Source organism: Fistularia commersonii, chromosome 9, assembly GCF_037954325.1.
Source record: "Fistularia commersonii isolate RoL2024-O1a breed Wild chromosome 9, RoL_Fcom_v1.0, whole genome shotgun sequence".
Taxonomy (NCBI): domain Eukaryota; kingdom Metazoa; phylum Chordata; class Actinopteri; order Syngnathiformes; family Fistulariidae; genus Fistularia; species Fistularia commersonii.
In genome coordinates this window covers 8856975-9001153 of record NC_141292.1, presented here as the reverse complement: position 1 = coordinate 9001153, position 144179 = coordinate 8856975, and the positions used below count along the sequence as shown (strand labels likewise).

General features: G+C 40.2%; 7 protein-coding genes and 1 long non-coding RNA gene across 14 annotated transcripts; 3 read left to right on the top strand and 5 right to left on the bottom strand.

The window, feature by feature from the left end:
* The first annotated feature begins 26769 nt into the window (after positions 1-26769).
* LOC147231142 (aquaporin-3-like) lies at positions 26770-37971 on the top strand. The gene is made up of 6 exons (XM_086153076.1): positions 26770-26877; positions 28612-28738; positions 30576-30713; positions 32236-32354; positions 36018-36235; positions 37544-37971. Exons 1-6 carry the CDS (start codon positions 26770-26772, stop codon positions 37734-37736), a joined length of 903 nt encoding a protein of 300 aa, XP_086009202.1. The 3' UTR covers positions 37737-37971.
* A 7979-nt stretch (positions 37972-45950) lies between these two features.
* arid6 (AT-rich interaction domain 6) lies at positions 45951-59244 on the top strand. 3 transcript variants are annotated; one of them, XM_086152315.1, is made up of 6 exons: positions 45951-46208; positions 55698-55847; positions 56344-56396; positions 56541-56638; positions 56734-56890; positions 57646-59244. In XM_086152315.1, exons 2-6 carry the CDS (start codon positions 55709-55711, stop codon positions 58945-58947), a joined length of 1749 nt encoding a protein of 582 aa, XP_086008441.1. In that variant the 5' UTR covers positions 45951-46208; positions 55698-55708; the 3' UTR covers positions 58948-59244. The 3 variants fall into 3 exon arrangements, with proteins under 3 accessions (XP_086008441.1, XP_086008442.1, XP_086008440.1); XM_086152316.1 differs by lacking the exon at positions 45951-46208 and adding an exon at positions 54857-54990 and having other exon boundaries at positions 57649-59244; XM_086152314.1 differs by lacking the exon at positions 45951-46208 and adding an exon at positions 54857-54990.
* Positions 59245-71245: 12001 nt separating this feature from the next.
* LOC147231140 (uncharacterized) lies at positions 71246-85254 on the bottom strand. Its single transcript, XM_086152313.1, has 29 exons — positions 85058-85254; positions 83652-83851; positions 82923-83547; positions 82694-82797; positions 82489-82554; positions 81856-82038; positions 81570-81703; positions 81365-81459; positions 81215-81269; positions 80899-81033; positions 80568-80759; positions 80228-80291; positions 79927-80128; positions 79732-79841; positions 79175-79556; positions 78863-78997; positions 78450-78486; positions 78235-78348; positions 75507-78153; positions 75052-75200; positions 74785-74969; positions 74123-74195; positions 73872-74019; positions 73655-73790; positions 73541-73574; positions 73371-73460; positions 73021-73285; positions 72618-72930; positions 71246-72034 (listed from the first exon to the last, which is right to left on the bottom strand). Exons 2-29 carry the CDS (start codon positions 83843-83845, stop codon positions 71921-71923), a joined length of 6981 nt encoding a protein of 2326 aa, XP_086008439.1. The 5' UTR covers positions 83846-83851; positions 85058-85254; the 3' UTR covers positions 71246-71920.
* A 1733-nt stretch (positions 85255-86987) lies between these two features.
* Positions 86988-99420, bottom strand: dab2 (DAB adaptor protein 2). Of its 5 annotated transcripts, none has more exons than XM_086152308.1 (15): positions 99280-99420; positions 96071-96346; positions 95838-95977; positions 94621-94719; positions 94415-94546; positions 91788-91871; positions 91509-91535; positions 91351-91401; positions 91182-91244; positions 89597-90205; positions 88558-88681; positions 87811-88458; positions 87553-87734; positions 87387-87468; positions 86988-87302 (listed from the first exon to the last, which is right to left on the bottom strand). In XM_086152308.1, exons 2-14 carry the CDS (start codon positions 96213-96215, stop codon positions 87403-87405), a joined length of 2370 nt encoding a protein of 789 aa, XP_086008434.1. In that variant the 5' UTR covers positions 96216-96346; positions 99280-99420; the 3' UTR covers positions 86988-87302; positions 87387-87402. The 5 variants fall into 5 exon arrangements, with proteins under 5 accessions (XP_086008434.1, XP_086008435.1, XP_086008436.1 ...); XM_086152309.1 differs by having other exon boundaries at positions 87387-87465; XM_086152310.1 differs by having other exon boundaries at positions 88636-88681.
* A 6637-nt stretch (positions 99421-106057) lies between these two features.
* c9 (complement component 9) lies at positions 106058-112687 on the top strand. The gene is made up of 11 exons (XM_086152307.1): positions 106058-106187; positions 106717-106807; positions 107187-107337; positions 107758-107899; positions 108904-109042; positions 109153-109374; positions 109448-109688; positions 110081-110212; positions 111065-111240; positions 111464-111698; positions 111789-112687. The coding sequence occupies exons 1-11, from the start codon at positions 106114-106116 to the stop codon at positions 111947-111949; spliced, it is 1764 nt and encodes a 587-aa protein (XP_086008433.1). The 5' UTR covers positions 106058-106113; the 3' UTR covers positions 111950-112687.
* A 7994-nt stretch (positions 112688-120681) lies between these two features.
* LOC147231137 (growth arrest-specific protein 1-like) lies at positions 120682-122461 on the bottom strand. Its single transcript, XM_086153075.1, has one exon. It carries the CDS (start codon positions 122101-122103, stop codon positions 121336-121338), a length of 768 nt encoding a protein of 255 aa, XP_086009201.1. The 5' UTR covers positions 122104-122461; the 3' UTR covers positions 120682-121335.
* A 7295-nt stretch (positions 122462-129756) lies between these two features.
* LOC147231136 (uncharacterized) lies at positions 129757-132497 on the bottom strand. Its single transcript, XR_015106642.1, has 3 exons — positions 132027-132497; positions 131066-131126; positions 129757-130085 (listed from the first exon to the last, which is right to left on the bottom strand). It is a non-coding gene; the product is annotated as an uncharacterized LOC147231136 (long non-coding RNA).
* Positions 132498-136874: 4377 nt separating this feature from the next.
* On the bottom strand, positions 136875-140082 carry fbp1b (fructose-1,6-bisphosphatase 1b). Its single transcript, XM_086152306.1, has 8 exons — positions 139850-140082; positions 138749-138911; positions 138577-138669; positions 138143-138283; positions 137847-137984; positions 137517-137636; positions 137190-137379; positions 136875-137102 (listed from the first exon to the last, which is right to left on the bottom strand). The coding sequence occupies exons 1-7, from the start codon at positions 140017-140019 to the stop codon at positions 137191-137193; spliced, it is 1014 nt and encodes a 337-aa protein (XP_086008432.1). The 5' UTR covers positions 140020-140082; the 3' UTR covers positions 136875-137102; position 137190.
* Between the last annotated feature and the right edge of the window lie 4097 nt (positions 140083-144179).

The following is a 144179-nucleotide window of genomic DNA, read 5'->3' as shown; positions in this document are numbered from 1 at the left end:
TATTCTGAAATCAATACGGGGGAGTTGATTGAACAAATGAGCACCATCTTTTATTTCAGGGTTCAAAGATCTGTAGTAGGCAAATGTGCCATTTTCATTAATGAATATTCTATCATTTGCAAATCAAACTTTCACTCTCAATAAAAAAAAAAAACGTCATATTTAGCATTGTGACTCAAACTCCTGCCTTGATATATACAGATGCAGAAAAGCCAACATGTAAAATATGAAATAAATCATGATTCAATGGAGCACAGCAATTAGAGAACAAGCGTGCACGGCAGGGCCCTGACTCACCGGAATGAACAGGGCCTTAATTAATATTATTAATTACACCGATCTTTACCCTGCAACAACATGTCAGACCGCCTGCCGTGAAATAAGCCAGTGCAGTCTTACATGTGTCTGTTGAGCTGGCGGTGAGAAATGGATCAAGCGACTATTCAAAGAAACATCAATACGGTCAACACAAAAAGCCTATTTAATGTTCACATCATCCACGTAGTCGTGTCAGACAGACCAAGGGAGAGCGTGGCTACTTTTTTCGTCCTCCCAGCTCGTCTGTATTCCTCCCTCCCCGTCTTTATGTCAGGCTAATGGCACATGAAGGTTAAGGACCATTAGTTGGCTCCCTGGACTATAGCTGCAACTATTATGGTGCTACAGTATAGCTTTCTTCAGTGAGCCAACCCTACTTTATCACTGCTTACCCAAGACCTTTCCCAGAAGGTCAGGCTTTTCTAATGACTCGTGACTTGAGTCATGAGGAGGAGAGGAACTGTGAATGGAGAAAATTGCCTGTAGACAGAAAGAGACAGAGCAAGAATGAAAAGCAAGGAAGCTAGGGGGGAAAAAAAAAGAAAAATTCGGGTGAGAAAAAGGTTAGTGGCGGTGGACAAGGATATATTGCGGTGACAATAATGGATCTGACACCGGTGGATAACTTAGTTTAGAGGTCACATTGAAGTTTTTCCGATTTTATTGGGGATGCTGCCAGAAATCCTAATCATAAACTTGAATTTGAACTTGATGAAGTCCGGTGTGGGTGATGCAGAATTTCTGATTGCCAAACCCTTAGCAGTTTGATTTTACTCAATGTTTTCACACTCAGTGTAAAAAAATCATACTTTTGACATGGAATCAGGAATGCCAATTTTTTGTAAAACTTGGTTAATATCCATTTTTGTCCCTGAACTTATCGTGCTTTAAGAAAAATCCAAGGAATTTCACTTGTGTTTATTTTGCTCATTGTTTCGATTCTCGGTTAAATTTGGCGGATCGGTTTGCTACTGACACTTCGTCTTGCTTCGTACTTGCTGCGTATTTTAGAACAGAATGTTCAGAAATATTTAAAACTGTCACATGCCAAATACAGTATGTCGTGCCTACAGACAGGAAAAATAAAAGAAATATCTCATTTATTATTGCAGCACACGCTACACTTCCACAAAAAAACTCTTCCACAATAATTAACATTTCCCATCCCTTGAGAGGAATGTTTATTAACGATTGCGCTCATAAATAATGAATCTGCTGTTTAGTGATTCAAGTTTGATCTAAATTTGGGACAAATGTGTAAATAAAGCTCTTGAGGTCCACATTACATCCTGTAAAGCAGAAGGTGACTCAGTGTGATTATTGCTACCAAAACTAAGTTAAAGATCTCTTTATATTGCCAATATCTGATTGACAGCTTTGACCTTTGTCCATGTTCGACACAAAAAGCATGTGCAAGAGATCCTGTAATCCAAAACTAGATAAATAAAGAAATCGATAAAAATGCCAAGCGTAGCCCATTTGCTCAGAAACCATGGCAAACTTTTACCCCGTTTCAATGGAATGTTTTAATTTGTTGACATATAAGACACGCCAATGCTAAACCGATGTTTGTAGTAAAAGCATGTTCAGAATACACCTACTGGAGTAGCTAAAATAAGTGGGTGTTGCACAAAAATGTAACCGTATGTTTAACATTAAATGCAACACATGGCATTACCTATTCTGTTAATCATTTATGGTGGATTCATTTTTCATTTATAAAGGGTAAGCTGGAACATGTTTCTCAGCGTCAGATGTTAGCTTTGTTTTGACTTGCTTCTGAGTGAGTTGAGTATGAGTATGAGTATGGAGTATTGAGTATGTCAATATGATGACATATAAGACTGAGTTAAGAGATATACTTACCTTGCCTTTTAACCTTTGTTTTACTTACAAAGTACATTATAACCTATTTTGGTACAAAATGTATACGTTTTTTTCAACTTTTATGCCTTCATAAACACTGGTAAAGTCTTGCACACTGGACACTGGCTGTAGACTCAGACTGGTTTCTTAAATCAAGCATATTTTTACGTATAACTAAGATTAAATGTCAAATGACGTGAGTATCTGATACCAGAACAGATGAACAAAGTGTATGTCCGGGTGATCTGACCGTACTTTGGATTTTTGATGAAGCCTCCAAGTAGTGGTACATGCATCTTTGTGCATACAGAGGGGGAATAAAGCCTGATTAAACAGCACAGTACACACTTTGTGTTTTGGATATGATTCAAAGGCAATTTGAAGGTCCATTAGGTAAATTTTGACTCAAACACAATTTAGGTCAGCAGTAGAGGTGGTGTCACTTAGCAGAGCTTAGCTGATTTATGAGGGCAAGACTTGTATCTTACTGCGAAGTTCTATGACTGGTTATTATCTAACTCCTCCAACACTTTTCATCAGTGAATTATGTTACTGATAAATACCTACAATGAATGGTAAAGAATGATGAGGAGCCACTTCTGTGAGGTCTGCGTAAAAGCTCTCTAAAGCTACAAAGTGAAAAGGTAGGAAGTTAAAGATCTTATTACAAAATGATCACCCGCCAGTAAAATATGCCCAAGCAAGGCAGGCAATATATAGAAGGCCGAAGGTTGTCATAGTTGTAATTAGTTATACATATGACAGTGAAGAAGAACCTAAAAGAGGAGAGCTTATAGCATCAAAAAATTGTGAATGTCTCATGTCATAGGAGGAAATGAAAAGTAAACACCAAAGAAGACAAATGTGTGATTATTGCAAAGAATTTCAAAGTGGAAGGTAGGTCTCAACACGGACACTCCTGTTTCAAGAGACATCTTTTGAACGTGCTGGAGTGTTACATCACTTGTCAAGATAAAGTCACGGAGACCAACATATTTGTAGTGAATGTTTTCTTCAAAAGTCATCGACCTCAGGACAAACTGTTCCCTGGAATTGATCCCCTTTGAAGTCACATACCGTATACACATATATATATATATATATATATATATATATATATATATATATATATATATATATATATATACAAACATACGAAACTACTTTGAGTGTATATAATCAGATACTTAATATTTCATAGATGTCCTTGAACTAAAAAAGCAAAAATTGGTCATTTAATTCCTACATTTATGTGATCAGAAGCCTAATGTTTCAGACTTTGAAAGCTCTTGGATTATACCTCTTTTTTTTAAACTACTTTTGTGATGCAACACAACCGTGCAAGACTTGCCATAAATCTTGATGATAAGTTCAAAAAAGAGTCAAGATAAGAAGAGGCTCGAGTGAAACAGTGGTGCTAATTTAATGAACCTCTTGTGTGATGAGGAGTTCAGACCATTAAAAACAGCTCAGGATAGAGCCGCTGCTCCTTTGCTCCGGGCTGTTCTGATCAAAATGAATCTGGGGCATCTCCTAACAGACATGTCCAACATGGAGGAAACCTCAGGGCACATCTACCTGGAGGAGCTAAAGGACATGGAGGGAAGGACATTTGGACTACTCTGGTTACTCTGCCGCCACCACGTAGACCCAGATAAGCGGTAAAAAAAATGAATGGATAGAAGGATGGAAAATAGAATATCTGTTACAAAAAAAATATATAAGTAATTCTGCACATTTCCCGGTTTAGCTTATCAGCTTTAAGGCACTGGGCCGCAGTGTCTCATAACTCCTGAATTTGGCACAAATGGTTGAAAAGTGATAAGCAATGGAAAAAGGTATGGGAGAAGATAGAGCTTCATTGTAGGAATATTGCCTTTACAGGTACAGGACACAGTGACTTGATAATGTCAGCCAATGATTAGAAAGTAATTGCTTCCTCATACCTTTCAGGTAATCCCCAAATATCACCTGTTGCTGTTTGGTACAGCCGCACATGCTGATGTGAAGGCTCGTTCTTACTGAAATAATGGAAAAGCATTTGACACAAAAATGTGAGCAGCGTGTACTGCTGCTGCTCAGTACGCTCCAGCCCAAATGGTTGCTCCATCGTTTCAATGTACTCTAGTTTTGGAGAACATCAGGGCGCTTTTCTATCTACAGAGGGGGAATAACAAACTATTTTTCACAAGCTAAAGAAGTTGGTCCAGGGGTCTGGTCAGAAATCGGCAAAAAGTTACATGTTTGCAAAAAAAAATGCTCAGTTCATCGAGCTTCAAATCTAAGGTAGTTAGCACACCCTCACCACCACCACCTTTCCACGTGAAACAGTCCCCACATATGTTGCATACAATTACTGCATCCACCTCAGTGTTGAATGGCATCAGTCTTTAAAGTACGTCCAGCCAAAGGCTACAAAGATTGGGCTGTCCAGCCCAGGTCGGCATTAAATTAATTCCTCAGCCAGCTTCCTGTGTTCTCATGAGGAGAGCCATAAGGTCAGGCATGCAATTTTTGAATTTTGTATTCTTGTCCTGGTTCCCCTGTGTGCCATACCTGAGCCTGCAGCTACCAACGTATTTATCAGGGGAGGAAGCTGATTCTGAATCTGTCCCAGTTCAACACACATCGTGAAGCATTCACTTTAGTTGCTGACAGTATGGCACGCAGTGGAGTGTGGGTGTCAGTGTGACTGGTTAAGCTCGATCAGCTCGAATGCCACGTATTGTGATTTCACCGTAACCCCCCCCCCCCCCACACACACACACACACACACACACACACACACAAATACATACATACACACACACAACTGGAATGATTGTTCCAAAAAATACTTATCCAATTGAATCAACTGCCTCTCACGTATTTGCTGGCCCTTCAAACAAACTCAAAGTCAGAGATCGCCCTGGTCCTGCTCCACAGGAAAGGTATTAGGGTCCTATTGGATTTAGGTTTATTCTCCATAAATCTCCACCCCAAAGGATGCATCGTTTCATATTGTGGAAGCTGGTCAGGATCTGTGGTCAGTGGCAGTTGCCGTAAACAAGAGATCTCTGATCTCTGAAAAAATTGTGTTTTTTCTTGATGTGGAACTAAATTCAATCGCAGGGAGAAGTAACTCTTTCCAACTTATTCCATCTTTCCAGCCTAATACTGAAATTCCCCTCCGAAGATGCTCTCCCTTAAAACAGTGATTCCTCCAGCAGATAAGAGAGAGAGAGATATATCTGTGCTCTCGGTCCCTCCATTCCTGTCTGTGTATTAAAGTGGACTGGAGTGCAACCACTTTACCACCTAATCCTTCATTCATACAAACACTTACAGAAGTGAGACAGCAGGAGTGTCACACTGATTTTGTCTGCTTCTTGTACCAACTCAGTATGTTTTACACACTGCAAATATCAGACACACACAGCAGCGTGGTGTCTAGCTGTCTAAAAACCATCTGTCACACTGGTTATGAGACACAATCACCCACCCACAGAGCACAGCATGGAACAGGCCTCCCAAGGTTGTCCAACTATACTCCACGAAAGCCCTATCTACATCTATTGCTGGCTGGAGAAGATATGTGTGTGTTGCAGATTCTGGTATCCACATATTTCTTCATATGTTTCTTCGCATGACGTCTCAAAGCCATCTTTGTGTCGTGCACGTTAGGTCACCTATCTGAGTTATTCTCTCAACACATTAACTGCTGGATGTCAGTCTCTCTCTTTCAAAGTGTCTCCAGTGGGAGCCATATTTGGTAGTTACCTATGAAAACCACAAAACCAGATGAAAACATGAAGCATCGTAGCCTGGTGGTTTCCTTCTCCGCCGCTGCTACCTGCCCCTGCAGTGCCTGAGTGGTTTATGCAAGATTTAGATCTGGAATAGTTCTTAGAGGTTTAGTGAAAGGACATTTACCTTCTCTTTCATCGCGCAAGCTTAGTCTCCAATGTCACCACAGTGTGGGGTGTGCAAATTCAAGATAGTTCCTCCAAAGGCAGCTGATAAATTTAGATCCCCCATCACAAGGTGTGATGACACTACGTATTTTGAAATGATGGTTTAATTTTTATGTACTGCTCACAAAGATCTAAATATGACAGAAATACAGCATCTCATGTGAAAACATTTTTTGCAAATGTTCTAACTTTTGTGTTCATTTTTGGGGGAGATGTCCTTACTGGTCAGCCTATGAATTGGACTCTCTCTTTTCCTCGGTCTTTTGCATGCGTCTAATACTACACAACAAAAAAAAAAAGATACAGCAGCAACCTCTGCAGTCACTGATATGTAAATCACATCGGGGTTTTAATCTATATGGCTCAAATATTTAGGAGGCGGCTGTGGCTCAGTTGGTACGGCAGGCGTTCCTTCAATCAACATTTTATTGATTCCTAGTGGCTTCTGTGTTCATGCAGAAGGACACTTCTGCATGAAGTTTCTAACAGCATATTAACTATTAATTGTAATAAAACTAGATGGCTTTCGAATGCCTATATGTCATCGTGGATGAGCGTGTTTTGTAGTACTTTCGTTTGCGTGTGGGTGTGTGTGTCACTGTGTTGAAGTATGCGTTTTCCCGATTTTGCTGAAACATATCATTCCTGTGGTGTTTTGGCAGAAAGCCGATTAAAGAGTGAATGAGGAAGTTGATTTCTACCTCTCTGTGGCCCAACAATGTGCGGGCTTAATAGGGCCGGGCTGCTCTCCATGCAGGTTAATTAGGGTTAAATGATAATTAGGACACCATTAAAAAGGCAAACAACCACAGAGGACCCCTAATCCGAACAATGTGCTGCTGTTGTTGGTTGGTTTGTTTAATTGAGAAGGAGTGTGTGAGAGGTGTTTTGTGTGCATTCAGGATTGTGGATATATATTGGATCAGCATATGAACACAAACAACCATATTCATGCCTGTTTTGTTGACATCCTGTTTTGTTGCGTTCTCCTTTGTTCGAACGTACTCACCGAGTATGACTAATACCCAGAGTGCCTTGCAGCATAACTGATGGGATGTAAATGTGTCAAGGTTGACTTCGAACATCCTCTTTGTCCCTCTTCAAATGTGACAATTTGCACCCATTTATGCCCATAAATGTGACACCGGGATGCGGAGGGGACAAATTGAAATTGATTGGAGCCTTGGCTAAAATGTCTCAGGTTATGACCCCAGAAGCTGAAAGGCATTTTCCATATTAGTATTCCGTACCTCGCGGATTCCTCCCGCCAGGCAGGATTTCAGAGCATGAGAGGAATCACTGTTACTGTACCTTTTTCATTATTTCGTTTTGAAAATCATTTTGCGGTTAGCGGCACTTTGTCCAAAGTGAAGGCTTTGTTATCACACGACAATACATTTTCAATGGAAGAATGCACCTTGGCAAATATACCCACAATGAAGTAATTCAATTGTTTTAGTAATTTTACTGACCCTCTCGGGGGTAGACAGGCAGAAACAGCAGAGCTGCGGTCATACTTTTGGGTAATATTGGCTCTAATATGTTAGTCTCCAAGTATAAAAAACCTTGGGAGATTTTGTTAATGGCCGCCTGTCTCCTACCAGTGACCCCAGGGATAACGCTTCGGGGACCTTGTTGCATCTCTGTGACATAGTTTACCAAAACATCATTTCGCCATCTTGGCCAAGTAAACAGCATCCCAGATGTACCCATTAGGAGTCAGGCAGGCTGATAAAGCTGGTTTGATTACCAGGTAGTCGACTGACTTGGAGCACATTAAGTTTGACTGATGGAGTAGAACTCGACAGCCAGCAGACCAGAGGGAGGCTGCGTGAAAGGAGTAACAGTACAAACAAACCTAGTTCAGTATGATGTTGCATAAAAAAAAAAGTATTTCTTTGGGTTTGTAGTATTGAAAACTGTTTAAGCTTCATATTATCCCTAAAAAATGTGTGGCCTAATGTGCCAACAGTATTCACTGAAGTCCTCTTTCAACTAGACAGAGTAACAGAGTAACACTGCCTGTCCGTTTTGTTTGTCTACCTTAATAATCATGTAATACATGTTGATTCTATCTACGATGGCATTAAACAGGGATACAATTTTCAAAAGATAAAATTGAAAAATATATGCAATATAATGTAATAGTCACACTTATTTTATTCATTAATCAGATGGGTTTTTTACGTCAAAAATCATCAGCGCTCTAAATACCGCATTCATAATTAATGGATGGTTTGCAATTTCACTTTTCCTTCATTATGAAAATGTCTACTTATGAGCAAAATTCTTCATGTTACTGGGCCACAAGAACAGATTTTCGAGAAAATTAATAGCAGCAAATGTGTGCTTATTCGAGGACTAATGTGGATACAACAAGATTATTTTTTCTGGATTTATTTTGAACTGTGAGCAGGAGTCCTCAACTGATTCTTGAAAGATTCATATCAGAGATGTTGAAAGATTTTTTTTTTTAGATTAAGAAGCATCCCCTTGCTATATCTGTGACTTTTTAAATAATTCCTAATTTCATACATACATATATTTCTATTTTTGTAAGAATGACTATTTCAACATGGGAAGTTGTAGCACACTGACTAATACTTAACAAGGGAAATCACCATGACACTGGATGTGGTTGTGTATCTGTGTGCATGCACGTGTAGGTTGAGGGTCCACATGGTGGCTTGTAATTACCTTTAATCCCAAATATCGTGTGCCAGCATCATACTTCCTGCAGCACCCAGATGCACCATGAGAAAATTTATCAGTACAAGCCACCCTCAGGATGCAGGGGTGAAACGGTGACTTAGCACCCATAGTAAGGCCATAAAGTAGCAGTAGGCATTTTAGTCTATCTTATTTTATTTTTATTTATTTGTTGAAAGGCTATATCCGGGGGCTTCTTGTGATCCGAAATGCAGCCTGGGTAATGCCTCAGGTATGATAAGAGCGAGGATAAGCATAATGGTGTTTGGAGGTGTGAAGGTTTTGCTCCTTTTAAATAGAGATGGTGATTCTTTTCTCACACTTCCCAGCTTATTTTGAGCCCAAGCTTTAGCTTGGAATTTCAATGGAAGCTCTCATTCACAAATTAACAGGGTTGTCCTGTGTGTGTCACCATGCCCGCGCCTGTGTATTACCTGCATTCTTTCACCACCTAATAGGCTCAGCTTTTCCCCAGATAGAAGCAGAGTAGATTTTGTTGTTCCTGCTGAAACTACGATGTCATTCTTTTCATACTTTCCTAATGAGCTGTCTGACCACTGGCTGCATATATGAATGTAAGGTATCTGCACCAAGATGTGTTAATAAACAAATTATACATATATAATGATTCACAAATCACCGATATTTTAATGTGTTTTTTTTTTCGGATTTCTTGTATTTTTCCCATGGACTATTTTAAGCTAATAATAAATATGATCTAACTCCTGAGACAGTGCTTCCCCAGCTATCTGATTGGCCAGCCAATCTTTCATGTGATAAAATACCTGCAACATGGAAACTAGTTATCCAGCAATGCTTTTGGATGTAATTTAGAAGATAAATTAGGTAGCTCTTATCTGACTATCTACAATAATAGTGGGCGGTCCAACTTGTTTAAACTAATTTTCTGAGCCCTTGCTATGCATAGCACATTTGAAGTGATGACCAACCTTCCCTCTTATTGGCTAAGTGCACAACATGTGAGAGTTATAAGAGAAGCTGTGGAATATATATCAGGAACTAATTAGGATGCCCGGCTTTTTATGTTCTAATTTTTTTTATTGATATATATATATATATATATATTTTTTATTGATATATATATATATATATATATATATATATATATATATATATATATATATATATATATATATATATATATATATATACTGCTCAAAAAAATAAAGGGAACACTTGAACAACACAATGTAACTCCAAGTCAATCACACTTCTGTGAAATCATAGTGTCCACTCAGGAAGCAACACAGATTCATTTTGACTTGTTTTAAGGACATTACATCAAAGTTGGATCAGCCTGGAGTTTGTTTTTACACTTTAATTTTGAGTGTGATTCCTAATCCAGACCTCCATGGGTTGATACAATTGATTTCCATTGATCATTTTTGTGTGATCTAGTTGTCAGCACATTCAACTGTGTAAAGAGCAAAGTATTTCATAAGAATATTTCATTCATTTATATCTAGGATGTGTTTTTTAAGTGTTCCCTTTATTTTTTTGAGCAGTGTATATATGCCTCATATACCCAGAAAATATGAATCTTAATATACAGTGACAAAAAAAAAATGGGCAAAAAGCTCGAGCAAGTCCAAATAACTAAACCTGTTATTTGTTTGGACTGTACAGTAAATAGATCTTGATAGACATATAGATATAGATATATGATAGATTAATCTACCTCCAACAATGACATGACTTGGTATCCATGTTCTAAGCCTAATCTGACAAGAAGCTTTCTTTTTTTTTTAAACCATAAGTGGTCCAATTGATAATCTCTTGTTTTTTTGACTTGCATTCAGTCTCCATTCGCCCATTGCAGGAGGGCGGCACCGAGCATCAATTAGGCAATCAGCAGAATCAACATTTACTGATGTTTATTTATAAGCTGGAGGGACCCGGCATGCACCCGGCTGCCCTTTGCACTTCGCTGACCAATGCCTGTTCATTTCCTACTCGATTTGAAACGAATACATTGGTATCCAGAGCAGTCCTTTGAGAAATAATGAGAAGCCCATAGCGTTTGGTTTTAATCTGAAGTTTCTCGCTCTTTCTGCTCCTGAGGTGTATATATATCTTTTTTCCCTTTAAAAAGCCCTGATGCAGCATGTGAAACCCTGGAGCAACAAAGGTTTCATAGAAGAACCCACAAATGAGACAGGAAAAAGGAGGCAGGAGGGAGAAGAGAAGCGATTTTATATTTGAAGTGCAAACAATAGAACAATTACGGAGGGAGAGTACAGCTGGGTAACGTGCATGAGTGTGAATGTTGGCCCTTTTGCATTGACTGTGGTTCAGGTCAAGCCACAATAGACTGATTACCTCAACAGAAAATCTATTGAAAGCCTCCCCTACCGCAAGGACAGTGAGTTACTGGCATTTCACACACAAATATCATAATTGTCAATTCCACTTCAGTTGTACAGTAATGTTGCATTTTCCTCAAGTCACTTTGCAATTTGACCTTGCTCACACCTTTTGTGTGTCGCTTGTGTGTCGCTTGGCACGATGTGACACGCACTGAAATGGATAATCAGTGCAAATCATATTAATATGAGTAAGGCAGGCATTGGCTTTTTGGGAGTAAAGACGTTACCAGCTGTTTTTTGGAATGTTTGAAACCGTATTCTTTGGGGCAAGGAAAAGTTTTCCGTGCTGATAGTATCTATTATTTTCATTGGCTTCAGGGTTTTATAAGAGCCATCACGTTAGTTGCTGTAGCTGAATGGCTACAGCAAGGTTAAGGAAGCATTTGGCCGATTGACATGGCCGTGATTTATTTTACTTTTTTAATTTTAATTCTTTTGCTGAAGCTCAGTTCGTGAAAATCTGCAATTAGCTGATGCGCATAACACAGTTTGATCTGATCACAAGCGCAAAGCTCAACGTCCATGTATCGTGTTCTTGCCTTGTAGACTCCATGTCGGGGACAGGAAAAAAAGAGACACTAATCTCCACATCTCTGTCAACTTATCTCCTACAAACCTCTTAATAAACCATCCAGGCACTGTAGAAGTAGTTGGCCAGGTTCAGCGAGGGAACAGAAACTAAGAGGTATCCAGAGGCTGCTTTGCTCAGGGTTACCAACACATCTACTTGATGAGTTAATGTGGGGGCCACCAGATAACACTCCCCCTCTTAATTTATTAGGAGGGTCACACACTATGTCACCTAGTAGCTGGCCTCTGCAGAATGGAAATGATATTTGATGAACAGAGAAATTACATTCTACAGGTTCTTTATTTCATTTTCTATTGGTCTGACTGTTTGACTATGTTAAAATGGTGTATTCATTCGTTCATTATCTGTACCTTTTGCCCAGCACATGTGGTAATGAGGGCCTGGGGGCAATCTCTGCCGAGACACGGCTACGTAGATTCAAAGAACCACTCAGTGTCTTTTTCAGACCTATGGACAATTTGGAGTCTGCTTTTTTTTAAGCTCCATAGTGATGGAGAGAAAATGCAGCCTTCATAAAGAGAGACTGGAAGCAAATCTTTGTTACTATACAGCAGGCCTGGCCAACATGTGGCTCCCAAGCACATGCGGCTGTTACGTTCTTGTGGATTTTTGTTCTGCGCGCACGAGATTGCACAAGTAAAAACACACAAACACAAAATTCAGCATGAACTTAAGAGCCACAGGTTGGCTAGGCCCGCTATATGGTGAAAGCGCTAATCATTAGCTTTTCTATACAAAACAGGGGAAGAAGCAATAGATCATAATTTGTTTGCATTGCATAAACATTACAACACCCCCCATGTTATCAGAGATTGGGAATAGGTAAAATAAAGGATGTGTCAGCAGCAACTGGTAAAGTTTAGCTATTTGGCCTTGGGGGAGATGTGGTTGTTCAAAAAGAACCTCAGGAGAAGCAACAGACAGGTTCATCTGACCAAAAAACAAGGATTCCATTAATTACAGTGGGTTTGTAATTGACAGTGGTCTTATTTGTAAAAATATGTCACTGTCCCCCCCAGCCCCTTTAAACGGTAGCAGCACCTAAGCAATGCTTGGCTTTTAATTTGTGTGTAATGGTACGTATTTGTTATGCATACAATAATAAATACAAACCAGAGTTTCAGGGGCCCACCGGGCTTGGCTGGCCTTTGAAAGCTTGAACAAACTGTGCAGCTATCAGCTCTTTGTCAGACTGTCAGATGCGCCATACAAAACTGCCAAGAGCGAGGCGGTTTTAACAAGTGGGGTCATTTACCTCGGCAGGAAACTTACTGACTTACTGGAAACTCCAGCCTACCTTGCAATCTCACTCAAGCCAGTGCACACTTTTTGTGGGGTGCTGCTTTTTTTTTTTTAATGACAGCTATCTGTAAATAAGGTAGAAATAACCGTCAATAAATGCGCTATTCTTTATGGAATAGCGCATTTATTGACGGTTGTAAATTTAAGTGTGAAGTTATAATTGGAAATGCAATATGACTTGCCAAAGTAAAACACATCTACATTAACACTGAAAAGAAATGAACAGTTAAATATCAGTGTGGTTCCTGCTAGACACGATGGGCAACATAAATGAAGGTATTCTGCTACAGTTCTTTTAGAATTACATCAGTTACAACACTATTTTTCACATCTATTTCAAACCTTACATTTTTCAAATCAACATTTTTATTTATATAATTTACTTCATGTAATCAATATCAGGATTTTAAACCTTACATTTCAGGGAAAGAGTCCCTTGGACAGTGCACTGAATATGTCAAAATGATGCAACTTCCAGTTCAGAAAAGATTTTTAGAGCTTGGAAAAAATAGATTTTAAGCCAATCCTTGACTCAATGCTCCGCCAATGAAAAGTAAATCCCAAGCATGTAACTATGACGCAATCCTGGATTTTCATAATCACACCAGGTTGAATTATCCGCCTCGTACAACCTCAGAAATATCACACAGATCAGTGAGTTGATGTTTTAGCATTGCTTGGAGAACCTCATACACGCATCTTGCTCAACCAGGCCAAGATTACGCCGATGTTCTGCTCGCCGATCTGTTTGAATCAACACTCAGCCAGCTCCTGCGGACCGAGGACTGAGGACGCTCTACACACAGCTCCAAATCTCAGTACCTCCCCTGGCAACCGGCGTCTGTTTAGAATTGAATTCCAAGACTTGCCCGCAAATCTCCGAATGTATTAGGGTTTAAAATTCTTGTCTGATCTCGGTGGATCTCTCAGGTCGGCTGATTCAGGATTACTGGCTGTCCTCGGAGTTCAAACTAAGCACAGCTTCAGCCACTGTACTGTCCAAACAGTACAGAAAGCCTGCAACTCTGAGATCTTTTTATGTGCTTCATCAATATGCCACGCTTTGCGCTGTGATACTTACATTTTGAAATTGCATACCAAGTACAAATTCCTGAAATGAATGATGCCGCTGAAGCATGGACGTAAATGAAGGACGAGTCGGATGTATCTTTGGGATCTTAATGCGATAATCATTACGGGTTTCAGCAAATTATTTGACTCATTAACAGATTAGCAGTGTTTCTGTATCAATGACGGCGCGTTTGCAAAGTGCGATTCAAAGAAGGATGCAGCTTTTCAAGGAGGTTTCATTTCCTGAAAAAGACACAGTGGTATCCTCTGGTAGAAAGAAAGGAAAAAAATCCAGCATTTCTCTTTTTTCACTTAATTACACCACAGGTCGGCTTGACTCCATTTGCCTTTTAAATTACTTTGCTTTGATTTTCCTCATTCAGAGCATCCATTCAGATTGCTCTGAATGGCCTGAAGTATTGATTGAATTAGACAAAGAGCATAAAAAAGAGAGAATGCAATCATATTCCCATTAGCACTGAGCGGGATGGGAGAGGCTCTGCTGCCTTTTTCCAGCAGCCCTCCTTCTTCAATATTAATTACTGTCCGTTTCACGCTCCATGTTTTTTTTCACCCTCTCCACATTGCTGCACCGCTTACCATTTTGAGCTTGTGAATGTGAGTTTTATTTTTAATGCAGCCTCAGGGCAGCACGGGTCAGAGTCTCCCTGAGCCAGCCTCGAGGGGGCACAGGTCAGTGTCTCCCCGAGCTGGTCCCAAGCCCGGATAAATGCAGAGCGTTGCATAAGGTAGGGCGACCGGTGCAAAACTTTTGCCAAAATCAAAACTGCGAATCAAACCTAATAATCTCATACCGGATCAGTCAAGGCCCGGGTGAACAACGACCACCATTGGTACCAATGATCTACAGGTTACCAGTGGAAATTGGGCTACTGTGGGTCGAAGAAGAGGAAGGCGTGTTTGGAAGCAGAGAGAGACGAGGAAGGCAAGAGTCTGGAACTGAGAGTAGCAACTTTGATTATCGGGACTATGACAGTGAAAAGGTAAAGTTGGTCGACAAGATGCAGAGAAGGAAGGTGGATATACTTTATGTCCAGGTGACCAGATAGAATGGCTGTAGTGAACACTTTTTTCCAGAAAAGACAGGACCATAGGGTAATTTGATATCAGAGGCAAGAGCACGCAGGTAGACTACATCTTGTATAGACAAGGTAACCTGAAAGAGATCAGTGACTGCAAAGAAGTTGTAGGTGACAGTGTAGGCAGACAGCATAGGATGTAGGTTTGTAGGATGACTCTGGTGACAAGGAAGATCAAGAGGACAAAGGCATCGCAGAGGACAAACTGGTGGAAACTGAAAAGGGAGGAGTGTTGTTTGGTTTTCAGGGAGCTTCCAGATGACTGGACAACTACATTTGATGTTATCAGGGAGACAGGTAGGAGAGTACTTGGTGTATCATCTGGAAGGAAAGTAGATAATGAGACTTGGTGGTGGAATGCGGAAGTGCAGGAGTGTATCCAGACAAAGCAGTTAGCAAAGAAGTGGGACACTGAGGGGACTGAGGAGAACAGACAGGAATATAAGGAGGTACTGCGTAATGTAAAGATACTGTAGAGGTGGCGAAGGCAAAACAAAAGGCGTACGATGACTTGTATTCTCGGTTGGACAGTAAAGAGGGAGAGAATGACCCACACAGGTTAGCGCAACAGAGAGATGGAGATGGAAAGGATGTACAGCCGGTCCAGGTGATTAAGCATGGAGAGGGAAATGCAATGCATTGATAGATACTAGAAGAGTGAGCGGAAAATCGAAAATGAGTCCTTTGAAGAGCTGATGAATGAGGAAAATTAAAAAAGAGGCAAGGGTAGAAGAGGTGACTATTGTAGACCCCAAATTAGCAGAGATTAGTAAAAGTGAAGTGAGGAAGGCATTGGATTGAAGAGTGGAAAGGCAGTTGGTCTAGATGATATACCTGTGGAGGTGTGGAAGTGTCTAGGAGAGTGGTTGAATTTCTGACTAGATTATCCCACAGGATTCTTCTTGCCAGAGGATTAGAGAGTAAGTGTGACGGTGACCATTTTTAAGAATAAGATGGATGTGCGGCAACTATTGAGGAAAAAAGTTGATTAGCCATACAATGAAGTTATGTGAAAGAGTTGTGGAAACTAGACTGAGAGCAGATGTCAGCATTTTGGAACAGCAGAATGGCTTCATGCCTCGAAAGAGAACTACAGATGCAGTATTTGCTTTGAGAATGCTAATAGAGAAGTACAGAGAAGGCAAGCGGGAGCTGCATTGCGTTTTTGTAAACGGGGAAAAAGCATGACTGGGTGCCAAGAGAGGAACTCTGGTATTGTACGAGGTAGCCTGGACTAACAGAGAAGTACTTTAGACATGTGCAGGACATGTATGCTAGCTGTGACACAGTGGTGCGGTGTGCTATAGGGGAGTAGGACCTCTACCTTGAACAGAGAAGTTCAAGGTAGAGGTGGGACTCCATCGGGGATGAGCTTTGAGCCCGTTCTTCTTTGCAATGGTGATGGACAGGCTGACAGATGAGATTAGAGGGGGATCTCCATGGACCGTGATGTTTGCAGATGACATTGTGATCTGCAGTGAGAGCAGAGAACAGGATGAGGAAAATCTGAAGAGGAGGAGGTATACGCTGGAAAGAAGAGGAATGAAGGTTAGTCGCACCAAGACAGAGTATATGTGTGTGAATGAGAGGAACTCGGGAGGAACGGTGAGGCTACAGGGAGTAGAGATCAAGAAGTTGGAGTATTTCAGGTACTTGGGGTCAACAGTCCAGAACAGCGGAGAGTGTGGAAAAGAAGCGAAGAGACGGGTACAAGCAGGGTTAGAATGGGTGGAGAAAAGTGTCGGGGGTACTATGCGATAGAAGAGTATCAGCCAGAATGAAAGGAAGGGTGTACAAGACAGTGCTGAGACTAGCCTACGGCCGAGAAACAGTAACAATGACGAAAAGACAGGAGACAGAGCTCGGGGTCGCAGAGATGAAGATGCTAAGGTTCTCTTTGGGAGTGACCAGGATGTATAGGATCAGGAATGAATCTATCAGAGGAACGGCACATGTTAGATGTTTTGGACAGAAGGTCAGAGTAGCCAGACTGAGATGGCTGGGTCATGTACAGAGGAGGGATAGTGAATATATTGGTAGACAGATGTTTGAATTAGAGCTGCAAGGCAGGAGGTCTGGAGGAAGACCAAAGAGAAGATTTATGGATGTAGTGAGAGAGGATATGAAGGTAGTTGGTGTGAGAGAGGAGGATACAGAGAATAGGGTTAGACGGAGAAGGTTGATTTGGTGTGGCGACCCCCGAAGGGAAAAGCCAAAAGGAGAAGAAGAAGAGTGAGCTTTATTTTCACTCCGGCTCCTTTGAATTCAACAACTGAGGTATTAGTCAATGGTCAGAAGTTTATTCAGCATTTAAGAAAATCTTTTCAAAAAAACTTTGAAAGTAAAAGGAAAAGAAAGTGCATATACTTTGATTTTTAATTTGATTTCTGCAGCACGAACAGCTGTTGAGGCCATCTTTGGATGCCCTACACCAGAGTCCTTGAATAATAACCTTTTAGGTGACCCTTTCAACTCTCCTGTTGTCCCCTAAACCTTTTTGTTCCTCATATCGTTCGTTTTTCAGCCGTTCTGTGTTCTCTCCACTTGGCCACCCCCTGTATTCTTCACTTCAACACTGCTTCTCGGCACACGTGAATAACTTCCCCAGTGGTGCGGTGAAGTTTTTTTATGCTGGCTTGTGTCTGATGTGTCTGAGCTTTATGTAGCTGAGAGCACCGAGGAAGAGGAGATGGCGATATTGAGACCATGTGAACAGAATTCAGATAGATAGTATCAGTTATTTCACTCACAATTTCCAAGAAATGAATGACAAACCATTAATGTGGTAATAACAAATGACTGAAGGTTGATAGCGGTGTTAATATCAGTTTGATCCAAATATGAATTATTTAATCAGTAAATACATGTAAAATTGATTTAAACTATGATGCCTCCTTTTTTTCAATCCCCATCTGGATCCCATGACATCAATCGAACCAATTTGTTTTTATTTCTTTTGATAAAATATGTTGATGTTAGATTTCTGAAATTAATTCAAAAGGAGAAATTACTGCTCAAATATGTAGCATATCACATATAAGGATAAATGTGTTCAACTGGTGATTCGTAATTGCCATCTGTTTGCTGATAAAATACTAAATGCCAAGTACAGAGTGCAGTAGCGGTCCAAAGTGGAGACATATTTAAAACTGGATCACAGGGTTATGGAAAATGGAGTTTCATTCATTCACAAAATACTCATCATTCCGAGATCATTTATTTCCATATGATCAATCCATTCAGTCAATTCTCGGAAACTTCATCCCGGACAATGACAGACTGGAAATGGATACCGGGGATAAAATTATGTGATCTATCCTGGTAAACTTGTATCAATTGCAGGTATGTTTCACATCTGAGGGCATGGGGAAAACTTACAATTATATTTCACCGATACTACGGACCTATTTACACAATGTAATCCTTATTTTTCAAAGTATGGGTTTTCTCTGCTTTTTGGTAGCGCTTGGTGTTGAAATATTAAAACAATGAATAATATTTTCCTTAAACTGCATGTAGTAATGGCAATCATTGACGAGTAATCCAGAGACAGGCCTGCTAATCAATCGTTTTAAATACCATCCAAAATGAACATTGCAAGATTCTCCACTGAATTTGAACAGTCTCTAAATTTGAGCTGTCAGTCGCGTGTGACGATTCACGACGCAGCCGACTATGTCACATAGCCCCGAGACTATAGTCCTTCTGTGTTTTAAGATATACACACAGCGGACATATGCACGTCAAGAATGTCTGATGCTAACACTGCGTGATTGACAACCCTCCTCAAGACTAATTTGCAAACACTTCCTGATGGGCCACACTTCTGTCGTCTTGTAATGCAGCAAGCAGGGGCTGCCATTCATAATCCTTCACATGACATAGAAGAAACCAATGGTTTGCAAAATATATTTGCTGCATTTGTGTTTCATTTTTGCTGCTAATTACTACTGCCGTGAGTCTTTCCATTTGGGGAATGAAACATCTGCTGTTTGGGGTATTTGTTCCACTGACAATTATCCGTGGAAAGATGTGTTGTACAAACATTTTTCATATTCCTCCTTTTCCCCATAATTGTGCATTTATCATCCTCCTGGTGCAATATATCAAGAGTATCAGTAATATCATGCATGTGTTAGTTAGCTTTATTTTGCTTTGATGTAAACTATTTGTCTCCCCAAATGGCTCCGATGTTGCGCGTGACATTTCTTTTATGATAAACAGCAGCATGACTGGCAGGGAAACTTTAATGTCTGTCAGCCCAGAAACCGTAAACTACAGCTGGCATCGGCGAATAAAGACAGATCTGCATTTGTATAATTATTTGCTGCCTCTCGCAGAATGGCAAACAACCCAATTCTGCTGTCGTTTTATGACTTGCGAGCAGATGCTGCTAGTGCATGTGGCAAATCGTAGATCGTGGCCAAGCGGTTAAATGTAGCTTTGTGTTTTTTGTACGACAAAGGCCTGTTTCCGCCTGTTGGCTTGCAAACATTACATATTAAACCCAAAATGTTCATCTACAGCACTCTTGTGCAGATGATGTGTTGATGCCACACCCTTTAAGATGACTTAAAATGGTGGAAGATAATTGTTTGTCCCTCAGCTGTCCTTCCAGGGGAGCAGGACTTGCTTAAACGGAGTTCATGCTACTCATGAGATTTCTTTCTGCAGCTTTTAAATATCCGTCGTGCCTTTCCTTGGCCTTCTGTGAATGCCCTCTGCTGAAAACCTCAGAGTTCTGACTTACATTTTGTGCAAGGTTTTGTCGCTAAAAAACGGTTCATGCTGAAGACGAGAACTTTTACTTCTAAAGTATAAGATTCAAACAAATTCCTGTCCATCTCATCAGTTATCTGAGAGACAATCGCCTTCTCTCTCTAAACCAGGCTGTCGGTCTCTATTAAGCTTAGCTGGGTTTTCTTTAGCATCTTGGTTCCTTGCCTTGCCTGGAAAAGCAGTTACCGTTCCTCTTGGTTGTTTTTTGATGATGCTGTTGTTCTGTTTTGATGATCTAAGGGATTGTGTCTAAAGTCCAGCCCTGCTTTGAATTTCCATTAAGGCTGTACTTTAATTCAACACTGCCGAAACCAATTTCCACATGCCAAGGCAATCACACTGATGCCGTGTCTTGTAAAGTTTTTAATCTGATTCATATCAAACGAGGTCCACATATGATCATCTCAAACACCATAAGCAGGTAAACTGCTACCAAATGCTAATATCACTGAGAGCAACTGACCACGGTAAACAGTCAGTGTTTACTACCTCATTTGACTGTCCTTTTAATCAGAGCAAAGGCTGAACCAGCATAATTTTATCAAACACATGTTAATTGATTATAATTAACTGGTTATACTTTCACTACTATTGTTTTCTTGTTTGCATGATTTGGACACTTAGCAGTTCCTTATGCCAGACTTACACCTTATGATTTTCCAATCACAGACATAAAACTGAAAGTCAGAAGGAAATCTTAAGAATCATAGGGGAGTCTCACTGGGGTTGTAGATCCTACAGCATAGCACACTCCAATTAAGGAGTGCAATTCAATTATATCTCAGTCATTGCCTAGTCTTGGGACTTACAAAAATATCATATGTGTTTGATATAACTGCATGTAATGTTATGTCACTGTAAAGACTGAATCAACAATCAATAGATGACCACCAACAAAACTGGAAACAGGACACCTGGTACCAGCATGATGGGAAAACATTACATGATAAGATAGGAATGCAGTTGTTGTTTTCCCACGTGTGTTTTTAAAAAGTCTTTACATGTAAGAGCCAGTCTTTAGTCTCAGACTACGCTGAGACTAGGTGAAGACTTAAAATGAAAAAAAAAGTCTTTAGATGTGAGCTGGTGTGAGATGATAGTTTTACACAAGTCTTTTAAAATGTTTTCAAAGTCTTGCGGTATAAGTATAGCATTAGAGATTATGACATGCTGCTGTAAAATGCAGACATTATAAGTTTAACTTATTCCAGCTAAAACCTCCATTTACCATCTCCAGCTATTGTAAATCCGGGATTTGAGATTACTGGTTTTACTATTTTAATAACTGGTTTGGATTCCTGGGATACTTTGGAGTGAATTGTAACAAAAAAATAGCAAAGTTAAAGAGGTGATTTAATAATGATTGAGTTTCCATTTCTGGGTCATCTTTTCCTTGAAACATAGTGGTGAAGACTAAATAGATGAAACTTGCAACTCATCCACTTGCTGACATGAAAGTAACTGTACTAATGGTGTGATGGTTGTTTCAGTTATTCTCTGCCGTTCCCAGTATCTATGGTTCAGATTTTAGATTTCACTTTTCAGTTAGAGCTGCGCCACCTTTCCTACTCCAGGTGACAGTTGGGACCTGACTCAGTCCAAAAGGTGCAGAGGGATTCAGATGGGTTTAAAAACCTAATTTAAGAACTCCTTTAGTTTAGATCCACCTGACAGTAGATCTAAATATGGATATTTCACTTGAAAAAACCACAACTAATATTAAACTTTCATCTCACAGTTCATTATGACGGCTCGTTTTCAACTCCTGCAGACCAAAATCCATCACGGCAAACATTACTGTCTTCATCTTGTTTTAAAGATGCCTGGAGTAATAAGTGTTCTCACTGCCCTCTCCACTGCACCCTCTCCTAAAATTGCCAGAGCTGAAAGTCCATTTAAGCCCTGATGGTGATGATAATGTCATTTCTCACAAGGTTAAATCTTATAAGGTACCCTTATGTGTGCTGAGGTCAGTTTTGCAAAAGCATTTTTAAAATATTTTATCCTCTTTTTATGTATTTATCATGTATTTATTTCCATATGTATTTCATATGTTTTTATACACATACTTATACTTATACTTATTACATATATAATACATATTTCATGTGTATAATGTATTTATTTTCTCCCAGTGTTTGCTGATGAAACCACAAAAAGATGGTCACTTTGGAGAGTTTCAAGAGCACGGCAATTAAGTTTTTGATCAGTTTTTCCACGGATATATGTGAGATACTTAAATGGCTCTACTTCTTAGAAACTTCAGTGATGTCACTGTTTTTACTGAAGCACACAGAAAAAAATTCTGAAGCTCACAGACAAATAATTTCAATTAGGTAAATCAAATTCACATTACTGTCAGTCTCTAAATTATTTCTATGCTATTGCTTGTTGTTGTCCATTTTTGCCCTTTTTTTTCCAAATATTTTATTTGCAAAGTCACGGTTAAGAATTGTATTAGTTATGCATTCCTGAAATGAAAGCAGAGTATGCTGAATTGCAAAGGATTCTCTAAAATCTCCGAAAACAAAAGTTATGGTACTTACTCTTCGGCTTCATAACAGTGAAAAAAAGAACAAAAAAACAACTTCAAAAGTACGTTTTCTATTTCCCTTTTCATACCAATGTACAGTGCGTGTTTGAGTTCTAACGTATTACACAAAATAAACAACCTTTGTTTCATTTCCGTCCACCCTTGCAGTACATCACCCTCTCCGGTCTTTTTCTGTTTTCCTGGAGGCAGAGTTATTTTCATTTTTATTGTTATTTATTGGCTTTTTTTTTTTCCTCAATAAATTCATCATTCCGCCCAGGGCACATATAGGTGTGAGTGATTGGCGATAGCAGCAGACCCCTGTATATTTCACATTCTGAATGTCATACTAATATGACAGTAGGAATACTGATTAGCTTGATTCAGGGACATAAACTCAACATTGATGTTATGCTAATGCCGTGCCACTCTCCCGACTGCGTCCACACCCACTGAGCGGCTTCGAGCATTTCCTGTGAATTTTCATTTGACTTACCGATAATGGAAACTCATTTTATTCCGAGGAAGTGCTGAAAGACATCCGGCAGAATCGGGGCCACGTAAGTAATAAGCTCGGACCAATTCGTCTTTGTCTCCCACCTTTTACACCCTCAGCTACTTGAACATGCAAGCATTCCCCCCTTTGAAACATATTACACTCTGTTTTACAAATAACAAAATGTGACCTTTGATTTTTCCGTACCGCACAAGATAATGTATTATGTATCCTGCTCAAGAATATAAAATATAGATCATGTGTATGTGTGCTTAATATTTAAAGCGTTTAACCTTACCTTTACCATGACTGTTTGTGGTTGGTCAGTATCACAGCAAAACAATTGTAATTGGTTTGACAGGAACCTCCCTGAGGTATACACAGAACACATCATCATTGTTGTTTTATCAGACAAGATAAAGTAGTCTTTGCCTCCGTCCGGCTATAATTGTATAACAGAGGTGTTTGGTGGGCTGAGAGCTACGTTGCAGTTTACATGAAATTATATCATTGGCCTCTTAAAATTAAGTCGTTTTTTCAGAAACAAAAAAAAACAACCTATATGTTGATTTGGATGAAAAAAAGCAACTTTTTTCAATCATGACTTGTTTATGATATATGAAATTGTACAAAACCATAACTCAATAAATGATTTGTTCAGAGTAAGTTTAAGCTTTACATTAGATAGTGAACAAATATATATGCAATTCTGTCACTGTCCTTCAGGGTGCCCATTGAACCCTGTGAACCGATCCCAGCTGACTCTGAGCCCGTTTAACTTCAAGCATACTTTTTTTTTCTGCAGAGATTAAACAACCAGTCTATTTATACATACAATACATTAAATCAGAATTCAAGTTAAATGTCACAGACCAAGAAAACAACATGAAGGGGAGATCATAAACTGCAGCTTCGTGACATACCTTTGCACTGTGATCAAAAGACGAAGAGTGAAAATAGAAAGAAAAACACAAATAATGCCTTGGGAGATATTTATCAAAGAAGTTGTCAGGCAGTCCTAGATGAGTTGTCGGATTAGCAGCAGTTTAATTAAACACGTAAATTCGGGTCATCGATAGGGGGGGCGGGGAAGTGGGGGGTTCTTACACAGCAAGGTGGCCCTTTTTAACTAACCTTGAAGATATTCCATCAGCAGCCTCCCCTGGCCATTCCCATCCACTAATATGCTGAACTAAGCAGACAATGGGAACATCGTAATTACCGCCGGATAATGATAACACATGCTTCAGCCTGTTTCAAGATGGTTGCACAGTATGAAGTGCACACACACACACACACACACACACAACTGGTAAATCAGTGAAAGTAACAGCAAGGTGAAAGAATATCTATAAGTAAATACCTCGTTGACTTTTTCGCCGCATTATTTAACACTAACAAGGTAGATTAATCACTACGGGTTAAATACTTTAATTGCACTAATTAAACTAAATCAATTAATAGAACATTGTAGCTTCACCATCAGCAACACCAGCCTGGATTTCCTCAATGCACAGTCCCAATACACGGCATATTTATGTGCCTCTTCCTCCTGCTGACTTCCAACGGCTTTCCTCAGCTGCGTGGCCTGAAAACTTTCACACACTGCAAACTGTAGCAAAACATGCAAGACTGTTCAGACCTTGGGACAAACTTATAAATAAATGTCCTGATGCCACAATTATTGGTCCACGATGCACTTCAATGCCAAAGCATAGGGGGCACTGTTTTATGAAAATGTTTAGCAAGTCACCAAATAAGATATCCCCTGTCAGAATTATCATCCAAAAAAATGAAAAATTGTTTATTAATTCAGTCAGTGGTCGAATTTCCTTTTAATTGCAAACTGTATTTGGGACTTTCTTCTTGAAGGCTTTGACTCCAGCGATATGTATAGCGTTGTAATCTGGGCTTTTTTCATTTTTTTATTTAGATTTTCCACGGCTTGATTGAGGTCAATGCAAATGCTGCCCTGGAGTAGCCGCCATTTGATCGCAGTATACCTTCATCTCTGAAAAATCAGCATTTTGTTAATTGGGGACACAGCCTTTATCCTTTGCCTCACAGTGTTCCTAAGCTGCGAGGGAACAACTCACAGGAATAATGTCAAAGAACTGGTGCCGCTGAAGGCCTACTACTGTGCCATCTCCCTCTGTGCAAGAGGAAATAACTCTGCAGATGCTGTTTTTCGTCACGCAAAACGGAAAACCAGAAAAACGTTTGGCCACTTGTTTAGACAAAGCGACAGAAATTGAATGTAATACCGGCGCTTGTAATCTAGAATCCATCTGATAAAAAGTCAAATGGAAATGTGACGTTGACAGGGATCTGATAAGATGGAGCTGCAAAATTAAAGTAGCATAAAAGCGTTTCTGTGTGCCAGAAACCACTTGCTGCTTTGCATGTTTCTATTTTTGTTATACCTTTGCTTTCTCTAGCTGCACGGCATTCCAGAATATAAGTGTTTGTTTTTTCTTATTTTTTTTTGTTTTTCCCATCCACCCTTTACCACGGCTTCAAACTGCTCAATCACATGGAAAGGGTGACACGTTGGTAAACACAAAGTCAGGTATGACAAATGTCTATTCCTGCTAAAACAGGCAGGATGGAAAACAATATAATATGTTGAAGAAAATGGTGCGGCGTCTTCAGAAAAGTACCATCCTTTGGTGCCATCTGAGGCTTGGATTTATGCCCCCAGCCTGTTCACTTTGCCGGCTGCATGCTATTAGCCTGTGAATGTCCCCGCAGTCACCGAGGGAAAGTTATTGCTCACATTCTCCAAAGGAAAGATGGAGGGCTGTAATGGCTGGGTAAGCAAGTTTCTATCTATATTCTTGGTAACTAATAATTCTTTTTCCTTATTAAGTCTTCCTACCTGTTGATTTATACATCACGGGGTTTCACATTTTAGTAATGTCATGTTACAAAGCAAAAAATCCAATCCCAGCTTCATAAAACATTTTCTTACAAGATTAACATTACAAACTAATCAACAGACAAGTTCACAAATTCAAAGTGCGTATTGAGATTATTCATAAAGTATAACATTTTTGCCACACTATTTGGTAAAAGCATATAGAAATAAAGTCTAAATACAGACTTTTCAGCTGTTAGGCTTGAAAAGGCGATAAACTACTCCGTATGCATATATATATATATATATATATATATATATGTATATACAATGTGCTAAACAATAAAGGGAACACTTAAACAACACAATGTAACTCCGAGTGTTACACACTTACATACACACACACACACACACACACACACACACACATACACACACACACACACACACACACACACACACACACACATATTGGGATTGATGTTATTTGTAATTTGACAGAAGAGATTAGAAAACCTCGGAAACTCTGTCTGCCCTCGAGTTAACTCTGTGACCCAGTGGGCTGTTCTTTTCACATTTGACTCACCTGAAAGGATGGAAAACATGTCAAAGGACAACTCCTGAAATGTGTCAGTCAAAGACTGATGGGAACGTGTTCACAATATGAGAGCAGCCTGGAGGCGCCTTTTTTTTGCTCTCTTCAGAGGGAGGGATCCTTACAAGATCCTTTAAAGCTGATGGACGGATACTGACAGTCATTTATTGCTGCAGAGCCCACCTTAAGGTAACTGACCTCGAGCTGCATGATGGGTAAGCAAAAAGACATTTTGGAGAAACTGGCGGGGACCTTCCAGATCCGACACATGCTCCTCCGCCAGGCCCTGGCAGAGTGCCTGGGGACCCTGATTCTGGTGGTGAGTAACTTGTTTTTATTCCAAAGAGAAGAAATTATGATATATTAATGAAAATGCTATGAACCGATACTCTTATCTTTTATGTCCATGCATATATATGTGTGAGCCCCAATTGTGTCGGTTTGTAAAGCCACAATGTGGACATAGGGATGTGAACACATACACATGTTCAAGAAGATGTTATGTTGTTCTCAAAATACCATTTTGCAATTTTGCTGTTCAAAATTAAAGAAAATGTAATGTCTTAAATATGTTCTTATCTGACCAAGAATCTTGTGAAAAAACAGATCCAGACCTTAATGAAGTGATCACACGTGAGGAATGTCTATGTCTTCAGTGACCTCACTGATCAGGAACCTATCAGTTTTTGAAGTTTTTAAATAGCATACAATCTTATTGAGTCTCTACTAACTCTTGAAAGCCTGTTATTCTGTTTTTGGGTCCTGCCTGACAAAAGAATGGCAAATTACAAAATATGAGACAATCAAAGGCAATAAGATTTCAGAGCAAATAAAAGATGACCCCTAACTACTGTTCAAAATATAGAAAAAAAATCACGGAGAAAAGATTAAATCTGTTGAGAGTTGTTAGAAATGATTTTGTTTGAAATCTGATAAAATAAATGCTTTCCAGCACCGGTATAGGATATAATGAATGTTCCTAAAATCTCGATTTGATTCAAATATCGTTGGCACGTTAAAAAATGTAGGGTTTGTAATATTCTGCAGTTACTAATGAATTGCCAAGTATTCCTCTCAGAGCATGAGGATCAGATGGTCAAGGCCCTTTTTACTGTTAAATATGGGGTCAGCATTGTGAATGAGATTATTATTATTTTTAATATCCTCCGTATGGTATATTGACGATGGGAACTGAGGAAGTCAACCTATCTAGTAAGACCTTATTGTTTGATGACAAAAAAGAATAAATAATCTGTGACTCGACACCATCTATGAGATGACTTTATTCTCAAAAGTTGTAATTTAAAAAAGAGAAGGTCGACTGATCTCATTAAATTACTTTTGTGCTCGATATCTCTTTGTGTCCCACTCCAAAGAAAAACTCATTTTGATTACATACATGTTTTACCAACAGACTACCTCATGCAGGGAAAATTCCTCCAAATGAGATCCATTTCAGCACAAACACTGGATTCTTTGAAAATAAAAACCTGGTGCAAAACAACCTCCACATAAACAAACCTTTCTGGTATTTCTCCGGGTTACCCCGCTGATAAAAAAAAATATTAGGGGGCCATGCCCCGACTGTGCAACACCAGAGCGTTTGTTTTGACGGTCTGTGAAGCCGCGACTGATCTGATCATTTCACTAGACCTTTCGGCTGTGTTACCGATCAGGTCCTCCATGTGGTTGGAGATGACCTTCTGTATGAGGGGTGAGGGGGTGGGGGGGCTCTGCAGGTGGAGTCAGGTTGTGGTCCACATCAATAGCCTAACACAAAGCCCACCCTCTACATACACATGACCTCCGAGGTCAGACACACCCAGGCAGAGACAGAAAGCGCTGCTCAGTGAGACGCCTGACTCGGGGTGAGGACTTTATTATTCTCTTTGAAGAATTTCTACTACTGTCCATCAACAAAAAGAACCCATCCCCATTGTTGTTTTTCACTTGACAGCATACTTTTGAATGGATCTACAACTAAGGGGGGAAAGGGAGCACTGATTAGAATTCTAGATGGTTTGTGTGAAGTGCTCTCTCCCCTCTCTCCTAGATGTTTGGTTGTGGCGCAGTGGCACAGGCGGTGCTGAGCGGCGGCTCTCATGGCACCTTCCTCACAGTCAACTTTGCATTTGGATATGCCGCAACTTTGGGCATTCTTGTCAGTGGGCAGATATCAGGTAGGGCTTTACCGTCCTCTCATGTGTTAGCACTGAGAATTACATCTAAAATCCGGTCAAGTGAATCATTTCTTCTCTCATAGACTAATTGAGAAAGAAAAAAAAAAAGGTAAACATTTTTTTTAATTGATATGGTTATTGTTTATACTCTGAGACAATTATACCCAGTAATATAGTATGAGTGTAAGATATAATAATGTTCTTGTTTCTTATTTCAGTATTTCTCAAATGGGGCGAGCGTATCCCTGGAGGGTGTATCTTACATAATACCACAACTAAATTGCAATTTCCTCCTTGCCATCGAGAATAACAGAGATCCTCCGTGAAGTACACATCTATATTTCTCACTAAACCAAAAAGCACCTCATAAAAAAAAAGGAGGTGGCTCAGTTTTAGTGCATCATGACAAGATTCTGAAATATAGTGATGTTAAGCTCCACAAGGTTTTTAGTTGAGTTTAGTTCAAATTATTTTTTAGTATTATTTTATGACAGTATACCTATCTTGGGACTGAGTGCTGATGAGGTGAATCCAAATGGTGGGCACTGTCAGACTAACAGAGGGGGGCCAAAAAAAAAAAAAGTCGGAGCCGATGATGAGGAGCTCATAAAACACAAGGTTTCCCTTATGGTTTTTTTTTTTTTTTTTTTTTGGGTGGCCCTGGGTTTCGTCACAGTTCTCCGTTTAACTCCCACAATCCAAAAACATGCAAAATGTTCATTGGAGATCCTAAATTGCCTAGACGTGTGATTAGAGAGTGAATGGTTGTACGTCTCTATATGAAGGGTGAACCCGCCTCTTGTCCAGTCACGGCTGGGATCGGCTCCAACAGCCTCAATCCTTGCAACTCTGAGTACTTGATAAGAGTTATCAATGATAAATGAGTGAATGAATGTTTCATTGTGTTTCAGAGAGGAAAAAAACAGAAGCCTCTTCATTTATACAGACAGAAAGAGAGAAAGACAACTTCTTGCCTTCATTCATTTATATGTTTTTTTTTCTTTTCTAAAGGGCCAAGTGGAAACATAGCATTTTGGTTGAGAGGATCACAGAGTAGCATCAGTCACTTGTGTGACAGTCACAAAGCACCGATCACTCAAAGATCATCCAAGGACTCTTCCTCTAGACTTCCTTTAGAGAAAACAGCCAGTTATTATTAATGATGGTTGGACAGGCACTAAATATCACTGGTAAACTGGCAAATTATCTAAAATTGAGTATTCGCTATGTCGCTGAAGTGTAAGCTAGGCCAAAAGAAAAGCAAAACAAAAAAATGGGGAGAGGCAGCAGCAGAATTCAAAGAAGAGGCAGCAATGCACCAATGAAAAGTTTAAAAGAGGTGCGCACAGAGGGAGAGGCCACTTAACCCTTAACTCATAAACTACGTGTTCTATAATTGAAAGGAAAGGGAGTGAGTCAATTCTCAATCCGAGTTTCCTCTGTCAAAAGCAGCGGCACTACAAAGGGCTCGCCAGTTCGCTCACACTCACTCCTTCATTGATTTTAATGAGGCTGTCCTCCTGTAACATACACTGAAGCTGAAAAAATAAGTCCCCGCAGTAATTAGAGAGCCCCGATCGCATGTTGAAGGCATGCGTACGAGGAAGGTGCCCATATGCGCGTGCCCTCCGAGCGAGCCAGACATTTCTCACTCTTTTCATCCTTCCAGTTTAATTTGTGTCACAGGGACCATCCGTTCTTCTTCAGCCAGGACTTTAGAGAGAGTGAGCCATATGCTGCACGCAGCCAAGATAAAGCCGTTACACAGAATCTGAGCATTGCCGGACAGTATCTAAAGCCTACACCGAGGTTTACATTTTTCTATCCTCTTCTGTAGGTGGCCACATGAACCCGGCTGTGACCTTCACGCTGTGTTTACTCGGGAGAGAACCTTGGAGGAAGTTTCCATTATTTTTCTTCTTCCAGACACTCGGGGCGTTCTTGGGTGCTGCAGTTGTATATTGCATGTATTTTGGTAAGTCTTTCGGTAATTCACAACGGTAAGGGGGGGGGGGGCAAAGCCAAATGGACTCCTCTTGGCCCTCTGGGTCCTCCCAAGAGACCAAGATAATTATAAAATCTTATTCTCAGATTTTAATACTCACTGATGCAAAATTGCTGTTTCATAGTCACAATCACATAACTTGATGATCTGAAGGGGTTTTTCACATAGCAGGTATGTTTACCAACCCTTCACGTGCACACAGTGCAGCAGTTTTCTGCACAATTCCAAAACGCCGCAGCCACTTCCCGTTGCCGTCAAGTGAAAATTCCGCTTCCAGACAGTGGTTGTGGCTTTTTATGAGATGGGATGTTATTCGGTTAGTGGTGACGGCTCAACCCTCTGACAGCAGAGCTTATTTGTAATGATGTGGTTCGTAGCTCATAGAGATCAGACTTTATCTTTAAAAATTCTTCCTTTTTTGGGTCTTTGAAAGTCAATTTCACTGGGGAATATATCAACACAACACCTCCTTATTTACATGGAGTTTCCTTTTGATAATTATATCCACAAAACCTCATATTTCCCAAATTAAAAGTCTGCGCTTGTGATATCGTTTCCCTCAGCACAGATCAGCAAATATTTGGTGAAACAATGAAAGGATTCACTGCACAGAAGCTTGATGTAAATCCGGGGAATGGTTGTGAAATGCTTATTCGCAGAGTTATCCTACATTATCCTACGTTATTCATTATATTCCAGAGAAGTAACAGATAATAGTACCTGTAACACAGGCACGCATCTGTTTTATTTATTTATTTTTTGCCCTTGACACACTAAAAAAAACTCAAGCTGTAATAATTAGCCGCAGGGCCACAGTCAGGTTCCATACTGAGATGGCTAATTCACAGATGAGACCTAGACTTCCGGCATCTGCTCGGGGGAGAGCCAACCGGAAAGCTTGCTTTTTAATATAAAAGGTTCAGAGCTGAATTTACACAGCCACGTTCGACTCATAAACTGATAATTATATTTTTTGAAAGGGAAAAAAAACAGCCATATCATCTCGTTTAAATCTCAAAAACTATTACTATGCACACTGCCGATCTCCTCATAAATGCTAACATGCCCTTTCGAAATAAGTTTATATTGAAAATGTGAATCAGTCCTGAAATCTCCATGGAGACGTGGTAGATTTATGCTTGTGTATGTTTCATTTGGTTTTATTGGGTGAAATTTGTTTATTTGCTCAGTGATATCTTTGTATGTCCAAGCTCCCGTCTAGAGCTCCTTTCTGCAGCACTATTGCAGCTTTGTCCCCAAACAGAAAAAGATATGAAAGAAGTGCATGAATGCCACTGCGTGGTCGAATCCTTCAGAACTGAAGAATGCCACCAGTAAAAGGTTATGTGAGATTAGCGGCATGAATTTAAGTCTTAAATTTGAGCTTTGCACCTTGATCAGTGAGTCAGAATCCATGAAACGAATGCAGCTTTGAAATTAACCTGAAATAACTGAGGAAATAATTCAAGTGATGTGCACGTATTGCCATCAGATGCATTATGGGATTTTAGCCAAGGAGAGTTTGCTGTGGAGGGGAAGAACGCCACCGCTGGAATCTTTGCCACTTATCCATCAAAACATCTGAGTTGGCTCAATGGAGTATGCGATCAGGTACAGTCGACTTGATTTTAATAAGCTACCACTAGTTTTGCATGAACCTAACAAAAATCCTACCATTCGGTCTTAATTTCTCTCTGATCTCTATGTTAAAGACAAAACACGGAGGTTGATCTGCTCAGTGCATCTCAGTAACTTTCTAACAGGATGGATAGGATCAAGAATGAGTCTATCAAAGGAAAAGAACCTTAGATGTTTTGGTGAGAAGGTCAGAGTAGCCAGACTGAGATGGTTTGGTCATGTACAGAGGAGGAATAGTGAATATACAAGACTGTCTCAGAAAATGAGGATATTGTGATAAAGTTCTTTATCTTCTGTAATGCAATTACAAAAACAAAAATGTCATACATTCTGGATTCATTACAAATCAACTGAAATATTGCAAGCCTTTTATTATTTTTATATTTCTGATTATGGCTGACATCTTAACAAAACTCAAAAATCCTATATCAAAATATTATAATATCATGAAAGAGTATTTTTTGTTTTTTAATTGCATTACAGAAGATAAAGAACTTTGTCACAATATTCTAATTTCTGAAACAGTCCTCTTATAGGTAGACGGATGCTGGAATTGGAGCTGCCAGGCGGAGGTCTAGAGGAAGACCAAAGAGAAGATTTATGGATGTAGTGAGAGAGGATATGAAGGTAGTTGGTGTGAGAGAGGAGGATACAGAGAATAATGTTAGATGGAGAAGGTTGATTCGCTGTGGTGACCCCTCAAGGGTAAAGCCACGAGGAGAAGAAGATCACTCAATTCATTATTTATTTCAATTCCTATTTTTTTGATAGATACAAAACCTCAAGCTAGTCAGGATGAAGCGATCTTCTCACGAATGATGTTATTATTTATGCCAGGTCATTAGCGGAATTTAATTACGGGTGCAAGCCTTCAGAAGCAATACTGAATGTTGTGCTGCTTTTAGCAGTCAGATTTTATGTCTCTGCTAATAACAGCCAGAAATATGTTTTGCTGAATCTCATGATGTCAACGATGTTGAAATTTGACCTTTTGGGTATGAAATGTCAAATTGTCTACATGTTACCACAGAAGACAGTTTTCTCATTTGTGAGAAATATTTTTCAATATGATGACTCCTGAACTTTGTTTAGAAAGCAGTCTGTTTCCCGTCATACTAATCTCAGCCTTTCACCACGACAACGTAACGCATGCTTGAGGTGGAGTGGGCAACAGTGGCATGCCCGAAGTATTCCCTTTAGGCAGGCCTCTTGGTGAGGCTCAAAATATCAACAAATAACTTTTTAATAACTCAACAGAAGTGTCTCTTCCCAGACTCTATGGCCAATCAAGTCGAGGTTATCCAAGATAATCCGCAGACTTTGTTATGAGCATTGTCACGTAGAGACTCTGGATTGTTTTTCTCAAGAACCTCTAGAGACCCTAATTTAGACCCTCATTATAGGGCGGCTGGCTTGTGGATCTACTTTGGTTATAAGATCTAGACCAGGGGTTGGCAACCCGCGGCTCCGGAGCCGCATGCAACTCTTTCATCCTTGTGATGCAGCTCCCTGTGGTTTTTTAAAATAATTAACGAGTATTTCATCAAAATGTATTTTATTTTAGTTTCTTCATTTTTAAATGTAATTTTAAATTTGAAGATTATGGCGATCTTGTAATATCTAAATAAAATATTACATTATTTTTCTCACTCTTAATAAGCGACTTCATGTGCTAGTAAAAGGATGACAGAACGCAGTGGGAGGACAACATTTCTAGTTTGCTACCGGTGGATGATTTGATTTAATTTAACTCTTAATTTAATTTTGTTTTTTTGTTTTTTTTTTCATAAGTAGAATAACTACTCTAATGGTCATTGAGTATTTTGCTTAAAAGTAACCTTCAGCCAACATATTTTTTTTCAGAGTTCAAAATGTTTTATTGCATGCAGAAACATAATATTGTTGTTTTGCAGTTGTTCATTGATTTGAAAAAATGCAACACATATCTTGTCTATATTTAGCATGTAGGCAAAAAAAAAAAAAATGTTATATGCCCTGTTCATTAATTTTAAATTTCAAAAAGGTTGTGTGGCTCCCAGTGTTTTCTTAACTGTGGGGAAACAGGTCGGAATGGCCCTCTGAGTGATAAAGGTTGCCGACCCCTAATCTAGACCCTCTAATGGGTGTTGGCATCTCCATCATCACTTACAATGAATAAATATTCAAATTATTTTCAGAATTCTTACAGCCACCACAGAATTACATGGACAGATCATTTAAACAAGATTTTCCCTGTGTACGACACAAGACCACTGTTACTAAGGCAATAAATAGAAGTAAAAAACAAGTACAAGTGAGCCTGCATCTCATCTGTTCAAAAGGGGAAATTTGAATATCTCCAGGTCAATTCTTTTCTTTGCTCACAATGCTAGGAAGTGACAAATTATCATTCATCAATGCCAAGGTAGTTTGGCATCGATTTTCTTGTTCAGCCAAAACTGGCCTTCTGAGTTCAAAATTTTATCAAATTTTAGTGATTTTATTCAATGCTTCTTTTACATATTAACTCATACATGATTTTCTCTGCAACCAGGTGAGAAATACAACCCAACAGGAGCTGACATGTTGCGATTCTCGCAATTTCTCTTTCCACCTCCGTTGCTGTTGTCGTGCTCCCCGTGTCCTGTGCTGTTTGGAATATGTCACAGTATGCTGTGCAGGATCTCTGATCTCAGGCACTCATTAAAAAAAGTTAACAAGCATGACAAATTTAATAGGTATATCTTTTTCTACCGGAAGAGATGCTCTCAAACTTTCCGTGATGAATAACTTTATAAGCCTTTTTGCTGTATTTCCAACTTTTTGTGGGTGACACAAATCACAGTTTTCTGGAACCGATATGAGTCGGGAAAAGTAAACAGTACAGTTTGAGATCAATATACCATTGCTGGATATACTAAGAAATTAAGTTTCTAAAATGTGTTTAACGATCATGATCAGGCTCATTATCTTCTTCTCCTTTCAGCTTTTTCCTTCAGGGGTCGCCACAGCGAATCAACCTTCTCCATCTCACACCAACTACCTTCATATCCTCTCTCACTACAACCATAAATCTTCTCTTTGGTCTTCCTCTCGACCTCCTGCCTGGCAGCTCCAATTCCAGCATCCATCTAGCAATATATTCACTATCCCTCCTCTGTACATGACCCAACCATCTAAGTCTGGCTTCTCTACATCATCTCTCCAAAATATCTAATGTGCTGTTCCTCTGATAATACAGAATGAAGGATGAGGCAATTTAGAAAGTTTACTGAGGAATATTATTGGAATATCAATAATTTTGATCATCATTGCCTTCTTTTCTCTCAACCATTTGGATCAACCAAGCCCAGATTTATACTTTCCACCGCAGAAATGTTACCCTAAACATTTTGTATTTCTTGCCCCTAATTATCGGGATGATTAACTCAAAGAGTTTGGCTTGAGACATTAAATACTACAAACAAAAGGGAGAAACATTGACGTTTCCGATTCTGGAGAATTTTACGTCAAATCCCAGTTGTGTGTAGGCATGGATTGGCCACATCCATGCAAACACATACAGAAATTGCTCTTTGGCAACATTATGGGAAAGCATTACATAAAGGCATGTCACCAAATATTAATGTTGTTGTTGTACCTGTATTGTATTTCTAGATCATTGGAACAGCTGCACTGATGATGTGCATCCTTGCCATTGTCGATCCCAACAACAACGCAGTGCCCCGGGGTCTCGAGGCATTTACTGTGGGCTCTTCAGTGGTGGTCATCGGCCTGGCCATGGGTTTCAACTCGGGCTACGCGGTGAACCCGGCCAGGGACCTGGGACCGCGCATCTTCACGGCTCTGGCTGGCTGGGGCCCCGAGGTTTTTCTGTGAGTGTCTTGTGACTTGCTTAGAAAATATATAATATATACAATTTATAATATAAACACTTTGAATCCTTGAATATGAGAAACATCCCAGATCATGACTGTAGGGAATGCAAACGGAATTCTTTTTTTTTTTTTTTTGTTGAAGAAAACTCTATTTGTTCAAAGTGTCAAGTATCTAAGTTGGTAAAATTAGAAATTCCATTGAAACTGCTCTAAACATTAATGATTACTCAGAGTGCTGAGAAGTTTAATGTGGAAAAAAAACAAACAGAAATGTCTCTGTGCAGAAATCATGAGCAGTTTCATGGAGATGGAAAACTGTTTCTCATAAAATTATTAATGTGGATTGTCTTGAGAAACCGAACAAGGGGTTTAGGGAAGAGATAGTGCTGTTGAGTGCAATAAAGTTACACTTTACGGCTCTTTGAACACTTTAAGAGAAAGTACAGGGAGTCCCAGTGTGTCGGAGGAGAAGCTGGCATCGATAGGGCCAGTGTATCCAAGATTCAGAAGCTCAACACTATGATTAAATGAGTCCAGAAATGAGATTCCAAATTCTCACTGAATACATCCCGATTTTTAGTCAGATTAAATCGAAGGTATTATTTTACTTTGCATAGACAATGTCAATAATTCAACGCGTGCAGCTGCTACACAGGTCTGAGCCTCTGGAAACCAATGCTCTATTCACTCAGGGTTCATGACACTGGATCAACTTGCATGAAGCTGCTCTCAATGATATATTGGCTTGGGACAGAAATAAAGGGGGACTTTTTTTTTGTAACATTTCCTTTAAAAAAAAAAAAACACTGAATTCTCTCATATCAGTCTGATGAGACCCCAGACATGCGGCAAGATGTACCTCAGCCCCAAACATTCCTGATTCTGCTTCCCATAATGGCAGTTGCAACATCTACTCTTCCATAGGGACGCAGTCATGGAGGCTGGGGATGTGGTTGTACAAAAGTCTCTTGTTCCAAATTTTAACATTTTTTTCTCTGTCTCTAAAGACTTTCTTTCAATAACTGGGGACTGAGAGAGTTGTACAGTGCCTTATGTCCCACTAGAGGAATTATGCAGCTGCTCTGCACTGCATGGTTACAAATCAAACATACATCATAGCAACCCATTGCATTTCTTCTTCCACGTCCATCATGAACACCTAATTAATTTGGCAGCCATCAGACCAATAAAACCATGTAAATGTGTAAATACCAACCATTTAAATGTGTAAATACCAACACTGACATTTGGAAATATTCAGCTGAAATATTAAGATGCATCGGGCCTTTCGATTTTCTCTCGCAGAGTGAGCTCCTGCTGGTTCCTTGTGCCCACCTGCGCCCCGTTTGTGGGTGCGGTGGTGGGCGTGATGGCGTACCAGCTCATGATCGGGTGTCATTTAGAGGGACAAGTGCAAGAGAAGCAGAGGAAGAAGGAGGAAGAGGAGGAGGAGGAAAGTTTTAAACTTTTCAATGTTTCAACCGATGAAAATGCATGAACACATTTCTACTAATTTACTAAGAGTTCACTATAGTTTTTCAAATATTACCCCAAATAGTAAAAGTAAAATAGTTTCCTGAATGAAACATTTTTCCCCCTTTCATCTGCAGTTTCTGAGAAGACATGCCACGTGTCCCAGTTTGTTTTCAGTTACGTATGCTTTTCATCTCTCTGCTTGCACAAAACTGTTTCCTTCATTCGGCATGTCTGACAAGACTCGAACGTCAACCCGCAGAAGAAAAGGCTAGACAACAGTCTCATTCAAGGGTTGGAAGTCTTACACATTTCAAGGAACCTTCAAGTTCATCCAAAATTCAAAAAAGCTTTCAAAAAACACGTATTGTCACCTACAATTTCCCCACCGACATTTTAAGTCTTATTGTTCTTTCCATGTGTTTATGCCTTTAAACGCCTCATTGCAAGTTTTGTCTGATGTTTACTCATTTTAAATGATCTGTCAAAATAAAAGTGTGATCATCTAATTCTATTTTTTTTTTAAAACATCACTCTCATTAATTGCTTTGTTGTAGGCTGATGCACAATCTTAAGCTACTCTGCCAGAAATGCATGCATAATAGATTCAGTTTATAATTGTCAATACCATTAAAGTTGTGTTACATGGCTTTCTTAGGTTGTACTCTCTCGGGGGAAATCTTTCTCCATCATTTTGACGGTACGCCGAATATTGACTACCTCATTACACCATTACACCATTACTAGAACTAGTTAGCAGGTAACCGCTTTCAAGTAAGAGAACACCGCTCTGGATTCCAGCATGCACAGTTATGAACTTTAACACACTTGTCATTCCTCAGTCACGAAGTGAATCGGCGACTGTCGGCAACTAGTCAAAACTTTTATTTCAAAAACATGTCTCCGTTCCTCTGCTGGAAACTGAGCTGATCACTTCCAATCAAATTCCTCTCAGAGTGAGCCGAAAGCTTAAGTCACACCGTGGTTTACCAGATGCATATGGAGACTTCCAGAAGGAAATGTTTATTAAAGGACATTGTTGAGCGAACAAACAGACTGACAACAATTTCATCGAAAGTGGTACCGAGGGCCTCAGTAGAAAGTGGGACAAAGGGGTATTGGAAATTAACAATGTGCCGGAAGGTAAACCGAATGCTGCAGCAGCAGGACTTTAAATCTGAGTTGATTTTAATGATTGGTCTAATGACTGAAGCAACTTCTGTCTTCATACTTCCATCAGCAGAGGACACTGCTGCTCAGCAAAACACCAGAGGGAGATGCAGGCTTCTCGTTGACTCAGTCATGTCCGACACACATCGGTGTATTCATAAGAAATAAATATAACTGACCGATCTTTCTCAAAATGTTTTACAATTTTAAAAGAAGACTTCCATAGTAAATGTTTGCCAATATCATTAAGTGCATCAATATTACTAATAATAATAATAATAATAATAATAATGAAGTTTAACTTATCCAAACAAAAAAGAAACTCTGTAGCTAGAGAAAGTTATAATTATACAGCTACTTGCCAGATTTCTAAATGTCCTCAAAACATTTAATTTGTCCCTTTTGGTTTAGAATGCCGCAGGTGGTCGTGCCTGTTGGGAAGTTGATCTTTGTTTGAAAAAAGAGGTCAGAATAGGGCAGAATGGGGGGGTTGGTCAAAATGACACTTAAACTACTTCAAAATGTGGGAAGGCAAAAAATCAGATAAAATTACAAATCACTCAGCATCAGTGCTCAACCTCACACATCAGAGCAGCAAAAGTAAATTCTGTGTTAGCTATTGCTTAATACATTTTTAGTCTCTGAGAGAATATAAGTTGGCCAGATCATACAATCACTTCAACTTCAGAGACAGATGTCTGACATTTGGTGCCCGTCTCTGACGTGACCTTTGTTATGGTCGACCACACACTTCTAGCATCAATCTAACTGTGTGCATTTGATATGGTAATGCACTTTTTACTCCTGGGGAGACGCCTTTAAATTAATGAAATGAGTTTAATCTTGCCTTAAAGACGATTCAGTTGTGAACCGTGAAAAAAGTAGGGAAAAAGCAAAAATAAAGTCCGTACACATATCTCATTGCACACAAACAGTATCAGTTATATAAAATAGCAAATGTAGGGGATGCTTTGTGTCCCACTCATCCTCTCAGTCATAGCGCACATGGACGATTCAAGCTGAAGCCTGGAACCACAGCGTCATCGTGTGGTAACATGGAGTATCGTAGAACAGGACTTTTTTTTTTTTTTCTCCATTTTCTCGACTGTGTTTCTCTGTGAATGCTCCATTGAATACTGGATAATGGATATTTGCTGTCCTTGTGTATTTCTCCAACACCAAATGTATTTGTTTTTAAGACCAGGGAAATGTGTGTGTTTAGAACGGTGTAGACTTTGAATTGAATTGTCAGAACAAATTGAATATATGGTTCGGCTACACTGCAAGAAATCCCCTCCACCTACAAAACTTAAAAATAATCATCGGAATTCATGTTCTCTGAACTCCATTTGGGAGGCTGCAGTTCAATGGCTTTGTTTCCAATCGGTACGCTGCCCTTCATTGTTTTTTTTTTGGTTTGTTTTTTTTTTAGTATGGCTATTTAGTCAATAACTACAAATAAAGGCTGTTTGATTTACTGACTGAGGGGGAAATCAAGTTCCGACATGTTGTTGCTGTTGATGGGCTGAAAAGTGCTCATTGACTTGCAAACCTCTGAGTGATTCTGCACAATGAGGCAGGACCTTCGGAAACAATTGACACAAACTCCTGCACACTCACTCTTTTGTGAGATACACAGATTTTCTGCACTGTGACAATGAATGGATGCATTCTTCAACAACCCTTTCTATTTATTGCAATTGAAACACAGACTGCGTGTTTCTTAGTTGACTGTATCATATTATGACCTGCGTAACAAGTTATTCCGGTAACTGCCCATTAAATCAGGTCATGAGCCATGTTGATGTGCTTTTTCCAAATCCACATCATCCACACTCTTTAGCGTCATGTATTGCAACACAGTGCACAATGGGTGTCTGTAAACAGAATTTTCAGTTCCAGTTAATACACCTGGGTGTTGAAATTGAATACTACAGGCCTACATGCACCAGAAAACTTTGTGTTGACTCAATATGTCCATAAATTCACATCGACTAACCCATCTGTATTGTTCCTTCAAATGACTCATACCTCAAGTTTGCAAATATCCTGTGGTGAGGTCAAGCTGAGTTTATCTTACAATCTTTGTTTCCTAATCCAACTTATGAAATCAAAGAGATTCTCGTAACAAGTAAACCTGACTCTGAGGTGGCTTCATTTGTTGAAGGACAACAGCAAAACACTTATACATATGCAACATGGCCAAGTTGTCACTTTTTGAATTCCAAGTGTCCTGTTGGCTATTACAAGTAGCGTTTATGAAGGTTTGAGATTTTCAATCTCTTTCATTCTAATTTCTGCTAAGACAAGATAAACATTGTAATATTTTATAAATATTACAAATTTATACAATACACATTGTAAAATGGGTTTAATCTTGCAAAAGAATCTGCAAATAAATACATTGATGATTGGATAATTAGATAAATGAATAAATAAATTATATTCAGTTCAATAAAACTGATGAAATTGTGCCATGACATTTCTAAGAAAATCATTTTTTAAATTAAGAATCATCCTTTAATACAAACAAGTTTTCCTTTTTACTGTCTTTAACTGCAACAAAAAAGGTGACAGTGATATTTTTCCCTTTCTACTGCACAGATATTTCTTGTTCTCCAACAGTGAAATTCAAGCTATACCTTTATACCAGCAAAGAAGCTTCAATGTCAAATATCATGTGTATGCTTTGTTCCCAAAAAGCTATTAAAAAGGTCCTGTGCCTTGTTGCACGGAGTGGGCAGGTTAACAGCATTGTTATTTGCAAAACCATCAATCTCACTGACCACTATTACTCTCTTAATTCAAATTTTAAGGTACACCAAATATTTATCAAATACCTTAACGGCTTCCGCCTCTAGACTGAGAGATGCCTGGAACACACAAACATTTTCGCATTCCAAAATAGCAGGTTTATACATGATGGAATGGATAAAGATAGTGAGATTTACATTCAGGAAATAAGAAGACAGGAGACAGGTACCACACCTTGGATGATAACGAAAAAATTCTGTGGTGAATTTCCTTCAGGGTTTTATCAAATGGTTTTATCAAAAAGAACTAGATGTACAAGTTAACAACTAAATACAAGAAAACAACTTGACACACTGCTGAGTTTGAGAGAGTGTCCACATTATTGTTACTACGTATCATGAAACCACTGACTGAATCATTGATACCTATAAATATATAGGTATGTACGCTGTTGAGGCACTGACGTCATCACAGTCAGATTCACAAACATATAAACCCTACAGAGTAGCTTATTCACCATTTTATTGGCAGCAGTCAACGTGTTTTTTTTATATCATATCAGCATTCTTTACATATACAAACCATAGCATAGAAAGAGCACGTTTTCAAAAATAAACGTTATTATCTCTTACCTTTACTTATACATGAAGTCCATGCGCCGCTCCTTCGGAAGAAAAGCATCGATGTCTTGCTTGTAGAAGTCTTCCTTGTCTTTCTCCAGCTTTAAAAGTCTCTGTCACGATGGAAATCACTGCCAGTAAAGACTGTCCTGTTCCGACTATATGTTTTGAGTCTTTCCAGCGCTGAGAATGAGCGCTCCACCGATGCTATCGTAGCTGGAACAGTGACCACCGGCTGGAGCAACTTTGTCGCCTCAGGAACAGTTTGAATGAGATCCTACTGGGCCAAAAAGTTGAGAAGCTGCCCAGGACATGTACATTCATCCCTCACCGTTTGTGAGCTAAATATCCCGATGAGATCGGTAAAAAAAATAACTGGATGGCTGCACTTGACTTGCTAACTGTTTACTGTAGCTTGCTATTGCTAATTCTATTATTCTGTAACCGAGTAGTAAGACGGATCCCTTGGATCACTAGTGCCCCCCTACCAAGAGGCACCGTTACTGCGTGCCTCAATTAATGCCTCTTCGCAGTCGTTTTAGGATTACAAGAAACACGTTACAGTTGTTGAAGACAAACTTTATACACATCAGCAAAACTATGGAATCTACTTCATACATTAAAAGTGTTTGAAAATTGTAATAGGGACGTACATAGAGACAGCAATACGGTCTCAGTGCATAGCCTGTCAGTGCAGTTAGCATTATAATTGTGCAATACATAGTAAACTCAGATGGTTGCTGTGTCACTGCACGTCTCCTCCTCATATTTGAATGGTAAATGTGAATTTTTTTCAGCAATTTTGAAAAAAATAAATAAATAAAATAAAAATAAAAATGGTGTCGTTAAGTTGAAAGTAACTGTATAGACAAATCGTTTAATAAATATAACCATTTAATTTATTTTTCATTTTACATTTTTTTTCTTTCCATGATGACCGGTGAGGCCCGGGCCAGCTATACAGACATGAAACTTAACCTTGACATGTGACAAATAGCAGCGTAATTTTTTAATTTTTATTTTGTCATGTTTGGTGCTTTTAGTCTAGTGGGTTAAATCCCCCAAACCCATGAGCAGTTTTCAATGAATGTGGGAGGTTGGAATCGTCAGCTGTTTACTTTATAAAAAAAAAAAAAACTCATTAAGCAATTTATTGTAGCACCTCACGGCTAAAATGTGACAGTGGAACACTGATAAACAAAGCAAATTTAAACACAATGATCAAGATTGAAATTATGAGAGCATTTCAGGAAACAATAGTAAGTATGATATACATGTGAAAAGACTGAATATATGCTCAAAAATGTCCAAGGAAAATTAAAAAAATAAAATTAAAATTATTACAGGGAAAAAAAAACATCCCAATCAACAAATGTGAAATAGTAAATGCATTTAGTGAATGATAAGCATTTAGTGAATGAATGCATTTATAGTGAATGATTTAAGTGCATGACAAACATATATGATGTCACATAGAGCATCGGCAGTTGCTGAAGGTGGGTATCGGGTGTGGTCTTCATGCTATCCATTTGCCAAGTATCAATGGAAGCAATGATGAAGTCATGTCTGATATTGCGATGATGGGTGTCTGATGATGAAATCATGTGTCTAAAGACATTGCTGGCATGAGGTCAGAGTAATGAGTGTTTGTCAGACTGTAACTTCAGCGTTCGTTGAAATGCAAGGATGGAGTTGTCAGAGGGAATGTAGGTGCAGGAGAGCATTAGCTTGATTATAGCTGTTTTTGGGAGGGGGATGAGATACAGAATGGCATCAGAGATATAGGAATGCCTTACATAATGCCAAAAGGATAATTCACTTATATAAGGATTTACATCAAATAATTTGTAAACAAAAATTTGTGGAATGAGAAAAGAAATAAGAAATACAATACCATCTCTGGATAAAAAGTTTATGCAAAACAGAATAAATGTCATAACCCGGAATCGTTACTGAGGCTTGAATTGAAAACATACTCGACATAAATGAATGGTGGGACAATGGTTATGTTGTTTTTTTTTGCTGCTTTAGAAGTCTGTTAAAGAAAACAACACAGAAGCGAGCAAAAATCATAACAAAAGGAATAAAAGTTCCAATCACTTCCCTCTCTTTGAAGGGCGGGGAAAACTGAATGTGTATTTAATTGGACTGGTGCCACAGAATTGTGTGGCACCAGTCCATTGCAAATGTCATTTGGTACGTAACTATGAGACTGTCGGGAATGACTGTATTTTCCAACAATGACATCATTGCACAATCCTTACACAATGGTGGAATATTTGATTATACGAACAGGTATTTTGTTGCTGTTGAACATGACACACCTGTTTTTGTAAATCCAGTGCTTGACCCAGAAATAGGAAGTCATGGCGATGCAATAAAAGAAACTGGTATTTGGAAACATCCATGAAATACCTTGTCAATTGAGACAAATGCCAGAGTTCTTCATATTTAAGACTGATACTGTTCCAAGTGGTCCAGCTTGACCAGGCATTCAGATGTGAGTACCACCAGTATTCATAATGGCATGCATGAATTGGAACAAAAGGATACAAAGCTTACACCAAATATGCAAATTGAACCTACAAATCTCATACCAGAGTCAAGGCCTGGGTTAACAAAGACTGTCACTGGTGCTGATAACCTACAGTATGCCAGTGGAAATTGGACTACTGTGGGTTGAAGAATGAGAAAGAGGAAGCAGGAGAGGAGACAGGCTTGTTCGGAAGCAGAGAGAGAAAAGGAAGGGGAAGAGTCCAGGACAGAGAGTAGTAACTCTAAATGTTGGGACAATTATAAGAAAAGTTAGAGGGTGGGTGGGCAATAATTTTGGCTGGCGGGCCACATTTTTAATTTGATTTTTATGCGTGTTCCAATTAGGCATCATGTAAATTGAACAAAATGAAAACTGAAATTAAAATATTTATATTTTTGACATTTTATTAACGACCATATAAATGTACTGACATTATTTTTGTATATAATGATCCATACATCCAATTACATTATATTATATATATATCGTGTTATATTATATTATATTATATTATATTATATTATATTATATTATATTATATTATATTATATTATCAATCTTCTTCTGCTCAGCCTGCACTCCTTGCTGTTCCAATTAACCTGCTGCATGTTTTTGGATTGTGGGAGGAAACCGTAGAACCCCACCCACTGCACCAACATGTATTTTTCATTATATTATATTATGTTTTGTTTTGTTTTGTTTTGTTTTGTTTTGTTTTGTTTTGTTTTGTTTTGTTTTGTTTTGTTTTGTTTTGTTTTGTTTTGTTTTGTTTTGTTTTGCTGTTGAACACACAATCTGAAACAAAATGTACCAGACCAGATGTGTGGGGGAGGTCAATCAAGGGTGAATCCTCCAGCAGACAGCGAACAGATGGAATACAATTTTTTTTTCCACTGGATAAGCATTTCTAATGCAAAGTAAATATTTGGATTTTCTTTCCAGAATATTTACAATCCTGGATGTGTTGTATGCTTTTGCCAGAGACCACAAATCATTTACCAAGGAGGTCTCTAAGGTGAAGCTACAGCGCACGGGGGAAGGAGTGTAAGCAGGAGCGTGAGGCAGGACACAGGTTATTCTTTCCGTCACATGGAGGATCTGGGAAGGGAAGGGTCCAATTTCCTGATCCTTATTACTCTGACGTCGGTGCTAAGGGGAGTTTGGCTAGAGCAGATAGGCTTTGCCAAGCGAGAGGTGAGACGCTCTGCCACGGTCTGCTACACTAACTCATGGGTCCGGGAACAAAGGGAGGGATGGAGTGATGCTGCAGTCATGTAGCTCGGAAAGGAAGAGATCGGACCCATGAGTGGATGAGTAATCCCAAAGTGCGGGCTGTAAACTCTTTCATCAAACACCCCACTGCTTCCCACCGCCTATCCAGGAACCTGCTTGTCAAAGAAGAAGAATGCAGGAAAGGGTGAGTACAGTGATCCATTCACAGACTGCTGGCTGCTGGCAGCAAAGAGGCACCAGATTCAAAGTTTGACAGCCTAGATACAAATTAAAAATGAATATATGGATAAATAAGGAGTATGGATAATAGTTGTCACTGCCCGTAGATGTATTAAGTTTTTTTCAGACTAAGGGAAATTTTAAACACACCTCAAACCAGGTTCCTTTAAACAGTAGTGTAGTTCTATCCCTTATATTTTAAAATCCGTCACCTGCCACCCTTATTTATGATTTGATGGTTTTGACTGAGATGAGCAGGTTTCACTTTGAGATACAATTATGATGAAGTTCTCATGAAAATTTGAGCGGAGGATTGAGGACATGAATGGAAACGTAATAACATCTCAAGGAGTAAGGTATTGGGTTTCAAATTGTATTTGATTATCCAAAGCTCAGAGAATGTAGAGGTGATGGAAAGACTCGAATTCACTACAATTCATCTTGGATGAATCGTGGATGGAATCAAAGCAGTTTGTGTTCAGTTATTGTGTGTCCTTTCCTCACAGTCACAGGCCTCCTGTGAAAATACACAGTTCGCAGTGAAAGTGCCTGATGTTATCAAAAATGAAAATATATATCAAATTTCTTGGGGATATTTGTAGAATTGCTGTTAATCTATGATGTTACAAACAACCATATTAAAAATATTTTACATGCTCTATGTTAAAAAGGGATATGTTATGTTTCAACATCGTAACGTATAATTTAGGGTAATCTGTATTCATGTGGGTTGTGTTCATGTACAACAATTTAAAGTGGCTCATTATCTCAAGAAATGCAACAAAATGTTCTCATGTTCAAGGTATGTAGCTATGCAGAATAAACCACATACATATAGGATACCTTCATCAGGCTCATAATTTTATTTAGAGTGCAGGGGCTGTGAATGCAAAACATGTCCTCATAGAGCTCTCCAAAAAGGAATGCTGAACTTCTACCATCTACCTGCTTGAGAACCCCCTGCAGTGTCGTTTAGACGTTCAGCTCTTTTTGTACATTCAAATCAGGCATCGGGAAGTTTGCAAGAGTGTAGATATTGAGGATTATCCTCTTCCTCAGCAAGAGACCGGGAGCTTTTTAATTCTCACAATATGTCCTGCAGCAGTCATTTGATTTAACAGAGCGTAGTGATGGAGCTTAAGGGCAGTTTGATATTAAGAAGCGCCTCCGTACTTGTGTTTCTCTCTGCTAATGTGAGAGCGGAGACACTTTTATCCCATTCGGAGTAGTTTATGTGGAACAAAGTAGTTCAATAGAGTTGAGTAGTTAAAACAGCTCTGTTGCTCTGATGCTTTTGCTCTTGGATGCCACTATTTTTCAAGCAAAACAACTTGTTGATCTATTTCTTGTGGCTCAGTCGGTGAAGTGTATGCCCCTGTAATCAAAAGGTTGAGGCATCGACCCCTAGCACCTCTTGTCTGCATGCCTAAGTATCCTTGGGTATGACACTCGGACCCCAGTTGCTCCCCATGGTCTGGTTAGTGTCTTACTCACCACTTACCAGTGGTGGCAGCTCTGCCACCACTGGTGCAGGAGTGCCAGTGGCATTGCTGGTGAGACACTGACTCCTTTGGAGCCACATTTACAATTGTAAGAACTTAAAAGGATATTCTTATAACCTATTCAACCTGCAGCATGCATATTGACTACTGGTCATGTTTCATATCTCATCAGCATACCTCTCTCACTCTCTCAGACACACACACACACACACACACACACACACACATATGAACGTATTTGGCCCAGAAGGAACATTTCTTTTAAAGCAGCAAGCAGAGGGGGGTTGAAGTTGAAGTTTTAGTTGTTTCTAATCTGGTGCTTTAATCGGCTCTAATAAAGGTTGCCCATCAATAGAATTACAAGAAAAAGAAGAGAATAATTCAGTAAAGCTCACTTTTTTCAGATTTTTTTTTTCCTTTGTCTCATTTAATTTTTTATAAAACAGCAAACCATTTATTGTCTTACCTTTACTTGTATATGAAGACCATGCACCTCCAAGAAAAGCTCCTTTACTTTCTGATGTACGTATCCAGCACATATCCAAATGCACTGCGGACAGCAGAGTAGGAATTTCACTGTACAGAGAAACACGTTTCTACACTGCACATGTGACAATAGACGCTTAGAATGTTGAATCTTAAAAGTCCTCCTTTTTTTGTTTGATATATCTTGTTTTTTATCCTATATTGCTTATGGATTGACGGCAGCAAACAGCACCTGTCTGCTCACACATGTCCCCCTCAGGCAGTAACGTATGGCGCACCCTGTTACTTTTCTCTGTCATTTATCATTCAATCAGCAAGAATAATAATATCACACACTCAGGTTAAAGGCATTACACAGGCTGTAGATGTCATTGTGCCTATAATAATATAACAAATCTTTCTACAAACATCATATTGCCAACATGCTGGGAAGAAGAGCCCACGCCTCATAGCCCAGTTTTTGAGGGCCCGCGTCTTCAGTGGGGAGGTTCAGGTCGCCGCTGCCACACCTCATCTTGCTGCCCTCTGTCTAATTGGGATGTGCACGAATCCAGCAATTTATATTGAAGACATTTTTTGAATTGGTTGGAATCATACAGATAATGCATCTATAACAAAAATCAGGGGAAAATGTTGATATTCATTTTGTATTATCATTACTGTGATGAAAGTGCTATATACGTGGATTTATATATTTTTGAACATTAGTTAAGAGCAAGAAAGAATACTTTTCATTGGATTTTGAAAAATGGATATAGTTTAAAAAAATCATTTTGTATTTTTTTTATTTAATAACGCCATGGTTTTAGCAAAATTCACATTTGGGTTATCTTGTTATTTTTCGACGTAGCACTGGCTCTTTATGTAGCTTTGCAAGAAAGGGTTGTATTTTGTTATCATTATGTGATTGATATCTAGAGTGGCGGTGAATGTAACACTGGGGGGGGTCAGTTATTAATATATTTGTGTTTTTATTAGCTTTTTTTTTCCTTTGAAAGAAGCCAGGCCAGCCACTGTTCATTCTCTATTCCCGCCCCACTGCATTCTCTCCACCTTTTGTGATAACTTGAAGAAATTAGACTGGAGTTCAGTAACCAGAGACATCCTGACAATAAAGTTTTTTGGATTGTGATACCAACTCATAATAAGGGTTCTGATCTTTTTATTCCAACAGCTTAGCTCCAAACTGACTCAGAGCCAGCACACTTAATCCTTTAAGTGTTTGATTTTACTTTTTGTTGATTTGTGAGCTTAGTCATGGTATTTTAATTAGTGTAGAGAAAAGAAGTGTGAAGACTGTTGTAGTGGATGACTTCTGTTTCTGGCTTGGGTTACGGACACACAAATCCATTGTGTTTTCTGCAGAGGCTGTCAGTTATTGTTGCAGTTAAGAGAACAGTTTGGATCTGTATAAAATTAATTATTATGATTCCTGTAACTACTGGCAGTGATCAAGAAATCAAAAAGCTATCTTAATACCTGGGCTTTAGTAATATCCATCTTATCATTGTATTTATAGGTCTATTTATCAGTGTATTTTTATCTCAAAAATGCTTCCTCTTTGGTAATCTGCATTTTTTCTTGGGCTGCAAACATGCATGACGATTCTTTGTCTTTTAACATTATTGTTTTCCTTACTATAGTATGTCATTAAACAGCAGCATGGACAATAACCTGCAATCCAGTTAACTGGTGAAAAAAGCAAACAGTGTGGAGCAATAAATGGTCTTGTTAAAATGTCATGTATACATTTTACACAACAATATGAAGAGTCAAAATGACGCTATTCAAAACAAATGAGTGCACATTTGGGTACTAATCCATATAATGTTGGAATATACAAATGTGATCTACCTTACAGATAAGCAGTCACAGTCCTGGTATTACCGTGTTGCAGGGCAGTCAAAATTTTCTGTTGGTATTTTGCTGTCTGACAATGTAGTCGTCATCTTCAGTCCCCTGAAGTGATTTGCATTCTTTGGAGTTTTCAAAAGTCTTCGTGACCTTCACCTTCACTGCAGTTCTTGTCAGGAATTCATCAGTCTCTATCTACCACAGGTTAATAAGGGCTTCTTTGAGATGGTGGTAAAACCACATTCTCTTTGGAGAAATTATCATTTTTAGGCTTTTAGGGACAGACAGTGAGAGTCACATTCCAGGAGTAGCAACTTACTTCAGCTGTAGGTAAATTCAAATATCTCATAATCCCTCAAGAAGCACAGTGAAAAAATATTTCCATATTATGTTTTGGATTCAATATAAGCGATATAAGCACCAAGAGTGGCTGATGAAATTTTGACTGTGACTGTGAGTAAAATTTTTAGGGGGGGTTTGCTTGTCAGTTTGACTGTAATCCTTATTTACGATAAGAATTACAACTAAACAACCTCCCACAATATTTCAGCAAAATATTTTAATGTCTCTTTTTTGAAGCACTTGTAAAAATGATTTCCATGTCGTTATAAGACTATATATTCATGTTTACCACCTAATTTAAGGTTTTTTGACAGTCACTCTTATGAAACGTGGGAATATCACAGACTGTTAGTAAATCTGACAGAGATCACTGTGTAAAGCAAATAGAGCTTTGAGGCAATGGAAGACATTAAAAACATTCCACACCCACACTTACATTAGATGCTATGGAATTCTAAATACCAGATGTTATGAACTGTCACATGAAAATGCCATTCTGATGCACTTGTTCAACTGCACCATTTGATCATGAAAAACAATAATACAAGTTTTTTTTTCTATCGTGGCTTTAAGTGTGAGAAGCTGATGTTTTTATGATGTCGTGTCACTTAACAGAATGCCAAATGGGATGACAAGATATAAAAATATACAAATAGAGTAAACTTACCCAAGAATATACAGGTCCTTCTCAAAAAAATTGCATATTGTGATAAAGTTCATTATTTTCCATAATTCAATGATAAAAATTCAACTACGATATATTTTAGATTCATTGCACACCAACTGAAATATTTCAGGTCTTTTATTGTTTTAATACTGATGATTTTGGCATACAGCTCATGAAAACCCAAAATTCCTATCTCAAAAAATTAGCATCTCTAAACCAGCTATTAACCTAATCTGAATCAACGAATTAACTCTAAACACCTGCAAAAGATCCCTGAGGCTTTTAAAAACTCCCAGCCTGGTCCATTACTCAAAATCGCAATCATGGGTAAGACTCCCGACCTGACTGCTGTCCAGAAGGCCATCATTGACACCCTCAAGCAAGAGGGTAAGACAAAGAAAGAAATCGCTGATCCAATAGGCTGTTCCAAGAGTGCTGTATCAAGGCACCTCAGTGGGACGTCTGTGGGAAGGAAAAAGTGTGGCAGAAAACGCTGCACAACAAGAAGAGGTGACCGGACCCTGAGGAAGATTGTGGAGAAGGGCCGATTCCAGACCTTGGGGGAGCTGTGGAAGCAGTGGATTGAGTCTGGAGTAGAAACATCCAGAGCCACCGTGCACAGGCGTGTGCAGGACATGGGCTGCAGGTGCCGCATTCCCCGGGTCAAGCCACTTTGGAACCAGAAACAGCGGTGGAAACGCCCGACCTGGGCTACAGAGAAGCAGCACTGGACTGTTGCTCAGTGGTCCAAAGTACTTTTTTCGGATGAAAGCAAATTTTGCATGTCATTCAAAAATCAAGATGCCAGAGTCTGGAGGAAGATCGGTGAGAAGGAAATGCCAAAATGCCTGAAGTCCAGTGTTAAGTACCCACAGTCAGTGATGCTCTGGGGTGCCATGTCAGCTGCTGGTGTTGGTCCACTGTATTTTATCAAGGGCAGGGTCAATGCAGCTAGTTATCACGAGACTTTGGAGCACTTCATGCTTCCATCTGCTTAAAGGCTTTACGGAGATGAAGATTTCATTTTTCAGCACGACCTGGCACCTGCTCACAGTGCCAAAACCACTGGTAAATGATTTACTGAGCATGGTATTACTGTGCTCAACTGGCCTGCCAACTCTCCTGACCTGAACCCCATCGAGAATCAATGGGATATTGTGATGAGGAAGTTGAGAGACACCAGACCCAACACTGTGGATGAGCTTAAGGCCGCTATTGGAGCCTCCTGGGCCTCCATAACACCTCAGCAGTGCCACCGGCTGATTGCCTCCATGCCACGCCACATTGAAGCAGTCATTTCTGCAAAAGGATTCCCGACCAAGTATTGAGTGCATTACTGAACATAATTATTTGAAGGTTGACTTTTTTTGTATTGGTCGGATGACATATGCAAATTTTTTGAGATAGGGGTTTTTGGTTTTTCTTTACTTTTTTGCCAAAATCAATAAAAGGCTTGAACTACTTCAGTTGCGTTCAATGAATCTAAAATATATGAAAGTTTAATTTTTATCATTACATCATGGAAAATAAAGAACTTTATCACAATATGCACATTTTTTGAGAAGGACCTGTATTTGCATTTTAACATTCTGCCTCCGGGAGAAATAGCAACGAAAGTCTTTCATTGCCAACAGCATGGGAATATTTTACGATGGTATCCTACCGCCAAAATATTAATTAACTGTGTCAAATGCTTTGTAGAAGGCTGTAGTTCCACACAATAGATCTGTCATTTTAAGCTAATTTACATTTTAGCCATACAGTGAGGCAACATGCACTCAGTGACACCCACTGTAGGCCGAGAAAATATTCTTAAATTAGAAACTCCTATTCATACAGATTGCACATCAACTGAATGACAAGCGGCATAATTGTAGTTCTGGTTAAACATGTCATAAATGCAGTGATAATGATCCAAAACTGATGAACACTTAGAAGCGACCTTTATACAATGTCATTCAGGTATTCTCATTTGTCACATACACATTCATCAGCTTGAACCGAGACCGACTTTTATCAAATGTCTCTGAGTCTCTAACGCCTATCACATAATGCAAATGGGAGCGAGTTCCAGTTAAAAATCTATATTTTTTTAATTTATTTATTTTTATCAAAAGATCCAATCAATCAAGTGATGCTTGTGAACTTTGCCTCTTGTCCGGGCAGACTTTGGGCATAGAATAACATAATCTCAAAAAAGAACTATAATATCACTATCCTGTCAAGATGCCTGGTTCGTTAGTGGACACAAACCTGCCAGCTAATTATTCAGTGGAAAAATCTGAATCAGGAAAAACTTTATTTATTCCCGAGAGGCCATTGGGGAAAATAATCAAACATCACATTAGTTCAGTCAAACATTCACATTTAAAAGATTTTGTGAAAATAATATTTATTTTCATTGTTTGAAAACCCTGAATTTGATGCAGCAATCATACAGGCGAGACGTTTGGTTTAAACTAATCCTGGCAGGTTTGTTTCAATGGAGGCCGCCTGCTCATCACAATAAATGGAAGTGGTGTTTGGCGCTGGCTCAGGCAGTGCCATGTATAGGTCAGAATGAGAACCAATATACCGAATAAAATTTGAAATATGGTATTTTCAACACTAATTGCGCTGCAGTACAAGCTGTCGGTTTCGCCAGGGTTGGACCAAGTTTAGAAAATACGATTGCTGATAGAGTCGTCCCTTGTTGAATGTTGTTTGATGAAGCGTCAGGGCCAGGGGATTCATTTTCCACTGATCATTTTGATTTGGTTTGGCATGGAATACATACGAAAATTAAAATAGACTAATACAAAGAGAGTTATAGCGATTCTCTGCAGGTATTTTTCAATGCAAAAATATAAATTCCCAAGTTTACCATTATGAAGGCTGGAAATAGTATATCTTGGTAAGTGACCTTCATCAGTAATAAGACATAAGTTTTTGCCTTTTTTATTTATTTATTTTTTTAAGTCATTCTAACTTTGTGGAGCTTATAACAAGCTGTTTTGCAATAATTGCTCTGGTGTGGTATCCAACAGAGCATTTTTTTTCTTGTGTGTTTTCTACAATACAGATTATCGCATAGGGCTAAATAAAGAAGACAGTTCTGTCTAATGAAAGTACAAGTCTGAAAAGCTACCAAGTTTTGCAATTGAGACTGCAAAATTCAGAGGACCAATGACAACTAATAATTTTATCTTCAGTGTTCATAAATAAAGTAATAAGGAATAAAACACCGCAGTTGCTTGAGAGAGTGAATGAGAGACTTAACCACAGCTGTGTGATGTGTCCCAATCATATCAAGAATGACATGAAAATGTCACAATTCCAGTTTCAGCACTGATACTAATCATGCCGCGAAAAAGGAGAATTGCAATACAAGTTTATTTTGTGCAATAGTAAATAAAGTAGTATGTTAGATTCAATGTTTCAATTAAACAGTCTGGGAAGCAATGTTGTTGTGTGCCAATATTTCTTGAAGAGAATCTATAATTTATCCACTAAACATCTCCTGCTTGCTAAACTTTAATAAACTTTAATGCAGCAGTGTGTCCCTCGGACATGAAGGATACGGTTTCTTCATTCTACATTTATTTGTATATCTATTAATATTTCCCTTTGCTTTTCTCCAAATTCCTGTGAGCTTTTCTTCAACACAGTATTTAGGGGCATGTTTAAAGAACAGGCTGAACAGGTCCAACGATGGAAATCTCAAACAGGACAATGTTCACATAAACACCTCCTTTGTCAGTTTAATATTTTCAGAGAGGGATGGGTTTATGTCAGATATGACAGGGCAGCCCAGACGTCTAGTCTTTTACGTTTGGAGGAGCAAGACAGTTTAACAATCTGTTGGCAGCAGACACATAATTTTAGAGGATTAACCTTTATCCGGAATTGAGACGCAGGTGAGGAACACTTTATCAGACAGAATCAAATATAAATCAACGTAGGATTTTATTTGCTGGTGTGAAATGATGACATTCGTATTACATGAGATGGCTATACCTGTTATTCAGAGTGTATAAAGAAATTAGGCAAGGCTGATTTATTTTGATAAATATCTTTACACATCATAATAGTTGTCTTGAGATAATAACTAGTAGAAGTTATGATAATATCATTAAGATCATAATTACTTTTGTTGTCTGTGATTTTGTGGCCTGAGCTTCTAAGAAGGCTTCAGAAATAAGAACTGGGAATGGTCATCACAAATAAATAACCACCACATCAGGCCTATACATCATCTTTGCAATCATGTCATTTTATACGGAACCATTTTGGTATAAAGCGAGGAAAAGTAGGATTTCTTTTTTAGAATGAATGGATATATTGATATAGCCTCATGTCAATGGAATGTTGTTGCGAGGTGAACTTCGCTGTGACACGAGAGCAAACACAGGATTTATTTTTGATATATGGTCACAACTGGACATGTTTGACAATCATCAGTCAGGAAATTGTGACTGTTAAACAGGGAGGCATTGTCAGCAGTGAATCTCAGCTCCAGGGCTGTTTGTTCAACCCTGAGTGTACAATGAAGTTCAGCTTTTTAAACTTGCCACCTCTTGTGACAACACGTTCCTGCCGAAACAAACTCGTGTTTGTTCCCCAGGCCGAGCAGGGATGGCACAAGGACAGAGGGAGAACACCGCGGAGTGGATGGAGGGGATGACGGAGGAACAGTTCCTCAGAGATCTTTACCTTTTCATGAAGAAAAGAGATACGCCAATCGAGAGAATCCCACATCTTGGCTTTAAACAAAGTAATTTAACATTATATTCATTTGTCATGTGATTATATGAGATTTGTATCATTTGTCATGTGATTATATGAGATTTGTATCTTCAGCAAAGTAGATAGCATCTGATATGTAACTGTGCTGTATATAATAGTTCATGTTCAAAAACAACATTTTGATTATGTGATTACACAATGCATTATCAACTTTACATAATTCAACTAGCCATTTTTTCCAAAATGTTTAGGGTACAAATTAAATTAAATAAATGTTTTGCTAACAAAAGAGCAATTAAATATTTTTTATAACACCTGTCATTCCCAGAGTTTTTGCTCACTTCTTTCTGTCAACAGCAAATTAGAAGCAAATAATCCAAAGATTACATTGTTTTTCTTTGACCTTTAATGAAACCAGTAACCAGTAATGTCAATAATACCAGTAATATCAACCAGCGAGTTAGTCATTGAGGAAAATAATGTAATAGATGTATTGAATGCTGAACATTTTGCCTTGTTTTCAGTTGATTTCTACGTGATGTTCAGGACAGTCCAGAACTTGGGTGGCTACCACCAGGTACTACACACTTCTTTAACTATTTTACTCTAATGGTAGCAGGTATAGCAGCAGTGTTTGCAACTGTCTCTCTTCCTCTCTCTCTCTCTCTCTCTCTCTGTGTTTTTTTAATTTTATTTCATTATTTATTACCCTCTCTTCCAGGTGACAGCACAGCAGCTTTGGAAGCAGGTCTACAACGCACTTGACGGAAACCCCCGCAGTACGAGTGCAGCCACCTGCACACGCAGGCACTACGAGAGGTGGGCTTAAACACATCGTTCACATCTATCAGACCGACCTCAGCTGGATTGCTGATCGGTAACAGTGTTATCTTATCTATGTTTTACCCACAAAGGCTATTGCTGCCCTACGAATGCCACCTGAAGGGAATATCAATGCATGGCTTGCCTGAGCACCAGCCAAAGTTCTATGGATATCCCAGTTACAGCACAGATGACACTGACGATCAGAGGCCGGCCAAACGCAAACAGTTTTCACACCCACTACAGCAGGTCAGTATTCATTTCTACTCACAAAAGAGAAGTAACTATTCTCTCTACATACAGAAAGACAAAAAAATGTCTGCTGATCATTTGAAATTAAAAAGAATTTGAACAGTTAACCAAAAACATACTGGTTCTACAACAAACAATTAAAATCACAATGGTGTTATATGTATTTTTTATGGGCAAAAAATGTAACAGAGTTATTAGCAACAGCTGAAAATGAAATTTGGTATATTTTTATCAATCACATATTTTCAGTGATAAATTTTTTCTAAAAAGCAAGTCCTCAATTAATAATTAAGTTATTTTCGGAGTTATTGTTTTTGTTAGAAAATATCTTTACGTTATTCACAAAATTACATGTATTATTATTTATGAACTGAACTTTTGATGACAATGTTGGACTAGATTTCTTGAGATGAAATGCTGTGGTCATTTTTAGCAACTGAATTTCAAGGATCCCTGCTTTAGAAAAAAATAGTGTAGTCTCAAACTATCAAGGGATGCCTGGACAACACAAGGGATGAGACACAATGCTCTGAGAATATCGCAAAAATGTGCCAATAACTACCCACTTCAATTATGGTGTTGTTAATCCTTCCAATCACTTAAATTTACTTAAATTGCCAATTACTAAAATCATAGACTGTTTATTCTTTCTGTAGCTCAGTTTTGTTACAGATGAATATAATGTGATTTCAAATGTTTATTTCATCATTTATCCAGCAATAAAGGCTCACTGTGAAATGTGTTCTCTTCAGCAGAGCCCTCATAGACTGCAATCAGACCTTTTCTCCCTGCCTCTCCACCCTGCACAATACTATCATCCAAGCCTCACATCTCTGCTCCCCTACGTCCCTTTGCCCCACCCAGTATTCACATCCCACAGAACCCCAGCGCCCCAGCTCCCGTTCTCCTTCCAGTCAGTTCCTCCCAACCTATCCGAGAGAATCAAACAGCCACTGGAGCAGCTACGGTACCTGGCGGAGCAGTACAAGTCTTCCACGGGTTTAAGCGAGCCTCTGAATCTCAGTGTTAAAGCATCAAACCAGGGACCGAGCAGCAATCCCGCCTCATCATTCGCACCACCTGGCAAGAACCCAAAGTTCCTGAATACTCCCTCCCCTCTGTACACTCCGTGTTTTGCACAGACGGTGAAAAATGAAGTCGGTGAGGCCCGAGATGATGTGGCACAAGATGATGATGTCGCTAGAACATATGTGCTGAAAGCCAACACGGGATATGTAATTGATCTGACTTCCACGGCAGCTTCATCTTCCCCTGCGTATCAGTCAGCTCTGATAAAAGATGGGAACACTTCAGCTACGACAGAACGTGGGTCTCCAAAAGCAGATTTCAAGGTCCAGCCAATAGCAGAGCAAGAGGATGGTCATGATGCAAAGAGGCCTTACCTCAACCCAATCTTGTCCTGCCCCTCTCAGGACAATGGCAACAAGATGGAAATTGAGATCCCCCTTTCTGTGTTTTATAACTGGCTCAGGCTATGCAGACCCATGAGCGTAATACCAAAACCGAAGCAGCCGCAGCCCCTTGGCCAGGAGGAAACCGTTGGCCAAGACACTTGCTTTAAGAAAGTCACCATCCCCACCAACCCAGGATTCCACAGCAATTCCCAACACAGCAATTTCAGTGCGGTCATCGAGGATCTAACGCTGAGGCCGAAGAACGTGCCTGGCCCCCCCACAACGCTCCAGACCAGCATTCATCAGCAAAGTGGAAGCAAACATAATTTTACCAGCTATAAGCTTTTGACCTCAAGAGGCAGCATGAAGGATGAGCCGTGCAGCTCCGAAGATCCGGATTCACAGAATCATCCAGAAAAGGAGAGGAAACCCCCTCCTTCGCCATTAAACTATGACTGTAGTCCCCCCCAAATTCCCCGAGATCTGGCGGCCGCAAAAGCCCGCGATGAAGAACCACAGCGAGAAAAATCAGCAGCCCGCTCCCCAGCCGTGCTCATGCTCAATTCCAACCCGTCTGTACTGCATCTGACCAGTGAAGAAGTGATGAAGCTGAAGAAAATCATCTCCGGCTCTTCATGATTTTCGGATAATAAATTCTCAACACCTTGTTAATGCAAACCCACGTTACATTGCTTCATCCTGTCTTCTACTGGATGTTCTGTCTGATAAGTAATTTTATAATTTTATACTGTATTATATTTACTGGAGATTTTAATGATGTATTCATAACTATTCACGAGATGCAGACCTCTATTCTGCATCTCGTGCTATGAAACCTGCTATGAATTTGTTTTGACTTTTGTACTAATAATAATGCAAGTAATTCTAATGTTATACACTAAAAGATGAATAAATAAACACAATAAATTTGATAAGTATTTCATGTTTGACTGATACTTGAACTCATCTCCTGATTTCCTAAACAAGACAAGCTACCTCTTGGCCTCACAAAGACAAAGCATGATAATACTAGAACACAAAACTTTTCTTTTAGAGACAAAACAGACTTACCTAATTTTCAAGTATTTGCTACAACAAGCATACCACTTTTATTCCTACCAGTTAGTGTTTGTTATAGCTGAATCACAGCAGGGCAGGTACTATGCATGACATGTTGTTCCGATCTCAACAAAAAACTTTGAAGCTGTCAGTATGTTTACATGGAATACATAAAAAACAGCGATCATATTGTGACATTTGGGGAGACTGACAAGAGTCTTCCCAGCATCCTTCGCTTCAACGGTTGCTCTGCTTTCGCACAACAAGAGGACAGAATGTGGAGTCACCACAAACATGAGAGCATAATCCTTGAAAAAGTGATTCCTCTACTCTATCGACTGCAACACTAGCTTGCCACAATTTTATCTTAGACCAAAAAAGTGTTTCTTTACCTGCCATAAGGATAGACCATTTTGATAAAGGAGTGCAATTTTCTATGATAAACTTCCTTGGCTAAGATTATGAACACAAGCACATCTTTGTAGCGTTATTACTGCATACAGGTTAAAGGTGGTATTTCCTGCGTGGGCTTCGGCCTGTCACCTGGGCACTTCGGGTCAGATGCCGGGTCGTCAGCTAATGCTACCTTTCACTGATGTTTGGCCCCCTAACCAGTACCTCTCCAGGTGGGGGGGCAAGTGGCTTCTCAGGGGCGTCTCCCTACCATTCCCTGCATCTGACCCTCCTGGGGTGTTTGATCCCATCTGCTATGCCTCCCTGGGACCCACAACCAGAAGCTTGCTTGCTCCACCTCCTCTGCTCGCTCTTTGACAACTCGCTGCAGCCTTGCCCGTTATTCCCGAAGCCCGGAGTAGCTGGATCACTGACCGGCCTACAAACCCCCTGCACCCAACCTCCACCGGGTGGATGGATGCTGCCCACCCTGTCTCCCTTGCTGTACACTGGGCTGTCCATATAAATTCTCAGAGCAGGAAGCCTGTCCTCAGATGGTAGTCTCACACCCCCAACTACTTTTCTCGTTCCGCAAAGAATGATCTCAAAAGCAGCCACAAAAGAGTTTTGGTGAAATTGCGCAGCCCGTTGCGAGGCAAACCTCCAGTTGTTGCCATCCTGTTGTAACGCCTTCAGGCACATGTAAAAGTTGCTGGAGTACTTGGGTATGATGGTGTTGACAGACGTTTGAACTTCTGGCAACTTGTGTCGATGTACCCGTTTCTCTTCCAGATGTTTGTCATTCGCCTTGCAAGGACTGAGAGGAACAACTTCCCCTCCTTGTTCAGTAACGCAATGCCTGAACTGGTTGATGGTGGTGGAGTTCAACTCTTTAGGGATGAATACACCAACTGGCTGTTGCCACTCGCCTGAGATGGACCACTTCTTTCAAGTCAACCTCATGACTCTTCTATAAGATCGCTGTCACTTGTGGCCAGTTCTGGAAAAACTTATAGGAGGCTATTGGGTCCGGGTGCATATTTCTAAGGACCTCTGCAATCTCATTTTGCCTTGGTGGGGAGATGTCAAAGGCAACGCTTGGTTGTGGTTTCTCCGCCTCCTAATTCGGTCTGTGCGCCGAAGCTTTGCTAGCTTTGGTTTTAGCTCGTCCCACAGGAACTCGAGACCTGGTTTTTCCTATGGGGATGCCTTCCACCTCTCCCGTAGCTAGTGTCCTCCATGTATTTCTCCTTCTGTCCTTTCTTTACTGGGACCGTGGCTCACTTTACTATACTTTCCCCGAAACTCTCTTTGCACCTCTGGAATCAGATGTTACTGGGTGCATTTAGCTTATCCACATCTTTGGCCCGCAAGGCATATTCTAGGATGCAGTCTCTGCCAAGTCTGCGCCACACCTCTCGTTCTTTTGCCTTTGGCTAATTGATCCTGCTGCGTTGCTCTTGCTGCTTGGGGCTGCTTCCTGTCTGTATGGCTGAAGTAGGGACAGTGTGTCTTCTGTCCAGGCTTGTTGCTTCCATCTCTTGCCCACTCTTCCTCTGCTGTTGCCTTTCCTGCACTGTCGGGTCCTGCTGCACTGTGGTTTACTCCCTGGCTTTGGGTCCCTTTCGTCTGACCTGCCGAAGCAATGAGATTGTGCTGTCCGGGCTGCCTGCTGTGTTTCCCTGTGTTTCAGACAAAAGTGATCATCCAACCAAGAATACGATTATCATTTCTTTTTGTCAGATAGTCCTGAAAATCAACTTTACAAAATAGAGGGCCAACTGACAAACAATTTCTTACTGACCTCATAAAAACGCAATTAGAGAGCCTAATCTAATCCAGAGGGCTTAATAAGCATAACATTAGTTGCATATTTCAGAAGTCTCCACGGCCAACCTGACAGTATCAAATACATTCCCATGACTCATTACAAGGCTTAAGTCCAAGTCTGAATGGTCCTCTGATCCAGTGTGATCTTTGTAGAAGACCAAGGTGAGCTGGCTGTCACATTGGGAACAAAATGTGTGAACATCCAGAAGTGGACACAGTGGAGTCAAAAGTATTTCAATGAATGCTGCTTTTAATGTTAGCTGCAGCCATTTTACAATGCATTTTGAATGTTGTGTTTCGTACTGTATACTATTGTTCGAGCAGACAGGGCTTATGTTGTGCCTTTGTCTAATTTTTAATCAGTCTGTGTAATTTTAGATTCAGCCTGCAGTACACCCTGGAGTGACAGAAAACTGACCATTCAGATTTAATTATAGGCCTGCCCATTAAAACCACAACATTGACCATGTGTTTTTAGGTAATCTGCTGAAATGGAAACTTGATGCATCCAGGGTAAGGGGGTCAGAAGCGATGTTAGCCTGGCAGCAGCTGAAGCAGGGGGCCTTGGCGGTCTGATCCTCGACTGCTCTTGGGACATGGACTGTCACCTCTCTGGCGGGGAAGGAGCCCAAGCTGATGCACGAGGCTGAGATTCCAACTAGATATAGATATCGGACTCACTTCGACACACGGCGTCGCGTCTGGAACCAGGCCTCTGGAGAGGGGCTGGACTCTTTTTTTTTTACTCTGGTGTTGCCCCCTGTGAGAGGCACCAGGCAGGTGTGAGCCTATTGATTGCTCCCAGATACCTGTGCATTCTGGTTCAACTCGGTGGACGAGAGATTAGCCTCCCTCGGTCTTCAGGTGGGGGACGGATTCTGACGGATTCTTGTTTGTGGCTATGCACCCAACAACTGCTCAGTTTACCAACCACTCTTGGGCTAGACTGCACTTTAATGCTACCCCTGTCTCAACTTTGGTTGTAAAAAGACAGTTACAGAGAAGGAATTTACCTATGATTGAAGACCAGAGGCAGTTCAAATATGTCTATTTGGGCTTCTGGCATGATGTTTTGATGGAGTACTTACAGAAGCTGTTGTGTTTTTCCAATTTGAGTGCTCTTCCACTCATATCTGCATAACATTTTTCAGTGGGATCTATTGTATGTTGCAGGACCCCTATTGTTTACAAAGTCAGTAAACCTTCCCAGCAGGACTTGAATCAATTTCATCATATTTCTGTAGTTGTCTAAAGTGCTGCTGTTTAGAATTCCTTATGTGAAAAAGAAATTTCAACACCCATTAAAATATTTCATAATTCTAGCTGTGCATTTTTGCCAAACTCAATGGAGTCAATAAAATTAAAAAATGAAACAGTAACTTTTAGACCAGATTCACAAATTTGCCAGAGGCAACAATCAGAGGCTGCTTCATGCATATATGTTTTGCTGTTAACATTAACTTTTCACACCATGCACTGTAATTCGGAATATAAAACACACTGAAATGTTTATATATCCATCGTAACTCCAATAAGGATGAAAAGAGCCTGGAATTTAAATGAGGCCCTTTAAGCTGAATAAAGAAGTTGGGCGGGTTTTGAGTATAATTGTTCTTACGCTCCGGTTTGAAGAGGGGATGGAAGCAACATAAAGCCAGATGTAATTTGTATTTAATAAAACTATTATGAAAGCTTGAAAAGAAGGTATAGAGTTTCAATAAGGAAAAAGGGGCGGGTTGGCTGCTGCTCAAATCAAAGTCCACATAAGGAGGACATTTCACTAACTAGGTGTCCACAGTTTGAACAACAAGGGGAAACAAAATCCACACTACCTGAAGCAGAAGGAGAAACATAAACACATCAGAGTCAACAACACCAACACACTCACAGTAATCAGCCTTGGCAATGTACACAGGTAGACATCGCATTTACCCTTGGCGTGTTGCCCCCCAAAATAGTTGTGTCCAGCTTTACAGAAGTCAGCACAAGGCAGCTGCAGTCGATTGGCTTCAGGTGTTCTCATTGGAAATGCAGAACATCTGCATGACAATTTGAAATGTCAAAAAAGGGGGGGGGGGGGGGGGGCGCTGGCTGTAACACCCCTCCCCTTAGGATATAAACCACGAGGATTTATATTCCACAACCCATTAACACACCGACCCTCTTCTGACACAGTCATGTTGCGCAGGACCCTTCTCCGACACAGTCTGGTCTCAGAAATGTTCTGATTTGCAACACGGAGCAACTGCATGACGATTTAAAACAGCTTGAAGAGAGGGAGGCTGGGGGGGCAGGCGCTGGCCGTAACACTGTATTACGATAATTGACAGCAAAACAGCAATTTAGGCAGCAGTGAGTTGTTAATTCATCTTGCGGTCACTCTTCAATCAGCATGTGGAAGCCCTGCTGGGAAAGAAATTTGTCAGGAGGGAGACTGGTCCTTTTGAGTTCACTGCAATGTTCTGCATCAAGAGGCAAAAATGACCATTAGCAATAGATTTTCAGTCATTTTGTGACTGAACATCACAGTAAGTCAGATAATGATGATTTCAGTAAACTTTTGCCATATATAGTTGTCTTATTTTGGAAATTAAAAATTGAAAATAAAAAAAACAGCAAAGCCAGATTTGCATTTCTGACATGTATTACTCTTACAAGTCACCTATCAAAACCTCAAACAGAACTTGTTCCTCAAGATATCTTCCGACACGGCTTGTACACAAACTATGATCCTAGCACACAATACTTGGAGCATTTTTTTCCCCACTATTCATCATTCTCTAACCTAAACTTGTAACAATCAGTGTTTGCCATTCAAATACATCAAATTGGGTGGACAGACAGTGTTCAGCAACCATGAATAGGAGGTCCCTTATTTTTGTCACTGGCATTTGGCATTCGTCTTGCTTAGGTGTATTGTCACGTACCAGGTCATGTCACTGTGTTGACCTCAGTCACCACAGCAGGTGCTCTGTGGGAGCGATTCACACTCTAGACATGATGTTGAAGATGATTCTTCAAATACATTTTTAGTTTTAAAAAGTGAATCGCCCCGAGGCTGAATAATGGGGAAAATGACACAGGCTCTCCTGCTTGTCTGAAATGTCTGAATTATAGCAGAATAATACCTTGTGGGAAAGTCAACAAGTAAACCTTTCTATCCATCTATCGGCCAATGTACTTGTACTTTTCTACATTTTTACATGTATGCATTAATGTCAGCATTCCTACTATTGTTTTGTATTTTTGTACAATTTTGAACTGATAAATCTGTTCATACATGTTCATCATTTCTTGACAAATACAGAGAAGGGAGTACTGTATCTAACGGAGGTATTTTTCCAGTCGATAATATGAGGAAGGGGTTCACCTGTATGCGATGGAAGGATTTTAGTCTGTTTTTTTAAGTTTGTCCCAGGACGCAAACATGTCCATAATGGAATGGAAAAAGCAACGGTAAAATGCATCCCGCAGGGAGGGGTTGCTTCATTTGCTGTCGGTTGCCGTAGTGCAAAACTCTGTGCTCTAAATTATCCAGTTTCTGCTTCGGTGAAAATCTATGATGGCCCTCACTGCCTTTAGCAAGGTGAGTACGGTCAATATTTTTGCACAGTCTGCTAGAAGCAATTTTGGGTCTCCAATTAACCTATGGGAAGAGGCTGGAGAGCCCAGAGGAAGCCCATGCAGACAGGGGAGAGCACGCAAAAGCCACGTGGATGAAATTGAATGAGGGACCTTCTTGCTGTGAGGCAGAAGTGCAAACCACTGCGTCACCCAGGATGTTATTTCATCTGTCAATTACATGACTTGCAAGGACTAACAACTAACAACAAATGGTTTGAGCGCCTTCCGGGCCAATGTACAAAGAAGACTAACTGCTACATCAGGAAATAAATGGCAACACTTTTTACAATGGCAAACAGAGACTGAAACAAAGGGAAGGTAGTACAGAAATTAAGTGTGTTAACAGACAAGTGAGGTCTGCCAGGTGCAGGGCAGACTGAGACTGGAGACACAAAGGCTAGAGAGTGGATCTGAAATGAGCTGTGAATAAAAGACAAACAAAAGGACAGAGCCATGAAATTGGTATGTGTCATCTTTAATAACAAGCCTAATGGTTAATTTGCTTGTAATCTTTACAAATTATGATATTAGGATATTACTGTCACACCTTTTTTCTCTGTTGTTATTTGAGACAGTGGAATTGAGACAAACTTTATATACATATGTGTCATCTGTTGAGTCAGAGCTCCTGTTTATGCCTCAGTGTCAAAAGCATGTCATGTTAAGGAGAGAACTATTTACATTGCACAGCTTGTTGGACTGCCACAACAAAAAAGGTGCCCTGCATGTCGAAGTGACAGCTCAGGAATCAGCATACAATAAAACAAGAGAAAGAAAATGCAAAAATTGAAGAGTGCCCCAACCTTATATAAATAATACTTGTTTTCATTTTTTCAGTGTTACGGATGTCCTCATGAGAAAAATAACAAGAATAAATAGAGGCAAAATGATTCATAAGTGCAGTTTCTTTGAGGCGGCACCAACACGGGGACAAGAGGTTGTGTCGTGTAAAGCTGTTTGTTTCACCCCATTGTTGTCAGATATCATATTCACATCCATGGAGACGGGAGATTTTCACATGTCATGTATAAGTCAAAACTACAAAACGTACTAATTTTCTCTGTATATTTTAAATCCAAATGGGTTTTCATTTACACCTTCTTAAATGTATAAGAGGTATGTATACATTCTCATTCCTCATGACACTGTTATTATTGTATCAACGCCAGCTAAATTCTAACTCTAAATTTCTTACATTTCAAAACACTGCTTTCAACCCATTTTCACCTATTGAATTTTAGGTACTGGTCGGGTTCATAAGTGGTCAAAGACCATGTAGGTAGAAAATACCACTGTATATATGTCTCAGACAAGGTACCTTTGTGGGAAGCGGGAAATTACCCTCCGTTTGACAACACGATGCAGGTGTCACTGCGTATTTCACGGTTTGGTGATCTCAGCTTCACTATGATGGATATCCTAGTGCTCAGCCTTTCAATCTTCATGAAGTCTTTACAGCACTGCCTCCACTGCATCCACAGGGAGCAGGGGTTTTTAAAAAGATTAATGACCAAAATTTTATCTGCAATAATTTTACAATCAGCTTCTGTCATTGTGCAGTTAAGATGTCAAATTATGTTGAAGAGCAAAGTGGCAGAACCATAATAAATGCTATGAACCTAAAGAGATTAGATCACAGCTGTTGTACCATACAGGTCCATGTATGAGAAGTGACTAATCTGATGTTGGATGATCTGACTTTGTACCTATTTGGGCTATTTAAAGCAATGATGAATGATAATGATGCAAAATACATTTAAAAAAAATCCTGAATATAGAGCTATAGTAAGGCCAAAGGATGCTTTAAAGAACAGAAACAAATTAAAGCAGAGGTGAAGCTGCCACGACGAAAAATGAGAAAAAACACTTCGATGCACAGAATGATGAGAAGATACACGTTGGAAGTGGATGGAGCTCGTGAAGATCACGAGGGGTCGGGCTGTGGTGGGACGGTGAGGGACAAGAAGACGAAATATGGATGTATTCATGTGATGGGGATTTCAGAGAATGACAGAGGGAATGCATGTTGAGTCGCGGCTCTGTGGAGCCGGAGAGCGGAGCAAGTGCAAGCTAATGTAGGTTGTTGTTGTTGACAGACGAAACAGCAAATAACTGCCTGAGAAAAAGTGTTAGACTTTCATCTTAAATATCCGACCCTCTGGTGAAACCTCGATGTTCCCTTAAGTGTCTTTTGTAATAATGTTCTCCGTCTATCATTTTTTTCCACTTATTTGTGGGGTCAGCAGGTTACACCGGGAGGTCTAGACTCTCTCTATCTCCGGCCAGGTTGTCAGGCTCTACCAGGGGGATCCTGTGGTATTTCAAGGCCAGTTGAGAGGCACGGCCTCTCCAGTGTTTTCCGACATGCACCCCAGGGGCTCCTCCATGTGGGACGTGCTGAGAACACCTCACCAGTGAGGTTCCTCCTCTGGTTCCTCTCAATGCCCAGGAACCTTTTAGCTCAGCTCCTTCTTTATTGAAACCGAGCCAGAGTCTGAAGTTCTGCTCATGGTGTGCTGATCTGCTATTCTACTTTCTATCATCAGGCTATCGTCTCTGACCCAGCTGAGGAGCATGACCTTGGATACAGAGGTGCTGATTCTCATTCTAGCGAGTGAGCGATGGAGATCATGGTCGGATGAAGCCGGCAGGACCATATCAGCTGCAAAGAGCAAACCAGCTCAGGCTCCTTCCCCACCAGAGAGGTTACATTCCACATCCTTAGAGGGACTGCCAAGGTCCCTGGATTCAGCCATCATGCAGTAAACACTGCAACTGACTCCCCTGGCCCCTCCTATGGGTGGTGAACCCATTGTGATGCCGTGCTGCCTTTTTGGGCTGTCCCTGGCTGGGCATCTTGAGCGCCAGCCACCAGGCACTCGCCACTGAAACCCAGGCTCCAAAGCGTGGGCTCGATGCCTTCCGTCCAGCCGATGGAAAACTAGGTTCACAGTTGTATTTCATCAAAAGGAGCCATCGAAGCAGCACCTGTCTGGCTGTTTGCTTTGCCTGTGTGCTTCATTCCAGTGATTTGGAGAAAACAAAACACTATAATGTCTGGTATTTCTTAACGGAAAATAGTTAGATAAAACAGAAAAATGTTAACAATATGGAACTATATTTCACAAGAATTTAACTCTCAACATTATAGACAGTACATTGGATTGTACCTCAGAGAAGTTAAATTTATTAATCAGGTCTTTCCAGTAAAGTCACATGACTGCTTCGTTGCGGTCCAGAGGGGTTGGAATAAACAAAGAGCATTCAACCAGTATTGAAGGAAAAAAAATCCAACACGCCCTTTTGTCTGTATTCTCTAAAAGGTATAATAATAAATAATTAATCCTCTATTAATCCCTCGTGGGGAAATTCGTTCTCTGCAATCAACCCATCATGAAAGAACGAGCGGTTGGCTGCCATCCATCAGAGCCAGGAGAGCAGTGAGGGATGCAGCCTCTTGCTCAACAACTTTGAATTCGAACCGAATGTTCGGTTCCAAAGACAACTGGTCTACCTCATGCGTGACGCCGCCCCCATTGTGATCAACTACATCTTAAACAATGACCAGGTTATATTTTCAGGTACGTGTTAGAGGTGCCCTTATATCAAACCAAAATAAAAATTCCATTCTCAATGCCAGTAAAACATATTCACTGTAAAAAAAAAAAAAAAAATAGGGAAAAGAATTTTAAAGAAATATTTCAGTACTGGGAACCATGAAAGCCTTCACTGACATGTGTGTTTGCATTTGAATACACATGAAACATCAGAGCAAACCTAAGAAAAACTGCTCAGTAATTACACTGGATTTTTGGCATCCAGAAAAGTAATTAGTGCATAGACAAAAGCAAGCAGGATGTCTTTGAACACCTTGCAAATCAAAAAGCGTTACAAAAGACATTCATATACTAAAGAATGTCAATGCAATTCGCTTACAGGGAAATAACTTGTTACTTCTCCTGTTGAAACACAGGGAAACAATACAAATAGATACAAAAAGGACAAATGCAGAAATACAGAGACACAGATTTTATCATAATGACATGTGAGAGCTAGTGGCTGCTTGTCCCACATGAGTTTGTGCCCTTCAGTAAAATGTCAACTATAAACGTATCAGCCAGCAGCAGGAATAATCATTTTCATTCTTTTTTTTCTTACTTTTATTTCTTTAACATTTATTGATCCATCTATCTAATCAGGGCCTTCTCATAACTCTTGCCCATCCTTAAGTTTATCACAATATCACTGTTGTTCTATCAAATTCATTACAAGGACTTTTCAGGTATCTTTAAAGATTCTCAAGAACTGACAAAAAGTTGAAATCAAAATAAATAAAAAAACATAAATAAATCTAAAATCTAAAAAAATAATATAAGAGAAGGTCGAGAGAAAGTTCCTAGAAATCAGAAAATAGTGAAGATTGCAATGCAGACTTGCAGGCTGCAGATCGGCAGGGATAGCAGGTGTCTGATCTCGGGCCATTTATTTCTGAGATCTGATTTTAGATCTCAATTTTATGGAGTTTTCAATCCATCATTTTTTTTTTTATGAAAAAATATTTTTTTAGATTCTAGGACAAACAGGAGTTTCTCAGATGCAGATACGTTGGCTTAAGAAAAAAAGAAGCCTTCAGAAAGACAAATACTCTCATTGTCAGGGACTTAATCTCTTCCTACGGCTGTCTTTCTTCTTCCTTGTTCAAAGTTCAAAGTGTGTTAGAGCAAAAGCAGCTGAAGCAATTTTTAATGTTAAATAATTTAAATTTTAAAAGGCAAAGACCTGCACCTCATAACATACTTTGCTGTCAGTGTCTGGCACACAGACAAATGCATTAAGGCAATAGAAGCTTTTTTCTTTACATCCCTTTGTTCTTATGTCATATTGTCAGGTTTGAAAAGAACTCAGTCCCACCCCACATTAAATTTAACCTGTAATTTTAACAGTCATGTTGGCTAAAAAATATAGCACCTCTGGATTATGCTGTTTCTTGCATAATATACCAACATATTTTAAAAATATTTTTGTGCAATATAGTGAGGTGTATGCACAGAATTACTTCCATTATACAAATTACCAAAGAATCTTTGCCTTACTTTCTAACATTAGCGGTTTGATGTGCAATTTTTTTTGAAGGTGCATAAATCATGACAATCACATTGACGTCTGATTTAACTGATTTAACCTCTCAACTGATTCACTGGTGCTCCCTGGTGGCCTGGGTATGTTATTGAAATGAACATGAACGAGATGGTAATGGGATCCAGTTACTTATTCAGGAGACTTATTTGTTTGTTTTGTTTTTGGCAAAAACACAAGTAGTGGCTGTCTAATCCCAAATTATCATTGCTCTGATGGTAAGGAGGATTCTGCCTCCTGAGGACACCACAGAAACAGCAGCTAAACCCCTTTTCACAAAGATGCAGAGAAATACCATGGAAGATAATTTTCTGATACAAAGGAATCTGATAATAAACTAATATTATGGTCATAGTTGGAAAATTAACAGGGACTGACAATGTCCTGTATTCCAAACAAGCCTAATTTTTTTATGGCCCAAATTTGTGTGCCTGTAACTACAAAGTATTTCTGAAGACATTTATAACATTCTGACATGTTATAAATGCCAAAAACATACTTTGTGAGAAATTGAAGGCTGTTTCTTTGAGAAACCTTACTTTGTGCACAGCGAAAGATTGAAAATATACCTGACTAATCACACAAATTAATCATTTGTTATCGTAAAGCTTGTGATGACAAATATGACATGCCTTTAAATATATTGTCATGAAGAGCACAGTGGATAATTATTTTTGAGAATAATAACATTATGACCCAAGCTACTTTGTTCTTTATTGAGTCAGAAAGCCAGCCAGATAATTTTTATATCCTCGTCACAGATGCCTGGCAACTAGTTGGTATTCTGTCACAAAAATTTCTCTGACCCGCCATAATCTAAAAATACTTGAAAGTAATGAAGAAGCAACACTTGACATGTGAACACAACCACCTAGAGTTATGAAACAACAAACGGTTTATTTGTATCTTACATCACCACCTGAAAGCATGAAAATTAAATGCTGTGGGTTTGTTTCAAGTATTGTGTGGAGTCTGGACATGAGTGAAAGCTGTACAACCTTGAGGGAGCATCCAGCAAATTTACAATATTTACAGTAAAGCAAAAGTCTTGCTCTACATTGGAAATACATCCTGATAACTTTGACAGATGTGATCTGCGCTCTTTCTAACAGCCTGGTTTCCAGATAAGCAGATTTAAAGGCATCCTTTTCATCATAGACCAACAGGAGAATGTTCACAAGGAGGAGAAAGCAGTGCTTATTGTACAATATTCATATTTACAGCTGTATTTGGTTTTATTTAAAATAAATAATTGCAGGCTTATACCAGTAAGGCAAATACTATGAGTCAAATTGGGGTTCCTGTGCTGGTTAGTAATAATACTGTACATCATTTAATATTCATAATTGAAAGTTATGGCTGTTTAATAAGGCATTGCACCGAAAACTTTTACATGTTGAAAGTGCTTGTGAAAATTGATGTCTGTCAATCCAGGAAGTTTAGGTTTGCAGTAATATGACAATGAACTATATTCTTTATCGTTATAAATTAATTTAATTAAATAAAAAAAAAAAAAAGCCTACACATTTTATATGGGTAAAACCAAGTGCTGGTTCTCAAAAGCTGGCTTTCAATCCTCCTCCTCCACTTCTGTGAAAATATCACTTAAGAAGTACTCAGACACACAGGTGGGCTCCACCTCCGTCGAGTTCCTTTCCATGTAACTTTGCTGAGAATCTGTGACCTACGACACGGAAAGACAAGGGATCAGCTTAAGCTCGGTAAAGAGTAAACTGCTGGGATCAGTGCCCTGATTAACGAAGAAAGCTCAACACACGCGCCATCTCTTTAGGAACCTTCACTCGACTAAAGCAAACTGATGCTGTGGCAGATCAGTAGTGGTGAGCTCTTCTCTCAAGCAGCTAGCGTGCTCACATCACTGGCAATAGAAAGACAACTGTAGACATGAAAAGTTAAATATAGTACTTTAAAAATTACGACAACTATTTATTCACAATTGAAATTACTACATTCAAAAACATTCTCTAACTGTCTAATGTCCAGGCATGTTGTAATTTTTGATGTGAGCTGGTTGGCCAGGTAATCTATCCTTTAATACCTCAGAGATTTTGGACAAAATAAATTAAATAATTCACTTTTTTTTTTAAATTAGATTTTCCTCAATTTGCAGTTTTTTTTTTTCCAAGTGTCATTTTGTCATTTTCTATATTCTTTCATATACAGCATACTACAGCATAACTTGAAGAAACAGTAGAGTCGGGGGGGGTTAAAAAAAAAAAAAACACTTGATCCTGAATCTGCCTTACCTGAGCCATACAAAGAGACGTGCTGGGAGTTTGGTCTGAACAGAACGGGCTGGGCTCTGCGGTCTGTTCAGTTACCGGCTGCATCTGTTCCTCCGCTGAAGCGCAGGGCATGAGGGTTTCCACTGATAGTTGTGTCGGGCCTGCTGAGCCGGGAGCGACAACGTCTGCCCCTGAATCCGCTGTCGGGGTGGATCGTTTTCGTTTGGTTTGTGGCGTTTTAACCTTGGGCCTTTTGGAAGCTGCTTTGCCAGGGAGCGTTTTTTCTGAAGGGGCAGTGCTCCTCGTGAGGAAAGAAAGGAAGCCCTTGGGTTTTCTGCCAGGTGGAGCAAAAAAAAATGAAAGTTTGTTCAGAGCAAAATAGACACAATACTTCTAACTAAAGGAGTTACTCATCTTTTCTTACCTATTGGGAGTGCTAGTTCTCGCCAGAGCTGGTGAGTCACTGTCCTGAAAGTTCTTTTCAGTGTCAACGTGATCATCTAACACTTGAGGCTCACTGCTGGTCTCTTTTTCTTTTACTGCTCTTTCACCGTAGCCTTCTGGCAGCCCTGAGGCCTCAGCAACCTCAGGTTCTTGGTCTTCTTGGATGGGGGTGGGTCCGTCTTTCTCGTCAGTGAGGACCGTGCTTACTTGTCTCCTTGTAGTATTCGGGTCAACGTGCGGTTTCACTGTTTGAAGGATTAACAGGTACAAGATTTGTGAGGGGTTTTGATAAAAATGTATTTATCCTTTATATACCTCTTCTCACAGCACCTGTTCGGGTCTTCTTTGGAGGGGGAGCGTCAAATTCCTCATCTTTTACAGGTGGGCGGGTAGTACCCACAGATGGTTGTGTAGTGCTATCTATTTCAACATCAAACACAACTTTTTTTTTTTAAAAAGTACTGTTTGCAAAGAGAAACAAAAAAATATAAATACCCTACCATTTGGGTCTGCTGGTGTCTCGCAGGCTGAGCTCTGGGAAGTGAGGAAAAACAAGATTTTACATGCAAATAAGGTCGTACAGAATAACAGGTGACCCTTGTCATTGCACTTACTGTTTCTCCAACCGGGTCAGGGGGGACAACTTTTACGGTGACCGGACCCGTCTCCCCAGTGTCCTGTGCAGGGACTGACGGCGCAACATTTGGGACGGAACCGTTGTCCGCTGCTGCCAATCTCTCCTCGGGAACACTGTCAGGGTAAAGAGGATTGCAGAGTCAGACTCCGAGGGAGAGCTTGACTTGACGACTGGCTTATCATTTGGGCACGGACCTCTGGGGTTGCACCGACGCATTTTGTCCAGGAAGATAGGGGAGGGGCTCAGAGGCACCATCTGTCGATTCCCCCGACGTGCAGACTGGAATTTCGGTAAGAGAGAGAATGAAAAAGGGTTCATCTGGATCCGACGGCATGGACATCACTGAAATGAGAGCGAAAGATGATTTAGCAAGAACCAACTGACTGGGAAACTACACAGGGATTAAGCCATAAATATCGTCTGGAGATGATCCATGGAGACTTACTGTCTGGAAGTATTCCGAGACTCTCCAAAGTGTGGGTCCCTCCGATACTGGACACGGACTGGTCCTGTGATTGCTAAAGAAATAGAAACAAAAATTGTAAATTAAATCCAAGTTTGCTTAAATCCTGTTGTTTGTTACTGCAGTGCCGTGGCTAAGGTTCTTGCACCACAAGTTCAAATCTATTTTTTTTAAATCTATTTTTTTCCTAACAAAAACTTTTTTCTTTGGATGTGGAGCTAAGCACATTTTTCATTTTTTGTTTATGTTATTGCCAGGGAGCATTTTTTCTGTAGGCGCAGTGCTCCTCGTGAGGAAAGAAAGGAAGCCCTTGGGTTTTCTGCCAGGAGGAGAAAAAAAATGAAAGTTTGTTCAGAGCAAAATAGACATGTTATGTTGCTCCAGCACAGCTTTGCTCATTCATCCATATCTACATTGAGCAAAGATCTGCTGCCCCTGAGCCTCTTGAAAAAAAAACATGCTTTCATAATCATGTCTTTATTTACCTAATAGTCATCTCCTATTATTACCTTTCTATCTTGGCTAATAAGGTACTTTGGGATATTGTGAAAGCGCACACAGGAAGATCAAAATGATCTAAACGTAAGGTCACCCATACAGCAGCAATTTGATAATTACTTTATATTGCAATTTTTCTTATTTACCTGGGTAAACGGTTCATGGACTAGTGACACAAAGCCATCCAAGGCAACCGTATCATTCTGGGGCGACTCTTGGCGAACAAGTTGTTCGAAAGCTCCCTCTGGAGGTTCCAGAATGACAGGCTGAACTTCAGACACCAGTTTACCTGAACAAGGAGGACTGATGGCCTCCGAGCAAATGCCAGAATCTGTGGAAATGACCATTTGAGATCCTGAAAATGTACTCTGGAATTGTTTGAGGTAAGACTGACATTTGTAAACCTATCAGACCTGTTCCCACTTGTTTTTTCCCAGCTTGCTGAATTCGAGTCAGACGACTGCGGTTTTTGAGATTTGGCTTTGGTTTGACAAGCCTGCACCGATGGTGGTCTTTTCTTGAAGAGTCCTCACAAAGAGGTTCCAACACAGTATTGTCAGTGCTATAAGGAAATAAAAATAATAAAATTACCTTCAAGTACATCATTACAAACTTTGGCTCTCTTGTAGCTGATTGTGTTATTGACCATACTATTTCATCCACTTCAACACAGACAAATGTGTGCATAGCGTCCTCGACATTCATTCATAATAGAATTGCACTGCTGATTTTGAAGGGATACAGAGCCATAAAGTCACAGAACCCTCAAAGAATCCATTGACCAAAAATGCACTTACTAATGTTTTGTGTTCTTATGGCATTTAAACAAATACATCCTGACAGACGTACAAAATCTGAAATTCCGTACCATCTGGGTGCTTGGCGTTCATCACCAGTTGTCTGAGCAGTACCTTGACTTTGGATCTCTGAAGTAATTTCTTCTTGCTGAGTGCTTTCTTTTGGACATGAATCTGACTGTACGATTGCTGTGTTTATAGTTTCATTTTTTGATTCTGGACTATCCTCAGAAGCCTTTGGAAGGAACTTTTGTTGGACATCACACTCTGTAGTTTCATCTTCAATAGCTGTTTTTTCAGTCCTTTGACTGTCAGGAAGATTTTCTTTCAACACAGCCCGATTCCCAGCATCTAAAGATGTTGCTGTGACAATATTGTCGAAGGAGCCGCCCTCATCATTTCTCCTGTTTAGGGACTCCAACTGTGGGGCGTCCAAGTGATTGCTGTTCTCCTTTGCCGGTTGCAGTTCACTTTGTGTATCGGTGTTGTTCAGCGGTGGTTGTTCTGAGGCAGCGTCTAAGGAAACGTCCGTATGTTGCTTCTCTGAGGAATCAGCGTGATCTTTTGCCTTCATCATCGTGGTTCTGGTTGACAATCCCAAATTGGGTTTGGCTTTTAGGAACCGCCGCCTTCTTTGAGGTGTGCTTGGTTTGGCGCTTCCCAGGCTGGGGTCCAGTTGAAGACCAGCATCTGTTTTCTTGTCTTCATTCGAGGATGGTTCTTCATTGGGTGTGAAAGCAGAACAAAATTCTTTTACAGGTGTCAAAATTGAAGCAGTGGTGAGATTTTCCTCACAAGCAGTGGTATGACTGGTTGGTTGCCGTTCTTTGTCAGGAATTGCAGAATCTGTGGATACAAGATTTAAACTGTTGCTTTCATCGGGAAGCTGCACGTGTGGGACACTGTCATGCTTAGATGGCGATTTTAACAATGCAGCTGTCAATTTCTCAGGTACATTTGGCTCAGGAGTCGTTTTCAGAGCTAAGCAACTTCTTCTAGGGAAATCAACATCTACTGCACGGTCCTCTTCTGGACCAACGGGTAATTCTTCTACGGCTTTTGCTAACACAGAACTTCCCTCTTGCAACGGAAATGGATTTAAACTTGCACCTTGTCCAACCTGCGCATCTGTGACTGTGTCCTTTCTCATCTGATTGCTACAAGATCTCAAAGAACTTCCAAAGCCATCCGCATCCAATTTTTCTGAACCTGATTCTACCTGATCAAGAGGTCCAACATGTTTTTTTTCCTCCTCGGTTACAGACACTTCCTCTGTGGGAACATGAGTAGAAGTCAAACACGAGGGTGAGTCCAAAGTCAACATCGGAACACTCTGACTTGGAGTTTGAGGTGAGAAAGTGCAGGCTTGTGTTCTTTCCATTTCTTCATTAGTGGGTTCAATTTTTTTTGATGAGCTGGTATCTTCTTCAGCCAGACTCGTTGCGGGCGAAAGCTTCTGCTGTAAAGCTCTTGATCTCTGGGGTAGATTTGGTTTGGGTTTCTGGAAACGTCCCTTCCTTGTAGACGGAATAGATTTAACTTTGCTCTCTTCTTTCTGACTGATAGAGGACTCTTCTGTAAGTAAGGCAACAGAAGGACCATCGCTGTCTCCTTGCACTGGGGATTGATTTACCTCCACTCTGCTTCCAGCTTCTCTGGCTGTGTCAGGTATCACATTGCCATCAGATTTTCCATCATCAGATATTAATTCCTCTGTGGGAGTAGAGCTTTTAGCCAAGGATGGTATAAGAACTTTATTAGGGCTAATGATTTGACTTGGTTTGTCAGAGGCATTGCAAGTTTGTAGTGATTCTATCTTTGATAAAGTGGCCTCTGTGTTTTCCGTCACAGGATCCTTTGTGACTGGAAATCTAGGCCTTGACCTCTGGGGAAGATTTGGTTTGACTTTTGGGAAGCGACTCTTTCTGGTCAGACTCACGGTTGAATCTTCGCTCTTTACCGACGGTCGGGGAGGTGATGCTTCGGAAGGAGCTTGAGAACTGCTTTCCAGAATTGTGGGTAAATCTGCGCTTGAACCTGGTTTTGTTTCAGTAATGGTAGTGTCAGATGTAGCCAGATTACAAGTACCTGTTCCCTTTGCTACAGGAAGAGGAAACTGTTTTTCCTCTGTGACATTTTTGTCTCCAGTGGCCTGGACTTCAGAAAAGATAGGACTCTGGGTTCCTGGAGGAATATCGTCTTTTGAGAATGATGGACATGGGCCCACTGACTTAGACGTTGTCTGTTCAGAGGATGATAGATTTTCATTGTCTTTAGAAAGTTCTAATACAGCTGACTGGCACTCTGAAAGTCTACTTTCGGGTGATTTTTCTGGTGTGGATTTTGGTCGGGCAATCCTTGGGACTCGGTCTATGTTGGGTTTTGGTTTCAATTTGAACGAGTGTCCCCTCTTTGTCAGCGAAGAGGTAGTCTTAGAAACCTCTTCATGTTGCACTAATTGAGGGGTAGAATCTGTCAAGGGAACAACATTCTCTTCACTGGCAGTTTGATCACAATTTCTCATTTTGGTTAATTCAGTAATTTGAGATGAGGACTCCTTTTCCGAGGTGGAGTCTTGTTGATCCACAGTGGCAACAGTTTTGGTGTCTGTGACTCTGAGATCAGAAGCTTCAGCCATGGAAGGGATGGTAACGTTTGGACCTGTTGAAATCTCTTCTTGGTGTTGGCTAATTTCAACGACACTGCCAGATGTATTCCCTGCAATTGAATTCATATGAATATTATCTTGAAAGGAAAAAAATACATTATGATGAATCTTGCAGAATCTGCATCTCTTACCTGTTGTTTCATTTTCAGCGACTGTATTATTCTGCGTTGATTGTGAGAGATGAGCCTGGTTACCAATCTCCAGTAGTGTTTGAGCAGCTTCATTGTAGCTTTTGACCTCTGATGCTAAAATGCAAAAAAAAAAACTCAAAAAATGTTTTTCTACCACAACCTCTATCTGAATTATCTTTTCTTAAAAGGAGTACTTTAAAATACTTAAGACATACCTTCTGTGTGTTCCGATGAGAGGAAGTCTATCACATCCTTCAAGGCAAACAAAATGCTGTAAGTTACTACAAGTCAGACTGAAATTCTGAGTGGGCACAGGCTGTGGTTCTGATTCTTTCTACATCTAAGTGTGCCTTTGCACATCATTCCCACAGGAAAACTACTGCTTTACAATTTAGAACGTTATAATATCTGGAATACATTTTAACAATATAGCCAAAAACAAAAATTACATAATAATCTTTTAAATACAGTAACATCTGAAGAATATTGAATTGTCTATGCTGTATGGTGTTTTCTTGGGTATAAACAAAACTACAGTGACAGATTAAATCTTCTGTCATTCATTAATTATATTCAAATAGTTTATCACTTCATTTTATTTTATTTGTCCAATGCATGGGACACTTACAACCAGCAGGTCCAACTGATGCTCACAAGGTTCTGGTGTCTCATTTTGAGCTTGCTCAGATGAGGTATCAGGACAAAGAGCATCTTGAGAGATGCCCAACACATCAGGAATATTGGAGATATTGAAGATATCAAGCTATGTGTGAAATGGGGAGCCAGAGTGGAGGGTGTGAATTATGGAATGAAGAACCATGCACAAAGAAAAACAAATGACAATAATACAAACATTTTAAAAGCAATAAATATGTAAAAGAAAAGTAATGTTTGTGCCAATCTTTGTAAAACATGTTGAGATGGGAACTGATGTTAATACCTCTTCCATGGCCTCTTCCACCTCTGACATCCTAGACTGAGGGGAGCGCAGGCTGGCAGGCACGAATGCTGGGGCACTGCTGTCCTTACTGGTGTTGCATACGGACCACTGGTCCACCAAATCTTCATCTTCCCTCTGATTTTCATTCCCTTCCTCATCACTGGATTCCAGCTGAGAAGCCCGGAGGGTGACAAGTTTAGGCTTTTTGGCCTCTTGGCCCGACTGGGCCTTTGATAATCTCCCCCTTTTAGACATGGTTTTGGGTTTGGGCTTTGCATTGGCCCGCGCTGGTGAGGTATGAGTGGTCTCAGACGCAGTGGGGTGAATATCCTCCTTGGCAGGATAGTTTAATAGCTTTGTGGGTTTCGGCACTCTACCATACCTATGGAAGACCATAATACAAAGATGAACTACTATTTGAAGGAATTTCACTATACAGGGAAACACCTTTCTACACTGTACATGTGACAATAAACGCTTTGAATCTATTTATCAATATCAAAATCAGTCTGGGAATTGATGATTGTTCGCTTTTGACCATGCAGTGACCATCATACCTGGTAGGTTTTGAAGGTTGAATGGGGTAATCCTCATCCTCTGAGGAAGCGCTGTCACCGGTCAAATTCTTCTCATTCACTGGTCTTGAAGGTGATGACTCTTCATTTACCTGAGTGTTTCATATGACTTTAACAGAGGCAAAGTGGAAATCTGCTGGGAGATCTTCAGAATTTTATGTAAAACCCAAAAATAACCTTCTCTTCAGATGCTCCGTCACTCTTGCATTCTTCCTTTTCATCTGCCATACCATCCTTGTCATTTGAAGAGAGAGGTAGAGCCTTTTTAGCCAGCCTCCGTCCCAGTGACACAAGGGGTTTTGGTGCTCTGCCTTGGGAAACTTTAGCTGGTTTGACTGCGGTTACCTCTGCTGCATTCTCGACCTCTGCGTTTCCAGACCTGATGCATTACAGACACATTTTTAAATGGCAATCAAAGACCAGTGCAAAACATACATTTATGACAAAATGTGTGTATCATATTGAAGTGGTCCATTACATGTCTGAATTCATATGGTTTTCGGGGAGGGCTGCTTCAGTGTCCTCTGGTAAACACGCCTCATCTGCACACAGAAGAACAATTTCAGGTTGTGAAAGGCACCCAATAAGGAAACCAGAACCTGGTTTCATGTCCAAGGGAAGTAAGTCCCCCAAATTTAATACCAATGACATTTTGATTGTAGGTACTGTAAGATCCTAGGGGGAAAAGCCAGAGGTGATGTGCTGACCTGGTCTCATCTCACCTCAAGACACTAGCCCACACCACACAAAGTTATTTGTCAGTTATAAATATTGCACTGCATTATATGGGGACAATGATGATTGTATATGAAATATACCTGTTTCTTTTTCATTCCTCTTTCCACGTTTGTTATTCTTCTCAGAAATGTCATCTCCATTCTGTTTTTTCCGTTTCCTCTTTGACTTGGTAATGGGTGTTGCATCCTCATTCTCTTTCTCTCCCTCCTTCTCCTCCGGGTCTGGGAGTTTATTCTCCTCTACATCACTAAGGTTCGCAGCAGCTTTTTTGCCTGTGTGAGGGAATAGAGCACACCTTGATGAACAGGTTAAAACCCAAGGAACAGTTTATTAAATTTGCATGCTATAAGATACAATTTATGAAGTGATAACACACAAAGAACATGTCAAAAGCCATGGAATGTCATTTACCCTTTGTCATTCTCTTGGGTTTCTTGGGAGTGTTCTTGTCTGAGATTGACTTGACTTTCTTCCTGTTTCTTTGAACTTCCATAATCTTCTCGAGCAACTTAGAAAAATACTCTATGTCCAGTTTTCGCCTCTCTCCTATAAAATGTTTGGACAAAAAAAAAAAAGGGTAAATGAGAATTTTAGGGCTCACATTCTATAAACTATACTAACCTACTAGATGTCTGAAACACCTGATGATAATATTATGGGAAGACACAAACAAATTGCGCAAAAAAACTGATTTATTCCTTTAAGGTATTAAACATAGAGTACTTACGGAATGCTTTGTCAATTCTCCATGCATTCTCACGTTCTTCCTTTTTGAATTTGTTCTGAAAGGTTAAATGAATGCAATTAAGACACTTAGGGTGACTGTGTATACAATTGGCTAGTGTATAAATATACATATTTTACAATTATTGCTGACCTTTATCTCAGACCGAGCTCTGTGGGGGAAGAGTTGACAAATCATGGAAAAGTCCGTCCCCACCATGCTAATTGCCAGAAAGAACATGTCTGTCTCTGATGGGAGTCATAAATCCGGAAGACAATCAGAAAAAGGTATCGTGGCAACAGTTCGCTTGAGACTATTATCATTCAAACAACATTCAGTGTGTCAGTGTCAATACAACCTTCACTGGACCAGGGTTTAGAATGGGTGCCTTTCCTGAAGCTCGAGTAGGTCGTAGTGGAGCCCCGCTCAAAGATGGGATCCCTGTCCTGGATGGTGTTTGGCCCTTTGGCTCGCTGGACTTCCACTGTCAAACTGAGACAGGGGTTTTATAATAGGTATTTTAAAAGCTGGGTCATCTCTGGATAGAAGATTGCTTTGAGCTAATTACTAAAGGATCACACAGCCTTGGTGTAATGCAATTATTTACATAAATATATCTCACATTGCTTTGGAAGTTAACTGACCTCTCCTCATCAATGATCAGGGAGCCGTCCTCTGCTACTTTGACCTGCGGAACCATGAGTGCCTCCTCCTGGTCTTCATCACCAGCCGCTGCGTCATCCTCTTCTTGTTCTTCCGCTTGCCGTTCGCCCCTTGGGCTTCCTTTCTTAGGAGTGACGTGAGGTTCCTGTGCTTTTTCTGGCAGCCTGTCACAGAAAAGGATTTTTATGCGAATTACCTGTGATTGTAAGCATGCAAAGAGCTGTATTCGTATGTATGCATTGATGGACTTTGATGATTTTGTGCATGTGCAAGACTTTATATCACTCGGGTGAATTCTTGTCGAAACCTTCTTGTCGGTGCAGGTGGACTTGAATTTCTTCACTTGAAGATGTTTCACTACTCATCCGAGTTGCTTCTTCAGTTCTGAACTGAAGAGGCCTCTTCCGGTTGGAATTCCAGTTGCCACGACAAGAGGATTTGGACAAGAATTCACTATTACCTGGATGACTGAGAACCTGCACAGAGACAAAGGGTGTCTAAGGTGAGTAGAAGATGCTCATGGTGGCTCAGTCATGTGTTCCTTAGATGAGCAATGAACCAAATATATCCACACCAAGGTGTTTATGAAGCTTTTACTTAAGGGACAAACTTACTCTTGACTTTCCGGAGAGCCTGGAACCACAGTCTCATTCTCCTGAGCTGAGTCTTCTAAACTGGATCTGAAAAAAATTGCAGTTCGGAGAGAAAAAAAAGACACAAATACAAAAACAACATTAATTTAGAAAAAAAAATCTTATCTGTGCTGGTAAGACGTTTGCTGCTATAGAAGCTCAGAAAACTTAAAACACATTCACTTACGACATGGGGTTAGACAATGGCAGATAACGGATAAGGTCCCTCATGGTCATTTTGGCAGGATCCAAAGTGTATTCCTTTAGACGTGTCTTTTCTCTCTTCATTTTCTACAATATTATATATAATATGTCAGTTTATTACAACATGTCTCAAAATGCTTACAACAGATAAGCTGATAAACACTGGATGTAGAGACAATGACAAGGGAGGTTCCTGAATAACATGAGCTCACCTTTTCCTTGTGCATCTCCTGTCTAAGGAGTTCTCTGAGTTTACGGGCTTTTTCTAGCCTCTGCACATCTGACGGGTCATTCAAGAGTCTACTCAGGGAGAATTTTGGTGGCGGTGACGAAAAAGCACTCTTGGATGACAACAGAGTTTTTGCTTTTTCTGATATTTCAGCAGTTTCTTTGTCTGGTATAGACGGAGGAACTTTATCTGGTGGTCTGAGGGGAACTTTCACTTGACTGGTTTCAGATTTCTTGCCTGTAGGCAAAAAAGTCTGTTTAAGCGAGGCGTCAGCTGCAGGATCAGTTGCAGGCTCTGAACTCTCAGAGGATACAAGGCTGGGTTTAGATTGAACTGTAGGGGTCTTGCTGTCTTGCGATGGCCTCTGCTGCCTTGGGGACTGTAGTTCCTGAGGGTCTGCCGTCACCTCATCACGGTTGACAGATGTAAGGTCAGGGTCAGAGCCAGACACATCAGGAGTTTCAGTCACTGCCTTTACTGGACACTTTGGCGTTCTGGCAAAGGTGGCGGGTCGCCCTGGAGCTACTTTGGGCTTGATGGAAAACCTCTTCCTTCTCTGTACCGCAGTGGAGGAGTTGGTACCATCCACATTTTGGTCAGTAGTATCCCTAAATAATATTAAGAAGGTTTTGTTATGCAAACCAAACAACAGTTTTGTTTATGTCTAGAAGACAGAAATATGTTTTTAAGAAATAAAATGCATAGCACTTACCCTGCGGCAGTTACATTTTCTGATGGAATCACAACAGATTTATTGTCAGTCTCAGAAGTAGAGGCACCCTCGGCATCTTCACTGGGGGCCCTGCTGGCCTCTTGATTGACTAAGGTCGGTTCTGGAGGTGGCGCTGGGGCTCTCCCTGCTCCACCGACGTTGGGTCGAATGCTAAATCTTGATCGACGAAACATTGCGGCCTGAAAAGTCAAGTCAAAACTGTGTTACGAGTCTTAAGTTAAGAACAATCGTTAAAACACTACCCCTCGAAACTGAAATACTAAAAATTGTTTAAATTGAGGAAAAAAGTCAGACTTAACTGTTTATGTTGTTTTACGTAGAATTATCCACACTATAGCTTGCATTTTCTAATAAAATAAGGGAGGGTGCACATCAGATAAACAAAGGAAATAAATAAACCTAATGTCCCCAGCTCAACAACTAGTTTATTTTCATTCTTATCCTGTGGCTTTATAAATATTGAAGTAAAATACACATGGAGTATCATCGCTGATCAAACCTTATGAGGACATTTGAATTCCAAAATGTCTCAACGTCCAGTACTTTGTACTGTCAATATCTTGTGGATGTGTATAAATTTCTTGCAAACATTTGCAATGTTTTGTCAGTCTTAAAGATATATTACTATTTCGAGATATTTGGATCGTGTTTAGATAATGCTTTACATGTTTTTAAGGTAAACAAAACCCAACTGACTCTTTGCATTTTCCCATGCATTTTCAAGAAAATGCGATGATAACATCAATTCAACGCCAGCGAGTCACAATGCCGGAAACACAGATCGCTTTTAAAATCCTGTGTTTAACTGAAAATAAATGTGATGTTGTCATAATAGATATGTTTGTATATCTTAGCTTTTGTACATTTAGAAGCCATTGCATCGCCATGCATGTGAACTCTTCATGCCTCTAGTTGCTCCCTGGACTGACTCGATATTGTTTTGACATTTCATCCACAATTGTCATGATTCCCATTGCAGCACGTTAGTCTCCTACTACTTGAACGTTGATAGGGCTTTTATCTATAAGTAACACTGCCTTACAGATAAGAAAGTTGTATACACAACCTTTATACACAAGTATAAAGGTTGGATGAACCGTATTACACCTCACATGGTGTTTTCTTCATCTAAACGCCACCGCCGTTGCAAACAACGTATGTTTGTACAAGGGGACAGCGATGTGAGGTGTCACCTGAGTTAAGCTCAAACGTTAACGGCCCAGCATCGGAAGCATCATCAATAAGCGTCCAAATACAACATTATGAAATCCAGCAGACATTTATAGAGCAATAATCCCCACTGGTAAAACGATAAAAGGTATTTGTAGACGGAAACCCCACAATGGCTATCTCAAACCACCGTTCAAACACTTGTTTTGTAGTACCTTGCTAAGTTAGACCCCTCGGTGTTTCCTCTCTGTTCCTTTCCTTTTCTTGTCCTAATTTCAGCACCGGCGTGGACAGGTCTTGTACAAACATACCAGATCTCAGGTGTGTCGATTGTTTGGAATAATGCAATGTTAAAAACTGACTCTGCACCATTCCACGCAACCCCTCGATCCATCCAGACACGGATCAGCCATACTTGTGATGACGTGATAGTTTTCAGCGAGAGAATGGGATTGTGGGAAATGTAGTTCGAGACGGCTTCTTCTTTCGACTTCCGTCAGACCGACAAAGTAAGTACGTTGCTGCCTCCTCGTGGTTAAGAAAAACAACCAAGGCTGATCAGAAAAACAAAAAGATTGGGATAAAGTTCTTTATCTTCTGTAATGCAGTTACAAAAACAAAAAGGCCATACATTCTGAATTCATTACAAATCAACTGAAATATTGCAAGCCTTTTATTACTTTAATACTGCTGATTATGGCTTACATCTTAAGAAAACTTAAAAATCCTATCTCAAAATATTAGAATATCATGCAAAAGTAATTTTTGTTTTTTCCAATTGCTTTACAAAAGATAAAGAACTTCATCCAAATATTCTAATTTTCTGAGACAGTTCTGTATTGTGATGTTTGCTACCTTCCTTCCAATGGCGACATCATATCCTCTGAACATTGCAGGTAATGCATATAAACATGTTTATCAGTCTCCGAGACTCCACAAGATTTACATTTGCCATCTACTCCACACCTCAACATCAGATCACTTGCACAGTGCAAAGCCCAATTTTTATCTGATCTATCTGAGGCAGTTTGACTACGTTTCCATGAAAAATAGACTGATGGACATCCTTCAACTGGCCTCCGTCCTACTCCTGCAGTGATGGAGCATTCATGCACCCCTGCTGGCACATCATCATCTGCTGTCTCTTTAACAAACTCCCTATCTGTCAGGAATTCTTGACGCTTGGGAACATATTGGTGTACAATGATAGTACTTAGCTGTCCAAACAACTTTCAGTTTTTACCTTTAAGTTTCCAGCAACACCTACTTTTTACAAGGTCAGAGCAAAAATTATAATTTTTATTCTACAAAATCCATCTTGAATTAATTTACAAAACATCTGCTCCCAGCTTTCCTTTCACCACTAGTTCTGAGCTATTATAGGTCCCTGTTTAGAAAAAAAAGCCTGATAATTTAGTGCTAGTTTTGACTATTGCAACCTTAATGGAACCTCTTTGGTTTTGCCAGCTGCTCCATTGGTGTTTTAGGGAATGAATTGGTCTGGATGTTCCAAGACCTGGCCTGAATAACACTGAGGTTTTCCAGAATAGATTTGGTTGCTCATTTGTTTGCCAAACTCAAATTGTCTAGAGCGGCCAAGGTCAATCAACAAATTCTTGAAACAATATTGAAAAATTATTTATATTTCTTATACCAACCATTTTTATTATTGATGATGAAGCCAACAACTAAAAATGTAAAAACTTAACATTTGAAAACGGTTCTTTAAAGACCCTTGGTGTATTGTTTGTGCAACATGCAGCAAATTTTGTGGGAGCCCCACTTCAGTCCATCAGGCAAGATCAAAATTAAACAATGAAAGATTTGTGCATTAACCGGTCACTCAGATAAAGCTTTCACAACATATTCTCCCATGCAAAGTGAGGATTACACTTATAATATTCAGATCAAGTTCAATATTTTAGAAAAAAAAAAAAAATGAAACAAAGTACTTCCCAAGAAACACACTGACTATATTCAGTAAAACAACTAGGAGAAAAGATTTATAATGAACAGAGGATTGCAATTTTCTGTGAGAGTAGCCAGGAATTTTTCTTTTCGCTTGATAGTATACATGTCACATTGTCAACACTCCCAAGATTTGAGGGAATTTTGATATATAATGAATAGATCAATGCCTCACAGTTTTCTTATTCAATTATTTATTTCATTAATAAAGGCAACATCAGCAGTGAACTTCTTTTAACTTGTCTTCTCTCACACAGCATCTTAATTTCTTCAGCAGATCATGACATATTTACTCGGTAAATCAGTTGTCCCAAATATAAAATACAGAGATGACCAATTGACTGAAAAAAAAAAATATATATATATATATATCAATATCAGAGAGGTCAGGGGCATGTTTAGAAAATATCATTGTTTGGATTGTCTTGTGCTCAAAGCAGATCCTCCAAGGTGTTCAATCATTTCAAGGTCTGGACTCTGCCTTTACTTCATCTGCAAGTAAGATATCTGAATTAGCAATCGGCATTAAGAGATTAGGTTGGTGTACAAATTCAAGTTATATAATAGAATACTTACGTGTTAAAAATCATGGTCAAGCAAATGGATTTCCAAAAGAATCTCCAAAAGACCCAGAGCTCTGACCAATGGGCGCAGTCTGCTATTAAATTGGGGAAGGGCGAGAAAAATCATTTCTTGTTACGTGATAGGGTGGCGACATGTTTTAATGTTTACAGTTCTGTACCATGGCTACTGATGGTGCTCCAAACGGAGTGGAATTCGGGGCCCCAAATGCTTCATCAAACATGTCTGCATTGTGTCTTTGTCCCTGGACTGGTGCTGAACTGTTTGGGATGAGAGCAGAAGAGAAGGCTGCATCCAGCAGGCCGGTGTTGACGCAGGGAGCTGGCGCTGGCTTCGTAAGATCTACACAGGCATAATACAACGGTTAGCGAAAAATCTCAACAGCGAAACATTTATTTCTCATGCTCCTGTGGTTTACCGTTACCAACTGGTGACATTTGATTAATATCAAAGTCATCATGGTCCGCGGCATCTTGCACCAGGCCCACTTTTTTGGAGAAGTACTGCTCAAATGCCCCAGTTTCCTGGCTGCCCGCAGGTGAAGCAGAGTCACAGACTTGTTCTCCTTTTCTTGCAGGGATGGCAGGGGGTTTGGCCAGCTTGAAGTCCTTGAACATGTCCTTTCCTGTCTTCTTCTCTTTATCTCCTAGAGGGTCCAGGGCTGTGAAGGCACTGTTCTCGATCTTTGGCGGGGCCTCCTTTGCAGGTGGCCGAGGAGGAGGACGTGAAGGACCTGGCTGATCCCCCATTGAGGAAAACGGGCCCTGCTGGAAAGGATTGGTTGAGGCAAGTTGACCCCAGCCTGGAGGACTCTGTGGTCCAGGTGCGCCCCAGGCCAGATGAGGTGGCGAGAGGGGTGGAGGGCTGAATTGAGGTGGCATATTATGACCCCAAGCAGTGGGCGGTATGGGCAGGCCCCCGAAAGCAGATGGCTGTGGAAACACCGGCCTTGGGGGTGGTGCGGCCATCCCTGGCACTGAAAACATGGAGGGTGCAATGGTGGTGGGCCCCCAAATGCCTGCAGGAGCGATTCCGGTGGTAGCTGGAGGACCTAACTGAAGATCTCCTGGTGATGAGAAAGGTTGTAATAATGAGATTAAACCACATGAAATATAAATATAAGAGACATAGATCCTCATTGGCACAGGGTACTCTGGTGTATTACCCAAAGCAGCAATGGAGGAGGGAGATGTGTTGGCAGGTGCGTTGTTGAAAAGGTCATTTGGGGCGGGATCCGACTGACCTGGAGCGGCAAACAGGTCTGCTCCAAACAAGTCATTTGCTGTAGACTATTCCAGAAATAAAGAAAACAATGAGGAATATTGCAACAGCATTGATATTGTATAAAAAATGATGCATTGAAAAAGGCACAATACTGAGAAATAGAGCCCGACCGATAGGGTCTTAAGCTTTCATATCTACCATAGCCATTGATCTAGTCTGCTAAAACTTTTATCTGGTGAGCAAGCGAAGTCACTGGACTTTGATATCTAAGTAATGTACTAAAAGTATTAAACATCAAGTAATTCAACTTGATGACATCTTATGCTGATCAGTTTTTGAATGTAAAGTGAATGAATCATGACATTCCATACAGCAGGATAAGCTCTCCTGAAACTTAAATTTATTTATCGGTTTATGAAATGCATATGTTCTTTGTCCATGTGTTTGTCAGAGTGAGAAAAACTAGATGATAATCTGCTATCAAAGCAGAGACATATGGACCAATTATTTTTAATAAAACAGACATTGGTATTGCCTTTGAGGTACATCATCGGTCGAGCTCCACTTCAAATTTAAGATAATGCTGGTCAATTATAAAGAGTATGTGAACTTGGATACGTATGCATGCTGTAACACTTACCAGTGCTTAATTTCATGAAGCATGAATGTTAGAAGAAATGTCATAAGTGGAGACAAAGGGTACAGCATCTCAGACAAAGTGTCATTTATTCCAGGCAGTTAGGGAAGCATGTGACCACCGGTGCATCTATTCAAACAGAGCCGGTCCAAACGACAAGCCTTGACTGCAATCCTAAATTACAGGCTTTGGATCTCCACACAGTGCAACCTCGAGCACCCATGCAAAACCGAAATACTTATTGAGAGATGTTAGCGACCAAATTACGCAGCAGTCAATATGACCCACTTCAGCCATCACGCATGCAAGCACCACTATAAATAAACTAGCTATGCAATTTCACCTTTGCATTCCTCCGGCCTCGTCCAGCCTTAGAGCTCTGTGGAGGCGGGCTTATGACAACTGAATCCTTGCTATGAGTCACCGGGGCTTGTAGGTGATCAGTTATGCCGTTAGAAACATGGGGAGTTGTCAGAGGGGAGTCAAAAAATGGGTTTTGAGTGGCGAGTACAGGTCCAGAATCATTCCTGTCCATCATGGTGATAGCGCTGCCCTCAGTTATTTTGCCACCAAGAGGCCACTGGCCATTACTGAGAGCCTGGATCATGTTCTTACTGGATAATCCATTTATCTGCTGACTTTGTTGGTTCGATTCTTCATTCAAACTGTCATTAATTATTGTCCTGTAAGTGTTGCCAGCAGTGCCGATTAGGTGATTGGTGCTGGTGAGGGGATTCTGTGAATTATTGGGTGATTTAGAAAGGGGGTCATCTCTGAAAGGGTCACTGTCTGGGACTGGAAAGTAGCCAAACGTTGAGGAAAAGGGATTCTCTGTCTGGGAAGATTCCCTGTAGTCAGGGGCGCAGGAAGTTACAAAGGAGTTTCCCTTTATGCAATTCTGATTGCTGTCAACTTCAGCAGAAAAGTCCAGCAACAGAATATCATTAGAGTCCTGGTTAACATGAGAGGGACAGTGGGAGAGAAAAAGGAGATTCATAAATCAGTTCTGCAGAGGGAAATAAACATGTGTTAACAAGAAAATGAATCACATGGTGTGATAAGACATGACTATTCGAAACTGCTACCTGTAAAATATTTACCTAATTTAACAATATGTGTATTTATCACAGTCCAGAGTATATTTCCAACTTATTCCAAACACAATAGAGGGAATATTCAAGTCAAAGAGTTCTACACGTAGCAGCTTGAAATGTTTAATGACAATTAGTTTAAGCGTTTAACTCAATTCTTAAAAGAATCAGTCCTGTTATGATTAGATTAGAACCAATCGTTTAGTGCAAAAATATCGCTCTTTTAAGAATTGAGTGGACAAACAATGATCAGGGAGGGCCAAGGGGTTATTTCAAATGGAGTCATATTGCAAACACTTGCTCTCACAAGCACTGTGTCAAAGAAAAATGTGCAAATTGGGGAGACCTTTGAATCACTTGTAATGTTGATGTGATTTGTTTGACTTAAAGGGACATTTTGAAAACAAGGTCATGTAAACTTTGCCAAGTAACAGACTACCGTATCCCAGCTGATTCTAGACATACGTCTGAAAAACCGTCGAATGAATTCATTGAGAAAACTAATATTTTATTCAAGAATAGTTTCAAAATGATGCCTATTGGGAGCATCCGCTGGGAGTGCAGTCTGTAAATCGCTCCTAGTTATTAGACTTTAAAACCCTTCGCTTTTCCTGATGTGCTGACTTCTCATACTTACACAACAGTCGCGGGTGGAAAGATGAAGAAATTAGTATTTTCTTTTCCATTTTTTAGAAAAAAAAAAAAGCAAAAAAAAAAAAGGCACTTTTTTATTCATTTACTATTCTCAAATGGAAGCTTAGTCTGACTATGGACTGAATTATGACAGCTAAGTAGCCCAGATAATGGACACATTTTACATGATGGCAACACACTTACGTTTGGAGACTGGATGTCTGGTGGAGTCGACATGTCTCCAAAAAGGTCAAGCTGCTCCACTGGCTGGATACCAGCAAGAAACAGAAACATACTGTATTTATTTAGTCACTATAATTCATAGATACCTTATTCAGTTTAAAGTAGTAAACACAAGAGCCAAATCTCTTACTTGGGTTGTTTTCGTGTCCCCATCCATACTTAACAAGGCATCATTACCATTCTGAAAACAAAACCAAAAAGAAATAAACTGACAGTTTAAACGGAAAGACTTACTCAAGGTATTTGTTGAGAAAAAAAAAAGAAAAAAAACAGCATCCAAGTGCTTACCTCAACCACCGTGCTGCCATTTTCAACCTGCAAACAGAGGTGGGCTGTTAATGATTATACATATTTTCTTAAATTTACTGAGACGTGTCATACTGCATCATTGCATTGCAATGATGTCATTCATCGAAAGAACACTGAGAACCAGTGTTCGTATTCAGGAGGGACAAGCAGCCAGTTTCCCCTTCCCCATGACCACATCAAATGTTTTTATTTATTTTAAGAAAGAATATGCTCTAACCCGAAGTTTTGGAAAGAAAAACAACCAAATGAGGTGGTTACCTTCTTAGAGGTCTCTGCCTCTTTCTTTCTTGTGTTGAAGATGACTTGGAAGAGGTCTTTCAGATCAATGACCAAAGGTTCTGCCTGCATGGTGACAAAAGTCAGTCATATCTATTAGTTGTTGTGTTTTGAGTGCCACAAAGACCCATTCAGTCTATTTCCAAGTGTTGCTATGGGATGAGGTTTATAGTAAAAAAAATATTGAATAGGTTTGTTATTCAAAATAGATTTAGTTTTCAATTTTTATACAAATCATTCACATTTTTTGGCCACACAGTGAATATTGCAGAGGGTCCAATTACCCTCATCTCGGAACAAAATCTCTACACCGTATTTTTGTTTTTAAGCTACCAAAATGTGTAACTTGTTGCCTCTGAAAGAGTGCAGTCAGATCAATAAATTTGCTAGTCTGTCATTTTTTATTTAAATGCAGAAAAAAAATTGAATCTCTTTAAAACAGTGGTCACTTTTTCATTTTTATCATAGCAACTTGGATGTCTTTTGAGTTTGAGGGTAATGTCTTTGAGAATTTCTCAGACATTGTAAACCCAAACTACTCCATCCTGAATAACTCTTCCTGGGGGATGCCGAGGTGCCCCAGTTCAGTTATATAATTCCTTCAGTGTGTCCTTCGTCAACCTTGGGGCCTCCAAGCAGTTGGATAACCCTGGATGCAAAAGAGACGGCTTTTTATTCATTATGTCCCCGCGGATATCCGACATCCTCACCCCCTCTCTATGCCCGACTACCCTGGGCAGGAAACCGATTTAAAACTATCACAAGGATCTTAATTTTCTTCGTCACTTTCTTGTGACCAGGATTTGAGAGATGTGCTGTCCAGCTTGGTTCCTTCAAAGTCAGCATCTGCAAGGTCTACTTTATTGCTGACGCCCCACTGATCACTCTACCCGACTCGAGTTTTGTCTCGCCCTAATTCATGAACAGCAGGTACTTCAACTTCTTTACTAAAGTCATTATGTTCTTTAAATTTGAAGGGAGCATTCCACTGCTTTCCGGCAGAGTGTCATGGATTGTCGCTTGGAACTGCTGACTCTCATCCTGCAAGCGTTGCACTCGGCCGCAAACTGCCTTTAACCGGCTTGGGGTCAACAGGACTACGTAACCCGGAAAAGGCAGATTAGCAACGCTAAGTTCCCTGAACAGGCCACTGTCCTCCCGCTGACTGTGCCTATAGATCTTGTCCATGAAGGCCATGGGCAGAACCAGAGACAAAGGGCAGCCCTCACAGAGCCCAAAAAGGAAAATGGATTACATATCATGAAGGGAACATGGACTCAAATCCAACACCAGTCCATCAAAACCCAAAATCTTGTAAAAACGACCACAGTAACCTATATAACCACTCCGCCCCCCCACCCCCCACCCACAAAACGGGAATGCAATTTTACACCTTCAGTGCCACATACAGATGTAGGCCATACAGCAGGATTGTACTCCAAAGATCCCCACCCATACCCCTCAATTGTCAGACAGGCTCTTAACTCTGCATTGTTCCTCTTAAATTCAAAAGTTCAAGCCAGACCCCTCTTTCTTCCAGTCCCTATTTTAATTAGAGGGTTTCACCTTAACAGCCAAGCTGCGGGTAATGTCCTGATCTCACTGCAACACTGGAGAGGCTTGTCAGTCCCAAAATGTCCACATCCTTCATCATCCACAGACCCATTTTGAACAAACCTTCCTGATGACTTCACTCTACCACCGGAGGTCACTTCCTGCTCTCCCTTCACAGAAAGTATGGAGCAGGTGCTTCCAAAACTAGTTTACCAGTTCCTGAAATGGACCCGCCAACATGCCATGATGTGCAGTACGTAACAGATAGAAACAATTCTCCTCCTCCAATGTAGACACCATAAGACAATGCCTGCATCCCTTCCAGGCAGTTTGAATGAATCATCAACCCCCCCGGGGTGTTCTCACCATGCCCTTTAGAGATAAATCACACCTGTCCATCTAACTATCAAGTACTTTCAGGGATCCCGGGGACAAATAAGTCGAATCTCTGGCGTGATAGCCACCAAAAATCCTCCGACCATTTCTTTCAGGATGCGGAAGACATTCCTCTGGAGATGCAAATTGAGACCGTGCAGACGGGCTCCTCAGTCAGACATTCTGAGTTTACCGGCCCATTTTGTTTGGGCTTCTCACATCTGTCCAGCAGACGGCCGCGCTACCTGAGCCAACCCTGCACCATGTGATGATCAGACGATAACAAATTAAGACCTTCCAAATTAAGTCACTATCATTTGGCTGTTAATGTCGGTGTGGGTTTTATATGAATTCTTTATACATTCATTCATTTCATTTGAGGAGTTTGTTTTACAATTGAATGGCATGTGGAATTTAAATTATTTGTTTTACTAGGAGATAGTATTTAATCTCCCAGTATGACTCTGAGCTGTAATTTTTTATAAAGGTGATTGTAGTTAACTGAAAGTCCCTTTTTATTATTTGTGAACAAAAGAGGTAATTGCTTAAAAAGTGGATTTATTTCCCCATTTCATACATTCAGAACCGAATAAAAAAGGGCAAACATTTTTATTTTTGAAATAATTCTTAGCTTTTGGGAAAAATGACAAAAGTCTCTTGGACAAACACTCAAGTGTTACCTGTTGTGCAGTCTTTATGGCAAAGAACTGGTGCTGGCCCTCTGCTCCGCACACATATCCAAAGGCCCTGTTATCTGTCACATCTCTGGCAATGAAGGAAATCTTATTCACCGCGTGCTCATGTTCAATTACCTGAAAAGAACAGGAGAACATTGTCAATAATCACAGAACGGAGAGTAAATGGAATAAGAAACAGCCAGACTCACTCCTGATTTCTCGTCAACGATCTTGATGCCAGACATGGAAATATTGATCCAGATCCTCTGTTTGTGTTTTCCTTGGGATCGTGCAGCGACTGCCATGCCCTGTGGGCAAACAGATAAACACTATGTTTTTTTGCCCTCACGCAAATGCAGCAAAAGTAAATAAATCACATGACTGCCGATATGGTGACCCATCACAGTTAAAGAACTCAGCTAAGGATTAGTTAGCAACAGCGAGAGGCTCGCGCCACTTGCAACACGAGTGCTGACTCAAAATACTATCCTCAAAACGTTCATCAACAAACATCAACACTACAGTGCCATTTCCCTGGGATAAGTACTGCAGCTTTAATTTTAAACAGTCCTGATTATCTTAAACACATTCCTTGAGTGTTCCTTCCAAATTCTAACATTTCAGGGCTACAGAGTTTGTTTGAAGCTTCTTCTGGGAATACATGAATGCATGCAAATAGTGATAAAATTCCGAGATTGTATCCACATACAGAATGCATTAGGATACAAAAATGAAGACAGATACAACTGATGCTTCAAGAAAACACTTGGATCAGTTCAATAGTGGCAAAGCCCAACAGTGTCTCTTGTAATTAACTGAAGCTGCTTTAATAATCATGGGATTCGCATGAATATGCTTCCCACATGACCAAAGTATTGTTCTACATCTGGAAAAGCTAACTAAAGTGTCTAAAATGATTAATGACTTCATGGCACCACAGGCAATGTGCGCAAATACCACAATGGCTTGGGTTCAAACTGATCAATCAGCTCAACGTCAATCGATGTATTTTGCCATTGTATTGATCAATATAACACACGGTGCAGCTACAGCAAAAGTCTGTGGAGTGGTAAAAAAAAAAAAAAAACCTCTGGTCCAGCAAAGCATTGTTATGTAGCCATGCTTGTTCAATTCCGAATACAGAGCACGTCGGAAATCGGGAGGAACTGAAAGTCCAGTGACTGGTTCTTCATAATTTAGTGACTCACGATCATCTCCTCAGGTACAATAAGGGTTTTACAAGTCAAGGACGCCCAGAATCAAATACCGTAGATACTGTAACAGACAAACCTCACTTGATATTGCCGTTAACACGGATCTTTGATGGAACATCAAACGTGTAAGTGCTTTGCATTCTGGATTTTTTTTTCTAAACTATCGCAGTGTCTTAAAATCATCTGTGCTGCTTTTCTTTCACAAGCTGCACCTTCAGTTTCATCATGGAGTCCTGGCACATCTTGTCTCCTCGAGCTTCTTGGACATCATCTATGCCGATCAGCTTGGCCTTGTACCTCACGCCATCCCCCTGAAACCTGGCCAGCAGGTATTCATCCGTCTTCTCAGTTACTGTAAAAAAAAAAAAAAAAACATTTCAATTGCATACTTTGAAATAGTTCTAAAGGACAAACTCTTGATCAAGACAACTGTGATTAGCTCCACCTTTCTTCTTCTCTTTCTTGAATGGGACCTTGGATGTGGCTGTTATGGGGGAGGTGGGTGGGCTACCGGATGTTGAGGTTGTAGCCGGGGATGCGACACTGGGATCGGCGGGGGTCGGCACGCTGTTCTCCACCTCTGCAGACATGGTGCGCACCAAGCCTCACTGGACAAGTGGAGTGTGGAGGAGGAGGGCTGATGAAGACAGCTGCTCTGTATCTGGGGGCACTGAGGGCAACCGGGCAGATGATTCTTAACATCCACTCATGCTTTATTCGTCTGTGGTAGAAAAAGAGAAGCGGGTCACTATGTGCATTCAGAAAAAGAGAAGTGAGGTTTAATGCATGCGTTTTCCTGTTGAAAACGCAAATGTTGTAAAACGCTATACACGGCAACCGTTTAAAATTCTTCGGACCATCCTGAGAGGATTTTAAGTAGCTGTTTAAACTTTTTTTTGCACATCATAAACAATTTTATTCTTTTAATGATCTACTGTAAACATTTACAAGCATAGAGACAACAGAGAGAGAGGAAGCCAAAAAAAGACATGACATATCCTCATATGACCAGGGCCACTAAAAACTCACACTTTACCCATGATTTGAACATGCTTTGTCAGTGTTTCAGACCATAAAACTGAGAAAAAAAACAGAAGGAACTAGAAAAAGGCAGCAGCAGAACAGGAGGACATGTAAAATGTGCACAATCTGAAAACAACTGGTGCAAAAGATTTTCCAATGAAAAACAGAAAAGTCCCTCATTTCCCATCACCACTGAACCAATGTATTTTGCCAAATCAAGTATAATATTTCAATGTATCCAACCCCTGCTTATTCTCGTTCGTAAAGCGTTTTAATGGAAAGCATCATTTAACTACGTTTGTTGTTAGTTCTAACAAAGTGCAGGTCAGGCGGGTCCCATCGCTTGCGGTTATACATTTTCGGCTTGTGAACAGATCATCAATTTCACATAATTGCAAATAACTGTGCAGGAAACGAATCAGTGTCATATATGGAACATAAAAAGTCCACAACAGCTGAGATTCACCAACATCTCCTCACCCTCCGTTGAATACATCTTTGTTTTTGTTTTGTTTTTTTTTGCTTTTTCTAAGATCACTCAACCAGCAAAGTCATAATTCCAATTACAAAATTAAACAATTACAATAAAATGACATTTACAAATATTTTACTAGGGGACGAAAAAAAAAAAACAAAAATCATAAAACAACTTCAACTCCTGTTCTACACAACCAGCGCTCCCTGACACAAACACGATGCCAAACGGGAGATACATACCTCTGGCAGTGGCTCCAGAGCCTGCACTGTATACCGCACCGCTCTAAAAGGACTGGTGGGTTGACCAAAGGTCGATAGTGGGTAAAGGTCAAGCAATTACATAAAGTTTATCTTGTGCTAGCAGAGCAGAGGAACTTGTGATGCCCAGCTAGGTATCTATCACCTCTACAATAATCATTTACTGACAAATTACTGCCATGAGCTTAAAAAGTCTTTATTTAATTCACCGACAAGGAGTAACAAGGTTAAGTGAAAACCCAGAGCGAGTCACAACATCAAATGTATTTTATTGTGAAAAATACTTGAAGTTTCAACATTTTATGGTTAGTTTTGAAGTCAATCACAGAGGAAATGACAGTTGAGCGGATAAGATAACAGAGAGATGTCAGGTTGAAACACATCATCTGAGACCAGCACTGTGCTGATATTAGCCAGTGAAAAACAAAAGCTACCATACCGTAGAAGTGTGTAGATATACTCCAATGGCAGACAGTATTAATATACAAATGCTTTTCATTACACGGCAAGACATCCGCTATTTCAGTAAAAGCGCAACCATACCTGGAAATTTTGAAACAAGACCAATATTTCATGCATGCAAATCATTCTCAGTAAATCAGCTGATAATCCATGTTAATTAATTGGCAAACTGTGCTGTCCGTCTAAATTATAGTAAACATTGATACAGTCATGTGAAATGCTGCTATTTTAAATCAAGCTCATCGGCTGATCAGTTTGGATTTGGATAACAAGGGGGACAGAACTTTTTTTTTTCTCAATTAATGTCATTTTAGGGTGAGAGTCATTCTTTGTATAATAATATTCAATTGCTTAAACCAGAGAAGTTTTTTTTTTTTTTTAATCCCTCCGAAACATTTGTGGATCTCAATCCAGAAGAATCGGCTTGACACAGCAGCAGTCAAACACAGAAATATCAATTTTATGCACTAAAATGCCACAGTTAATGATAAAAAGCCTTAAGATAACAAGGGGTGGCATTTAAATGGTGGCAAATGGTAGGGGTGGGAGCGCACGTACATGCACAAGCTGAAAAACAAAGCATAAACCTGAGACACTTGCTGATGCACCACTTACTCGACTGTAACACATGACTTGCCAGTAAAGACAGGGTCTCTATCTGCAGATAGCCGGCTTATAAAAAGGTGAAATGTCAGCAGCTGATTTAAGAGTTGGAGTTAAAGGATTACATTGTGAACGATTTAAAAAAAAGGAAACCGTAGGCAGCAAAAGAATAAAGAAAAATTAAAACTAACTTTGTTTGTTTGCCCAGCATCCAACGATGCCCATGACGCAAATAATTGAAATTTGGAGTTTGTCAGCAGAATAACTGGTGTGCAAATGGCCAAAAAAAAAAAAAAAAAACATAAAATGTCACAATCCTGCGCACGTCAGGAAACGTAAACTCCTGCACATCTGGAGGAAATCAGGGGAATGACTCAGTCTGCAAGTGAATGAGATGGTGAAATACCACAGGCGCACTGTGAACACCGAGGGAAACACTTTCATACACTGAAAGGGGGGATGCAATAAAAAGTAAGATGATGAGACAGAAAGCACGATGAAGAGTCAGCGTTTCAAGACAAAAAAATAAACTAATTGTTAAATGGGTTGCGGCTGGGGAGACTGAAAAATGTTTTAAAAAGTTTTACGCAACAACCAAAGCAGAAAAGAACCACGAAATGCATTTTGAACGAACCTGAAAACAATATGGACAACTCTCTCCCGTGCGCCGGGGACAAGTTTGACGTTTAAAACTCACTAAAACAATATTTTATTTACTTTAAACACCCCCCCGCCCCCCCCGGTTGGTTCTACCGTTCTCCCGGGAGAAGCTCAAATAACGCACGGATGCGCAAAGCGGACGGAGATGTCGCGAATCCCGGTAATACCTACCGTGACTTTCGTCCCCGCTGTGCGTCCGCGGCGCTGGCGCACAAAAAAATGAGGAGAGAAAGAAAAAAAAAAATCAAACACAGCCTCAGAAACCGAGCAGCAGTCAGATGTTTTCCGCTCGATGCCGCGGTCGGAGGGAATAGACTGCCGAGGCGGACTCCCAGTTTAACCCTTCGCCTGCCGGCGATCCCTTCCAGCTGGAGGAGGGGCGGCGGCGCTGCTCACGTGGAACAAAATAAAACACTGTCATCCTCAAACGAGGTGTGACTTTTGCCATCTGCAACCTCAAGGCCTGCATATCCCAAACATGACCGTGCACAAAGTGTAGTTAATTATCCCCCCCATTAATGCAATATATTGTTGATATCTCGCATTTGCTTTGCGGTGCCTCTATTTCCTTTTGAAAATAGTTTACAGCTGGTTTTAATTGTTGTCTAACACACTATTAGACATTTGGGGCGTGCGTGTGTGTCTGGAGGGGAGGGTCAATATACAAAAATTACCCTCATTTGAGTGGAGACCCTCTTATTTTTGTTGTTTTTCCGTCACACCTGAGGTTGGATCCGTTTTTGACCTGAGGGTGTGTATTCAGCCCAGCCTGTGCAGAGAGACACACCTGCCTGCTGATTCAGGACAAGTTCCCTGATTGACCTAAATAGAGCTCATTAAATCCACCACTAAGGTTGAGTCACTTTGCAGGGGTTTGCTAAAAAAAAAACTCGCAGCCTCTCCTCTCACAACATTAGCTTTGGAGGAAAGTCCATGGGGACCATGTGACAGATGCCTACTTGTATTTACATTGTTTGACCGCTATGTCAAACCTTCTTCAAAGGCGACGCTCTCCTGAGAGAAGTCTTCGGCACCGTGCAGTTAATTCTTTTCAAAACATTGGCCTTTGCCACAGTCGCCGCTCCAAATGAAACGAAATGTCGGTGCCAATGTTGCTCTTTCACGCAGGTCAGAGGTGAACTGAAGCCGTATTGTTGATGCACTGCTGCGACAAAATAAAGATAATAAAAGTATGTTATCTTGTGTTTCCAAATAACTTCCCATCAAGACAATTATGAAGGAAAGCAGGAAAGCTATTAACTTGGAAAAACCCGGATTGAGACTAGTTAAGATGTTCAATGTGAAGATAAAACAAATAGTGTGATGGGTAACAATGAATTTAGGTTCACGGTTCAAGATTTGCCAGAATATAATGGATGTTTTTATATGATTATACAATATTGTTTGTGTTTACAAGGGGGGAAATCAAGCAGTTCATAAACATCAGGGTTGATAAGGCAAAGATTATTCCAAAGCAGCTATCGGGGAAACTTTGAGGTTAATTTTATTTTTCTCTTTTATCATGAAATATTTCCTGTTTCTATCCCAAAGCTTACTAGCTTCCATCTGCAGGAAGGGGGGGTTTAACATTTCAGGATGCATTAAAATGTGCTTTCCTTCTAAAGTCTTGTGTTTTCTAAAATGCAAATGTCGTATTTTACTGCGAGAGGACAACAATCCGCTGCTGAAAAAAGGAAAAAAAAAATTAAAGCCCAGATTATTGTAACACATTATGAAACATATGACTGGCTTTTCTAGTAACTGAAGGCGACTTGAAACCGGAGAATGTTTGGCTGCCGGGTTTAACATGCGGCAACAGAGAAGCGTAATATACGCAGCTGCTCTGCGCGCTGGATGGCTTTCACGCTCGAAAGCTAATGAATTTGATGGAAAACAAGTTGTTAATCATTATGTATATGGGGCATGATATGTCGAAACAGAGGGCGCAAAGAGAAGTGCAGCCGTGGAAACACAAACACAGCACTTTTTTTTCACAACATATCCTTTGCTCTCACTTCTTTTCATTGCAAATACAGTAAAGTGATAGCTGGAAGCAGGTCGTTGCACGATTCATCTACATAATGACCGTGATTCTATTGCTCCAGGGCTTGTATTGGTCGATGATTTTCCCAGGAAGACAGTGTTTCTTTTATGGCGTGCAGGGCCGATCGATGGTGGTGCGTTTGGGGATTTTTTTTCAGAAGACCCGGATTTTTTAGCGATCAGCCGTTTCAGCTGGACACTACAAAAACAGTTAAAGCAAGGAAAGCAGAACAAACTTCCCAGGGAGGGAAATCAGCCGTTTGTAGTGGCAAAGAAACCAGAGAAAGTATCAACACTGAACTCTGCACTGACATGATGTCAGTGCGGCTGTTTTTACCCACAACTGACGGGGGCCAAAAAAACATTTCAGAACAATATTAACTCTTTCCCTGGACAAAAAAAAAAAAAAGGAAACCTGCAAGTGCGCTCACTTTGGGTTGGGTGAAGCGGCAAGGTATAGGTAACCAGACTTGGACCTCTGCTGTGCACAGTTTAAGAAAAAAAGCTCTGTCGAGGCCATTTGGCATGACAGAAGTGCAGTCATGTGACCTGGTAAATCACACTCTCCAGCTGAAAAGCCAGGAACATTTCTGTGCAATTCCTGCTAACGGTTAATCATTTGGTGGTTCTTATTTCTGTTTGTTTGCTCGACTAATGCCCTATCGTTTCTCATGGCTCTCCTTAGGGTGATTTGAACATACATGTAGATAACTGTGCAAAATACACAAAAACACATTGACTTACTTGCTGTGGGATCCCATGGTTCCCCCACTCCTGCACCCATATTATTATTTTCCTACATGAGGAGTTTGAACTGATGAACCCTCAAACCTGTGGAACAAACTGTGTCACAGAGTATATCTGCATCGACACATTCACTGATGCCACTAAATTACTTTATTTAAAAGTAAATATACTGCTCAAAAAAATAAAGGGAACACTTGAACAACAAAATGTAACTCCAAGTCAATCTCACTTCTGTGAAATCATAGTGTCCACTCAGGAAGCAACACGGATTCATTTTGACTTGTTTTAAGGACATTACATCAAAGCTGGATCAGCCTGGAGTTTGTTTTTACACTTTAATTTTGAGTGTGATTCTTATCCAGACCTCCATGGGTTGATACAATTGATTTCCATTGATCATTTTTGTGTGATTTTGTTGTCAGCACATTCAACTGTGTAAAGAGCAAAGTATTTCATAAGAATATTTCATTCATTTAGATCTAGGATGTGTTTTTTAAGTGTTCCCTTTATCTTTTTGAGCAGTGTATATATTGTCAAATCTATATATACATAACGGTATATCTATATATCTATATATTGTGGAAACTTTACATGCACACATTCCCCCCACCTCTGTTTCTCACTTTCACTCTCTCTCAACCTGCTAACAGATGGATGGAAAAGTGAAAAATCATCTCCACCCATCACTTCAACCATCAAGTGCATATAGTTCGGACTTCCCTGTAACAGCAGATTTTTTTTTCCTCATTCAAATCAGAGTTTCAAAGAAAACAAATATAGATTTGTCTAAAGTCAGAAAGACACAAGATTTGGAGGTGAGAAAGAAGAGTACAGGGGAAGGATGTCCTTCCTGACTCTGTATCCTGTGTTCTGCTGACAAAAGCTGGTTTGCAGCAGGCAGGCCATATTTTCACCCGCTGATCTCTTTCATCGGCTTCTATTGGCTTTTTTTTTATTGAAATTCATTTTCATGTTTTGTTTAATTGCACTTAAAATGACCAAATGTGTGCACTTATCCATCTAACAGGTTTAGCTCATCAGCCCAGCCAAATCCCCTGGGGAACTAGCCTTCTGTTGTTGATCCTTTTTCCAGAGAAAGTTTATATGCTGCTTTCAGCAAATATTGTGTTACACAGTGAAATGTCTCATTGTTTTTCAAATTTAAAACTAACTTGAAAAGTTTCGTTTGTATGTGTCATGAATTTATCATATACTGTATATCCTGAAATGTAAGCAACTACTTTAACATATGACAACAAAATGTAAGTCTTGCAAAATGCATTTTCCAGTTGGAAGCAGTTTTATCTTATGTCCATCCATTTCCTGTGGTGACGTGTCCCTCCCCGTCCAGCATCACTGCCAGTCACTGGATTTTCGGTCATAATTACGAGTCCCTCTTCTTGTGTAAGTGATTCACTGGCGCTTCCAATGCAACCGCATGTAGGAGGCCATGTAGGAGGTAACTCCTATGACATTGGAGCTATGGCGAGGCGAGGCAAAATATAGGGGACGGCACTCAAGAATCAAGACTGCAGATGGCACACTGGAGGGTTTTTATTTTATGATAGAAAGCTTATGAAGACTTGCAAATGGCAAGCGCCCCTTCCTGGGTTTGCAACAGGAAGGCCGCAATCAAAACATCAAGTATTTAGGGCGTCAATCCTGGAAGCATCTGCAACCATAACGACGACCCTAATATAGCCACTTATCTACAGTCCATAATTGGGGAGTTGTGATCTCTTTTTAACTTTTTAGTGCCAGACCACCTCTCCTGCATCTAGGTGTTAAACCAAAAAATAGAAAATAAAGATAAATAAAGCAGTGCTAGGTAATTTGTTATAACGTTCCACTGCTCAATATGACAAGATCCACTGCTGGAGCGAAACTGACGGTTCCTGAAGTATTTCCACTGAACTCAAACTCCCAACCCTAAAAACAGGAAGTCTTTCTAGTCAGTAGAAATATTGGCCAAGCACCTTACTTACCCTCTGGTTTCCTGAGGGAGCCTGGAGGAAACTGCCGAACTGGTCTAAAATGGTGACTTCAGCACATATTTGTGCCTCGCAGGCGGGCTGTGACCACACAGCCCTGAGACTACCCCAGCTCTACCTCCGATTCCGGGAGAAGAACCAGGACAAGGTAGCCCCCCAGATTGGAGCTGAAGACACCAGGGAACTATGTTTATTTAAGTCAGCAGAAAAGACTTGTCAGTCTGCTGATTATTCAGGAATTCAACTTCACATTCACCCCCACAGATGCAGAAACGCACACTCTCAGCTGCCTCTCGTCTCCTCAAACCTCCCTTCAATAATAAGTTACAAGATCATGACTTGTTTGATCGACCCTTCTGATTATTTACTTTTGAAATTTTTACTTCTTTTTTTATAAACTCTGTAATTTTTTTTTTTTTGTCAGTAATACGCACACTCCTCCCATAGTCAGGGCGAAGAACTGCAGACTCAGCAAAGCCTTCACAGATCACGTGAAAGATCAGTAGGTGCATCTGTTTAAGACTTCCTTTGCATTGTGTAAGGCTTTTTCTTTAAATATATTTATAGTATACATATGAAAAGAAAAGTTTAAAAATCAGCGAGTGCAAAAGGAAGAATAATGGCTGGTAAAACTTCAAAAAGGGATCAAACTACATTGTTGTTCGTACAATTATACTACATAAAAATCCCAAATATAAACCCTACATATGCAATACTACTGATAACTGAATACATTAGGAGCACCAATGGTTAAAACTGCTTTTAAAAGTCAAGGGTCATGCAAGCAGTTAATATATAGAATTAAAAAATTTTTATAAGTGGATATTCAAATTTTAATGAAAATAAATTTCGATAGAATGATCAGAAATTTTGGTTAAATGGCGTCATTTTAAGTTTTTTTTTTCTTTTTTTTTTTTTTAATTCATCAACAATACATCACTGGCATAAGAACGCTCCTGTTTTGAGCTCCTGCAAGTCCCTGCATAAAATCTGTTGTTTGTTCTACGTCGTCATCTAGTGGACAAATGGCTGAACTTCAACTCGCTGTGCAAGAACCTGCTGTAAGTTTTTGGGAAAAAAAACTCACCTGAGCTTTCAATCCATCCAAAGGAACTTTTTTTTCATGGCACATATTTTACTATTTGCTCCATATCTCAAACATAAATGATCAGTGGATCATTTGATGTCAGTTTATTACAACACGGCAGGCAAACATGCAGTATTTGCTCTGGCTCTCCTGTGACCTTGCCTGGAATATTACTCAATACTGGAAATGCAGATATGTCAAATTACAATTCAAGCATGACACTAAGTTCTTTGGGCCTCAAGTAAACACAATGTGTTTTTACTAAGAGAAAAGAAAAATATTACCAAATAGTACCAGCATAAGTGGGCTGCCTTGGCACCTTTCTTAAGAATCGAGGTGAAATGTTTAGCATCACAGAAATTTGTTTGATATGACTTTTTGGTAAAAGATAGTTCAGGTTGTATCAATACTAAAAACTCGTGTTATCTTTTAATGAGGTGCGGAAGGCCGGACCAGTCCTTCCTTCTTAAGAGGATCACCAATCGCGTTTATGATCTTCATGGACGGGAGTTTCTGGTGTGGAAACCTCAGGATTCCCTCTTCGTCGATGAACGATGTGGTCTTGTCAGCGACGTCATCCATCAAGCCTCTGCAGGCACTGTTCAGAGGCTATGGTACCGTCCTGGAAAGCAGTGGGTTGCACCCAACAGGTCGGAGGAGGCCCCGCCCCGGGTGAAGAGGTTCAGGCGAGGGTTCAGCGGCGGGGTCGGGGTCTGGGTTGACCTCGGACCGCTGACACCGTGACCCGGCGCTGGATAAGCGGTTTGGACAGGGGATGAGTCAGTCATCCTACGCAGGGAAATTTAAAACCCCGGACTTACTGCTCAGTGACTCACACGTAAATAAAAGTCCACACTGGCGGGTAAAAGCATTTTAGAAATGGGAAAATATATTTTGGAATATAACAGAATAAGAAGAAATGATTCGTTACTTACTTTGTTGGGTGATACTGTTAAAACTAACAGTATAAAATCTGGTCTGGGAATTTTCCAAGCCCAAAATCAATATGGCTTTACCTGAAATCCAAACTATTGACGGGAAAAACATCACTCTTTTGCAATTTGCTAATGATTGACAGAGTAGAGGGTTTAAAGATGCGGCAAAGACAGAAACCAAAGGACTTCTCACAGCTTCATCATGAGGACTAACTCCATTCTCCAGCTGGGCTTCTGTTCTCTGTGTGTGACACTGGCACTTCTCTCTGAAGGAAGGTGTGTATATTTCCTGTTTCACACAACAATAGTGTTGTTTTCATTTCAAAGGAAAGAAGGAAGAAAAGAGTGGATTGGTGCATTTTTAGAGGCAGTGGAACAACACAAACGCCCCCTCTGCTCACAGAACTCAGGAAATGTGATAATTAGCTGTTCATTTACTTTTATTTCTCTGCAAAGTAACATACACAAGTCTCAAATATTTTAATATATGCGTGTGTTTTAAGATTTGTGATATTAATTTTCATTACCATTTAATTATTGTTACTGTCATTTCATTTGGGTGCCATTGTTCTGTAGGGAAAATTTAAATGTGTGAATTTAGTTTGTTTGTTGCTTAAATTGTTGGTTATGTTAAGGGTTTTTTTTTTTTATTTAGTTAGTTAGATTTGTAAAAAGGATTTCCTGAACAAATGATTGCCAAGTGTTTCAAATAGTGAAATACTGATTTAAAAACAAAATAAAATCTGGGAAAAGGAATGGATAAAGTCTTTATCGGTATCAATATGCTTCTATCTGTTTGCTTCAGTGCAAACATCCTACCCGACCCCCCAGCGGTGAACTGCATGTGGGGCCGCTGGTCCGAGTGGAGCTCCTGTAATCCTTGCACAAAAACCAAGGTGAGTCCCCTCAGCATGAGGTGTGCTTGAAATGACAGCATAATTGGAAAAATAAATAAGATTATGGAAGATATTCTACTTTTATCTGCCAAATAAGTCTACATGTACATTAAATATGTGATTCAAATGTATTTTCAACCCACAAAGCCGTGTCACAAACAGAAAAGTAGCTCGGGAGGAGGAGAGAGGTGAAAAGTAGAAAGTTCTGTTGCCCTTAAATCTCCAAATTAAAGCTGTCATTACTTTTAATATGAGTTCTGCAGATTGCCTGTGATACTTCAAATGTCAAGCAATAAGTGTTTCTGTTTCTGTGGTTCCGCGCCGTCTGTCATAAACTGCTTTTACAAAATCTTTAAAAGCTGTTATCTCTGGTCTCCAGAGGCGCTCCAGAAGTGTGGAGGTCTTCGGTCAGTTTGACGGTGAGCCCTGCCAGGAGGCCATAGGGGAAAAAGAGTTCTGCGTGACCGACGCTGTGTGTCAAGAACCCCCTCTTCCCGCGTGCTCGGCTACAGAGTTCCAGTGCGAGTCAGGTACAATTGTAACGTTCAGTGTTTTTTTTTCTGTTTTGGAATTTCAGACTCTATCCCTAGCGTTCTCCCTGCTGAATGTTGAATTTAGCATGGCTGTTCAATAGTAAATTCAAGAAACATCAGTAATAAATTCAGGCCGTGGTGGGCTGCTCGTGTTACTAACTAGTGAAGGAAACGTTCAGATTTAAAAAGAAAAAAAGAAGAATCATAGCACTGTGTTCTTTTAATTCCGCATCTACCATAATTACATTTCACAAATCCTCAGCAGGTTGTTCCGTGAAGTCGTTTCCCCTCCTTTCAGCACCCCTTCTCAAATTCCACTATCACGCTCAGAGTGGATATTCAATCGTAGCTCCCTGAACCACTGAGATGATGACAGACTATTGTAAGCCGCCAGATAAAGAGTCCCTCTCTGTGCAGGTTATTGCATCAAGAAGAGATTGACCTGCAATGGGGACTACGACTGTGAGGACGGGTCTGATGAGGACTGCGACCCTGGACGTAAACCTTGTCGTACTAATATAATGGACACTAACGAACAAAGCAGAACAGCAGGATATGGGTGAGAATAAAGGTCTATCTATCTATCTATCTATCTATCTATCTATCTATCTATCTATCTATCTATCTATCTATCTATCTATCTATCTATCTATCTATCTATCTATCTATCTATCTATCTATCTATCTATGACTATAATTTATGATGCAGTTGGACATAATGCTTTTATTTTTTTTGCAAATTTTTTATATATAATTTCGGTTATTTATTATGTTTTTCTACTTGCTTTTATAAGTGATCAACCTCTCTCTCTTCTGCTCCTCCACTCCTCGCAATGACGAGCAGCACAGTTATCTCACAATGCCTTAGAGCAGTGGTTCTTAACCTGGGTTAGATCGAACCCCAGGGGTTCGGTGGGTCAGTCTCAGGGGTTCGGCAGAGATCAAGACACACATTGGTGATGACATCACTGGCTGCAGGTGATCATGCAACATAGCTTGGCCTATCTCTGCTACAGGGATTTTGGCGCACTCAGTTGTAGTAACTTGTGACTGTCGTGATGGTACGTCATGTGATTTCTTTCTTAATATTTTAATCCCTTCATACTAATTATGTCGGGCAAAAAAAGAAAGCGGTCGGAAGAATACATACAATACGGATTCACATGTATGACGGAACGTGATTGGAATCGATGTCCTAACTGCATGATTTGCAAAGACGAGATGAGCAATTCTAGTCCAGCACCGGCAAAACTAGGGGAAGGCTTCCTTCAGCTGCATGGAGATGGGAACTACAAGAACATAGCGCTTGCTGAATTCAAGGTGAAGGGAGCCAGATTCGATGAAAAGGCTACTCTGCCTGTTCTTTGTACCCATCAACAAAACGATCCTCGATCCAATAAAGAAGGGTTCGGTGAATGCGCATGTAAAACAGGTGGGGTTCAGTACCTCCAACAAGGTTAAGAACCACTTAAGAGTATCGCCTCGCTTCCTCGAAATCCATGAATTACACCTGAACAGGTGTCGCTGGGTGAATGTAAAAGTGTTTTCCGTCTCTGACAACAGAATCAACCTCTTGGGCTCAGATCCCCGGATGAACCCCTTCAACAATGATTTCTTTAATGGGAGGTGTGAGCATGTGAGGAACCCAAACACCCAAAAGAACGACAGGATACCCTGGAATGTTGGCGTGTTCAACTATCAGGTCAGTAGAACCCCTATTTGATTTTGTTTCAGTCTTGATTAATCAATTTCTAACACAGTAAATCAGTGCATTTGTGGAGGATGAGACGAAGTCTTTTCTTCTCCTTACAGACACTTGTAGATGAGACAGTTTCAAGAGAAATCTTTGACGACACGTACAGTTTACTGAGGGAAATGCTGGGAGAAATGAAGGTTAAAGTTGATGCGGGACTGTCCTTCAAGTTTAGTCTCAGCGAGGAGACCTTGTCCGAAAAACCAAACAAATTCTCCTTGGATCATAAATACAAGAAGGAAACAATGATCAAGGAGGTGTCAGAATACAGCAACATTAAGGTAAATGTCAGACAGAGATTTGGCCATTTTAAAACACACCTGTCTTCACTGATGATCATTTCTGCAAACCCAGAACAAGAGCTTCATGAGGGTGAAGGGCAGAGTACAGCTGAGCACTTACAGGCTGCGTTCTCGTGAGCTGCAAGTGGCCGAGGAGTTCCTTGAGCATGTCAAATCTCTGCCGGTGCAGTACGAGAAGGGAATCTACTTTGCCTTCCTGGAGGATTACGGGACTCACTACACAAAAAATGGAAAAACCGGTGGTGAATATGAGTTGATCTACGTTCTCAACCGGGATGCCATCAAGACGAAAAGTACGTGTGATTAGATAACGAAATGCACATCTCACATGGTCTGACGAGCAGGCTTTTCCCACTGTGTTGTGAAAGTGTGGGAGATTTTCGACGGGTTAAAAAAGAAACACCTTCCGCAAATTGGCATCGAACGAGATTGATATGTTGTCTGTCAAAACCAGATAAAGCCAACTGAACATCGGTGACATCTGTGGTCAGAGTTCTATGTCAAAATTCCGTTTGCATAGGATTTTCTCCATGCATCTGCCAAAAGTGGACAGCTGGGATTTCCATCTCCAAATAGTTCAATAGTTCTGTCAAAATATGTTGTCTTGTCTGTTGTGATTCAAAACGTCAACTAGGTCTAGATGTGATAAACAGTCGCTCAACCCTCTGCTTCATGAATCTTGCAGATCTGACAGAAAGAACAGTTCAGGAATGCGTCAAGCAAGGTGTCTCCTTGGACTTCTCCGGCGGCTCTGTGTCCGACGGCAAGTCACACTACAACCGTGACAAGTGTGGCGACGTGGGAACAAAATCAGAAGGTCAAATTTCATTCATTTCATAGTTGAGTCTTTCAGATGCCATGCAGGATTCACTGACGCAACAAACCCTAGCAGCCAAATCTGTTTTTTTTTTCTCAGATCTGAGTTTCTGGTTCGGGCTGCTCATTCAATTTTATTATTTCTTTTTAATACATCAAGTGTCAAATTCTTGTGAGAATAGCTCTAGGTGCTGAATTTACCAGCGTATCCCAGAGAGCATGAGGCACTTTCACATAAAATGACCCATTAGCTTTTGGTTATATATTTTGGTTATATATGATTATAAATATATACATATAGAAATTGCCTTTTTTTATCCTTTTTATCCCATTTTTGAATCTCCCCTCCTCAATCCCTGAGCACACTGCAAACCTTTAGGGGGTTCTTTACCCAGCACACTTATCTAGAATAAGTGGGGAAGCTGTACGAGTTCACACATGACTTTAGGTGAGGCAACATCAACTAAATTGGCACCTGAGTCTATTCCTTCCAAAATATGGAAGTAACCCAGCAATATTAAATATGTTTGATTCTCAAATGTAAGACATTATGCCAAAAACATCACTCCTTTCTGGAAAATTTCATTTTGGACTTACTATTGGACGACAAGAAGCTCAGATGAGGCTATTGCAAAATAAGTTAAAATAATTCTTGCTCCTGGGTTTGGCTCCTGTGTTTTATACCAGTAAAATGATATGATAAAACAACAATGACGTCATCAGAACCTCAGATCTTGTTCATTGCATACATATTGTGTTGCTCAGCAGTGAAAACATGGAAAGACTAATCGATATGTGAAAGGTCTCCATTTTTATGTGATGTCACTAAAACGGATCAACTTTTGCTACACAGGTGAGGAGGAAGGAAAAGCAGTAGTGGATAAGGTGATGACATCAGTAAAAGGAGGCACCCTCGAAAGTGCTGTGGCAATGCGGGCCAAATTGAATAAAGAAGGGGTGATGGACATTGCAACCTATCAGGGATGGGCGCGGACAGTCGCCGATGCCCCTGCACTGCTGCACAGTGAGGTAGATATCTCACCCAAGGTGGTAGAATTCAAACGCTATTTCACAGTTAGCAATGAAGTTTGTGGCGCTGAAACAGACACTCATATACTGGATTCACCATCGATCTCCCCAAAATACAAGGAAATGTATATCAGGGTTCTAATAGTAACATAGGCAACCTGGAACAGATATAAGTCTGTAATTCTGGGGTTTTATCGTGATGCAATTCTTTTTGTTTTTACAGCCGGATCCCATTTATACGTTAGTTCCAGTGGACATTCCTGATGCCAACGCCAGGGTAGCCAACCTGAAGCGGGCCACGGCAGAATATGTGGCCGAGTATAACGTGTGCAAGTGCAAGCCTTGCCAAAACGGAGGCACCCTTACTCTGATGGACGGGAGGTGCATTTGCTTGTGCTCCAATATCCATGAAGGCCTGGCCTGCCAGAACTTAAAGGCAGATAAAGCCAATAACCAAGGTAAGTTCAGGCATCAGTGGACCGTATCAGAATCCTATTTGTTGTTGTGTGTTGGACCGAGACAAATAACTTTCAAAAATTACTTTTTAGGGGCCGCAAGGCCTTCTGCTCAGCAAGAAGGTAATTGGATGTGTTGGTCAGCCTGGTCCGACTGCAGCGGAGGGAAACGGACCAGGACTCGCACCTGTAACACAGAAGGACTCAGCGGAGCCAGCTGCAGAGGCACAACTCAAAGCGAAGAGTACTGCTGAACTGACGAATGGCTACAAAACAAACATCGTCCTCTTACTGAAACACTCTGTGCACACACGCTTTGTCACAGGAGATACAAATGAGAAGACTCAATTCTTCTATAAACAAGAGCAGAGCCACCAGTACTGGATATCTCTGTAAACACAACTGCTGTTTTTTTTTTGAGCAAATTGTTTTAAAGCTTTTACTCAAAGTTGTAGTAAATCAAGCCACTTGTTGATATGAATTCTTGTTATGTTCACACTGAAATGAAGACTATCGTATTTTTTTTTACTAATCATTTATTTTAAAGGCAGTTTCACTGAGAAAGAGTCTCTTTTTCAGGAGAGACACAATTACCAAAGTTGGAAACCTCACGCTTTATCAAAGCCTGTCATAAAGATATTTAGTGGGCTGGCATCATGCATTCAGCAACAATCAGTATTGCGCCATGTTTTCTGGCAAAAACTGCATTTTAAGCTGAAACTTAAGTGTAGTTTAAACTTAAGTGTAGTTTACTTTGTGTACTTGTTGAACACTGACAACTGCAAGACACATCAGGCATTGTTTAAATAGCAACATGTTTTAAATAGTCCTGAACTCTGTGTTCCCCACTTTTTCCTTTCTTGGAACCCTAAAACTCCACTGCACCGTGAACAAAATAAAGCCAGTTGCATGCCGTGTAAAAACTTTCTGATTACTTTTCATCAAAAAATATCTGGTATTCCTATTAAAAAAAAATCTTTAAGTTTTTAAAAGTGCTCATGTCTTGTTTGGCATTGCAGCTACATTTGGGTTGAAATGAAAATTTTCTCTTTCAATATGAGACCATAAATCTTTTGGCTTTTGGTTCACTTAACTTCATGTTAGCTAAAGTATGTATTGATGGGGTAGTAAATCATTTTAAAAGCACATTCCATTTGGTTGTGTAGTGCAAATGAAAACCAGATGCATCGCTGCTAGGATGCGGGGCAGGGGATTCGCGGGGGCGTTGGACTTAAACACGGATGACCAAAGAGACGGTGGGTGTTGGATCCATTTTGACTTTCTTAGGTGGCACCGCTGGAACTTTCTTCTCATTCTCACATACACCCATGCTGCAGACATTATCAAAGTTTCAACTTATTTCGCAAAAGGTGAACCAAATTTAGAGAAAACAAATGCAGCAACATCATCCAGCTCAGTCTCACTTTGAAAATACAGATTTCTAATGGAATGAGAATCATAAGGTAAGAACCTGATCGAACATCTGCGATGCTGGGAATTCAGCTGCAGGATGAGTCACACATGGGAGTCGCCCCTCGACTTGATGATCATGGCTTGAAAATATGGCAAATAAAAACGTACTTTTTAATATCATTATGTTGTTTTGAAAACATTAGGGATGGTTAAAACCCAGGGGGCAAATCATCTTGTGGCACTCGGATAAGATTCAGTACCTGGGAGACAGTGTAGCTGTCCTGACACAAAGAAATTATCTGAGACGGAGCTTATTAAGTCTTGCTAAATCGTGCAGAAAAACGCGTCATATGCAAATGGTTGGGGAGAAAAAAATGTCTCATCAGTCTCACGCACCTCGTTCCATGATGTATTTAGATCCCCTGATGAGAAAATAAATTTCCTTGTTTTGAAGACTAGGCCAGGAATCTATGGATTTATGTATATATGTAAATATATGTATACGCATTTTTTATTTTTTATTTCTTTTTATTTATCTACTTAGTAACGTCTACTCAGTTAAGCCTTCATTGGTGGTAAAATCATTACAATAATGCTTGCAGATTTCCTCTGACAATGGGTAAGAAGGTAGCATGTGTGTTTGGCTTAGCGGCCTTTGTTTCCCTGTTTGCTTGTGGCTTTTTAAACGCAACCATTAACATTGATACAACAGGCCCAAATGGAGGCCCTCGTGCCAGAGGTGCTTGCCTTAAACAAACAGTGAGCGGGTGAGGCAGGAATGAGTGTTCTGCTCCTTGCACACCATTCAGGAATGTGCACAGACCTGAGTCAGGGAAATTGGCAAAGAAACCCGATGTATTCCCTTTCTGACTGCTCTGATAAGAGCCCCTCTCGATTTTTTTGAACCGAAATATCAAACAAAAGTGACAACGGGGCCTGAAATATGATTTCACCGGTATGATTGCATATCATCCCCAGGTCGTTCTGGGAAAATAAACTCCCATGAGGATTGAAACTGAGTTTACGTCCAAAAGAGTGCATGCAGTGGGGGGTGATGAATGCATACTTGAGAGGTAACCACTGGGGGTGGTGGCCCCTGGCCTTTGGGATGTCAGCATAATGGAGTAAAACTTACAGACCTTATTGAGCTCCAAGGAGACCTCATTCACACCCGACAGCAAGCCATTATCTTAGCCCAAAATGTTTTGTTCTTTCCTAAGTCTTCGACAGAACACTCAGCACAAAATAATGAACCCCTCTCCATCGATAGACTGCACAGCTCTCTCTGGTCAAATGTATTCGTATGTGCAGTTAAAAAGTTAAGGAACACTTAAAGTTTAAATGTGGATGGAATAACTTGCTCAGAGAATCACAGACTTATGTTTTTAATGAATATTCCGTATGGAGGAGAAAAAGTATTCCAATGCTCTGAGTGATGTCATAGCTGAAAGCAAAATTTATTGTATGTTAATGCTTTGGGGGTTTGATCACTTCCAAACACACGCCCAGGGTTTTTTGCTTTATTATGCATTCAAGATGGAAGCTGGAAATAATGTGTGCAGAACTAATTTACAGAAACAAGTGGAGACCATGAAAATTGAATAGCCCGGGAACGGATAGAAAATGTAAACAAAAAATGCAAAAACAAAATGTACATTTGTCCTTCAAAAAAGTCACTACATATGATTTATTTTAACGTTATCTCAGAAACTAAAGGAATAAAATAATTAAATTGCATTTTGTACTTGGTATATTTTAGTTTTGCTGTATATCTATTTTAAGAGTGGCATTTATTTGTTTTGAAGATGAAGCATTCATAAAATTGATTCATTTGAAAATAATCAAATTTAATTTTGTGCTTGGTATATTTTAGTTTTGCTGTATATCTATTTAAGAGTGGCATTTATTTGTTTTGAGGATGAACTGTTCATATCTCACTACTTTTCAGATACACTTGACATTTATAGATTTCTGTCTGAATCCTCGGGAGGGAATTTATGATCTTTTAACAACTGTTACTGTTTTTGTTTCCTTTTCATCAACAATTGTAACTGTGGTCCTTTTGCGATACACGTCTCAACAAAAAGCTCTCCACTTAGTCTATTCACATAAGCCTTGCAGAACTTACCTCCAGAATTTGAATAAGTATCTAAGTCAATGAACATGCAGGTAACTGTTAAACATAAAATCACAGCTACAATCCTCTATATCTTTGGTTCGGTAGCTGCCGAGAAAATTCATGCTATTGTCGTCTCTTCTCATAAACACATACTCTGTTGTTTCTGTGAAGGAGGTAAGGGATACATTTTTAACAAAAGCCCTTCAAATGGTGTGAAAGGAGCCCCTTGCACTCCCAAAGGCCTGGACACAGTTGGAGTTGCCCCCTCCCCATTTCCCTGGGTCACTAAATGCATTGAAGTTTTAGAGGTCTGCCATGGCCGATTACTCCACACAGCTGTCCCAGCACCGTGGAAATGAAGTTATGTCCCTTGTCAGCTATGTTTTGTGTTCCCCCTCCCCCCGTTCTTCCCTTGCTGTTTGGAAACTTACATTGCTTTTTAGCTGGGCTGCAGAAAGGGGACAAATAGAGAAAACCTGGAAAACCCTCATTGGTGGATTAAATATTCCCCTTTGCATCACTATGCTGGGAGGTTTGAAATCCTTGACATTCAACCCAGCAGAGCCCCACTCTCCCAAACAAGACCCTTCCCCCCATTACTCCCGAGCCTAAATCAGCCCCTCCTCCACCTTTCCCACCTCGCTGAAAGTCCAGGGTAGTACCTTCCCCAAGTCCACTGCCCTGCACCCTCAGCTCCAATTGTTGTGGGTCACTGCGGTTTTTTCTCCACTCGCTTTGCCTTTCTCAATATAGAGACGTTTCCTGTGCTTGTTTTTTGGTCTCAAACAAATGAGCAAATGTCAGTGGGTATGAGTGATTCTATCGGACATGCCAAGAGGGATGCTAATTGGAGGAAACGTAACTATGCAATAAAATAAAAATAAAATAAAGTAAAATAAAGTAAAATAAATAATATTGACCATGTAAGGCTTTATTTGAAATACTGAGTCCAGTATTCTCAGATTTACTCAAACGCTTGTAGTGCTCATTCATGTGCAGTTTTCAAGTGGTTGCTTCGAATTAAGTTTTTTTTTTATTTTCAGTTTGTATTTAGAATGATGTAACATTCTTATATTCTCAAACAGATCGCTTTTCTAAAAGAGCGACCTGTGTGATATTTTTCGTCTGCTTTTGCCTGATTAAGTCGACTTACGGATCCACCCTGAGCAGATGAGCACAATGAGCAGTTACAGCTGATGATTAGGATGTAAAAGTTGCTTACTCAAAGGTGAAAGTGTTTTGCTTTTTCATCAGTCTTGGATTAGTACTACATTATCATATATATTATTTACTTAAAAAAATTGCATGGTACGAAAGGCCTATCATGTGTATTTTTTGTTTACTGTGGTGTGATTTTATATTGATGGTCACTCATGGTCTGCTGCTAATGTAAGCAGCTGACAAACCCTTCAGAATAACTTGATTTGTCTGTAAAAAGCTAATACACGGAGACCTTTTAGACCCCTACAGGTTAGTGGTCACTGGACATTCATCCAGTCGGGCCTTGTTTCTATGCTCTGTGCCACGCAACCTCCAAATTCAGACATTTCAACACCCTACTTGAAAAAGTACAAAGGAACACCACTCAAAGCTGAAGTTCCTACTGATGACATCAGACCAAATTTGTTGCCTCAACTTCATAAGGAATCGCTTCCCTTCAATGACGGAGTCCGTAGCGCGATACACTGTGAATGGTGACTAAACCTTTAAAGGTCAGTCTATAAAGTATATCCCCATTGATTCATTAAAAACACACTTGTATAGTAAAACTTGTTCTTTATCTACATCAATGTGGAAATATTTTGCCGTTGTTTGCGGAGGCCTGTTACACGGCCTGCAATCCACCATTACAACTGTAAAGTTTCGACCTCCAGCTTTGAATGGAATGCAGCCTTAATCCACAAGTGGTTGCACTGCTCACTTAAGCTGACACCACGATCAGTGCCCCCTGGGTAATGTGGTTTATAGAGTACTGGCACCGTCTATGAAGGCAGCTTAAGAGAGGTGAGTACCGCTCAACTTCGTGCACCTCTGTGGTAGTGACAAAAAGATCTTCGGGCTGCTTGATGAGCATTGGCAAATCTTTCTTTTATATTTTGAATTAGTGTATCAATCATATCCTATCAAGAATTCAAGCAGATACTGGCACATTAAAGAGGCTGTGATTAGAAAATACTTGCCAGTGTAATAAATCCATGATGCCGTAAATGGGCCAACCTAAATGACATCTTCTTGGCGCAAAGCAAAGATACATCAAAACATTTGCCAGCTAAACCTCAGTTCACTTATAGTCAGTTCATTGGCTTCAGTGTCCGACCACCTAATTTCTCTCAGCCAGGTGTCAAATTCCACTGTCTAGTCAGTTTATGTCTCTGTGGCAACGGATTTTCATACAACGGCATTACATTTTAGTTTTCAAATACATGTAATCTGATGCCTCGACATCAAACTTGTCAGAGATGCTGGTTGCTATTATTCGGTTGCAGGGGTTCGGTTTGCCGATGTCAATGATAAGGATATGCATTAGCTTCTGGTACAAAAAAACTCAGTAAAGTGGCTGAAGCAAAGAAAAAACATATGTGGGCTCAATTTTCTAATTGGATTATAAAGAAATATGGCAGGGAGAAATGCCAAAGTTAGAAAAACAACGTTGAATAGTTGCTGTTTCACCTTTCTATGCTTCATTTCTCGTCGACTCGCGTGAGGTAGACATTGCAACTGAATTAGAAGCAGCTCTTTCTACTCAGGACTGTGAGTTTCAAAATAACCTCAACAGGAAAAAGTCAGTCTGGCAGTGGAGCAGATTTAAAAATGTTTTGCAAAGCTCCACTGGGACATTATGAGGAAAAGTTCTTTCACTGCATTTTTTGCCAGCTTAGGAGAGGAACAGGGTCTTATTTCTGAGCGAACAGCAAATATTTCATGACACATCGGATGAAAAAGTGCAATGTGGGAGAGAAAACACTCACAAGCATCTACGATCGAAGAAAAAAAAGAAACTCCCTACATTTTCACAGTGTAACCTAGAGGTGGAGGAATTCGGGGTGTGGTGGGGGAAAGCTGGCCAGGGGGAAAGCTGGCCAGGAAAACAGTTTGAGTTGTGATGAGGCGATTTTAATGAGGTCCCTTTTCTGTCTCTGCATGGGAAAAAGAAACAACATTGCTATTTCCCTCCGGTGCCAAAAGTTAATTCAAAGCATTTTGGGGCAGAGTATCTTCTGGGGCCCCCATATCCTTCATTATCCCCAACAATAATAAAAAGGCATTACAATTATTAATGGTTGGGGCAGAGGCCGGATTTCTTAAAGTCATAGTGGCAGGCTTTTACTTCTCGTAACAAAGACCCCAAAAATGCCACACTATTATTTTGTGGGCTCTATTGACGAGAACTGCCATTGTCATCTTTATTGCTCAAACTATATAAAAAATTGCTATGTTTGGAAAGAAAGCTTGGTCTTACATGTATCTAACATTCAACTAGCATTATAAAGAGTGATATTTCAGCCTATATATTTCTAAACTATATAGTTTTTCATTGGTAACCAGTAAACGTGGTACAAAGTATTTTCTGTTTATATCTTATTAGCACCATATACCTATATGTCAATGTCTATGTATATGTGCTATTCTAATGAGGAATAACCTAAAACATGGCAGAAAAATTCCAGAGAAGGAGTTCATCTTAGCCTCAACTCAGAAAAAATTTAATTAAATCAAGAATTTAATTTGATAGTTTCAGGGCAACCTAATGATAATAAATGGAATAGTAACAATGAATAAGTTAAAATGATCGTGAAAATGACATCTAAAGAAATTTTTTCTTGACTTTACAGTGGAAAAATATTATTGGTGTATTATTGAACTGGGAATAATAAAAAAAATAACCAAAAAATACAATACAAATCATGAGAATAATTGTTCAGTTAAACGGGAGAGCCAAATAAAACCACACAAAAGGTATAAAATAAATGAGTCAGTCAGACTAAGAAGAATAAAACAAAAGACAGCTGTTGATCGGGTTCCAGGTGAGAACTGACGTGCTCTGCTTACTGAAGATACAATCTCGGCGTTCAACACTGACTCAGTTATCTAACGTGACCCTCCTGCCTTCCGTGGATCGCTGTCTCCTCATGCTCCCCCACTCCCTGAAAGGGTGACGAGGAGCAAAGTGAATGAAGTGCCCCCTCATTGTGCTGCCGCACCATTGTATATTTTGCCTCCCCATTATAGACGTGCCACTCGACTTCTCCTCCAATCAATGGACTGAAGGGCCCATGTCTTCGCCATGAAAAGCAACATGGCCGCCATCAATGGTATCAAGACCCATTATCATGAGTTAAGGAGGAGACACAGGCTGTTGTGAGTGTGAGGAAAGCAGACTCACACAAGTAAATAGACACATGTTTCCTGCAGTATTTCTCTTCAAATCTGGAAAGAGCTATCTCCTTCGTGTGCAATGTGTTAACTGCACTTGACAAGAAAGTACTCAGATCCACGATAAAGGTGTTAATATTGCTTTGGGGAAAATACTACAATACGGTTAAGGATTTAAAAGGCAATTTAAGTTATGTTCTTAAGTTTACTAGCAAATTGCACATAAGAATAAAAGAAAATACTATGTTGAGTGGTAATATGGTTGTTCTCAACAGTTTACTCTTGTATGAGACTCTTTTTTAGTAATGTAACTGTTGAATCAAGATGTATTTCAGTGCTGCATTTGCTATTCCTCATATTTGTTTTCATTGCAGTTGTAATTATGTATTTTTTATTCATGTTCTGATGACTATGTCCTTGGAATAAAGCCCAATTACTGTTTAATGTTTTCTCTTGTTTCTCTTGTTGAAAACAAGGTGACAGGATCATTTGAAAGATCGGCTTTTAAAATTAAATAGCTGTGTACATATATATATATATATATATATATGTGTGTGTGTGTGTGTGTGTGTGTGTGTGTGTGTGTGTGTGTGCGTGTGTGTCATGAGAGAGAAAAGCAGGGGGAAAAGCAGCATCAAGACTTTGTCCCTTGGCTTGGGTATCTAAATGTGAATGTAAGTGTGAATCTTCCATATAACATCTCTTAAAAGCCAGTAAAACAAAATAAAAAATAAAATACATTTCTGTGTTAAAAGTACATTTACATGCAAAGTGTGTCCTATCAGCTCTTTAAATGCAGTGTTTTGCTACACAAGACAAAATAACTCATGTAAGGTAACCAGCATGAAGGCTCTAGGATGACTGGTATCTCAGCGATGTGATGAAACACTTGAATGTCTCCAAACAATGTTTTGTACATCTGATGACTGGTTTTAATGTTTTCTCAGAAGATTAGATTAGAAAGTATACAATTTCACCCCACCCCTTACATTCCATACCTTAAACATTCCATATATAATAGTGATGGAGCCACGAATGCCCATCTGGCATCTAAGACAGAACCACGCCACCTGGGAGAATCATTTTAAACTCTCATTTATTTAGTGTGCATGTACATTCAGAGAAGTGTATTCACAATGGGAACTTTAACACGACCGCTCACCCACGGCTGGCGTTTCAGTGAGGACAACAAATGGGGTGAGAGTAAACAAACATCTCAAAAGCTCCATTTGAGCTTGCAAATCCCCAAGGGGGGGGGGGGGGGGGGGGTGTTTACCTTTTGCTCTGTCTGAGCGCTCCACACCATTTAACACTTCATACGTGAGTTAAACATCCATGTTCCAAGATGAGATGGGACCACCCCCCCCCCCCAAGCCCTCAACTTGGCTACCATTGACATCCTCACATGATGAATATAAACCATTTTAAAAAGTTCAGGTGATTCACCTACTGATACAGTGCAAATCTCTTCTGCTTGATAAAATATCTTGACAAAAATACTCTTGCAATATACTGTACAAATTTAGATTTATATAGCTGACATACAAAAATAAGGTCATTCAACTTGATCTATTTTTTCATTTTTTAAAAAACGTGACTAAAATGTAATCAACAGGCTACAACTGTTGTAACCTCAATTGGTGGGTGTGAGCAGAACGCTAAAAGCCCCCCCGCCCCGTAGACTGAAAAAAAAGTTATTTTCACATCTAAAAGGGGGCTCGATCGTGGGACTTTTCATAGAAATTGGAGTAAAAGTAGGGTGGCGCTCAGGAGCCCGGGGGCGGTCAGAGGGTCCCCCGAGCTCTCCGCGGTCGGGTAGTAATCCGGGTCGGTGTAGTCATCCCCGGAGTCCTCCTCCGAGTCCGAGAAGCCGCTGCCCGTGAACCTGTCGCCGGAATCGGCGCAGAGAGTCTCCATGCTAACCTTGATGTACTCGCAGATGTTCCTGTCCGTGCCGTCGCAAACGCAAGAATCCAGCTGCTGCGCCTTGGGGATGGCCCGCATGTCAGCGATCACCCGGCGGCAGCCCTCCGAGCACCTCCCCCCGCCGAAGAGCTTCCGACAGTGAAATAAATAATCCGTCATAGCGGCGCTGCACGCCGGGTCCAGTTCGCACTGCATGCGGGCCTCTGTGCAGCCCATGGCGCTGGTGCGCGGCAGGCACGGCTCGATGGCCCGCTTGGCGCTCCGGCACACCGGGTCCAGCGCGCAGTCACAGTCCTCCAGCGCGGGGCCGCTGCGGGTCAGGTTGAGCTGGATGAGAGACGAGATGCAGTGGCTGGGACACTTCCTGCGCTCGCCGCTGAGGACGGACGCGCACGCGTACACGTACTGGTCGTACGCGTAATGGCACGCCGGCTCTCCGTGGCACTTCAGGATGGCTTTCCAGCACACCGGGCGGCGGCCGTGGTTTGGGGAGCCACAGCAGAGACCGACGACGAGGGCGCACACGCCGATCATCCACAACGGCGTCCGCGCCATCAGTGCGGCGCGACTCGCCATTTCCGCGGAGAACAGCGACTCTGCGTTATTCCATCGCGACGCGTCAAACCAGAGTAAATCCTTGACGGGTTCATATCATGACACAGTTGGTGACTTGAAAGTCACGGCGGTGCCAGAAAACCGGCGGCGATATCGAGCCGCTCTCGCGTGACTTCGGCGCACCGGGCACACTGTATGCGTGTGTGAATGAGGCGGGGGTGTCAAAGTGACGCCAAAACATAAAAAAACGTTTACCAAAGTGGACAGACACCGTTCCACCTCGACCCGCTCATCCTTAATGCGCTTCCAGCACGTAGCCAGTCCCTCTGGAACACATCGGAGATGTTGCTGGGGGCGGAGGAGGGGGGGGTGGCCCCTCCCCCACTCTGCAAAACCGCTTCCGATTGGACGGAGGCGCGACCGTGATCGCCTACGTCACCCCGCGGCCGTGACGTCAGCGTCGATTCGACGAAGTTCCCGCTGCAGCGCCTCTTCTTCCATAACTTGAAAGAAACAACAACAGCTGCTGCATTGGAAAACACCAGGGAGCCCGAATAGATGACAGAACTCTCATAGCGTATTGATGCACGAGACGATTTGTATGTTTCATGAAGTTTCCAAGTTTTATGAAATACCTGATTGCTTTTGATTTTTTTTTGTCTTGTTACCACACTAAAACACTCTGGCCACTGAACCATGACCTACAGATTCAGATCTAAGGTCTTTTTGCACTGTTACAATAAAATAAAACGTGCTGCTATTACTGAGTGATTTTGCACTGGATTACCTCTACAAACCTCTGTTTCTATATCTTTTTTTGTTTTGGTTCAATATCATTTTTCAGTAAATGTTCAAAACTACTGCACACTCTTATTGTTAACTCAATTCTGTATGAAAATGTTTTGTCTTTGTGCTCTGCTTCTATTATTCTGTTACTTTGGTGCAGAGAGAAATATTGATTCCTCTGTATGTCTGACACGTAAAGAAATTAACAATAAAGCTGACTTTGACTTGGACTTTGACTAAATGCAATAATTGAGTCATCTGATTTATTATCAATTTCTCATAACTTTGAACCTTTCCGTTAAATCTTTCCAATACCTACAGTTTTCAGGGGTTGTATCCAACACTAAACACAATATTCTTGGGGGATTATGTCATGATGTTTTTTTAAACATATATTATGATGTCTGTTTAAAGTATGATTTTCATTAATAAAGCTGAGGAAACACCACCCCAAAAGAAACAATAACCAATCACATCCCGGTGGTTTATACCTCACGAGGTGTGAAGATAAGCAAGAAGTGGTGTGAAATCCCCCATTGACCTTTTGGTAAAGGGTATATCCGACCACTTGAGGCAATGAGTGTGAAAGGCAGTCACACACACGGCGTAATAAAAACACAGGCAGGAAGCCACTGAGAATGAAAACAAAATGGATCTGTTTATGCTCATCTTGCCTTCTGTCCAGTTTGGGGGGCCTCGGGGCCGGGGGGGGGGGGGGGGGGGGGGGGGGTGAAGGTGGGGGTAGCCATACAAAACGTAGAGAGGCTAAAGTACTGTGTTTATCTGACATCGTCGCTTCGCCACGCCGCGGCCACAAGTATCTGGCAGCTCTCGGGGGACCCTCGGACCCCTCAATTCCAATTACAGAGATTAGAGAGGAGTCAAGACAAGTGCAGAGGAGTTCTTAGCCAAAACAACCCAAAACATCCCCCCACCCCTCTCCCTCCTCCTCATCCAGCTGGCATACCAGAGCAACAGACTGACTGCAGTTCAGAGTAACATCAAAGTGGAGGCTAAAGGAAGCCCAAATGGTGAACGTCTACAGGGTTTCCATTAACTACAAAGAATCTGACATCAGCCCAGACCACTGAAGCCAAAGACAACACTTACCAGAGATAGATATGGATGCTGTGTTACCACTGAGGGTGCTTGTCTACTTTGGTGCAGAATTTGGGTGCCTCGAAAGCTTGAGGACACATGCGCGCCGTTACGCACCGACATACTCTGCGAGAGCAGTCTTTTTACGTGTACGGTATAAAGAACGATCCCTTGCTTTTTCACTTTCAAGGAGACCATAACGCAAAGCAGAACCAAAAATCCCATCAGCGCTGGACAGCAGCCAGATAAGAACAAGGGCCAGTTTCAGTTGCTCTGTGTGATGGAGCTGGCAGTTGCTCAACCCCAAACTGTACCTCTTAAATTAGTCAGTAACGTCGCTTGCATTCTTACTCTCAAACAAAACGCACCTAATACATCTGATATACTAAATATAAGGCAAGGGACATTTACAGTTCTGGTTCACTGCTCGTTTCAAACTAGTACTTCCCGATACTCGTCCTGAACATGCGGTCGTTCGTGGAGATGCTCATATAATAGTGTTTCCAGAATTGGAATGCGGTTCCCGAAAGTAGATTTGGAAATGCTCATGCGGAGACAGACATGCTCTTCAGTTTGTCTCCACTGCTGTCAGAAGTCATTACATACAAGCAGCCATGCCAGAACAATTCACTGAGCTTTGTATTCAGGCGCTTCCAAGCTCAGAGAGAGGCAGAGACAGGGGCGGGAGAGAAGAGGGAGGAAATTGAGTCAATATCAACAAGCTGCCAAGTTTTTTGTTGTTTTTTTTTTTTTTTTTAGTCCTGCATTTTTTAATTTTGCTGTGGTTTATGGAAACTTCTCAGCAGCTTGCCATAACCCGCTTTTTTTTCTCTCCTTCTTCATTCTTGCTACAGGATAGATAGGAATTCATACGGTTTCGGCATAAACAGAAAAATGTATGTAATTTGAGAAAATGACAAGGTCATGAGGTACCTAAAAGCGTTAGGAAGGGGCTTAATTTCTCGAGTTGTAGTGAATTTTTTCCAGAATTGGCTGGGCCGCTACTTTCCTTCATCGGTGCGGCCGCTTTTAAATCAGCTTGGCTCAGGTTGAAAACCCGGATGTCTGTTGCCAGTGGGTTTGTTGACCTGATTTGATGGCGGCAGGGTCCCACACACAGCCCGCTCGGTGCAGGGAGCTGAGGGCCGACCAGTGCGTTCAGCAGTAAATGAAAGCCTGGGGCCTCCAGCAATGTAACATGAAGTCAGGGGTGAGCACCGAGGGTCGGATCTGCAAAGGCTGCGTGCACGCCTGAACATTCATTCACACAGAGATGTGTTGTGTTGTGAAAATGCGCATAACTTTACACGCACTCTGACCCGTGCCCGGAAACAGCGGAGAAACGAACGACAGACAGAGAATAAAATGAAAAGATTGGTATCAGTTTAACACATTTCCGTTATTTCAAATAACTTGTCTGTGATACACACAGGTCTCGTTACAACACAAATAGTCCATATGTGCTGCACTATAAATTTCGAGAGGCCTTATTTTCTAATTTCATGGTAAGTGTTTGATTCCGTGCTTGTCGTCTTCATACTCATTTGGAGGGAAAAATTGTATTATGTCGTTTGTTGCACAGTAACAGTGAGATATGGAGTTGCTGTTTTATCTAATGCCCTGGTGAAGATGCACAATAATGACGCATGGTGGTTTTCTTTTTTAAGTTGAACGCTAAAGCCAAATATCTAAATCAAAAGAGATGATTTTTAAACCAAAATACTTTATTTACACATTTAAATATATAGGTGTTTTTCATTTTATTCATTTTTTTTATTATTCATCGGTGGCTTTCTGGGTTTTTTAATTAATGCGGTTTTGCCTTTGGATGTTGTCTGTGTGAATGACTTAGAACAGCGAGACAAAACACACCACACTTTTAATTTGAAGAATTTCAATAAAGGAAGAAAGGCAAAAGTTCAAACATGGGTCGCACTGAGTTCATAGCGGCCGAGGGATATCAAAAAGACAGCAATAGCAAAGTCAGATGTTTGGAACATTTTGATTTGAGCATTAACAGACAGATCTCTTTTTTTTGTTATTTCAAGACCTTTAGATTCCATTGGTTTGCTGTGATAAATAGATTAAGATTGCAGAAGGGAGGAAAACCTGGGTAATGTTCCAACATGGCTGTGGTGGCTGGGTGAATTATCTTTTAAACAAGTCGCTCCGAATGAAATAGATAAAATCCCTGTATTACCTTACATGGTGATGTTAAACATTTTAAAGATATGACGAAGGTAAAGGTATCTTGAGCTTAAGTTCTATCACTTTCATTTGCATTCCGGCCGTACACGTGGCATCTCCAACCAGCCCAGTTTTCTCTCGCTCAGATATGTCAGCTTGTGGAAATTAAAGGGGTTTGATATGATTAATTGGGATATGAATATGGAGTACATACTTTAGAGCACATGCATTTCCACACTGGGGTTTTTGCATCTTTGGTCTTGGATTATTGTGTTCCTATGACATAACTCACCTGAAACAGTTGTTATTGGGACTAAATCCCAGCATTGACATACCATTACAAATCACTTGGCTGTTACTTGACTGTGTTCAGTTGTGCATATAGTAGAAAAAAATGAAGAATAATGAAACCTGCCCCAATAGAGAAGTTTACCCTCCAGTGCTGAATTTCTCTGTATCTCTAAATTCTAAAGTTGGATGCCAATGAACATCACAAGCAAGATGCGCATGTACCAGATTCAACCACATCAGCTTCTTTTAGGCATTCTTAGTGATTAGGTTTAACTAACTGTTAAACCTGCTGACTATCACTAATCCCAGCCGTGCAAGTTGATTGCAATAACAACTGATGATATTGCCTACACAAAGTCATAAAGTCATTGCTCTATTATTAATGTAGTTCATAACTAATTTTGCAGTGCACAATCCTTGTGCACACTGTCCATTGAACTGTTCTACATACGTGCAAGAACACACAGCAGTCATAGGCTCAACTCTTCCACATATGGATTCAGCTGAACGGCTATGTCCAGCGGTCAGTGCCTGGTTGAGAGGCCCCTGGTGCAGCTGTGATTGAAATCCTACTCTGCATCTGTGACGAGATTATATACAATCTACATAAGCCTATGCATATAGCTACTGTGGTTGTAATATTGCCCATTATTTATGATATATATAAGTATAGAAGTTCTGCAGCTCATTTGATTCCATGTCATTTCCTCATAAACTTTTATCACAAGATCAAAAAAGTGAAACAATTTGTGTGAGGCCCTATACTGAAACAATGTTCAAGTAATTTTCAAAAAGGTGGCATTTAAACTTTATTTTATTTTTGCATATAAATGTGCATATAACTATCTATTTGCAGCAGGATAAATGAAATGCTTTACCATCCCTTTCCAATCGACTCACCAATACTGCTGGTAAGTCGAATGACAAAGGATAAAAATCCAGGTGGAAATACTGATCAGGGTTTGCCATAACAAAGGAAGAGAAATTGAAATTTTGAGTTTTGAGGAACAAAAGACACCGTCCCATATTGTTGAGGCCTGCACTGGATGTATTCTGTTCTACTGTTCACATCATAATCAGATAACATAGCCATTTCTCCTCAGCACAATGAAGGTTCACAAGATAGCAAAGCCTTACCCATTTCTTCAATGTTAATACCGCCGGGGGTATCTGTATCCCAAAAGGGGTGTGTGGAGCTATTACAGAAGAATAAGACTCTACAGGGAAATCAGGGATTTTAGTTTTGGTTTGAAATGCAATCTCAACTCTCCTCTCCAAATTCTGATCAAGTGTCTTTTCGGGAGGAAATGGCTGGTCAGGGAGAGATAAGCCATCGCAATCTCAACACAGGGGAGCTATTGTTGATTAGATCAAGGTTTCAACAAGACACCTGAAAGCAGAAAAATGATTCTTGTTCACTTGAGGACATTAAATTCTTGTTATCGGTCAGAAAAGACATGTGACCCATCTCATCTTTAGGAGACTTCCTGTCGGAGGTACATATGTAGGTGTGCGGCATAAAGACAAGGATTAATGAATGCAGACAAAGGGATAGGACTTGGAGGTGACAAAAGCTAAGGGTGAAGGCTGCCAAAAGAATACTGGGAGAATGATTTAAAACAGAAAGAGAATACACTATAAATACAGGTGGTATTGAAGAACATATGAAAGCTGAGTACAAAGAATCAGAACAGTGTGAAACTGAATCAGCTGTCTAAATAGAACTGTGACAGTGCCTGTAAGTAGCTCAGCTGCTAAATTAAAGGCACATTTGAAATGATGTATTCCTATTTATTGGCAAAAAAAAAAAAAAAAAGAGGGAAAAGTAGTTTTCACCACTTCTTTGAGTCTGGATTTCTGTCATCCTCTTTTTTACGCTTTCAAAAAAACATCCCTTGCAGTTCAGGGACGATGGCCGACGGTAACCTGAAAGCATCCTTACGAGCTGACGGGATTTTCAAATACGGTCAGCTCAAAATACATAATGCAGGGAAATAAGCAGTCTTGTACTTGTACACAAGTCACCGTAGCATGAAATCTTGTTGAAACTGTTGGTTTAAGCTAAAACTGACGCTTTGTTTTGTTTGAAATTACATAGCGGTGTAAGAAAGAGTGCCAAAGAAAAGTCAGAGGAGATTCCTTTGTTGTGGTGGGACACGCATTTCAAAACCAATAGCATATCACATTCTGGATGCATTTATAAGTAGCCAGGGACAAGCCTAGGTTTCACGGGGTAGAGTTCCTTCATCGGTGCCTGAGATTGTGTCTGAACTCCATAAAATCTCATAATCTGAACGAACTCTAAGTTTACAATACCGGTGGCCAGAGCTCAGATGAGACTGTCTGCTTTGACAGAATCTGCACTGGTGTTTTTTAACCAAACAGACCCACTGAAAAGCATAACACCAGTGGTGGTCTTCTCCAACTGTCCTAATCCCTCACCGCATGGAAAATGTCATCTGAGTTAGATGTTTTCTCTCCCTTTCACGCGGAAACTATAATACATGACAGACCAAAAATGATGAGGAGAATTTAGAGATTCCTGTGAATACATATTGATATTCTGTAGCAAAACATCTCAATTAGGCTTTCAGATCTCAGATGATACAACTCTTTGACACTGATGAAGAAAAACAAAGTCAATTGCTTGAACATTACAGACATATTTTTTGGCAAAAACTAATCCCCTGAAAAGGACATTCACAAAGTGAATTATAATTGAATTATGATAGCACGTCCATAAACCGATTGTTCAATGACTGATTCTGCAAAGCAATACACCACTGTGAGTATGACAATTGAAAAGACATTTTGTTGGTGATCAGAGGTTTGGGAAAAAATTAGAAAGAGTCGAAAATATGATAGACTGTCAAATCAGGCAGCGACATTGAGTAAACATTATTGTCTCTTAAAAATACTGTATCTACTTATGTCTGGGGGACAAGTTTACAAGGCGACACAGCAATAAACTTCAAGCACATAGGTGTAAAATACAGAAGCAACGGCGCTTTACACAACTCCAAAGTAAAAAATAAATAGTTAAATAAATCCAAACAGACAAGAGCTTCAAGATGCAGATCCACTCAAAAAGTTGTAATTCGTGTTTCTATACCTGGAAAAAAAATAAACGACAATAAAGCAGCTGGAAACGAGTTTTATGAGCTCGCATATATGGACATTTACATTTACACTTAGTAGAGGTAGAATTAAAGAGAACTGCTCGGTGCACTATTAATATTGCCTGGTAACATAACTTTGGACAAACATTGCACATTTGAGCCCTCAACATTTCTCTGACAGTTTCTCCGGTTACATCCGTTTTGTTTCAGGGGTTAGAGAGACAGAAAAGTCTTGGTTAACCAGAGAGCTAAGTGATGGTTATCATATTGTACTCAAGTCGCTCAGATGTCAGCGTATATTTCATGTGGATGTTGAAATATGAAATGCGGTTGTATGATATGAAGGCAGCAAGAAAACTTTTCACTGTTTTGACTGGTACCTCCTACATAAGGGTATTTGATTGGTGGAGGTAGGTGGGCTTTGGGATTTGGAGGCATGAAGTATCAGGTACAAATGTGGGTCCTTTCTGGAAGAAAGTTGCAGCCGTATTTGGATTAGCAGTTCCCTCCCGTCCGGGTGGTCTGGGGAACAGAGTTTATGTATAATTTAAACATAGGCTCTCGGGGTCTGCGTACTGTCAGCACACTGAGGAAATCCATGCAGAAATGTTAAACATGAAGGTGAAGCGTGGGTTTAATATGCACTCATGACTTGATAAATCCCTGTGATGGCACATAACCTGGCTTAGTTAATCTTCCTTACAATGAAAGTCGGTGTGAATAAATATTGTTGGCATGTGAAATGAAGTACCACAGGCACATAATCTGTTATTTTCAAGTACACATCCAGTCAAAGGTTTAGTTTTTCCTGTGCCTATAGTTAAGCGTGTGAGCTGTAATGTGTAGAACAATGTGTTGAGGGAGAAACTCTGTTATTTCTTCAATGACAGAGATAACTAGATATAATTAAAAAAGTGTTTTCAGATCCTTATTTAGCCATTTCAAATCTATTATTGGCTGTCTGTGAGCCTATATATATGTCAAAGACAAATTACACTGGTGGCCTTGGTTCTTGTTGGTTCCGTATTTTTGAATGTCTGTTGGCCTTTCCAGTTCTCTGGTTGTATGACCTGCTAAACTTTGGCTAAATAAATCACATGCCTCTGGATTTTGAGCAAATCTTTTCATTTTTTTTTTTTTGATTGATTTGCAATATGTCCTGGTCAGTTAGTCACATGTATCCCCAAACAATTTATGGGAGTATTTTTGATGTGAATGTTAAAAACAATATTCAAACTGACATTAAAACAAACTGACAACAAAAAACAGCTCACAAAGGCGGGTTCATTATCATCATTATCATCTGGAAAATAAGGTGGAAGGAGGTAATAAAAAGGCCCTCCTGAACGTAAACTGTCCAGTTGTCAGACAGAAGCGTCAACAAACATCACATAAAACAAGAATGAACAGAAGATCTGACGCTGGGCCAAACCTAAGAAAAATCTTAGCCAATTGCACAACACTAGACGGGTGGTCAGCAGGACAGTGGGAAAGGAGTTTACCAAAACCGTCCGGTTACTCCATCATAGTCATTGGTCGGTCAGTTGGAACGAGCAGTGACAACTGGAGAGGAAGAGAAAAAAAGGAACACAAAAGGTCAAAAAATCTACACGTAGTCTTTCTGCCATCAACTCTAAATAGGACTACAAATGAGATGCTCAGCCGGGACTCCTCTGGTCATGACATTTCAATAGAGAGTTCAGTTATATATTGAAATAATCAGGTGGTCAGTTGTTGTCAATGACTTCTTTGGATGTTATCTTTGTTGTGTGTGTGTGTGTGTGTGTGTGTGTGTGTGTGTGTGTGTGTGTGTGTGTGTGTGTGTGTGTGTGTGTGTGTGCGCACTGATGCCGTGAACTCCTGCATCAGTTATAAATGACAAAACCAATTGTGTAATCAGAACAAACAAATAAGAGCTGCAGCAAAAAGAATGGCCGCTTATTGAAAAAGCTGTCAGAGGCAAAGCCTCGCACAACACCGACTCACTAGTCTAACCCTCATCATCAGAGAGTAAAGTAAACAGTGCTTGTCTGAACTTGGCTGGATATCAGGCGGGCTCTCAACATCAACACAAGGGCAAGCAGGTATTGGCCTGTCCTTATTGGAAAAAAAGGAAAACAAGACAAAACAATCCCATTTCAAAATATTTTTCAAAGTAAATTGTTCTTTTTTGCCTTGTCAAATTAAGGTAATTTAGGAAACTCAAAGCGTGTATATTTTTGTAGCCTTGTCGGGAAAGACAGTCATTCAGTCCATAAACACATCAGTGACGAGCGGTCAGGTTCATGGCTTGTGAGGCACTGACGTCATCAGTCAGATTTACAAACATATGAACCCTAGCTTATTCACCATTTTATTGGCAGCAGTTAACGTGTTTTGTTTAAAATATCATATCAGCATTCTTTACTTATACAAACTGTAGCATAGAAAAAAAACACACTAAAAAACGTTATTATCTCTTACCTTTACTTATTAATGAAGTCCATGCGCCGCTGAGCAGTTTTCCTTTACCTTAGCATTGTGGATGCTGATGTTGAGTCTTTGCTGTTCATTCGAAGCCAAATCTATCCTGGACATCTCGAATGTTTTTAGCGCGATTTGACTTTGAATGTGAGTGGCCGACCGCTCATGTCTGATTGTCAGAAGTTGAGAAAAGAATGCAGGAAAAGCAGAAAAGGCGCTCTCTTACTGGACATCCACACAGCCAGCCTTTTCGAGCGTACCACTCCGTTTGACAAGACCGAGTCTTCCGTCTCGTAGTCTGAAGGAAATCCGTTAACGCCGTTGTCGGTCTTCCCTTACTTATTATCTACTGCTTCGACTGAAAGTCCAGTTTAGAATTTTTTTTCTGTTTAGCTATGTAATCCTACATTTTTGAAATAAAGCCAAGCAAGAGGAAAAACTGACTGGATGGCTGCACTTGACTTGCTACGTGTTTACACTAGCTTACTATTGCAATTCTCTTCTTTAGCCGAGTAGTAAAAAGGCTCCCTGGGATCGCCGGTGCCCCCTACCATGAGGCCCCGTCACTGCGTGCCTCACTTAGTGTGCCTCCGCCGCCGCTTCACGATCGCTCGGAACGAGAAACACGTCACAGTTATTGGCCAAAAAAAAAATACACATAAGCTAAAGTATGGAAATTTAGTTCATGTATTAGAGCTTGAAGTGTTTGAAAATTTTAATAGTGACATCTACAGAGACAGCAATATGGGCTCAGCGCAGTTATTGCGCAATTCATAGCGGGCTCCGCTGCCTGCCAAGTCACCGCACGGCTCTTCTTCATATTTAAACGCTAAATGTGTTGTTTTTTTTTCAGCTAATTTGAAAAAAAGCGACTAAAATGGCGAAGTTAGGTTGAAAATAACTTTATAATACAAATCGCTGAATAAATAGAACCATTCAAATTATTTTTTCATTTTACTTATTTTTCTTTCCATGATGCCAGGTGAGGCCCGGCCTCAACTGCTTCTACTGACTGCATGTCACTGCAACACATTGATGACCTGGCAGAAAGACCCGCCTATATCAGTTTTTCTAATTATTCAAGTAATTATGTATTTTTGGGCTTTTTTTCCATTACATTTATTCCAGCATGACTTTATTTTGTCGGGAATTTTTGAATAGAACTTGCTATTTTTATTGTGATACGTTTGTCTGTAATTATTTTAGTGTCCTCATGTCATCCTTTTTTATCCTTTAATCTAAAGGCTTTATAAAGTTTATTATGGCTGTCGAATGCTGCATTTATGTTCATCATCAGTTTTCACATAGGGATATATTAATTACATCAGATGAAAATTAAACTTACTCCCCGTTCATGGTTATGTTCCACTGTGGATTGTAGCTACAAAGACTTGCGCTCGGATTCTATTGAACATTTCGATAGCATGTCGTTTCAAATCATGTTAATTGATGGTTGAAGAAGGAGAGGAAGGCAGGACACTAACCACTCAGCCTGAGGGCCTACACTTCACTTCCATCCTCAATCTAATTTTTCCTTCATTTTTCCTACATTAATTGTCTTATCCATTTTCTCAGGAGAATGTTCTCATCAGTAGTCTGTCTTTTCTGTAGCAGTGAGGGATGCTTCTGGGTATCACTTTCTCACAACAATGACAGCAGAAATCCATGTTTTACACAATGCCAAGAACAAAATGGTGACATGTTTCCCAAGTAAGGCTGTAAACTAATACTGTATAACCCTGCCATTGTGTTGACTGGCCAAGTGTTAACTCCTCCTTTCAACGTTCACTGGATAATGACTTTTTCAGCCAAGATATCACAGTTTCATGTCGTGATGCCAGAACACGGTCAGGCAACCCTGGAGCCACAAAATCATTCTGGTAATGTAAAGAAATGTAAATGGCGCCAGAATATGTGTTCAGGTCCCAGATTGTCTCCAAAACTTTCAGTATTTCAGTTTCCTGACTTTTTATTGTTTTTATTGTTTATTTTGCTCCCCTCCCCTCTTTTTTGTATGTTTATAGACGGTGGTTTTGTGATATGTCCTCTCTGTCTTGTTCCATGTCAGTCCTGTTTTGTTTTGTAGATTGCTCCCCGTGTCTTTGGTTTCTCCTGATTTTCCAGATGTTTCGTCCTTGAGATTCTGTTGTCGTTCTTTCCCCTCAGTGATTTAGTTACAGCCCTTTGGTTTTATAGATCTACTTTGTTAAAAGTGAGTTTCATGCACAGTCAAGATCCGAATGTTCCGCAAAATCAAGCACAAATAACTTTCTCCGTTTGTTTGGGTGAGGTTTGGTTTTGTTTTCAGAATCTAAAAGCTGATTGCGACCAGCTTGTTAAAGAAGTAAATTAATCCATCTCTATGTGAACGATCATAGACAGAAGGAATTTGTTCTCCCTGCTTTGTATTTAGATGTATCCTGACTTGGTTTCTGTCCCAAAGGCCAGGTGTCCAGGTTGCGGCCTGGTCGGTCATCGGTGCCACGGCCCCAAGACAACTGAAATGACCACACATGTTGTTTCCAGTGACACCTTCAAGTGTCAGATGCCACCAGGGTCTTCAAATGGGCCCCAAGCCATTGTCACACTTTGGTTCCTGCCATTTGGCCTGTTTCGTGTCCAAACAGTGATAGTTTGAAAGCCCCTCCTCCAAGACCCTCCTGAGTCTACCCGCCGTGATATGCAACTCCAAACAACTCTTGATGTGCTTTAGTTTGAGTTTCACCTGACAAGATTCCCAGTCACCAGGTCATTTTAATTTATGCAGGAATGAATCAGTGGCACCAGGATCCATATATTCTTAAAGATGTTTTACTTAGTATCCAAGGGTTTTTTCAGTTCTTGCAAAGTTTGTAGGGAAGCTCAGTTATTTAATTTATATGACAACACAACAGAGGCTCAGTACCTAAAACCAAGTGGTTTCCTTCAGTCCAATGCATCTTGCATAAAGCATCATTTCAGTACCTAGTCAGATAAAAGTTAATCATTTCATCTCGTAATTATATTTTGGTCATATACGCTCACAAAGATGTTTGGTTGCACACACTCACACACCGCACACACATACACACACCGCACACACACACACATACACACACAGACACACACACACACACTCGCACACGCACACACACACACACACACACACACACACACACACACACACACACAGTAGCAATGGAAAAAATGTACTGGCTGGGTTTTGCTTTCCTGCAAAATCTGAATATTGACTCAGTAACCCATAATCATATGCAGTTGGAACAGAATGGGAGTAAACAAGTGTGTCTATAATGTGCAGTGTTTATGTTTGGCAGCACACTGCTTGAACACTGACGTTGATTTACACTCATAAAAAAAAAGGGAAGTGGTAGCCTTTTCGCAGACTTCAGGCAATCTGGATCCCATCCATTGCAGTGGAGATCCATAAATTATAATGTGTCCTTTATACAGACAAAGGAGTTCTTTTGAAAGTACCGAGCCTCTATCCCTGATGAAGCATCTGGTATCAATTCACATAATTTAGCCATTACCAATATGACTCACATACAATATTCTCACATTCAGAGGTTTTTATTTGCCAAGGCATGAGTAAAGAAAAAGGCAATAAAAAATTCCAGTGTGCTCTCAGAGGAGATTTTGCACTTCGGTTCCAGGTTTCCGAGCGGTTGCAGCCAATGAAACACACTAATGTGTTATTATTGTGCTGTAATGTCGTTTTTTTAATGCTTTGAATTTGAAATGAAACTTTCAATCTGTGAGACTTTTTTTCATGAAGCTGCAGTTCAAATTATCCAGGAAGATAAAGTCAAGATAATAATGTTATTCTACTTATCATAATGACTGCTTTCCTTTAAATATGCTGACTGAATTACTGAATTAGGCTCTTGAGTTTCCAGACAGTTGCATATTTCTTGTTTTTCTCGTTGAATATTTGTCAGCAGTCATTGGTCCTGGTTGGCGAGGATACATCACCAATGCCAGAAAACACAAGAAAACACACTGTCTGACAGATATGAGAGTCGTTGATGATCATGAGCCAACTAGCTGCGTGTATGTGTGCTGGAAAACAAACTGAAATGTAAATAACCTGGGATCTTATGCTGGTATGTTTTACTTGCCCATGCATTTTTTTGAATTGCTTGTCCTCACCTGTGTGTGTGTGTGTGTGTGTGTGTGTGTGTGTGTGTGTGTGTGTGTGTGTGTGTGTGTGTGTGTGTGTGTGTGTTTGTATGTGATAGGGGGGTGAGAGAGAGAAACCATACGTGATCCCTTGTGATGTTATACAGTCAGAAGATAATGAAGAATGAAGGTCAGAGATATGAGATATGAGATATAACCCCGCTGCTACTTGTAATTATGTAGAAAACGCACTCCTCGTTTCACTGTCTGCTAATGAGTTCCAACCAACTATAACTAAATTTACTCCAGGGAAAAGGAACCAGTAGATGGCAGCAAATTCCTGAACAGACTGAAAAGCAGAGTTGTTTTTCTGCATAACAACTTTTCTGTGACCTTTCGGAGTCCAAATGATCGAAAACATGTTTACTAATGGTAAATCTTGGTCTGTCTATCTTTTTTCCAAAGAAATTTTCACAGTTTCTCTACCACTGTCTTGTCCATGGGTTTTGTGAGAAACGCATATCTCCAAAAGAATCTGCATTTCCAAAGAATGCCTCTACATACTTACCAACTAAGTAAGTAAATGCTGTTTTATCAAACATTGTCTTTTGTCAGAGACACATAAACAACATGACTGAAATTCACTTCACAAGTCCCACTTCACAATCCATGTCAGTCTGCCGACTTTCCTAATAGACTCCAAACAATTCAAGTGAAAATTGAATGAAATGAGCCCCCTATGAATTTGTCTTTTATTTAAAAAAAGAAATGCAGGCTCAGTCTCTTCAAGTAACAAACAAACGCGCACCAGGGAACTATGAGAGTATTGGACGGAGTCTGAAGATCAGGTGGGGTTCCTGTTCTTGTCGGGGCCGTGCAGGGAATGATTGGAAAACCTTCAGCATGAGTGTGCTGATCTTGCTGTTCCTCTTTCAGTTACTCACCACCGCTCCCGACCTGTTTATGCCAAATAACGGAGAATGAATAACCCCAACAGCTTCTTTGGTGATGACCAGAGTATTAACTGTACTTTTTTAGAATTACCTCATTTGTTGTGCTTCTTGTAGATTGAAATATACTCCTGCACATCGTCAGGGGATCCCAGCACCACAGGGACCCTCTGGTGAATGGAGGAGGGCTGGATGTCCAACACATTCACGGCGCCCGTGGTGGCCATGCCTCCGGCCTGCTCCATGATGAAGGCCATGGGGTTGCATTCATACAGTAGCCTTAGCTGAGACAGTAAGGAAAAGTGAGACAATCTTGTGTTTGCATTGAACTTAACACAAAAAAAATCATTATAATTAAAAAAAAATCTAAATAAAATAAAATAAAATTAAATTAAATTAAAAAAAATTGTCATCCTCTGACCTTGCCTTTGGGGCTCTTAACATTGGCAGGATATAAAAAGATCCCTCCGTACACCAAAGTGCGATGGACATCAGCAACCATTGAACCAACATATCTGCTACCATATGGGGCAGAATTATCCTGCAAACAGAGAAGGGAAATGATACAGTTTTTGGAAGGTTGTGAGAATTCTTGTACCAATTTCTGATATTTATAACATCAGAAATGTCAAATAAATGTTGATCCTGAGGTATTTTTCTCCTTCTGATAAGGGAAAATATGAGGAAATCAACACAACTACTAAACATTGTAATGCAAACTAATGCAAACTAATGACCTATTTTCTTTTACCTCCGGGTACTTCTTCTTCTGAAGGTATTCTGTCACATCTGGATAGAAATGCTGTGCATATCCTTCATTCAGACTGTAGATCTTCCCCTTTTTCTTAATCTTCACATCTCGATCCACCAAGATGAACTCACCAATCGCCTAAAAAGGAAAGCCAGAGAACTGATGAAAGAAAGGAAAGTGTTTTGTGATGAAAATGAAGACAAAGTTTCAATAACTATCAAAAGGAATTTACAAAGAGAAAGGGATAGATGATGAAACATAAGAGTTTTTGATAGCGATGAACCATCTGATCTTACAGGGTCGAGCATGAAGCAGTTGACACCGCTGCCGGTGGAGAGCACCATCATGGTGGCGCTGCCATACAGAGCGTATCCAGCTGCCACGATGTTCCTTCCTGGCTGCAGGGCGTCGCTCTCACACGGCTCGCCATCTGTGGTCTGCAAAACAATATTTGGCAAAATGTCACCATCTGACTGACCTTGGGCAACATATTTAGGATAAGGCAGTTTGGGAGTTGAATGAAACTCATAACAGTTTTTGGAAACATAGTCACTGTTTCCATGGCATTATTACTTTTCTCTCCATAAAGTACTGGTGTCTTCACCACAGTAAGAACTCGTACACTACTTAATTAACATTATTTCATTATACAATTACAAAACATTCAGTAGTGTTAAGACCCTCGGATTGGTAGGTATTAAGCTTTATCGGTATTATTCGTTCAACTGACCTTCTTGTATATGGCAAAGATTGTTCCAATCGAGACGAGACAGTCAATATTTGAAGAGCCATCCAGCGGGTCAAAACAGACGATGTATTTTCCCTGTCAGTATAGAAAATGTTGTAAGAATAAAAATAAAATGAATTAAGTGAATGTGAATTTATTTCATAGATGGACTTACTCTCTGATCTGGATCTACAATGATGGCCCTCTCATCTTCCTCAGACACCAGCACACAGGAAGAGAAGGATGACTTGATCATGTTAATGACCAGGTCATTTGACAGGACGTCCAGCTTCTTCACCTGGTCGCCTGTCACATTGGTGCTTCCAGCGATTCCATACCTTTCAAGAAAGAGAAGATAAACAGATCCACATATTTTTTTATTGTATTGAGAATCCTCATCTATTGTTACCACATTTACACATGTGGAACAAACCTCAACATGATATTACATGGGTATTATACAGCATTACAGTGGATGCCTTGAACTTTGAATCAGTACAATATAGATGTAATCAGCTTGCTAGATAAATGATTTCTCCTGCACGGGCAGACTCAAACTGACAGCACGGTTTATTTCATATTGATATTAACAATTGTATTAACTCAATGTCCCTGGGTGAACTCTGAGACTGGTGGGTGCAGTTCTACTATTGGTTCCCTGGTTACCACCGGTGATAGAAGCATATGTTGCTACAAACACCTTTAACATCTCTAAGACCCAACTCAAAACTTTCCTTTAAATATTTAATGTAAATATGAATTTTATCTAAATTGAATCTACAGTTTTGTTTATTATTGACGGTATTTTCAATCTTCTAAGGCACAAAATTCAAGGAAAGGGGTTTCCTTTAAAAGTTAATTTGTAATGTTTTCCCCCTGTTAAGCCACTCCACCTACCAGAGTGGTTTGAAAAGAGTGTATTGCTCTTTGACCTTTGGCCCGGAGGTTGCCATAATATATGCAGAGTTTACCTTTGGCCAGGGACTTGGTATAAACTGCAGACACTCGTGCACGGTGCATGCACAAAACGACCATCTAAAACTCTGTTTTATATTTAGTTCACTTGATTAGAAGGAGAAGGACAAAGCAAACACGGAAACCTGAGAAGAGTTTTCAAACTAAACCAAACAAAGTGAATCAAATGTTAGGGGCCCTGTTCAATAGGTTTTGCATTTTGCTTCTGTTCCTAATTATTTGATCTCATGACCTGTTTCACGTCAATTTACATATAAATGTTAGCTTTTCTCCCAGAGAAAGAAGGAAATGATTAACATACAGATTAGCGATCCCAGCCTTCCTGACAGCGGTGGAGATGGCTTTGACCGCAGTGCAGATGGAGTTGAGCAAGTTGGTCAGCTCGCCTGTGCCGTGGGCCCTCCTGCCCTCCTCCAGAACAAACCTGGTGAGGGTTTGCACGTTGGTATCGAACGTTCCTCTGTCAGACATTTTGCTGTCAGGTGTGGGAGTCTAGGACTGAGACCCAGTGCCTTCAGTGAAACAGATAAGCCGGGTGCCCAGTCTGAAAAAGTGGAGTTTGGAGCGGTGATAGGGGAGGGGATGGGGGTGTGCAAGGCCCGTAACCAATCGCAAGGGGCAGCTCTCACATCAGGGGTTGAACCTTCCTCTGTATCTCTAGGTTTGAAAGACTAAAGTTCAAAGATAATGACGATTTTCTCTTATAAGGTAACACTGTGTCTGGATTGATTCAATTAATTCTTACCGTAGTGCTCTATTTTGTTGACTAGTAAATTCTGTTATTGCCACTTTGGGGAGAAGCTGCTTGAAAAGTCAAACATTTGATTTCTGATCCAGTCCTGGAAGTGACTGGTTGGTCTGATCTGTCACAGGACAGGTAGAACTGAACTATGGGCTTCAAGGTCAAAGAATATGATCACTCTCACTGGGTAAAGGCGTATACACTGGGCACTTTTTAAAGGTAACCGACAGAATATATTATAAAAAAACCCAGTTATTTTCGGTGGTGACAGGATTCTTTTTGGTCACAATCTGGAATTTCTCCCTTGGGCCTAATTCTTGGGCAGGTCCATTACTTTAGTGCTTGCATAAAGCATAGAATGAGCCTTGCTAGAAAATCCATTTGGAAACCTAATGATACTGCAGAAACTGGCAAAGGCCAGTAGATCATTAATTTCAGCGTCATTGGGAGCATATCATTTATATATTATCATTTGTCTAAAATAACTGACAACATAAGCATTTTCTCAATCAGTTTCCAGTGGAATGGTCAATTGAATCGGTGTGCCCTCAATTTTACTGATCTTTGGTGAAGTTCTTGCAACGTTTCAAGTAATTTACCTGACTTCATGCAAAATGTTGGAGCTCAATTTATTTCTTATATCCAACACTTAGCATATACTTTATTTATTAATTTGAAATCATCTTGTGGCATTTTATGGGTGTTTCATCACTTGGTCTCAGGCATGTCTTTCTTGATTTATGGTCACTTAATGGTACATCTTATGTACACACAAATTCACAAAATACTCCGCACGACTGAGTCGCCACTCCTGTTACACTATACATGCTTCCCCTGCATGATCCTGAAGAACTGTTAAGTTCCTGACATGACCATCACTGCACTAGTCAAACTTATCCAACACCTAATCTTACTTTTTTATAACTTCCCGGGAAACTCTGAATGCCTTACAGCTTGTTTTTATCTGTGTCAATATATTGATGTATCGCTCTGACTGGTCTATCACTATCGCTGTCTGCTGCAAATTCATGGCAAGTTGAAAGGCCTTCTTGGTTCAGATCACAAAACCCCGCCAGACCTGTTTCACAACAAGAGGAGGGAGTTGACCTTTGAACTATGTTCAGGTAAAATGTAACGATTACAACAGCAGTCATTATTGTGCCTGAAAATGTGATTTTTGGCAGAAAAATTACTTTAGAACAATATTCATTTGTATTTTATTTTAACTTTAAGCAGGCGTCTCAGCCTCAATGTCTCTCAGAAAATGACATTTATTTTTGTTCTTAAAGATGATTGTTGGAGCTTAGATTTATGTGGTGACACTCAGAAGGTTTTAAGATGGTGCTGTTAATTTAACAACAGTCAAACTATTTGTGCCTCTCTTGTTTTCAACAAGCTGATTTGATCCCAGGCAAAGCAGTGCAGTCGCCAAGCATTACTCGTGCTTGGTGGACCAACCTTTTCACTGTTTTCAAGGATTTTTTTCATTTTTTTAACCAAAATTATGATTAATCCATATCTATTAGCATCACCAAATGTGCTGCATTCCTTTATTTATTCCTCTATTCCTCAGACTTCCTCCCCTTTGAGCGTTTCTTTTTGCAGACTTACTGACTTCTTAATATTGCAAGACAGTCCAGCTTTAAATTTCACCATCCATCCCCACTGGTATTGCTCAGCCCCTTTAAAACAGTGATTCACTCCTTCCAGTGAGCTGTATTTTCACATCTGCCGCCGGAAGCGCACTTGAAACAAGCCAACGCGTATGTGAAATCACACACAGGACAACAAACACTTTGGCTGTTGTCATCAGTTTAGCCAGGTGTGAATCAATGTTTAATCTTATGGCAGGATCATGATTATTTGTGTTCGCAAGAGAGTCGCTGAGCAGCTTTGCTTATGGTCTGTTACATTGATCATCTGACACTCACTCGCTGGATCTCGTGCTTCTCTAGAAAACTACTCTGAAACCATTGTGAATCTTCTGATGAAATAAAGAATATCTATCTCTGAAAAGTACTGTTAAATATAAGCCGTTTTAAACTTGCATCGTCAACTTAATTTGCAGAGAATCTGACAATGAATAAAGTTTTCTGAGATATTTTGCATTTGAAGACTTCGCCATTATTTCTTCTCTTGAGTTAATGCGAAATATCCCTGTTGTTGATCAATTCAAGTTTCTTGGAAACTTCCAGGCTCAATATTTATCATTCTTTTCATCTCCACCTACGAGAGAACTCACCCACTCTGACAGCTCATTAATTTTTTTTTCTGTCACAGTAAAATGTTTCATCTGGTGTAACTCTTCTCTCCGCTGCTCAAAACAAATGGAATTTTTTGATGCGAATGGGTCCCCAATGATGCACTTTACCAATAACACTAGATATTTTGTGTGTTCTTGCGTTCTACATTGCATTGTTCTGCACTGAGCAGCTCTATAACATGTGTTTTTACTGTCTCTGTAGCACTACACAACATTAATGTTCTTTGCAGATCCACATCACACTCCCTCAATAGCCTCTGACATTAAGGAGTGTTTGAAACTTGCACAGCAGTCTGTCTTTTATTAATCCTTAACTTAGTTACAAACTCATCTATTGTATTGTACACTTCTTGGCAAATGTGTAAATGCATGTGTCTCTTTAGAATTTCTCATTTCTCTCACAAATAGAGGGCTAAAATTTCTTATCTTGTCGTCAGAAGCAAACATGAAATAAAGACAACAGGACACAAAATCTCACAAGATTTCCTGGTGCCTGCCCAGTTTCAGGAACTTATCTTTCTAATAATTTGAAAAAAAATCCTTCATTTCCAAAAATTGATAATTTAAACCAATGTCAAAAAAACCATGACGCCATAATTAAGTTCTCAAAAGGCACCTTTTCGATTGGTCAGGCTATGGGGTTTACTTAATAAAGAAATACTCGAACATGAGTTCATGTTTATAAAAAAAAGAAAGATAAATATTGAGAAACTTTAAAAAACAGGGTAAACTGTGGCTGATATTTGTTCCAAGCATCTTACAAGCTCACTGACAACAAATTCTTTAAAAGGTAACAGGTTGATTCAAGAGAGGAGAAGAAACAATCAATATTTTACTCAACTCTTCATCACCTCACTCCAACAGGCTCCCACTTCTAGTGCGCATGCGCAGAACCCCTAAACTGCGGCGATTCTACTGTCTTGTAAAACAGCATTGGAGGAAGAAAAAGTAAGAGGAAAAAGTTGCACTCGTTCATGATGAAATGAAACCAAAACGTTGGAAATATATTTTGAACAGTTCAAGCGTTACGACGGATATTCTTTATCCATTCTTTGTGATGTTTAAGTGTAATGACGTCATCACCCCCAAGCATCACACGCCAGTGAGGCGAGCAGGTATAAAAAGGGGTTCAAGCAAAAAATTTCATCATTTGATTTAACAAGTCGCGTCTGTAGGCGGTTTGAGACCGTGTTGTTTTTCTCCCAGTCTGACCACAAGGCGTCAGACTAAATCAGCATCCAACCGCGCCAGTGTCATGGGGTCCGTGAAGGGGACAAGGACAGGGATTTTCAAGAGACGCTCAATGACAAAAAACAACCATAAACTTTTTTAGTTACTCTCAGACAGAATTTCCATTGACTAAAATACTTTGGATTATTTGAGGCGGCGCTACGGTTTTATTTTAATGATGATGAGAAATTTTAACATACTGACAATAACCTTTCAACACTTACTTTAATAAAGTAACACTTCATGTATGTGCGACTTTCAGTTCCACTAAAAAAAAAAAACAAAAAAAAAAACTACAGTACTTTCAGTCACTTGTGAATATTCATACATTTTTAGGATTTCAGCCTTTGTTTACATACACATGTAGCTTGCTATAAAAATGTGTTTGTGATTGTC

What these genes read in the sequence shown, in the direction of transcription:
- LOC147231142 (XM_086153076.1), top strand. Translation starts at nt 26,770, where the DNA reads ATGGGTAAGCAAAAAGACATTTTGGAGAAACTGGCGGGGACCTTCCAG. An exon ending in TGGGGACCCTGATTCTGGTG is followed by an intron (nt 26,878 to 28,611) that starts GTGAGTAACTTG and finishes CCTCTCTCCTAG; the next exon opens with ATGTTTGGTTGTGGCGCAGT. An exon ending in TGGGGCCCCGAGGTTTTTCT is followed by an intron (nt 36,236 to 37,543) that starts GTGAGTGTCTTG and finishes TTTCTCTCGCAG; the next exon opens with AGTGAGCTCCTGCTGGTTCC.
- arid6 (XM_086152315.1), top strand. Translation starts at nt 55,709, where the DNA reads ATGGCACAAGGACAGAGGGAGAACACCGCGGAGTGGATGGAGGGGATG. An exon ending in ACTTGGGTGGCTACCACCAG is followed by an intron (nt 56,397 to 56,540) that starts GTACTACACACT and finishes CCTCTCTTCCAG; the next exon opens with GTGACAGCACAGCAGCTTTG. An exon ending in ACACGCAGGCACTACGAGAG is followed by an intron (nt 56,639 to 56,733) that starts GTGGGCTTAAAC and finishes TTACCCACAAAG; the next exon opens with GCTATTGCTGCCCTACGAAT.
- LOC147231140 (XM_086152313.1), bottom strand. Translation starts at nt 83,845, where the DNA reads ATGTTTCGTCGATCAAGATTTAGCATTCGACCCAACGTCGGTGGAGCA. An exon ending in CCATTGTCTAACCCCATGTC is followed by an intron (nt 82,555 to 82,693) that starts GTAAGTGAATGT and finishes AATTTTTTTCAG; the next exon opens with ATCCAGTTTAGAAGACTCAG. An exon ending in GCGTCGGTGCAACCCCAGAG is followed by an intron (nt 73,791 to 73,871) that starts GTCCGTGCCCAA and finishes TTACCCTGACAG; the next exon opens with TGTTCCCGAGGAGAGATTGG.
- dab2 (XM_086152308.1), bottom strand. Translation starts at nt 96,215, where the DNA reads ATGTCTGCAGAGGTGGAGAACAGCGTGCCGACCCCCGCCGATCCCAGT. An exon ending in ACTCCATGATGAAACTGAAG is followed by an intron (nt 94,720 to 95,837) that starts GTGCAGCTTGTG and finishes GTTTGCCCACAG; the next exon opens with GGCATGGCAGTCGCTGCACG. An exon ending in CAGACATCCAGTCTCCAAAC is followed by an intron (nt 90,206 to 91,181) that starts GTAAGTGTGTTG and finishes CATGTTAACCAG; the next exon opens with GACTCTAATGATATTCTGTT.
- c9 (XM_086152307.1), top strand. Translation starts at nt 106,114, where the DNA reads ATGAGGACTAACTCCATTCTCCAGCTGGGCTTCTGTTCTCTGTGTGTG. An exon ending in AGCAGAACAGCAGGATATGG is followed by an intron (nt 107,900 to 108,903) that starts GTGAGAATAAAG and finishes CTCTGACAACAG; the next exon opens with AATCAACCTCTTGGGCTCAG. An exon ending in GGATGCCATCAAGACGAAAA is followed by an intron (nt 109,689 to 110,080) that starts GTACGTGTGATT and finishes TGAATCTTGCAG; the next exon opens with ATCTGACAGAAAGAACAGTT.
- LOC147231137 (XM_086153075.1), bottom strand. Translation starts at nt 122,103, where the DNA reads ATGGCGAGTCGCGCCGCACTGATGGCGCGGACGCCGTTGTGGATGATC.
- fbp1b (XM_086152306.1), bottom strand. Translation starts at nt 140,019, where the DNA reads ATGTCTGACAGAGGAACGTTCGATACCAACGTGCAAACCCTCACCAGG. An exon ending in TTGTAGATCCAGATCAGAGA is followed by an intron (nt 138,670 to 138,748) that starts GTAAGTCCATCT and finishes CTATACTGACAG; the next exon opens with GGAAAATACATCGTCTGTTT. An exon ending in TCTTTGCCATATACAAGAAG is followed by an intron (nt 138,284 to 138,576) that starts GTCAGTTGAACG and finishes ATTGTTTTGCAG; the next exon opens with ACCACAGATGGCGAGCCGTG.